The sequence below is a fragment of the Gobius niger genome (assembly GCF_951799975.1).
Source record: "Gobius niger genome assembly, chromosome: 10".
NCBI classification, from domain to species: Eukaryota; Metazoa; Chordata; class Actinopteri; order Gobiiformes; family Gobiidae; genus Gobius; species Gobius niger.
This window is the reverse complement of record NC_136861.1, coordinates 26,404,459-26,543,176: the sequence shown is the minus strand read 5'-3', so window position 1 is coordinate 26,543,176 and position 138,718 is coordinate 26,404,459. Positions and strand designations below refer to the sequence as shown.

General features: G+C 41.8%; 9 protein-coding genes and 1 long non-coding RNA gene across 13 annotated transcripts in view; 2 read left to right on the top strand and 8 right to left on the bottom strand.

Moving 5' to 3' along the window:
- The window catches only part of polr2f (RNA polymerase II, I and III subunit F), a 4,520-nt gene extending 1,925 nt beyond the window's left edge, over window positions 1-2,595 (bottom strand). Inside the window, exons 1-3 of the mRNA XM_079565064.1 lie at window positions 2,460-2,595; window positions 2,234-2,303; window positions 919-1,049 (exon numbers count right to left, since the gene is read on the bottom strand). Of these exons, the coding sequence (XP_079421190.1) occupies window positions 919-1,049; window positions 2,234-2,303; window positions 2,460-2,479 (221 nt within the window). The 5' untranslated portion in view covers window positions 2,480-2,595. The remainder of the gene's footprint in view (window positions 1-918; window positions 1,050-2,233; window positions 2,304-2,459) is intronic.
- A 23,746-nt stretch (window positions 2,596-26,341) lies between these two features.
- LOC306969588 (uncharacterized protein) lies at window positions 26,342-32,555 on the top strand (the record flags this gene model as incomplete). Its single annotated transcript, XM_079565251.1, has 10 exons — window positions 26,342-26,506; window positions 26,934-26,984; window positions 27,062-27,180; window positions 27,275-27,667; window positions 27,748-27,970; window positions 28,096-28,307; window positions 28,529-28,676; window positions 28,756-28,865; window positions 29,088-29,161; window positions 32,321-32,555. Exons 2-10 carry the CDS (start codon window positions 26,945-26,947, stop codon window positions 32,553-32,555), a joined length of 1,554 nt encoding a protein of 517 aa, XP_079421377.1. The 5' UTR covers window positions 26,342-26,506; window positions 26,934-26,944.
- Window positions 32,556-38,709: 6,154 nt separating this feature from the next.
- On the bottom strand, window positions 38,710-45,310 carry LOC306969495 (all-trans-retinol 13,14-reductase-like). The gene is made up of 12 exons (XM_079565124.1): window positions 43,071-45,310; window positions 42,269-42,451; window positions 42,056-42,194; window positions 41,874-41,976; window positions 41,026-41,221; window positions 40,753-40,950; window positions 40,468-40,587; window positions 40,243-40,381; window positions 39,938-40,047; window positions 39,697-39,863; window positions 39,419-39,578; window positions 38,710-39,027 (listed from the first exon to the last, which is right to left on the bottom strand). Exons 1-12 carry the CDS (start codon window positions 43,234-43,236, stop codon window positions 38,876-38,878), a joined length of 1,833 nt encoding a protein of 610 aa, XP_079421250.1. The 5' UTR covers window positions 43,237-45,310; the 3' UTR covers window positions 38,710-38,875.
- Window positions 45,311-45,714: 404 nt separating this feature from the next.
- On the bottom strand, window positions 45,715-53,594 carry LOC306969556 (MAGUK p55 subfamily member 2-like). Of its 4 annotated transcripts, none has more exons than XM_079565198.1 (14): window positions 53,508-53,594; window positions 51,511-51,559; window positions 51,254-51,354; window positions 50,793-50,948; window positions 50,288-50,461; window positions 50,092-50,199; window positions 49,123-49,242; window positions 48,845-48,976; window positions 48,666-48,768; window positions 48,147-48,215; window positions 47,909-48,070; window positions 47,562-47,764; window positions 47,064-47,192; window positions 45,715-46,062 (listed from the first exon to the last, which is right to left on the bottom strand). In XM_079565198.1, the coding sequence occupies exons 2-14, from the start codon at window positions 51,539-51,541 to the stop codon at window positions 45,886-45,888; spliced, it is 1,665 nt and encodes a 554-aa protein (XP_079421324.1). In that variant the 5' UTR covers window positions 51,542-51,559; window positions 53,508-53,594; the 3' UTR covers window positions 45,715-45,885. The 4 variants fall into 4 exon arrangements, with proteins under 4 accessions (XP_079421324.1, XP_079421326.1, XP_079421325.1 ...); XM_079565200.1 differs by having other exon boundaries at window positions 50,793-50,945; XM_079565199.1 differs by lacking the exon at window positions 53,508-53,594 and adding an exon at window positions 53,374-53,393.
- Window positions 53,595-54,028: 434 nt separating this feature from the next.
- On the bottom strand, window positions 54,029-58,034 carry pyya (peptide YYa). The gene is made up of 4 exons (XM_079564851.1): window positions 57,905-58,034; window positions 56,985-57,172; window positions 54,523-54,600; window positions 54,029-54,416 (listed from the first exon to the last, which is right to left on the bottom strand). The coding sequence occupies exons 1-4, from the start codon at window positions 57,974-57,976 to the stop codon at window positions 54,392-54,394; spliced, it is 363 nt and encodes a 120-aa protein (XP_079420977.1). The 5' UTR covers window positions 57,977-58,034; the 3' UTR covers window positions 54,029-54,391.
- Window positions 58,035-68,353: 10,319 nt separating this feature from the next.
- On the bottom strand, window positions 68,354-70,066 carry hspb9 (heat shock protein, alpha-crystallin-related, 9). The gene is made up of 2 exons (XM_079564237.1): window positions 69,830-70,066; window positions 68,354-68,897 (listed from the first exon to the last, which is right to left on the bottom strand). Exons 1-2 carry the CDS (start codon window positions 70,033-70,035, stop codon window positions 68,420-68,422), a joined length of 684 nt encoding a protein of 227 aa, XP_079420363.1. The 5' UTR covers window positions 70,036-70,066; the 3' UTR covers window positions 68,354-68,419.
- Window positions 70,067-72,899: 2,833 nt separating this feature from the next.
- Window positions 72,900-92,474, bottom strand: LOC306969587 (scavenger receptor cysteine-rich domain-containing protein DMBT1-like; the record flags this gene model as incomplete). The annotated part of the gene is made up of 24 exons (XM_079565250.1): window positions 92,166-92,474; window positions 91,093-91,226; window positions 89,998-90,313; window positions 89,609-89,890; window positions 89,343-89,462; window positions 89,208-89,271; window positions 88,436-88,560; window positions 88,322-88,354; window positions 87,924-88,238; window positions 86,837-87,148; window positions 86,481-86,759; window positions 85,957-86,274; window positions 85,599-85,724; window positions 85,246-85,527; window positions 82,989-83,165; window positions 82,172-82,483; window positions 81,074-81,355; window positions 78,963-79,247; window positions 78,395-78,679; window positions 76,932-77,216; window positions 74,522-74,806; window positions 74,124-74,435; window positions 73,233-73,358; window positions 72,900-73,168 (listed from the first exon to the last, which is right to left on the bottom strand). The coding sequence occupies exons 1-24, from the start codon at window positions 92,344-92,346 to the stop codon at window positions 72,900-72,902; spliced, it is 5,505 nt and encodes a 1,834-aa protein (XP_079421376.1). The 5' UTR covers window positions 92,347-92,474.
- Window positions 92,475-93,529: 1,055 nt separating this feature from the next.
- On the bottom strand, window positions 93,530-96,332 carry LOC306969301 (uncharacterized protein). The gene is made up of 4 exons (XM_079564912.1): window positions 96,093-96,332; window positions 95,569-95,886; window positions 95,023-95,172; window positions 93,530-93,833 (listed from the first exon to the last, which is right to left on the bottom strand). Exons 1-4 carry the CDS (start codon window positions 96,244-96,246, stop codon window positions 93,586-93,588), a joined length of 870 nt encoding a protein of 289 aa, XP_079421038.1. The 5' UTR covers window positions 96,247-96,332; the 3' UTR covers window positions 93,530-93,585.
- Window positions 96,333-96,565: 233 nt separating this feature from the next.
- On the bottom strand, window positions 96,566-98,021 carry LOC306969496. Its single transcript, XR_013793329.1, has 3 exons — window positions 97,948-98,021; window positions 97,832-97,867; window positions 96,566-96,752 (listed from the first exon to the last, which is right to left on the bottom strand). It is a non-coding gene; the product is annotated as an uncharacterized lncRNA (long non-coding RNA).
- A 19,758-nt stretch (window positions 98,022-117,779) lies between these two features.
- Window positions 117,780-135,150, top strand: LOC306968803 (retinoic acid receptor alpha-A-like). The gene is made up of 9 exons (XM_079564306.1): window positions 117,780-118,806; window positions 126,681-126,835; window positions 129,139-129,280; window positions 130,004-130,164; window positions 130,386-130,562; window positions 131,086-131,290; window positions 132,266-132,333; window positions 132,441-132,531; window positions 133,633-135,150. Exons 1-9 carry the CDS (start codon window positions 118,605-118,607, stop codon window positions 133,860-133,862), a joined length of 1,431 nt encoding a protein of 476 aa, XP_079420432.1. The 5' UTR covers window positions 117,780-118,604; the 3' UTR covers window positions 133,863-135,150.
- Window positions 135,151-138,718: the final 3,568 nt, after the last annotated feature.

The following is a 138,718-nucleotide window of genomic DNA, read 5'->3' as shown; positions in this document are numbered from 1 at the left end:
TTTTCCTCCTTTTGTCAAGAATGAGTCTTTCTTCCACACCTCAGACTTTGCTTTCGTTGCTGGCTCCGCCAAAACGTAGTCACCACAGGCTAGTTTCACCTCCTCAGCATCCATTTGGCATCTTTCTCGCACTGATTGAAACGCATCACATGACCGCTCATTTACCGCAAAAGTCATCACGCAAGCCCGACTAAAATGATAATCCAGGCAAAAATTCCAGCTCTACTCTACAGAGGCCCCACACTCATCACTCGTAGGGAGCAGACAGAGGAGTCTCGATTAGTGATAGGTCTAACAGACTGAACAACAGGTTCATCCGCCTATCAGGCCCTATTGTGTGCATATGTATTTGATCTTGCTTTGTATGAAGTGTTAACTATTGTCTTTTTGCACCAATGGTTCGGAGGTAAAGACATTTTGATATGCTTTACAGGAAAATTGAAATAATGCTAATTGAACTGAATGTAACTTAAATGTGGTAAATATGAAATCGTGATATTTTTTTTTCTTTGCCATATAGCCCACCCCTAAGTAAGAGAAGCATGTTTTTTCAGCTGCAAAAAAATAAATACATGTATATTTGGTAGCTTGAAAAAGGATCACAGGTGCACCCCAATAAAAAAGAGGCTTATTTTTAGTGAGTGTGTTGATATTTATCTATTTATTTGACCTTTGATTCCTTATCTCAGTGAGACTTTCATGGTTAGACCATGAAAGTCTCACTGAGATAAGGAATCTCATTTCCAGGGGAGTCTTGGCCCCAGAGGGGAACATATTGTACATATTTTTATTCTTCTTGCAGTGAGGCACAAGAGGCCACCATGTTGCCAGCTCCAGACCTGGTTAGGCTCATAGACCGTTACCACAGCAACAATGAAACAAGCTGAAGTAATCCATTCATTATTTGAGAAAACTCACGCTATCTGCAGGGCTCTTGTCCCGAGCACTCTTGCTCGCTCATACTTGGTCATGTATGGAGTGGTGATTCTCTTCTGGTTGGCCTGTTGGCCCTCTCCAGCCGGAAGGATTTGTACATTTTCCTGATCCTCCTGTTCCCAGAGACAGAATGTTATTAATCTATGAAATGAAACAATGTGACACTTTGAAAACTTGACTTCTACTGAATAGATTTTGCAGAAAAAAAACCCACATCCATGTTTGAAGTGTCGTGATTAGTAGGTTCAAGGATTAATCAATACAGTGCCATCAGAAAATCAACCAAATGCAAATTAAAACCTAAAAAAAAAATGTATTTAGAGCGGTCAATCTAGTGATTTACAATCAATGGCTGGAACGAGCATTTCTAGTTTTTAGCAGACTGGTGTTAGACAATGTAAAACACGAAAACAATATTCATGTGCCCCATGATGCAAAAAAAATTATGCACACGTGATTACTGTAAGTCGCCATTGTGAAAGCTAGTTATATGACGCCGATCTTATCCTCTCAATACACACGACTGATCACGGGTGGCTCGGTTGTGTGTGTCCTTTGCACAAGATTGTTTTATGATTGGCTAGGGTCACCTGACATCTCTGATTAGCTCAATTCAATGAATTTCAATAAGGCACCTTTAGTGGACACCACTATCCTCAAGTTAAGAGTGGTCTACTTTTTGTTATTGAGGTTAAGATTAGATTTGTTCTTACCTGAGCTTAGACAAGTTGATACGTACCTTTCTGGTCTTTGTGTGTGCGCTCAGTCATGCAAAACGACCAAAGATGTTGTTAGCATTTGGCCTCTCCCAGCATATTCCTATAGCTCCAAACAGGGGTGAAGTTGGAAGCGACCACACTCTTCCATGAGCACGCACAGAGACCAGACAGGTACGCATGAACTCGTCTAAGCTCAGGTAAGAACATATTTCATTATGGAAAAATGGTGGCCTGTTTATTTAAGGTTAGGGTTAGTTTTAGGGGTAGTTAATCCTTAATGTTAGGGTTAAGTTTAGGTTTATGGCTACTTTGGATTCACTTAGCTTGACTTGCCAATCAGAGGCGTCACTTCCCCTGCCATCCTGCATAAAAAAATTAATCGCGTCCCTCACGTCCGATCATCCGCAATACACATTTTCTTTTTCTCTTTTGCTAATCCTGGGCTAGACCCACATACAGAATGTAGAGTAGTACGGCCTAGGACATGTGACTCTGACTCTTCTCATCAAACAATGCAACACTTTATATTGGTTATGGAAAATAATGATTTTGTATTAATAATGTAATGTTAATCTTACGTCTTCAGCATTTTCCAAGTCGTCTAACCCCTCGTCCTCCTCGGCGTCATCAAAGTCCCCATCATCAAAACTGCAAATTGAAAATATATATCTTACAAATGTAAACTCAGCATGTATCGTGTAAGTGAATGCTGAAACAGTCGGCCCGGTGTTAACCCCAATGCGCACTCGTGTTTAATCCTCCACACGCACACACGTGGAGGGATCAGATATGTAGGCTACTCACTTGTCTTCGTTATCGGACATGTTTGCCTTCCACGTGTATGTCCTTATAAATAAAATTAGACGAATATTCAGTAAACGTTTTGTCAATAAAGCCGCATGACGAAGAGCGCGGGCCGACTTCCATAAACGTTTTTGGTTTCCGGCAGACTCGGCACGTTCAGCGCTGTGCTGCCGCCCAGCGGCCAGGAGGAGAAACTCCTCAAAATCAGTGTTCGCTGCCACTACGTGGACAAATATAATAATATAAATCTTATTATTATTATTAATAATAATAGTAACAATAATAATAATTAGTAATAATAATAATAATAATAATAATAATAATAATAATAATAATAATAATAATAATAATAATAATAATAACTATTATTATTATTATTATTATTAATATATACAAATATATTATGGCCTTGAGCAATAGAGGCCCAGATTCTACACCAGCTGGGTGTAGACTGTGCAATGAGGCCAATGAGCCAATCCAGCACATAACTGCCGAGTGTAAGATGCTGGCAGCCGCAGGGAAAGCTTACATGGAGTGACATAACCAAGTGCCTGACATAGTGTACACTACAGGAACATCTGGGCAGAGTATGGGCTGGAAACCCCAAGGAAACACCTCCAAAGGTGGTAGAGAGTGGCCGAGCCAAGATCCTGTGGGACTTTCAGATACAGACACAAAATGGTAATGGCGAACGAACCGGACATTGTGGTGGTGGACAAAGAGCAGAGGAGCCGTTGTGATCGACATAGCAATACCAAGCGACTTCAACATCAGGAAAAAGGAACACGAGAAACTAGAGAAATACCAGGGGCTCAGAGAAGAGCTGGAGAAAACCTGGAGGGTGAAGGCATCAGTGGTGCCCGTGGTCGTTGGGGCACTCGGGGCAGTGACCCCCAAACTGGAGGAGTGGCTCCAGCAGATCCCAGGAAATACATCAGACATCTCGGTCCAGAAAAGTGCAGTTCTAGGAACTGCAAAGATACTGCGCAGAACCCTCAAGCTCCCAGGCCTCTGGTAGAGGACCCGAGCTTCTTCTTTGGTCTGTGGTCTGACAAAAATGAAATGATTTTTGTTTGGCCATGATGACGATTGTCACGTTTGGAGGAAAAAGGGGGAATCTTGCAAGCCTGAGAACACCATCCCAACTGTGAAATACAGCGGTGGCAGCTTCATGCTGTGGGATTGTTTTGCTGCGGGAGGGACTGATGCACTTCACAAAATAGATGACATCATGAAGAAAGAACACTATGTGGAAATATTGGAGCATCAAGACATCAGCCAAGAAGATAAAGCCTGGGCGCAGATGGGTCTTCCAAATGGACAATGACCCAAAGCATGTGGCCAAACTGGTTACAAAGTGGCGTAAGGATAACAAAGTCAATGTTTTGAAGTTGCCATCACAAAGTCCTGATCTCAATCCAGTTGAAAATGTATGGACAAAGCTGAAAAGGCATGTGCACGCAAGGTGGGCTACAAATGTGTCTCAGTTACACCAGTTCTGTTTGGAGGAATGGACCAAAATTCCTGCCAACTATTGTGAGAAGCTTGTGGAAGGAAATCCAAAATGTTTGAACAAAGTTATACAGTTTAAGGCAATGCTACTAAATATTAATGAAATGTAAAAAGTAATATAAAGCCATAGACAATTTTGTCCCTTATACGAGCGATCGCGATGTTGCCACATCCGGGGGCCGTGGTAGGCATTTTATGTTTTAAACAAATGATGAGAATACTATGATCGGCAAAAAACAAGGATTCATAAACAGTGCATTGCTTCTTTTGCGCTGTAACAGATCTATCATTTTATAAGACGGTGTTACAGGCCTGGATGCATCAGTTGTTGCCATTCACCAAAACATCCGGCGAAAATTGCGGAAGTAAACAATAACAGCGATCGCTCGTATTCTTTTGGCATTTAGCAAATACATTTTTTTGTTGTTGATTGTGCATAACTTCAAATCATAACAACGCCTCCCAAGAAGGGACTTCCTGTTTTGATCCAGCACGCCAAAATAAAAGCACCATCTTTCAGCAGTCATTAGTTCAACTTTATTTCTGCCTAACCATTAACAGACAGAACACTTAAAATGTGTCTATTTAATTATATTATTGTAATGTTGCAAGTACCTACTAAACTAATCCATGACATGAGATGTGTGCTTTTATTTTGGCGTGCTGGAGTCAATTCTTATTGTCCTAAAAAAGTAAAAGTTAATTCTGGCTTCATGTCACACAGTGAGAAAAAAATGCTTTTTATATTATATAGCCTATTATTTATTATTATATATTATTTATGCATTTATTTTATTTGACAGGGACATTGCACAGTGAACATTTCTGTAAATGCACAAGAATTAGCCAAGAAGACTATTTTTCATCTGTTGTCCCTGGACAGGTTTACATAGTCTCCCTAAAAACATAATCAATATATATATATATATTTTACAGTCATAAAATGTAGTGAAACATAAAATAGAGCACTCAGATTCACACTGACCCTAAAGTGCCGCTGTCGGGCCGAAGGTCCCTTAAAGTCGACCTAACTACGAGCCTGTGTGAAAACGCCCTTAGACACTGTCGGCACGATGCTGATTGGCCTGTAATTGCAGACTGATAAACTATCTCCATTCTTAATTGGGATTATAGCAGCTGATTTCCAAACCTGAGGATAAACCACTTTGGTTAAAGTTGGAAAATGATGCTTGCAGACTGGTAAAAGGTTCACTGAGAGAAAATTAGAATAACTTCGCCCTGCTTTCCTATAAAGTTCAAATCTAAGTCAGCGCTCTCTTTGAATGAATCTGATCATCGGACTCATACATACTCTTCTTCGAGGCCAAGCAAGATCCAACCTGATTAGGATGAGAAACATGGGGAATAATCTTGTGGGATAAGCCAGGGACAACAATGGCTTAATGGTTCGTGTTTGCCCAAACATCAGTCGTGTGGATTTACATGTTCAGAACAAGGCCTGCCCGGAACACGTAAATCACATGCATATTAGTTTAGCTCAGTTTGGCCTATTACACATTTCCCTACGGGGACAATAAAATACGCCTTACAACAAGCCTGACAGAGACAGTCTTTCTTGCCATGAAGGTAAAGACTTTCTAATGCAAATCTTAAGGTATTTAGTAAAGTTTTAAAGGTAGTGTTTCATCAATGTTTGTTTTTGCTGACAAATATTGGAAGAACAATCAAGCCATCATGAAAACAGTCTTCCTTTTAACAGGTCAGTTTGGATTTTATTTTCTTATTAAGCATAAAATTACTAGTATAGCTCTGAATGACTAAGTCTTTATCAAAAGTTGTTGATGAAATGAGTTTAAAAGAAGAATGACTTAAAAACAAAAGGCAAAAGTTAAAGTACTGGAATTGCTGTGGAAAGGTGACCGCACATGTTTCCCGGCCTTCATCAGATGGTCTTGGGTGGTGTAGCATTGACATGATTACAGCTGCCTGGCTTGTGAGAAAGGTGGAAATACGCAAGAAGGACATTAGTGTTGAATACATTAAATTAACGGTCTTGTATATTGACAACCTGTGCCTCCATTGCAACGCAGATATAAAACAGATCTCTTTTCACAGGGCTCTGCATCCATCCTGCCCTGTTTGAGCGTCTCTATTTTGTTGAAGAAGTGTTAAACTGGACTCAAGCTCAGAGCTACTGCAGAGAGAAGTACACTGATCTGGCCACTGTTGAAAATGAGGAAGAGCTGCAGAAAATGGTGACAGCATCTTTCCATTTTTTTTATGGTACTCTGTGGATTGGACTGTATGATGACATCAACAGTTGGAGGTGGTCGCTGCAAAAAGAAGGCTTTTACGGGCCTGGGGAGGCTCAGTTCAGGATGTGGCATTCAGGTGCGCCTGCTGTCAATAAGTACTGTGCATTCATGATGACCAATGGGACATGGAACAGTCCCTTGTTCTGACTTAGAACCCTTTTTGTGCTACGATGGTAAGAAAATACTCTATCACTTGCATACAGACTATAAACTAAGCTGCTTAATTGGTAGATGCTTCCACAATGTAGAAATTAATAATTAATGGCCTTCTGAATTAAGTGGTGACAATGGCTTTCCAAGTAAATTTGCTTATACCCCAGCCAGGATGTTATGGATACATTATAATTGAACTGAAATAGTTTATTTAACATAAGAGCAATTGGTGCAACTGTCAGTTATAATTGTGTTTTATCCAATTATTTTTTTTTTTATTGTAGAAAATGCCTCACCCAGCTTCATTTATGTAAAAGACACAAAAACCTACAATAATGCCCAGAACTACTGCAGAGAGCACCACACTGACCTGGCCAGTGTGAGGAATCAGGCTGAGAATGACCAGCTGAGGGTGCTGTTGTCCACGGCGTCCACCTGGATCGGTCTCTTCAGAGACTCATGGAAGTGGTCTGATGGGAGTCCTGTTCAGTTCCAAAAATGGCATTATAGGAGGCCAGCTGAACAGTCATGTGGCCACTTAAATAAAGGTCGATGGGGTGACGCCCCCTGTAGCCAAGGCATGAAAATAATATGCCACGCTGGTGAGAACACTTCAGTCTCTTAAACTTGTTTGCAAACGCAATCTTCAGTTTCTGTGTCAAAAACATGCATTGAGATGTCAATAAAGTGAACCGCATGTGAGGTGAAAACAAAGCTGCAGTAACCTCGTAGTGACGCTTAAATCATTAACTGGACAGGGTTTGGTTGAGTTGGCATTGCTAGCCACTGGTTCAGATATGTATGCAGCAGACCCAAACATCCAGTTTACACATGAGGAAGCCAAGGATACTCGCTTAGCATTCCTGGACTGTGTTGTGGTTATAGGAATAAACGGACAGCTTCAGACAGAAGTCTATACAGGAAACCAACATTCAGATCAATACCTGCTCTTTGATTTAAACCACCCTGTACTTCCATTAGGACAGTACAATACAGAGCTCAGCAAGGGCCTACAACTGCAGAGGGAAAGGCTAAAGAAGAACTGCATGTTAAGGAAGGCTTGACAGTCTGTGGATGCTTGAGATGGACCTTTGATAAAGTGCAGAGGTCCCAAAGAAGCAAGAGACAAGACAGACAGAAAAGAAGAAAAGCAATGGCAGGAGTAGGAGAGAAACTGCGGAGGATTTTCAGGCAACACAAAAGCCCAGTGTATTTCAAACCATCAACACTCGGAGACAGTTAGTCCATCCTAAAGATAAAACACAGCTACGAACAGATCAACCAAACCCAGTCCAGTCGACGATGTAAGCTTCACTACAATTAATACTTTCCGGATGAATGAGAGCCTTCAAAAACATAAGTTGCTGTAAATATTCATGCACACCAGGTGGTTCTGTAAGGGACACATAGTCTTCACGGTGTTGTGCTGAACGCTCCAGAAATGATGAGCCTATTTTTATGTTAAATCGAGGGACATTACACGTTCTAAAATTCGGTTTAGATCTCAAATTGAATGTGTTTTTTCAACATGATGTATATTTATGTATTTAACTTGTTTACCAGTCCGGGTGAAGCAACGGTTTGTCAAGCTGAAAGTTACAGCCCCCTCCTCTCTGAAGATGAATGACGTGTCAAGAGAAATCTTACAACAGGTATTGTATATTTCATGTTGGAATGGCATATTTGATTGTGGAAGACGTCTAAACATGATAGAAATAATGAAAGAAATCATCATGCGAGGTGAGACTCCAGTTGAGTGTCCATGATCAATATGACTTCCTGTAGACCCCCCTTGATGAGACAAAACTCTAAAATGATAATGCAACATGTGAAATTGTGACTTGTTCTACATTTAACCTCTGTTTTAGCTACAACTGATTCTACAGAACAATGGACTGAGTAAGCACGTGAAGCTGGCCTGGAGAAAACAACCAGATGGAAAGATCTTCTATAAGCCATAAGAGAAGACAATATATGCCATCCAGTGCTCACCAGTGATTCTTGTGACCTGCTCTCTATGGGTCTCCAAGCTGTAGCTCAGAGCTCTTCAACCTCCCCAAAGGCTTTGTACCTAAGTCAAATATGAACACCAAAATCATTGACTTTTGAACATGTTGAATGCAAACACACATATGATCTATGATATTCACATAATGTTGAAATATCATCTTGACTAGTGCTAAAGTGTCCTGCACCTAACGTTAATCCAGTATGGTCTATCAAAGGTTAAATACTACTAAATGCTACTGTTTACAGTCTGATAAGTTGTTCACAAGCAACAATATACGCTATATGGTTATTTTGTTGCATAAACATTTCCTGGTTTCTCAAAATAAACTTTAGTGTCTAATTAGAGAAAAATATATCGTATCATTATTACCTAAGAACATGATACAGAATGTTTGTCTTTTTTTATTTATTTATTTTTTTCTCTGACGTTCTTTTACAATTTGAGAGCTAAGCTAAATAGAGTCTTTAAACACAAAATGAATACCTTACCTTACCTACCTAGAAGTAGTGCTGTCTGTGTGTAATAGAAACTGTATAGTAAAGACCACCATGACCTGAAGTCACATGGGTCATAGCTTCACTGAATAAAAGTGAATATCAACATCGTGCTTCTTTTAAATAATGGTGATAAGTTTGTAATCCCACAAGAGCCAAAATTATCTTCAAGTACGATCAATAATAATGAACAATAATGATAGCACCGTGGCTGAATGACATCCTAGCTCAATGGGTGCCAATGTGAATAACAAGCAGTGATGGAAAGCAGTTTTACAACACAGAATAATTATAATAATAATTTAAAAAAAACTTGCTACATATGGGGGCAGCTGCTCAGTCAATGAGCAGAAAGGTTGAACTGAATGATGAAATCTGGGACTTCAGCCTGCATGACTCATTCTCTATTAAACGCTTCCTGTTAAGACTATGCTACAGGATTAAACAGGTCATTCAAGACCAGTAGAGTTTATGGTTGTTATTTTATTGTTAACACTCATATTTCTCCCAAAGAGAAACACATGTCTTTCACCTGCTTTTTATTCCACAATGATTTAAGTGATTTGTCATTACTTATAATGTTTAAATACTGAAAATGTATACTCTCAGATGTTTCAAACCAGAGTAAGACAGACCAACAGCTGAGAGCTCCTGGTGTAAGAGGTGCAGCTCTGTCCGTTAGCTGACGCAGAGTTCTTCAATGGCCTGTGTAGGTGGACAATAGTGTGTTTTGGGCTGGGTTTGGAGATTCCCAGGAGAAACAGGTTCTGAATCTGGATGTATCCCCTTAAAAAGGCCAGCACAGCAGCAGCATATTCATAACCGGTCCAATTTAGTGATCAGAGGCCAAGGTAAGAGCAGTGCCTTTATCAATGTCAGTGACCTCTTCTAATGTCCACGATAGAACAAAATGTCTTTCTTTTTACAGGGAAACAGGTTTTCTTATATTGACCACAAACGTGAACTGAGTAACTATAAACATTTTATTTTTACTTGTTTTTTGTTTACTTTTTTAAGAGCAGGTTAGTTGTTGTTAGTGTCGTGGCAGAGGTCGGATTAAACTATTGTGGTCCTTCCCAAGGTTTCTGTTTTCTCCCTCTGTGTTGTAAATGTAGCACAAACAGCAGAAAATACGTCACTAGGTTCACGTACTACTGGAATGGAGGATGTTTGAATCTGTTGCTGGTTCCCTTGAATGCGCTTATAAACTCTTTCCTTTTTGCAGATCTATCTCAATGGAGATCTTGGACGTTATCAGCGGAGTCACAGACACAGTCCTATCCATTGGCTCACTTGGTGCTAAAGTAATCCCAACACATCGAGAATGCACTGTGGAGCTTTCTAACGAGACATCAACATACTCCCTCAGCAACCCCTGGTAACTTTGCTGTACTTCTCAAATAAAGCATATGGCTCAAGTAATATTGATTTTAAAATATTTATTTATTCTGACAGCCTGTTCATCAGAAGTGGGCAGTGTTCCAGCCCTTTACAAGCCTCCATAAAGCCCACTACATCTGCCACTGCTCTGTTCTCCAAGAATGCGTACCGAGCACAAGGATCCATCGGCATGTTCACCTACGACCTCTGTGACGCTTCCAAGAATTCTCTGATGAAGTTAGCAGTCATGTTCAAGGTTCCTTTTAATAAAAGCAAAAACCACCCCATAATGTACGGGGTGGGCCTCTTTGCCGTGAACAAGCCGTGTGACAGTGATCTGTATAAGGAGATGGCCAAGAGGACTGGGACATTTGTAACGGGGAGAGCCAGCGGGCCCGTCCTCACGTACACCAGTCAAAACATCACCATCATGGCTTCAATGTCGGACTGTTGCACTGCAGTCATCAAGGTCCATGTGACCGAGGACTGAGATTTCCTGTAGCTTCAAATCACAAGTACTGCATAATGTTATTATTGCACTGTTTTTGTTTTCTTTTTAATTTAAGACAAGATATTTGTACAATGCTGATATCCATGAGACATGTAGGAGCCTTTATATTTCAAGCACATACATAAATCTATGTGAGCCATTTTGGACTTTTTAATTTAAGTTTTGCCCTCATAAATGTATGTATGTATGTATGTATGTTTTTTTTACTGAGAAATTATAGTTGAGATAAAATAATAATAATAATAATAATAATAATAATAATAATAATAATAATAATAATAATAATAATAATAATAATAATAATAATAGTTTTTATTTGTAACGCACTTTTCATTCAGTGAATCTCAGAGTGCTACAAGACAACAATATATATATATATCTCTTTGAATGGTTCTGTCAGTATTTTGTGTGCTTAACACCAAACGCAGGCAGCTACATGCCTGTGTTTTGAACTGAGCCTAATAGTCAGCTGTAAAATTAGAATAATTACCCAATACCTGCAAAAGGCAACTATTATCCAGTGGTCTAAGGAAGAAAATTAATAGAAATTAGTCAATTATTTGTTTCACTTTGTTGATCCATGTACAGTGTAAATTCTAATTCATTGCGTTTACTTGGAATAAACTGTAAACTCGATGCATAGTTCTTACACCCAGTGTTGAGCAATGGTTACTAATGCTAGTATGATTAAGACACTTTTACAGTATTCATTGCTTATGATACAAATTCTGATTACTCGACATGTTAGTACTGACAACAAAGAATTCCTAGTTCTTTTATAATTTAAACATGGTCTTGACCGGTACTATTATTCTTAGTATTGGTTGCTGGAATATTCCTGTTCCCTTTATAGTTTATAGTAGTAAGATATACAACTTAAGTTCTTATAGAGGAACACCTGACTCCAGCAAAAATCTAAAATTGGATTTTATAAATATATCCCAGATTGAATGGAAAAACATGTATAAAAGACCCTTGTTTCAATTTTTCCATTTTAATTTCATTTATTGACAGCAATTGGAATTTACAGTGCAGGTCAAATGAGCTGATCTCCATGATTGGAAAGTGAAAGTACTTCACACACTCATTCCCTCAGGGCCTGGGTGTGTCTGCTGGAGTCATGCTTACAGTAAAGCCTGTGTGGTTTCTAGAAAAGTTGCCAAACAGCACAGATATGATTAACAACCATCTCATATACGGCAAAACATTAGGCTTTCTAAAGTCAGACCAAAGGCACGGCTTAAGAATTTTTTCAGTTTTGATCAAAGTTGTTATATTTCAGAACATGTTTACAGATTATTAAAATGCAAAATAAACAAAGGAAGGCCAAAAACTGGATTTGTTTTCCATTTCTTTCCTATTTTCAAACTGATTTTATTTGTGTGTTTTTTTCGCCTTACTATTTGACTTACTGTGTGGAAATTTGGGGGTCAACCTGTAAAACTTATATACAGAATCAAAATCAGAGTCAGAATCTCTCCTGGAGTTCAAAAAACACATAAAAGCTACAATGTTAAAAAAAGTATGAAGTACTTGGACATGAATAATGTGGGATAAAAATCCCACATTATCAACATCAATATGATGGTTTGTTTCTGTTGACCATTTGTAAACATTCATGAATACGAAGGTTCTGTATTTTATTTATTGTAAATAACTGAAAATATAATACAAAAACATCTGTAAATATTTTATTTTGATTTTTTTACTGAACGTTCACACACAAGTAACAGACAACTGTGAAGTGAAAGCTAAATGATACATGATTCAGTTATTTTTCAAAAAATAGAAAAGTGAAAAGTGGGACGTGCATAAGTATTCATACAGCATTTTCTGAGTGCATTAAATTGCCTTCATAACATTCTTCATGACGCCAGAATGTTCACACCTTGGCCTAACCATTAAACAGCTAAACAACTAAACAACATCATGAAACAAACTAAACAACATCATGAAGGTCAAGGAGCTCACCAGAGAGGTCAGGGATAAAGTTGTGGAGAAGTTTAAAGCAGCGTTAAGTTATACAAACATTTCCCAAGATTTAAACATCTCCCGGAGCAACTGTTCAATCCATCATTCAGAAATGGGAAGAGTATAGCACCACTGCCAACTTACCAAGACACGGCTGTTCACGTAAACAAATAGACCAAACAAGGAGAACACTGGTAAGAAATGCAACCAAGTGCCCCAAGATAACTCTGGAGGAGCTGTGAAGTACTGCCGCTGAGCTGGGGGAATCTGTACATGGGACAACTATAAGTCGTATTCTTCACAAATCTGGCCTTCATGGACGAGTGGAAGAAGAAAGCCATTATTGAAAGGAGGCCATAATAAATCCCGTTTGAAGTTTGCTAGAAGTCATATGGAGGACACAGCTCCATGTGGAAGAAGGAGCTTTGGTCAGATGAGACAAAAATTGAACTTTTTGGCCCAAATGCAAAACGTTATGTATGGAGCAAAGCTAACACTGCTCATCATCCTGAGTGCACCATCCCCAGTGTCAAATATACGGGGGGGAGCATCATGCTGTGGGGCTGCTTTTCCTCAGCGGGGACTGGGGAGATTGCAAGAATAGTTGGGAAGATGGATGGAGCCAAATACAGAGACATTTTGGAGGAAAACCTGCTGGAGTCACAAGAGAACTGAGGCTGGGGCGGAGATTCACCTTCAGCAGGACAATGACCCTAAACACAAAGATAAATCTACAATGGAATGGTTCAATAAAAACATATTAATGTGTTAGAATGGCCCAGTCAAAGTCCTGACCTAAATCCTATTGAAAATCTGTGGAAAGGTCTGAAAACTGCTGTTCACAAACGCTCTCCTTCTAATGTGACAGAGCTTGAGTTGTTTTGTAAAGAGGAATGGGCTAAAATGTCAGTCTCTACATGTGCTAATCTTGTAGAGTCAAACCCCAAAAGACTTGTGCTGTTATTGCAACAAAAGGGGGTTCCACAAAGTATTCATGCATGCTGTATGAATACTTATGCAAGCCCCACTTTTCACTTTTCTATTTTTTGAAAAATAACAGAATCATGTATCATTTTGCTTTCACTTCACAGTTGTCTGTTGCTTGTGTGTGAACGTTCAGTAAAAAAATAAAATCTTGATGTTTAGGTTTGTAAACATGACAAAATGTGCAAAAGTTCAAGGTGTATGAATACTTTCGAGAGGCACTGTATATGTATGTAGACATACGTGTATGCATACCGTTTTCCAAAGGACAACGGTGTAAAGTGTGAAGTAACAAAAGGGGCAGATATTATAAGACTTGTTCTTCTCCTCTGCTCAGTTTCATTCATACTGTGTTGGCTTGGCAGTTTTATGGTGATTGTATGACATCACTTTTGAATGAAATAAATAAATAAAATGAAAAAAAAAAAATGAAATGAAAAATGTTAGAAACAGGAAAGGTACAGCACCTTCAAGTTGCTCCCTTAATTTTCTGTTATGATTTCTTTTATAGTTATAGGACGTTCTGAGTACTCAGACGACACAGTTATCATGGACACGGAAACTCACACGGATTACTGCAAACTGAACTGAACTCATTCTCATGGTGATAAAGGGAGAGCTGTCTGGATTTTAATGTATCCAAGACCACCAAAGAAATGACCAGTAACTTCCAACATGGCAACTCCAGCTCTCCCTCACTCACTCTCAACAATGACATAATAGAAAAGGTTCATTTATACAAAAACCTCGGCTCCAGGCTCGACCATAAACTCAAATTCCAACTCAACGCTGAACACATCGTTTCCAAATGTCAACAGCGCCTCTTTTTTCTTCGTAAGCTCTGCAAACTCCAAGTCCACCAATCCATTCTCGCCTCTTTTTATGAATGTTTCAATGAATCCACATTCAACATCACTGCCTGGTTTGGTTCACTCACTCTCACTCACCAACATGCTCAATAAAATAATCAAAATCAGCAATAAAATCATCGGTCAGGAGCAGGACTCTCTCAGTAGCAGCTATGACTCCAAAGATCTGAGGAAAGGAACCCAGATCTCCACAGACCCCTCACACACACTGCACTCTCACTACGCCCTGGTACCATCGGGGCGCAGGTTCAGGTTCCTCCCTCTGGGGACTGTGTGGACCTTGGTCTATTACAGGACCGCTGTATTGTTTTCAATGTATTTATTATAGCACATGTCGAAAGTGTTGTATGTCTGTGGATGTACTGTTTTTATTGGGCCCGTACTGGCACTTCCTCTGCAAAGGAAATCTCTGACGGATAAATAAAGCAACCCCATGAACTGCTACCTTAACGTGGTGGGGTTGTTTGAGTGCCCGAATGATCCGAGGAGCTATGTTGTCTGGGGCTTTATGCCCCTGGTAGGGTCTCCCATGGCAAACAGGTCCGAGGTGACGGGTCAGACGAAGAGCAGTTCAGAAGACCCCAATGGACGTACGACATTCAAGGACCGTGACGTCGCCCGGCATGGCGCAGCCGGGGCCCCACCCTGGAGCCAGACCTGGGGTTGGGGCCCGAACGCGAGCGTCTGGTGGCCGGGTCTCTGCCCACGGGGCCCGGCCGGGCCCAGCCTGAAGGGACGACGTGGGCCCGCCCTCCTGTGGACCCACCACCCGCAGAGGGATCCGTAGGGGTCGGGTGCGGAGAGGACTGGGTGGCAGTCAGAGGCAGGTGCCTCGACGACCTGGTCCGCATGCACAGCTTCTGGCGTTCGGGACATGGAACGTCACCTCGCTGGGGGGGAAGGAGCCTGAGCTTGTGCGGGAGGTTGAGAGATACCGACTAGATATAGTCGGGCTCACCTCCACGCGCAGCTTGGGTTCCGGATCCCAACTCCTGGAGAGAGGCTGGGTGGGTTTGCTCATATCCCCCCAGCTCAGCCGCCACGTGTTGGAGTTCACCCCGGTGGACGAGAGGGTCGCGTCCCTACGCCTTCGGGTCGGGGACAGGTCTCTCACCGTTGTTTCGGCCTACGGGCCCAACATCGGTGCAGAGTACCCGGCCTTCTTGGAGTCCCTGGGAGGGGTACTAGATAGTGCTCCGACTGGGGACTCCATTGTTCTGCTGGGGGACTTCAACGCCCACGTGGGTAACGACAGTGAGACCTGGGAGGGGGTGATTGGGAAGAACGGCCTCCCCGATCTGAACCCGAGTGGTGTTCTGTTATTGGACTTCTGTGCTAGTCACAGTTTGTCCATAACGAACACCATGTTCGAGCACAAGGGTGTCCATAAGTGCACGTGGCACCAGGACGCCCTAGGCAGGAGGTCAATGATCGACTTTGTAGTTGTGTCGTCTGACCTCCGGCCGCGTGTCTCGGACACTCGGGTGAAGAGGGGGGCTGAGCTGTCAACTGATCACCACCTGGTGGTGAGTTGGATCCGCTGGCAGGGGAGGAAGCCGGTCAGACCTGGCAGGCCCAAACGTGTTGTGAGGGTCTGCTGGGAACGTCTGGTGGATCCCTCTGTCAGTGGGGTCTTCAACTCCCACCTCCGGAAGAGCTTCACCCAGATTCCGGGGGAGGCGGGGGACATGGAGTCAGAGTGGACTCTGTTCTCCTCCTCCATTGTCGATGCGGCTGCTCGTAGTTGTGGCCGTAAGGTCTCTGGTGCCTGTCGCGGCGGCAATCCCCGAACCCGGTGGTGGCGCCCGGAAGTAAGGGATGCCGTCAAGCTGAAGAAGGAGTCCTACCTGGCCTTGTTGGCTTGTGGGACCCCTGAGGCAGCTGAGAGGTACCGGCAGGCCAAGCGTGCTGCGGCTCGAGCGGTCGCGGAGGCTAAAACTCGGGTCTGGGAGGAGTTTGGGGAGGCCATGGAGGAAGACTATCGGTCGGCCTCGAAGAGATTCTGGCAAACCATCCGGCGCCTCAGGAGGGGGAAGCAGTGCTTCACCAACACTGTTTACAGTGCGGGTGGGGAGCTGCTGACCTCGACTGGGGATGTCGTCGGGCGGTGGAAGGAGTACTTCGAGGACCTCCTCAATCCCGTCGTCACGTCTTCCAATGAGGAAGCAGAGGCTGGGGACTCGGAGGTGGGCTCGCCCATCACCGGGGCTGAAGTCACCAAGGTGGTGAGAAAGCTCCTTGGTGGCAAGGCTCCGGGGGTGGATGAGATTCACCCTGAGTACCTTAAGTCTCTGGATGTTGTAGGACTGTCTTGGCTGACACGTCTCTGCAACATTGCGTGGCGGTCGGGGACAGTGCCCCTGGATTGGCAGACCGGGGTGGTGGTCCCTCTCTTTAAAAAGGGGGATCGGAGGGTGTGTTCCAATTACAGAGGAATCACCCTCCTTAGCCTCCCCGGTAAGGTCTATTCCGGGGTGCTGGAGAGGAGGATCCGGCCGATGGTTGAACCTCGGATCCAGGAGGAACAATGCGGTTTTCGTCCTGGTCGTGGCACACTGGACCAGCTCTATACCCTTCATCGGGTACTCGAGGGTTCGTGGGAGTTCGCCCAACCAGTCCACATGTGTTTTGTGGATCTGGAGAAAGCGTTCGACCGCGTCCCTCGTGGTGCCCTGTGGGGGAGGCTCCGGGAGTATGGGGTCCGGGGCCCTCTGCTAAGGGCTGTCCGTTCCCTGTATGACCGCAGCAGGAGCTTGGTTCGCATTGCCGGCAGTAAGTCAGACCTGTTCCCGGTGCGTGTTGGTCTCCGCCAGGGCTGCCCTTTGTCACCGGTTCTGTTCATTACTTTTATGGACAGAATTTCTAGGCGCAGCCAGGGGCCGGAGGGTGTCCGGTTTGGGAGCCTCAGAGTCTCATCTCTGCTGTTTGCGGACGATGTTGTTCTGATGGCTTCAACGAACCAGGACCTTCAGCACGCACTGGGGCAGTTTGCAGCCGAGTGTGTAGCGGCCGGGATGAGGATCAGCACCTCCAAATCCGAGGCCATGGTTCTCCACCGGAAAAAGGTGGTTTCCCCTCTTCAGGTCGGTGGGGAGTCCTTGCCTCAAGTGGAGGAGTTCAAGTATCTCGGGGTCTTGTTCACGAGTGAGGGACGGATGGAGCGTGAGATCGATAGACAGATCGGTGCGGCGTCAGCAGTGATGCGGTCGCTGTATCGGTCTGTCGTGGTGAAGAGGGAGCTGAGTCGGAGGGCAAAGCTCTCGATTTACCGATCGATCTACGTTCCCACCCTCACCTATGGTCATGAGATTTGGGTCATGACCGAAAGGACAAGATCGCGAATACAAGCGGCCGAAATGAGTTTCCTTCGCAGGGTGGCTGGGCGCACCCTCCGAGATCGGGTGAGGAGCTCAGTTACCCGGGAGGAGCTCGGAGTAGAGTCGCTTCTCCTTCACGTCGAAAGGAGCCAGCTGAGGTGGCTCGGGCATCTGTTTCGGATGCCTCCTGGTCGCCTCCCGCGGGAGGTGTTCCAGGCATGTCCTAGTGGGACAAGGCCTCGTGGAAGGCCCAGGACACGGTGGTGGGACTATGTCTCCGAGCTGGCCTGGTGTCGCCTCGGGGTCCCCCCAGAACAGCTGGAGGAGGTGTGTGTGGATCGGGAAGTTTGGGCATCTCTGCTGAGGCTGCTGCCCCCGCGACCCGGCCCCGGATAAAGCGGAAGAAAATGGATGGATGGATGGATGGATAAATAAAGTGAATTTGAATTTGGAAATTTGAAAAAAAATACAAAATTGTTGAATCCTCAAAAAAAATGTAACAATTTAAACAATTTTTTTTCTTTTTTTTTTTCCCTTTTGAATATGCAGTCTAATCCAGGGTCTCAAACTGATCCCTGATTAACCCCAACTTTCATTTAGTGTTTGGAATTGTGTTTCTTCTTCAGCATGTACTGTAAAGCTTAATCAATCAGTAGTGCAAGGCCTGTATATTAAATATTCAATAGGTTTAAGATCAAATGAAATCAAGCATCAACAAAATATCAAACCAACCTTAAAAATAAAAATAAAAAAATCTTATTGGGACTTTGACCCCAGTAGCAGATATATGGCTTACTGTACAATAGCCCTTATCATTTCCTTATCAAGGATTATATAAGTGACGGTAGCTAGGCCTTTCCCAGTGGACAGAGACGGGACGCAGCCTCAGACACAAGGTAATGCCTCCTCGACTTTATGTGCTTGAATTGTTGTGTGAGTGTAACCGTCCTGTTCTTATGCAGACACACATTGCAGAGATGGCGGAGGGCGAGGAATATGAGGACTTTGTTGAAGAAAATGAGATGGCGGAGGGCGAGGAATGGGAGGACTTGCCTGAGCAGGTGGAGATGGCGGGGAACATAATTGACTTAGGAATTAATATTGGCAAATTCATTGCCAATGTCATCCCGACACACCATCAGTGCTCTGTTCAAATCTACAACGGATGCTCCAAATACATTCTCCGCGACCCAAAGTAAATGACATCTGCATTATTGCAGCATTACATAATCTATTATCTCCGTGGCAAATACTTGTCTGTTCACAGTGCTTGTCACTAGTCAGCCTGTAATAAGATTTGATTAAAATATGACTGTATTAGAGCTGACTACAGATCTGTCTTGTGAATATTATTATCAGATGAAAATGAGCTAAAAAGAAGCCTCAGACAAATCCATAGTTTTGAGAAACATTTTCTTATAAAGACATGTTGTGTGTTTCAGGCTGCACACAGACACTGGACTGTGTGATGAGCCTTTACCTCTCACCATCACACCTGGTTCTTCTGGAAAGGGACACTTCAGCAAGACTCCCTATGCTCCCCGGGGTTCAGGAGGAGTGTTCACCTACGACTTGTACGGCGCTGACAAAAAGGAGTGTGCGGGCAGGATGGCTGTTCTCTACAAAGTGCCCTTTGACCTGAACCTCAGATCCATTATGTTTGCCATCGGGATCATGGACATGGCTACAGAGTGTGACAATAAACTGTTTAACAACATGTATAATAAAAAAGCCCCGCACTTGTTTGTGAGAGGCAAAGCTGGAGGCTCCAGCCTCACGTTTGAGAGTTATGTCACTATCAGAGCAAACATGTCCAACTCCGGCAAAGCTATCATGAAAATAGAAATAAGTGATGACTGACAGTATTTATTTAGCCTGGCTAACACCAGACTAAAATCACAAGTGATGTTGTGCAGTTCGAAATAATTCGAGCGCACACAGCAGCATGGCGTTAGCCAGGTTAGTATTTATTTATTGTTGCATTATATTTTTTTAAATTTTTTATCTGTTTTGGTCAACTGTTTTTCCATTGCTATTGGTTGTGAAATATTGTTGTCTGCATGGGCTGCACTTTGGATACTCTTGTTTGTAAAATGTACTTTTTTATTGTAAATATTGGTAATACATTCCGAAATCATTACGTGAACCTTTTTTTTTTTTAATTTCTGCTTTTTAACTGTGTTGTGAAGCACTTAGTGGCCTTTGTTTGTGAAAGGTGCTATATAAATAAAGATTACTTACTATAAAGATTACTTTATTTTGATCATTTTATTTAAGTTTATGGTGCCTTTATTGTCATCATACTGTGTACTTGTCCTGAGCATTTTACTTATCCTTCACTGCCTCTGGGGCAGCCCGAAAGGTCTGATAAAACACTCTGGCAGGGGATGGTCATGGTGCTTCTGATACAACGCTATGAAAATCGGCATGGGAAATGCCCCAAAAATTTCTTGGGGGCCGGATCCGGCCCACTGGCCACTGTTTGTCTAACTTTCGGCTACAGGGTGAGATGAGCTTGTCCCCTTATCGAAACCGAAAGTACTGCTCACACTAATGTCGTCAGGGCCCGGGTGTGTCTGCTGAAGTCACTTACAGTAAATGGCTGGTGAGGTTTCTATGGTGACCAAACACACATATGGATAACACAGTGGTAATTTAGGCCTTTTATTTAAATCTTCTTAATAATCCATAATGTTTTCCTTAAACTGTCGTCGGATGAACCTGAACTTTCAGTCAGTATGTGAAATAGTGTTTCTTCTTCAGTTAAGTGAGTTATTGTACAGCTGTATTCATTGTTAAATGTATCATTCTGTGGCAACAACTTACAAAAACTAACAAACAGAAGATCTCTGGCCATCTCTTCTGTACCTGAATTGTTCTAATTTTATGCATTTCTCTGAAATATTGTGAGCTTCAACCTTGAACCCAGTATCAGTTCTCACTGTGAGACAGTTCTTATCATTTTATTATCAAAGATTATAAAATGTTTAGAATAAAAAGAGATGACCAGAGACTCACTGTACAGTGGACAGAGACGTGAGCAGCCTCAGACACCAGGTAGGTCTCCTTGACATTATGTGGTTAATTGTTGTGTGAGTGTAACCGTCCTGTTCTTATGCAGACACACATTGCAGAGATGGCGGAGGGCGAGGAATATGAGGACATTGCTGAACAGATTGAGCTTGCGGGAGACATAGTTGACATGGTGGATGATGGTGTGAACATAGCAAGTAACCTGGGTGGCTTCTTCTCCAAAATCAGTCCAACACGTCAGTGCTCTGTTAAGATCTGCAATGGGAGCTCCAAGTTCATTCTTCGCAACCCAAAGTAAATGACACCTCTGTTGCATTGTCAACCTAAGCTTAGACAGAACATGATCTCAATTGGAAATATACTGCACATTACTAATTGGTTTGTAATAAGATGTGACTCAAACGCCTCTATGACCATCACTTCAGGGTTATGTTGTATATATTATTACGAAAGTTTGCTTAAAACATAGCTTTTGACTGCTGTATGACTGAAAATACTGTGTGTTTCAGGCTACACACAGACACTGGACTGTGTGCTGAGCCTTTACCTCTCACCATCAAACCTGGTTCTTCTGGAGAGGCGCTCTTCATCAAGAGTCAGGCGCCCCGGGGTTCAGGGGGAGTGTTCACCTACGACTTGCACAACGCTGACAAAAAGGAGTGTGCGGGCAGGATGGCTGTTCTCTACAAAGTGCCCTACGACCTGAACCTCAGATCCATTATGTTTGCCATCGGGATCATGGAGATGGACACGGAGTGTGCACTGCAAATTCTTTGTAGCTTAACAAGATTTATTGTCTTAAATCTAGCCAAATTATCTTCTACATCTTGTTTTGAGCATTATAAGCTAGTTTCCAGTTTCATGTGTTAGATAATTAGGCTTGATTCAAGTAAATATTACTTTTTGTTCTTATTTAGTCTGTATATCTAAAAGTTAGCCATTTTACATTTATTTCAAGCCAAAATAGTTTTCAGATGGTATTTAGTCCAAAAATCTTTCTCAAAATAAGAATCATTCACCTTTTTATCTTGAAATAAGAAACTCAATCAACCATATCATTTGAATGTATATTTATTTTAAGTTTTCAAAGCAATGCCATCTTCAAGGTTATACTTTGTCATAACATAGACACTGTTTCTGAAATCAACTGGGTAATATGACGTATAATCAAGTAGGTTTTCAACATCAGTCAGTTCAGTTGCTTGGGCAAGGTTAGGTACCGCAACTTCATAAGCAAGAAAGTCTTTGTTAAAACCCAAGGTTTCATACACCTGGTATTCAAAGCAATAGAGCACACTATTAACAACGAAAATGTTTTTTATGAGTCCAAAGGTAGGGCTTGAACCATTTGCTGAAATGAGAATCAGAGACCTGTCACAGATGTATTTGCTACCATGTAAAATAAGCCACTTTACTCTAACAGCATGATGTACAGCATCTTCAATCCCCAAAAAATCTACAACCTTTGATTGTAAATGCTCAATATCAGCAACCTCTGATACAGGACCTAGTTCTTTCTCATGTAAAAAAATCGGATGCTCAGTTCCTGCTTCACTTTGACAGCACTCCAGCAGCTGATTGTGGTTTACAAGGGACTTGCACACATTCTTAAAGTTTAATTTGGATGACCATTGTTTAAAAAAACAGTGTTTAGACTCGAATCTCATGCACATATGCCGTATTACAGGTCCCAGGGCAATAATCTGAGAGGGAAGATGTAACATGTAATGTTGCTTTGGGATTACATTATTTTCTGGGAATAGTTGTCTGAATTGTTTAAGATGATCTTCTATCATTTGTTTCAGTTTGGACACAGTTTGTAAAGACACAACTGGGGCAAAAAGTATTTTAACAATTTCAATTAAATTCAAAATAAACTGGATATATGGATTTTTCTCTACAACACAGTCCAATAGGAATGGCAAAATCTTGATTAATATAAGCATTTGTCCAGAGGATTGTTTGAGTCTATTGTCATTTGAAGCTAAAGTAGCAACACTTATTGGTGACGGTTTGTCACGTATGTCCACTGATGAAAAAGGAAAATTTTGCATGGCAGAATTAAACATGTCCAACTCCAAATTTCCAGATAAAACGAGGTATTTCAACACACACTTCATTTCCATTGGTGCCACTCCTTCAAGAATTATATGCATAATATCCTGTGGCATTTGCTCTATGAGATCAAAACCTGGGAAATCAACTAACTTGCTTTGTCTATTTATGCCAAAAGTCGTTTTGAGCGAGGATTTTAAGAATTCTGTTGTTGCCCTTTGTATTTCATTGCACTGCCTAACGTGTCCGTCCAATGTCCGTCTGGTGAAACTCTGTTCATTGAAATTTGCTTGCATTTCATCAAAAGTACACTCACAATGACGACATTTGCTATATGCAAAACCGACTCCTTCCTTAAATCCTGCAAGCTCATGCTGGGCAAGAGTGTCTCCGCACACAGCAACAACTGCTCCATTTAAATAAAATTCCCCATTCACAGTGTTAATCTTAACGCCATTGTACAGTAACTTCAAGTCTTCATCTATTCTCCGTAGAATAATATCTACACCACACTCATCTATGTCCTTAGACTTTGCGATTGCGAGAAGTCTGATTGAAGCCAACTTTGATCTAAACTTTGGGTCTATGTTGCCTAAAGTGTAATAAAACATTAGTAATTTATTTACACTTGCACGTGACCCTAGGGGGTTACAAATTTCTATCTCATCGGAGTACAGTATAAGTTGTAAAGCAGAATTCTTTTTCGAAAACAGTGGGTGGGTTTTGAAAATTCTTCCATCATTAATGTCATAAAAAAAACTGGCCTTGGGGCAACTCTGAGGTCCAGCACGGAGCATGTCAAATAGTCTTGAATTGGATAATAACTGTTTCAGACTTTCAATCAGAGGGATGTAGTAGAAAGACTTGTTTTTGATTGCAAGAACCCTAGATTCTCCCTTTTTAACTCTACAGGCATACTTGGAAATGATGACCTCCTCAGGTGTAACAGGATTAAAATGCATCTGTGTTGATCGGTCCTGTAGGTTTGAAGTTGCACATAGGGGAAAGGGATCCTGAAAGTTGTCCAGTGTTGAAAGAACTTCTTCTTGTAAAAGGTCCATTGCTGTCAGGATGTCTTTCAAGGATGGTCTTCATTTTTTCTCTCAAGGACGTCAGAAGAGCTGTTTGATATTGCTGGACACCAAGGACAATGTTGTTGACACTCCTCTGATGAAAAAAAAGAAAAGAAAACAACAACATCAGAGACATGAAAACATAAACATACAATACTCAATGACTGGCTTCAGCTCATTTATTTGATTTCATTGAATAAATGAAATGTAATCAAGTTATATCTAAAATATTGTTTATTAGTATTAATTAATAATGATTGATTGTGGTTCTGCACTAGGTATTTGAGTAAATGGTATAAATGTAAACACTTAATGCAAGAGTGACCTCTGAGGAGTGTGAACTTTATGTCAATATTATTTATTTGTAGTAAAATAATGATAAAATGCTTTATTGTTAAAATCAATTCTTCATTCCAGTGAACTAGACTTAAGAATTGTCCACTTTTTTCAAATTAACAATGACACCCCCCTATTATTAGATGAAACGGTACCTGTGATAGGTGGCATTGCTCACGCACACCAATAGCAAATGCAGCTGCACATCTGGCAAGATCAACAGTTTCTCTTCCACCCTACAGGTAAAAAAAGAAGACAATTGTGTAAGAAAAATAAGTCACTCAGAATGTGAAAAAAAAAAAAAAAAAAAGCAAAACAAAACAAATACTCCCAACTGTTGTATCTTTTTGCTATTTCAAAATTCCTACGGGGAGGCATATCTAGTCAAGCTGCAGATTTAGTGAAAAATGTACGACTTATTTAATTAAACCTCAATCTTTATGGAATCTACTCTGGAGTTAATTGAAAGAAAAAGCAAGCTTAAAGCTTAAGTTCATGGAGCATCCAACCACACCCAAGGCAGGTACACAACACCAGTAAATAATGAGTTCATTTAATTATCTTAAAAAGGTCTACTCTAAAGATGCCAAATAGGCATTAAGTATTGTAACTAAGCCTACTTTGCTTTCTAAATCTGAGTTTCAGCAGATTCCTGCATTTGCATTTCAATACTGGCATTCTTATACTAAAAAAGTTATACCTTTTTAATTATTCTTATCAAGTAGCTTGTCTCAAAAAACACACAACTTTAATCCCTTAACCCCCACCTGAACCAAGCACATTTTCTCCAGTTTGGCATTACCCAAATCTAAAAACGTATTGAACAAAGCGTCAAAATAGTAACGAAAAACGAGGATGAAAGTACTGTACAACAAAAAAGTGATACAAAAGTTAAAAAAAAGAAAAGAAAAAAAAGGGGCGACAGAAACACAATAAACACACGGGGTAAAAAACAATTAGAAAGTGATGAGAAGGCAAACAAACACACAACTCACACTTACACACAAAGTACATTACCTGATTCTGACGCGGTGTTTGAACCTCAGCTGTGTCTTTCTCCATCAAATTCTGACTTTCCTGTAGCTCCTGCTCCAACGTAGCCGACCCATCTGGGAGTTCTGACGGTGACTCTGGCTCTGCTTCAGTGGCATTGCCATTGCTATCAATTTGTCTTGCTTCGGTAGTATAGTCTGCAAAAATGGCTGTACCAAACGTTTCATGTCCTAACACATCTGCATCGAATGAAGCCGCCGTCAGCCAACCTCGAGGAGGGTTCCCTGTGGCGAAGTATTGTGGATGCGTGCGCCTGAGATGGTAGTAAAAAGAGTTGAAAACGCGGTATTCCTCGGCGCATCCATCTACTCCACAAATAACACGGAAATCCGGACTGCGACTGTGTGCAGTATTGATATGACTTAAAAGAGACTTCAGCGTTAATGCAACAAAGACGAAGCAAATAACGCACCTCCAGCAGGCCATTGTATTGCAAGAAAGTCGCGCAGAAAATGTATTTTTTTGATAGTCAAGTCCAAAAGCAACTCCAGTGTCTTCGAGCCTACAGTGGAACTGTTACCGCGCTAGTTTGGCAAATACCAACTTGATGGGGGTTTATTCCAAACTGTAACAAAATAAAATGGTCACAAATAAAGGAAAATAAAATAATACACATAACTCAATGAATAATTTGGCTATATACCCAGTTAGAGGTAACCAAGCAATAGAATTTAATCAATAAAAAATATATGTTGTATGTAGGAGCCTCCCAGTGGTATCACCCGGAATCAACCATGTTTACCCTAAAGGGTGTGCGTAATTGAATAAGACACAATTAAACTCAGATTTGGCTGGCAAGTTATTTTAAATCAATTCAAAGGAGATTTACATATATAATGACTGTTTTATGAACGCAAACATTAATTGATTGGATGTAGGCGGAAAAATTCAGATGTGCACCCCCTTCGTCTTCCGTGTTGTTACCCTACTCCATTTGAATTTGCTGTGTCACAGTCACAGGCGATCTTGGGCACTGTCGAAAGAAAAACTGTACGAGAACACTTCAGCAAGAAAGAGAGGTAAGCAATTTGGAAAATTTGATACATAAGCGTGTGTAGCCTAATCTTTGTTTTAAATTCAAGCGGAGAGAACAATGAATGTAATTTAATTTGGGCGGGGGGACGGCTAATGGAGCATGCTAACAGATGCTAGCGTTAGCTTAGCAGCCGTCGCACATGGTTCAGAGAACATTTAGTAAATTAGCTATAACGTTAATATTGGTAGGATTTCTAGCTATGATATTGATGAGGGAAAAGTTAGCCTTTGCAAGTCTTGTATTAACTTGTCTTTGACCAATTTCCTGGCTACTTGAATTCCCTCACAAGGTCTGGGTTTAAATTTATATTTTGATATTGATTAATTTGAGTGATTAAAGTTGGCTAAACAGTTTTTTTCAGGAATCAGGTTAGTTGTTTATATATTTTGTAAGCATATTTTGTTTTGTAGGTAACTGAGCAATGGAGAAACTGGATGAAGTAACCGTATCCATCCTTAAAGGTTAGATTATATAATATATGTGTGTATATATATTGTATCGCCACTTGTTTAATTCAACTGGCGTTTGTCTTTATTAGCTGCAAGCATTGACGAGCAAATGCTTTTAACATTGAACCGTGATGATCTGAGGGACCTGTTTCCCGGGCCTGAGCACTTTATCAGAAGAAAACATGTGTGGTCAATAATTCATCCTGAGGTATTGTATACAAATATGTAGTTAAACTAATCTCTAGAAGGTGTGCTTTTATTTTTGCAGTACTTGACATTATTCTTTTCTCGTTCTAAACCAGGAAGACCATCCCGTACCACAGAAACCTGCAACAACTTCACCCAGAGTAGTTGCAACAGCCAGCCCTCGAACTGCTGATGCGTATAAAAGCCCGCTGAAAACCTTGCAGCTACCCAATCCTCCGGAATATGTTGTCTACACAGACAGTGAGTTGGAGCAATGCCGAAAGACCTACTCTGAATTGGCCCTTGCTGGCAGGGAACATGAATGTGTCATGTCAAAAGAACTGAGATGCAGGCTGGTGAGAAATACAATCACAAGTATGGTGTCCCTTCTGAGAGCAAGCAAAGGCCAAATGGAGCGATACCCCTCAAAGACAGAAATCACTGCAATGGCAAAAAGAATTGTGGAATATTATCCTATGCTGCAGGATCAGGATACTAGCGTGAAACATGTAAGTTCTTTTATTCGTGTGTCCTCCATAGATCATTTTGTTATGTTCAGTAAGCATGAAATATATGTATTTGTCACCAGGAGAGCATTAATGCCAAGCTGCAAAAAAGGCTGCAAAATATAAAAACTCCATTAAAAAAGCAAGGACCAACACCTGACAGGGGACGGCCAAAGAGAAGGCTCACTGACCTCTCTCCAAGTGATAAAGAAGCTGATGATGAAGATGCTGATTGCAGTTCTTCCAGTGGTGCATCTACTCTGCTGTTATCACCCGCCAGCAATTCGGATGATGCCTCCACTTCATGTAAGTGCATACATGTAATTTTGTAAAATGGTCGTCAACACAGTTGTTCACGGCTATGGTTTGTGGATAAGTCTATTTCTGTAACTATTAAAACTGAAGTGCTTTTGTACTTCTCTCCATCTTAGCTGACAAGGATAGTCTGCTAATACAAGCAAGACATTACAAAACTCTACAAGACATGTGCAAGAAGCCAAAACCGAACCAAGATGATGTGTCCCAGCTTTTAGACCTGGAGTTTGAAGCCAGAAGAGCCTTCATTGACTCTGACTCCATGAAGGAGGAGAACAGAGCTTCACTCATCTTGGATGCATATCCTTGCTTCAAAGAATTGCATCATGTAAGTTATTGGGGGAGTTCAAATATAGTGGTGTAGTTCTTAGCTTTCAAATGAGGCGTTACACTGGCCTCTAGGCTAAGTCTTTAGATTTGGGTAAAGCTAAACTGGAGAAAATGTGCTCCATTAAAATGGGGGTTTAGAGGTTACATTTCAAATGTGTTGCGTGTGGTATTTTAAGTTATTATTATTATGATATATTTTTTAAAACCTCCTGTGTTTAGGCGTTGGGTGAGCTACGCAGAATTTTGGAGCCAGAAAACAACAAGTTCATAAGTCAGATAAAACTAAGATGGGAGGAATTCTGCTCCAGGGTAGAATTCTATGGCGTGTCAAAGAAGGCAATGAAGCCGCCGATGACCATGGACAAAAGTAAGTATTAAAATTTGAATACCAAGTACTTCATCCTTTGAAATGTAGGTTTATGACAGTTTGTTTTTGCTATGTCCAGCTGAAGCCCACCTTGCATTGATGAAGGCTCTTCCAACGCTCTTTCCCTCACCTGCCCATCCACCAAAAAAGATGGGGACTCCATGTCAAGCGTTTCTACATGTCCTGAAGGTAAGTTTTGCATAATTTGCGTTATAAAGATGGACTACAGACTCACTACAACAAAATTAGGGAGGGGCTATGCAAAAACAAGTTTTTATATAGCATGTTACAACCTTGTTCTCTGATTTTAAAAATAAACACAGAACAAGATAATGATTGTGAGGTTATAACCAAATACCAGCAAGAAGCGTAACATGTCTAAATGTGTGCCATATTATTTGTGTCTTGCAGCCTACAGAAGATCCAGATGCTATCCTCCAGAAACGAAGCTTGCCATGTCCTGTAGTGGTGTTCGATGGCAGCAAGTGTGTCATTGCAGTTGGTAATCTGCCAATTACAACATTTGACAAAGAAAAACTTGGTGAGGCTATGATTTATGTGGTGGCATACTTTTATGCGCTCCATCTGACTTATCCCAAATGCGTGGCAACCCTGCTGTCTGTCATTCAGACAGAAGTTCTCCAGGATGCCATTCATGAGCGTGACACTACATCATCTTACAGAAAAGCCCTGGCAGAATTCCATGCATTTATTGGAAAGTAGATTTCAGATTAGATTATTGGGGGGGCACTTAAAGGAATAGGCCACCGTTTTTACATACTGAGATATGTTCTTACCTTAGCTTTGACGAGTTCTTTAGGACCTGTCTGGTCTTCCCCCGTGCCTTCAGTCACGTAAACACAGCGCAGACGGCGTTAGCATTTAGCCTCTCCCTCTCTCCTCTATAGCTCCAAAACAGGTCAAGATAGAAGCTACCAAGCTCTTCCACGTTTTCCCTATTTAAATATGGTTACGTGAAGTGTTCCACTACAAAGTATAATTACACAAAATTAAACAATGTGGATTTTCTATGCGGATAAAAGGGGAACTATATTGTAAGGCGTAATAATACCAGGAGTAGTTCGAAATCCGCGCAGTAAAGTGAAGATTACTGCGCAGTAAAGTAAAGTGAAGATTACTGCGTGGATTTCGAACTACTCCTGGTATTATTACGCCTTACAATACAGTTCCCCCTTTTATCCGCTTATAAAATCCACATTGTTTAATTGTGTGTAATTATACTTTGTAGTGGAACACTTCACGTAACCATATTTAAATAGGAAAAACGTGGAAGAGCTTGGTAGCTTCTATCTTGACCTGTTTTGGAGCTATAGAGGAGAGAGGGAGAGGCTAAATGCTAACGCCGTCTGCGCTGTGTTTACTTGACTGAAGATCAGACAGGTCCTAAAGAACTCGTCAAAGCTAAGGTAAGAACATATCTCGGTATGTAAAAACGGTGGCCTATTCCTTTAACTGGTGGCACTGTTGTTTTAAAGAGAGTTGCACATATGACCAGAGATCAGTTTTTTTTTTTAATACCAGTCAGCCCATTTTATTTCAGGTTTCAAAAAACATTGAGATTAGTTACATTCATTGTGTCTATAACACTCAAGGTTCAGTTTGTCAGACACGAGGATTAAAGATGTTGCAATCTTTGATTGTTGATTGTACCATTCAAGTGTACAAATAAACATTGAGAAAGATTATGCTCTGCTTCAGTCTATTTTCATTTGCCCTGTACAAGAAATATAATCTTAAAGTACTAGTTTTAGGATTAATTAGCTAAATTTAAGGAATAAATAAATCTTTAAAATGATTAAATGTACTACTTTTTAGATTATTTGCCTTGATTTGTTCCTTATAATAAGTGTTTTAAGCTTATTTTAAGATTCAATTGTCCTGATTTGTTGCCTAGAATAAGTGTTTAAGGCTTATTTTAAGATTTAATTGTCTTCATTTGTTGCCTAGAATAAGTGTTTAGGGCTTATTTTAAGATTTAATTGTCTTCATTTGTTGCTTAGAATAAGTGTAAAATACTTATTTTTAGCTTTATTTAGATCTAGATATTATTCTTATTTCAAGAAATCTTAGTAAGAAAAATTCACTTACTGCACTGGCAGATAATTTCACTTGTTTCTAGTAAATTTTCAATAAAAACAAGTGTATTTATCTAGTATTAAGGAAGTGGGATTTTGCAGTGTGACAAGAAACTGTTTAACAACATGTTTAAAAAAAACCCAAACAAGTTTGTGAGAGGCAAAGCTGGGGGCTCCAGCCTCGTGTTTGAGAGTTATGTCACTATCAGAGCAAACATGTCCAACACCGGCAAAGCTTCCATGAAAATAGAAGTAAGTGATGACTGATCGTCTTTCAGCTCACACTTTATTATTGTAAATGTATTGGTAACACTAAAGCATTATGTGAACCATTTACAAATACAAGTTTATCATGAACAAATACAAATTCAACATCATTCACAATAAACTAATGAAAAAATGAATACAGAAAATCAACTAATACAAAGGTTAATGATATATAGTTTAAGTTGTGTTTCATTTGCAAGTGTCAGTTGATAATGATTTGTAAAGCAAGATTTGCTCATATTTAAGCCAGTACTTTTGAAGCATTTACACTTGTATGTTAATAATGAACTACTAGACAGATAATATATTAAACTGTAATTCTCTCTTGTGTTTTGGTCTCATTCATGTAAAGCATAGGATCATGAGTTTTACAAAAGTAAACCACATAAATGTAAAAGTGCTGGACTGGCTGATATCAAAGGTAATTGCCCTCAGTAAATCAAATGCCAGGAACAACTTGGGTGTGTCATTGTTTGCACAACACAATAATCTTAACATTAGTTTTGCTCTGGTACTTAAAGTAAAACGTTAACAAACTCATTTCATTTATTTATGAACATATGATCTACGTTTGCAATGTAAATATGCCAGATTATAGTAAAGATGCTTCAGTCCTTTAGTTACTATCTGTAGTTACTTAAAGAGAAATACATACAAACAAAACGTAGGATCAGAATATGATTATTATTTACTTTATTACTTTATTTCTTTCATTTTCCATTTAGACTTTACTTCTTTCAAGATATTTCTGATTTCAATTTAAATGTTTAAATTCCAGATTGTGGGCTCTATGCACAATACTTCCAGTTTGTTTCAAATGGAGAAGGAGCTATATCTCTCGCCCAAACAAAGAATCAGTTTTTGCACAAGGGCATTTTAAATCCGCCCCATGAAATTGAAAATAATATATTTTTGCATGGACAATGCCACATATTAAAGCTGAGATAGATATTGTTGGATTGTTGTTTGTTAAATACCTGTGTGATTTAACCTCCGGGCTTCCTGTTACCATCTAATAGCACATGAGGAGCTGCACTTCACCTGTGGGTCTGCATCAGGTTAGCCCACTCGGACAGATATGGAGATCATTGGACTTGCTTTTGACATTGCAGCCCTTGCCTTGGACACAGGGTACACCAACATGTCAGCTCTCTACAATCCTAGATAACGCATCTTCTATGTTACTTCATTTCTGAAAATCAACCTGTATTTAGTTAAAGCTGAACAGAGGAAGAAAAGAGGAAAATCTTAATTATGTATCCTCACAATGCTTTATTGCAGTCTTCACACGAGAACTGGGTTCTGCTCTTACCCTCTGCCCCCCACCATCGCTCCCCTGAGTGATGGGGAGGCCCTCTTCAGGAAAGCCCCTGTGGTCGCACGAGGAGCAGTGGGAGTGTTCACCTACGACCTTCTCAACAACTGTACAAAGTGCTGCATGGGGAAAGTAGCGGTCATGCATAAAGTGCCTTTTGACCTCAACATTAAGTGCATCAAGGGCTGTGGGGGACTTTGACAGTGACACCCAGTGCAATAAGCAGCTGTTTCGTCAAGTGGGAGGAGCTGTGACCGTGCAAGCCACAATGTCCACCTGCGACACTCTGGTCATGCAACAACTGACCAACACAAGTTTTTTGGAACAGCAACCTTTGTGCCAGAGGCATGTCCAGTCTTTTTTATTTATTTTTGTTTTTACTGGTGTCTCAAGGATCACACTTAGTCAATCTACTGAGGAACTTGGCCAGCCCACTACTTTAAGTAAGCTCATCACCCAGCATTGAGAACTGAAATGACAGCACTCTGATAAAGCTGCACTTACAGACTTGTGATTATTTAACAATAGTTCCTCATATATATTATGCTTTGTTCAGCCATACTGCTACTACTTTAGCCTTGATATTTTTGCAATACTTAAGAGAAAATATTCCCAAAACTCAGATAAAATGCAGTTAACAATAAACCAACAGAGGGTGCAATTCTGCTTCTTTCTGCTGCAGGGAAAAGGTGGGCGTTTCAAATGGACGATCCACAGATATGATCAGAACAACTTCAGTGAAGGTGTGTATATGTTAAGAGAGAGAGAACTTACTGACTTAAAGGTGCACTGTGCAACTTTTTTATGTATGCATACTATGTTGTAAGGGCTCAATAAAATGTATCCAGCAATGCATCCTCTGTCACTGTTGGGAGAATACTTTGAAACTGTATTTAATTACTGAATACTGAATACTTGCCTTAAAATGTATTTTGTAACATATTCCGTTACTATGTCAAATCAGAGTACTTTTAGAATGCTTCCACAGTGATTGACTATGATTGTTGGAAGACCTGTTATAAACTCACTTACCATTAATGAAGAACTCTTTAACTCTGTTGAAAAATGGAGCAGCAGATACAGCATCATGTGACACATGTACAGTGAACTGTGGCATCAGGCGTTTTAAATCTTTACATTTTATTTAGGAGGAAAAACAGAAAACAGAAAAAAACTAAAAGTTCTTAATAATGTTGTGCAACATGTAATGATTGCTACTGAGATGTATTCCCTTGATATTTGAAAAGGAGCTGTATTCAAAATACTCTCAATTGAAATTGTAACTTTACCAGAATACAGTTACTCAAAATGAGTATTCTAAATATGTAATCTAAATACATGTATTTAGTTACTTCCCAACACTGTCCTGTGTACATCTGAATTGTAATTAGCAAACATTTCTGCTCAAATATTGAGTTGCAATTTTATGTAACTTTTTAAGGCAAGTTACTATATATACTACAAAAAAATATAAAAAATACTACCAAACTACTAAAAATCTATTGTACATGTGCTTAATAGTCCACTGTTTCGCTATTGACGCTCAAATTGCTATGTAGAAAACTTCAATGTCTGCGGATTCATAAAATTTTCACAAATTTTGTTCCACCACACTCCTTAAACTGTTAATTTTTTACAAAAACCTTTCAAACTGATTAAATACTGTTCCTAAGTTAGTTTCTATAACAAGCTTTTCCAGTTTTGCAGGGTTTAGAAAAATGCCAAAGTGACAAATGCCAAAACAAGTGCCTGAGTTTAAATGAAGCACTTCCTGTATATGACTCAGCTCTCTTTTGGGAATAGTGATTCAGAAGCTAAAACTGGTCAAGTGAAAACAAGATTTAATTTGTCTCTGAGGTGAGCAGTTTAGTACAGGTTTGCTGAAAGCTCACTGGAGCTGAACATCACAAAGACTAAAGAGCTGTGTGGGCCTAGACTTGGAAAGCTCCCACCTGCCCTCAACCAACCGCTCTGTATCTAAGGTCAGACGGTGGATCAGGTGCAGTCCTTCAAATACCTGGGAACTGACTCGCAGCGCCCCCCATCTGCTAAGGAAACTCAGAATCCATAATCACCTTCAGTATCACACCATGGTTCAACTTTTTGACCGCTAAATACAGATCCTAGCTCTCTTGCATCATCACTCAGGCCTCAAAAATCACCGGTGCGGCTCAAACCCCTCTGTCTGAACTGTACAGTCACTCAGTGCTGAGGAAGGCCGCCCTTGTGTCTTTGTGCTTTTATGGAAGTGTGTGTGCATGTTTTGAGCCTGTTAAAGACAAATTTCTGTCGCCTTCGGGGACAGACAATAAAGTTTATTATATCTTATCTTTGAGAGTTTCAGAGAATGGGTTTTCATGGCTGAGCAGATCGTACTTCACCAAGTGCAATGTAAGTTACAAAATGATGGTGTTGGGTTATTATTCAGGAGCTATACCCCCTTAGTTTCAGTTAAAGAAACTCTGAATACCTCTGCACCTACTGTATATGACTCCTGTGATTCTTATGTTGAAATCAAGCAAGACTATAATATTGAGAAATATTTGTTTTGTGAAAGTCCAAAATACCAGTAAGCCAAAATATAATATAAATATAAAATAATAAAGGATTCCTGTGGTCAAAGGGCTGGAAAGAAATACGAGAAAATCTAATTTATGTGTTAATAATTGTGTTGGAGATGAATTACATGTCAAATTAGAGAGTACAAACAATGAGATATATTTTTTTAGGGATACATATCTGCCGAAGTATTGTTGTAATTATCCATCTGTGGTTAGATTGGTGCTCCTGTTTCGGTCAAAAAGCACAAAGAGCATCTGTAACCTTGGTGCCTTCTTAAAGGGGGTTCTCCTTGCGTGCCTCTGCAACTCAGTGGACAGGGAGGAGCAGAGGAGAGTCCAGCATGAACTCCAGTGGAGGATCAGGAAGGCCAAGAAGGACTATGGCGAGAAGCTGGAGCAGAAGCTGGCGCAGGGCAACGCACGGGACGTGTGGAGGGGACTGAAGAACATCTCCGGTTTTGGACAGAGTGCCAGAGGGACAGCTGATGGAGACCAGCGCGGGGCGGATGAATTCAACGAACATTTCAACCGGTTTGATTCTCCCCCCACTCCCTCCTCTTCACACGTCTCCAGCCCAGTGGACACCGCCCCCCTCCCCCGACCACCTTCACTTGCCTCCAGCCCCCCTGCACCCACGTCTCCAGCCTCCACCATACGGACTTCCTCTAGCACATGCCCCACCCCCGGCAGTCCACCCCCACATCAGTCCCCTCCTCACTCCCCCCTCTCCATCACACCGGACCAGGTGAAGAGAGAGCTGAGGCGACTGAAGCGGGGGAAAGCTGCAGGACCAGATGGCATCAGTCCCAGGCTGCTGAGGACCTGCGCAGACCAGCTCTCCGAGGTCCTCTGCTACATCTACAACCTGAGCCTCAGCCTGGAGAAGGTCCCCGTCCTGTGGAAGACCTCTTGTCTGATCCCGGTTCCTAAAACAGCGCACGCCAGGGAACCGGCCCACTACAGACCAGTAGCCCTGACCTCCCACCTGATGAAGACGATGGAGCGGCTCATCCTCACCCACCTCCGCTCTGTGGTGAGCCCCACCCTCGACCCGCTGCCGTTTGCCTACAGACCCAACATCGGAGTGGAGGTGGACAGTTTCAAGTACCTGGGTGTTCACCTCAACACTAAACTGGACTGGTCCCACAACACCAACTCCCTGTACAAGAAGGGCCAAAGTCGCCTCCACCTTCTGAGGAGACTGAGGTCCTTCGGAGTGAGCAGGCCTCTGCTCAGGACTTTTTATGACTCTGTGGTAGCCTCTGCTCTCCACTACGCTGCCGTGTGCTGGGCCCCGAGCAGCACAGAGCGGGACAAGAACAGACTGAACAAGCTGGTCAGGAGGGCCAGCTCCGTCCTGAGCTGCCCCCTGGACTCTGTGGAGGAGGTGAGGGACAGGAGGGTGTTAGCCAAGCTCACCTCCATCATGGACAACACCTCCCACCCACTGCACGGGACTGTTGAAGAGCTGTGCAGCTCTCTCAGTGGCAGACTGAGACACCCTCAGTGCAGGACGGAGCGTTACCACAAAGCCTTCATCCCCACTGCTGTCAGACTGTACAATAAGACTGTAAAGTAACATGTGCAATAATCTCTGTATCAGCTGCACTTTATTAACTCTGAGTGATCTTCTTGAATGCCGACTGTAACAAGTGAATTTCTCCTTTGTGAGATCAATAAAGGTTTATCTTATCTTATCTTATCTGATCTTACTATTCCCTGTTCATTCCACACAGGGAATTTGTCTGGAGCAATACTGGACCAGTTTGAATGGGCGGGCCTAAAGCGCACAGATTATCAGTGAAATAAACCAATCATGACGGCAACTGTAGTCCAATTCACAAAATATGAACAGAATATAAACTGACAAGAAAGGGGAGGCAAAATCCTCAACTTCTTCATCCATGATAAGTTTTGGCTGATAACTTCTGCATGTGTCACTGTTGATTGAACTACAACACAGCAGCACAGCGAGTGTAACTTTGTCAGTCCTCTATGACAGTCGTGATTGGTTCGGCATTAGTCACCAACCAGTCACTTATGTCCGTGTGGGACCAGACCCACCTTCTTTCGCTGCAGAAAAGAAGTCAGTGGTTTACCAGGCGAGGGTTCTCCCACTGTATCAGTAAAGCATGTTGCTTTGTATATTACCTCGTTTGACAGGGGGACATGTTTAAGTTAGGGCAGCTTTAAACTCTTAATTTAACTTCTGATTGAATCATGTTCTCCTGTTATACCCAAAACCAAATGTACATTTCGTAAACATGCTGCAGGGTTTAGAAAAATGCCAGTTGAAATGACTCACATTCTGTTTGACTTAACATGTACGGAAAGGCTCTGGCTTTGGGAATTGTGATGCATTCAGGAATTAAAACTGGTTGTGTGAAACCAAGAGGGGCATGAAATAGTTACAACTTGTTTAATTGTGTAATGTGATAGCGTTCTAAAACATTGTGCAATATAAGATATGTATAAAAATTAACCGAAAATCGAAAAACAAAAATATTAACTTTCTGTTGCTATGTTAGTACATCACAGGCCTCACCTCTATTTAACGTCACACTGCGGAAACCACATCTGGAACGTGCCACTGTCTCTGGAATTTTAAAAATCTGAATGACAGCAGGCATCCGATTTCATCAGGTTATTTCCTCCATGGGTGCTATAAAAGTCACTGTGTCACACTGCTGTCTGTGAGATTGCTGCAGGTAGAGCTCTTTCTGTTTATACTCCGCTGTGCTGGACTGAACTGTTGTGCTGAGGGATGGCTGACAAAATCACTGAGTTAGTCTCGAATTCAACTAGCATTGGCTCTGATGCATTTAGTTCAGGACTTGACATTGGTAAAACTATTGCCAAAGTCACACCAACCCATCGGAAGTGCTCAGTAACCATCACAAACAAGTCTTCTGGTTACATCCTGTGTAATCCCAGGTAAGAGTTTCTTTTTTCATCAAAAGCGTTTAACAATGTTCACATTTTATAACTGCATATCCTTTATGTTATTGCTCAGGGTGCATACAGAGAGTGGAAAATGTGTTGAGCCATTACCTCCCACTATTGATACATCTTCACCTGGAACAGCTCTCTTTTCAAAGACTGCAAATACAGCCCGAGGAGCAGTGGGCGTGTTCACTTATGACCTGCACAATAACTCCACCAAGACGTGTGCGGGGAGACTGGCCGTGATGTACAAAGTGCCCTTTGATCTCAACCGTAAGGATAATGCTTATGCTGTGGGGATTGTAGACCTCAGCTCGGAGTGCAAAAAGGAGCTCTTCCAGCAAATGTCCAAAACCACTGATCCAACCTTCACCCGAGAGAAGGCCAAAGGGCCCAGCATCACCCACAGAAGTGACTCAGTGACCGTCCGGGCTACGATGTCCGACTGCAACACTCCTGCTATGAAGATCGAAGTGACTGACACCTGAGCAGCACAGCACTTTGTTGAAATGTGTTATGTTTAGATAAGGAAGCCACAAATACCAACAATGAAAAAATGTAGTTTAATGTAAAACAACATCAAGTTCATTAAAAGACATGATTCTCTTAATTGACTCTTGAGTGTCTAATTTTTGTAAAGTCATACATTTAGGAGGAACACCATAAAGGAGTTTGACTTTAAACAACTGCCATACCAACATCTCTATCACTCTTTTGTTTCAAAGTAAAACATGGGCATTTCAGGCATTTTACGCATTCAGACAACTACTGTAACAATCTGCCATAATCGCTTTCTTGATTATCCTTATCAAAAACTCAAACCACGAGCAAAAACAAAAACATTTTCAGCTTGAACACATTCAACACATTCATTTTCAGCTTGAACACATACAATCTTAAGTCTCATCTTAATTCAATTCACTTTTCTCCATAAATCCTGAAATGCAATGGTTGGCGTGTCAATAAAGACTCAAATTGAACAACACAGAATATGCCTGTAAATGTGACATGATGCTGCTACTGAGCCAGCTTCTGATTGGCCTGTTTCCGTTTGAGGCGGGTCTTCAGGCCCAAAAGGTCGATGTAGAGGATCTGGTTGAGAACGGCCGAGGCACAGAGCAGTCCCCCATGAAGAGCCCCGGCCATGCCGTTACAGAAAACATCCTGACCTGCAAACATACAGTATGTGGGACATGAAGAGCAGGCGAATAACAGTTTTCCCAGAGATTATGTCGCTGTCCTAAACGCTGACTATGTACGTGATTCCAGATGTTTATGTGTTTGAAAAGGAAATAGGAGAAACTGCTTTGCCAGGCATCAAACTAAATCATTTTGCTTTACTAAACAATAATATTAAAAACTTCAAACTGAACTTTTTTTTTAATAGATAGATTTCACAGGTAGATAAACCAATATATTGTTAAGGCCAGAAGTTGATTATGATAACACACAAAAGGAATTGTGGCTTGTACAAACCCAAATAGGCTTGGGACTTTTCAAAATAACCACAATCACACTGAGAGAAATGTTGCAGACAGTTGAGCGGTCACATGACCTCACCTGTCAGGTACAGTCCCTCCACTGGTGTCTGTGGGCGAGTCCTGGCAACAGTGTCCGGGGTGAAGCGCTCCAAGTTGTGCTCGGCGCCGTACATCTCGCCTCTCGGGGCGCCCAGATAGTGCATATTAGTGAGAGGGGTGGCAGCGTCGACCATCACCACCTGATTTATGAGACATGAGAGGGAGGATTATGAGGACTATGAACACAATAATGATGTGTTGTTATATATGAAGCACAGAGCCTGCCTACTGACTGTAACAGGATGTGAATACACACACCTTGTCTCTCAGCTGGGGGAAGATAGTTAATGCCCATTCCAGCAGCTCCTGTGCCATGCCGTTCTTCAGATCCTGGTAGTCCTGCCCTCTTTTACCCAGCTTGGTATCTTTCCACTCTTCAAACCACTCATAGCGGGCCATGGTCAGAAGTGTCATGCAGGATTTGCCTAAAAATTTGAATCTATAGAAGTTATTATGAAACAAAGCATAAAAAACATATGTGGGTATTTGCTGGTGGCACCTGGATGCCGGATGTTGGCCGTGGGATCTTTCGCAGAAGGAGACGTGATGAACATCATTGGAATGTTACCCAGAACCTCTTCGCGGCTCAGAGAGGAATACCGCTCCATCCTGCAAGTGCCAGAAATGCTTTACGACATACGTGTCTCATGTCAAGCCCATCTGAGTTCAACTTCGTAAGGTAACATTGACACTGTACTGCTATATGTTTTTCACTAGCATTCATCATTTGACATTCCAACCACTAAATCTGAATGAAGTATCTTGTTGGGGGTAATCAGGATTTTTTATAGTGGACAAGCTCACAACTCATCCAGGTTGTTGTCTTTGTACATCCAAAAGTTGGTTGACACAATCCCCAGCTCTTCTTTGGTTCCATCCAAACCAACGAAGACCAAGAAGGATCCCATGCCATGCCGCACCATTCCCAGCAGCGACTGTATCTCTACATGCAAATGAAATTACTACGTTGATTAATACAGTATTAGAATTTTTTTTTTAAAGTGACCATTAACAATCAATACAGTCCACCTGGTTTCTCCTGTATGTGTTTGGGCAAAAACTTCTGAAACGTGTTGAAGATTCCTGCATTGGAAATGACAGTGGGCGCATGGACCTCAATCTCTTCTTTGCCTTTCAGCACGGTAACCCCTGCATCAGAAGGTATTTTATAAGCGATGGACTGCATTGGAAAACACTTTAATATAACAGCAGTACATATAAACACATTTTCTAAGGACTGTAATTTTATGAATTAAAAGTGAAAATAAATGTGATCATCTTGCATGGAAATAAATATAAAAGAAATCTACATACCACAGGTTTTCCCAAGGTTATTGATTAGGATGCGATGTACAGGGGCTCTAACCAGCACTGCGCCTCCTGATCGCTGGATGACCGGTGTGATGTGGAAAGCAAACTCACTGGCGCCCCCTCGTGGATAGTATGCCCCGCGCTTGTAGTGATGAAGCAAGAGAGCATTGATGAGAAAGCTGGAGTCTTTCGGAGGAACACCTACAAACACAACAGAGTTGCAGATCAATTCATTCAAGCCTAGCAGGGAGCATGTTTAACCTGAATGTACAGCACCATAGAAGAGATAAGCAGAGAGTGTCTGCAAGTCCTTGTTCTGTGTGAGACGGGACATGAGCTCAGAGTGGTTGGTCGTTGCCAGACGAAACACCGACGAAATGCGGTCGAGGAGGCCAATCTGAACAAAGAACTTCACCATCCAGTATGGTATGATTTTGAGAATGGCAATTAAAGGTGTTCTTTTTGAGGCCAGCTGCAAAGGAAACAAAAATCAATAAAAAGAATCATATTTTAGGGCTGCTGTTTGCAAATGTAAATCTAAAACTATCATTAACCTCTTAACCCCCACTTGAACCGGGCACTTTTTCTTCAGTTTGGCTTTACCCAAGTCTGCAAGATTCTTGAAAAAACACATCAAAATAGCGAGGATGAAAACGCTGCAAAAATGTGAAAAAACGCAACAAACTGTGACAAAAAGCAACAAAGAAGCTACAAAAGAACAAAAACTCAACAAAAAATGACAAAAATGTGTCAAAACCACGACAATGGAACTACGAAAAAAAATGATGAAAAAGCAACAAAAACACAACAAAAAAACACTGTGACATAAATGCAGCGACAACGTGACAAAAATGTTACATCACGTTGTTTTTGAAGGTCTTAGCTTTCAAATGAGGTGTTGCACTTTTGCTCTCCAGTCAAGAAGCTTTTAATATTAATGTGGGTAACTGGGGAAAATGTGCTTGGTTAGGGTGGGGGTTAAGAGGTTAAAGATTATAGATAACATTTTTGCTGACAAAAGATTAGGGGCCCTGTGCCTGAGCCTTGTGGGACTCCATATCTATCAAGTCTAAAGGTACTCACAGCAAACACCATTTCCATGTATCTATGATTCACGACAGTACCTTCATTAGCCTCATGAACTCGTCAATAGCCTTCTCCTCTCCAGGGAACTGTTTCTTCAAGCTTGCTGCCATCTCTGTCTTTCCAGCATGGATGTGATATTCCCTTTTAATAATAGTAGTTGTTGAAATAAAATGAATAACTGGCCCAAATTCAAACCACTCTTTCTCTCTGACTATCTTACCTGCGGTGCTCGGCCTGACCCAAGATCAGCGTGTCGAAGTGCTGCTCTAGCCGTGTGAACTGCAGCTGCCCATCTGTGATCTGATCCAGAGCCACCTTCAGCAGGCTGTTCTGGTGGAGCTGGCCCAAGTAATGGATTCCTAAAGTCAAGGGTTATTTAGTCAAACATGGAAACAAAACACCGTCCTTTCATATTTGAGCGATTTTCCCTTACCTACATCAAACTCAAAGCCCTTGTTTTCAAAAGTGTGTGTGCAACCACCCGCCTGATCATGCTGCTCCAAAACCACAACCCTCTTCCCAGCTTTGGCCAGCAGGGCGGCGGCAGTCAGTCCTCCCACGCCACTGCCAATCACTATGGCGTCCAGGGAGGGGGGCACACGGTCTACACGGAAACCTGGACAAAAACACTTTGTGAAGTCTTGAATCTTGATTTTTACTCTGAACCAATGGCAACTAACTCTTTGTAAAAACAGGGAGAAGGAAAACCCTTGACAGGTACCCTAATATTGTATTAATAAGTGTTTGTATAAAGGCAACAATTATTGTTTACTAGCATTTTCTTAGTTACTTGAGACTGAAAGAGTACCCTCTGACTTAGCCACATCTGGTCATTTTTACATTATGAGATATTAGACTGATTCTCTTTTAAAGTTCATTCATTAATTATTGTGAATTCTTATATAAAATAAATAAATACATAAACATCTATTTAAATATCTCTAATGAAGGACAAACTATACGTTGAAAGCAAACAAAACCTTTTTTGCACTGTGCATCTAGCCTTTTTATTGATTGTGAATTAGCAATTGGCTAGTTGTTGTTGTTTAAATTGTTGTGAATACTGTTCCCTGTAAAGAATTTGGATGCTAGAATTGACTTGGGAGAAAGTTTGGCCAAGTAACAAGTTAAATTGTACGTGGTTGCTCATATATTGTTTAAAAACAAGCAAAAATAAAAACAGTTGTAGGACCTTCAAATCTCAAAATATCTCCCTAAAACGGACCCGTACTTACCCCTCTTCAGCCGCTCGTCCCTCAGCTTGCTGTCGGTGACCAGAGCTCCTGGGGGCCTCAGACATTTCTCACTGAAGACCTTGTACCGTTGCCCGGTGGTCACGAAGAAGATGACCAGTCCAGACAGCAGGACGCAGCTCAGTATACCCAGCACCCACCACCACATGGTGCCGCTCGGCCCACCAAAGCCAAAAGGATGCGCTTACAGGACTGGAGGTAGTGGAGGCAACAAACAGCAAAAATGGTTAACAATTTGCCAGACTGCTTATGACGACTGGGAAGGTTTCCAGGATAACCAGAGCATTAAGTACATTCTCCACCCCACAGACATGAGACTGGCAACGAGAAAAGCTCTGCTTGTTTGGTCTAAGGGCAGCCTAGCCACATTTGCTGCTTGTTACAAATGGCTTGGGGCTAAATGTCATCAACAGATCATTCCACTGTATTGAAGAGACCATTTAGGTTTTACCATCTCTTTGTAGACAATAAAACTTTATGAGCGCTGTGTGCTCTCCAACAGACCTTACAGTGTCCTTCTGACATTTCCTCCTTTATCCAGGAAAGGGTCAGAAATCTTCTATGGTTCCACCTCTCGAGATAAGCCGTAACATATTACATACATTCCAAATCTTTTTAAGGGTCCTGGTCTCAGAGGGGATTCTATTTCTTTTTTCAGTGGGAGGAGCACTAACAACTGCGCCAATGTGCCGCCCGTAACATAGAGAAACACACTATGTCTGGCTCCCAGGGCAGGGGAATTGTCATAATCGGAGGGGCCAGTTTTAGTGCTATTTGTGACTTTTGTTGTTTGTAATGATAAATGATAAAATTATCATACACATTAAAAGCAAATCAATCATTTATTATTATCATTACACAAAAAAGCATTAACAAAGTCAGCCGCTTAAAACAAGGTCACATTCCTGCTTAAAGTGGACTTTTTAAACAAAGTTGTACTCAATGGCAGCCCATAACAAACAGTAGCATACATAGGTATAAATACAAGGTTTAAATTTAGATACAAAAGCCTAATACTTAAAGCCAGTACTGACATGACAGAGACTTTTATCTGGTGTATTATTCCTGTATCTGTAGTAAAAGTTCAGGTTATGCATTTATTGCCATTGTGAGAATAGAGTTAAAGACACAGTGAGGTTAATCGGAATGTATCTGAAGACCAGAAACTCCAGGAGAACAAAGCTGCCGATCGACCAGACCAGAAATCTCTTTTTTCAGCGTCTGGCTGTTCTGTATCTCAGAATATTGTGCATCATTAGTATTGTTAGCTGCCACATAATAACTATTCAATACAAGTATTCATCCGTTGGCACAAATGACAGTGTCACATGAACAGTGGCCCGATGAGAGCACGACGCATCATCGCACGGCTAGAAAAAGAACATAATTGATCTGATATACTTTTGTGCATGTAATGTGCTTGTTTTGCCATTCGGATTTCAATTTAGTCCTAGTTTAGCTCTTTGCCGTGGTGTGCTTTACCGATGGGGCACCGTTAACATGCCTGCAATGACAGTCTACATAAAAGTAGCATAAATTAGTAACCTTGCGATTTCCATTCACTGTTAAAAATGGGGCTTGAAAACCACTTCGCAATGAGTGTTGCTGAATTGGCATCATGACTTTCCTGGATAACATACTAGGGCAAATGTCTCATACCTAATATATGAGCGTCTAGATATACCTGTCTATCTACATACTATCTACAAATAATTTACAACGGAAAAAGTACAGCAAAAATATTTAGCTATGTAATGTATGTCATAAATAAATAAATGATGTGCAAATAGAGGATTATGTAGCGATGACCAAAGGGACAGATGTGGATTATTGCTGGCGGTATATAGTCACCGAAATGTAAAGTATAATGTTGATATTGTTGATTGGCACTGACTGTAAACACTTCTGACGTAAACACTGACGACGACTGATCAATAATGGCACCGATGAGAAAGATAAAAATGTAGAGGAGTCTTAATGGCTCAGACATATATGTACCCGTCCAATACTAACAACCACACTCTCTCCTGCGTCCACTGAAAACATGTGGTTAACTGACATTCAATACATCATGTGAGAGTAAAGCACCTCGTTAGCCGCCTTCAGACGTGACACTAAAATCCACCTTGCCAGTGCGATATTTACTCATACGAATCCAATACCGAACACCGAATCCAATGTGAAATAGGTTTTGAGCGCACATTTCAGGTTCAACAGACAGCCCTTAAACCTTAACTGGACTGGAATATCAACCTCTTAACCCCCGAGTGATTTTTCTCCAGTTCGGCATTACTCAAATCTAAATGCTTCTTGACTGAAGAGCTTACAGCCTATGGCCAGTGTAGTGCCTCATTTGAAAGCTAAGACCTACTAAACTGATGTACATGGATCTTTTCCTTGCGTTGTTGCTGTGTTGTCGCCGCTTTTACTTTTTGTTTCTCTTTTGTGGCTTGTATTTTCGGCACATTTTTGTCCTTTTTCCAAAATATTTGTCTCTTTATCAACACATTTTCGCCTCTTTATTGTCACATTTTTCGTCACATTTTTGTGTCACATTTTTGTCTCTTTCGTCACATTTTTTCAAGAAGCTTTTAGATTCGAGTTATGCCAAACTAGAGAAAACAAATTTCATAACTCAACATTAACACACATTTGGCTCCTGTTGCTACGCTGTGACATTATCTGCATACCCATCTATTCCAGTATTTTTGTAGAATTCATTCTATAATTTGACATCTCTATCAGTAATAGAACATTTCTTGTGCCACTCTGTACCCTCCCCCTCTGGCCTCTGCCTTCAGAACACCCAGGTGACGGGGACCCACTGGGGGTTTTTGGAGACCGTCTCCAGAGCTGCCTTGACTGTGCGGTAGGTCTCGTCCAGGTTGTCGTTGACGATGGTCAGGTCAAAGTAATGACCCAAGGCCGCCTGCAGTTTGGCACTTTGGTCACATGTTCTACGCAGCTCCTCGTCCTGCAAGATGAACACAAGAATGTAATAAGTGCTTGACTTGTCTCATCCATATCAATACAGCACTTGTTTTTAAGCTCTATTCGTCTAAACTGTAAATATGCATGATACTCTGATTTGAACTTGCTATAGGCCTGGTGATACATGGAAGGTCAAACATTTTATGAGGTGTTTGTTGTGTTCTACTCACACAGATCTCAAACATAAACTACAAGGTCTTAGCTTTCAAATCAGGCCTTTTACTGACCTATAGGCTGTAAACACAAACGCAACAAAAGCGTGACAAAAAATATCAACTAAATACTGTATATTCAAAGGCAATTAAAACATGACATAATCCACAAAAAGTGACATAAAAGAGATAAAAAACATTGAAAAGTGACATAAAACTAATACATTACAAGAACATTACAAAATAGCGTCAAAAGCAAGGAAAAGGAACAAAAAAATGCGCCAAACATAACGAAAAGGTTTGGATCAGTTGGTCTTAGCTTTCAAATAAGGCGTCACACTGGCCTATAGGCAATAAGCTCTCCAGTCAAGAAGCTTTTAGATTTGGGTAAAACCAAACTGGAGACAAGGTTTTTAAGATAGCTTCTAAAGAAAGAAGGGAATGATTCACACTAGTTTGGTGGCAGTGGATGAGTTTTTGAAAAGCTTAAAGATGCAAATTGGTAATTGTTATACTCACTACTCCCCCTCAGGTCTTACGCGTAACTGCAGGTTCTATATTAAGCTTGTGCAACACCTTTTTGAGAGACAGTGCAGGATTTTAGAGGCACTTGAGGTGAATAGATCTGAGCTCATTCTACATATTAGGGGGAGGAAAATACTTAATTTTAACATTTTTAAACTCCGTATAGACCCTTTAATAGCTCTTCCTGGTATCAAGTTCACAAATATATGAAATGGAGCTTTTTCAACTCTGGAGATGGGGCACATTTTTGTTATCCAGCAAACTTTTCATTTCCAGCCATGACTTTGGGTACCTTGCTCTTTCTTACCGTGAGTGCGTTGGTCACTACTCCGGCCTCTACAGCTGACTGGTTCATGGCCTTTAGCACCTCGAACTCCGGAGCCTGGAGGAAGACTACGTAGGGCAGGAACTCTGAGGTCCGCAGCACTTTGAGGGACTGGACAAGACAAAGACACGTTCATGTTGGAGACACACTAGCAGCTCTATGGAGAGCACCGACCAATGCCTCCCAGCCAAACACATGACACGCAGCTGACTTATTCAATATCAAAGTCAGCCATTGCCATAGAGGAGTGTGACAGCACCTGAACAAATCAGCGAGATTAGAGAATGCCATGCAATAAATACAGCCCAGGGACATAAATCAAATAGTTCTAAAAAAATAAACCCATTACTCAGGTTTTAAATGTTTGTAAATGGTGGAAAGCTTTAAAACTGATGTTGCATAGAGTGGGGGCATTCATATGCTGTAGCTATGGTGACACATATCCATAACTTCCACGAAGTCACTGTCGTTTTTCCTGACCTGTGGGTTGGCGTCGAGTATGCACACGCGGCCTGCCTCCACCACCTCATGGATGGACTCGGTCTTGATGCCGTACAGGCTGCCGTCATACTCTCCGTGCTCTAAGAAGCGCCCATTTTTAATGTCAGTCTCCATCTTGCTGCGGCTGGTGAAGGCAAACATTCGACTCTCGCGCTCGCCCTTTTTAGGCTTTCTGGATGTGTCTAGAGGAGGGGGAAAAGATCAAATTCAAAATGGTACTACTACTTGTGTCTGGATCATCATTACCGGAGACTGCTATTATTTTATCTAAATAAGTTTTGGACGACATACTAGTCTATATGTTACAATAGTGTGTATTGTATTACATGGAATAATGGTGCCAAAGATATGTGGATCCCGCAGTAGAAGCTTGGTTTTCAGTCTCCGCCTCCCAACACCCTGGGCACCAATTAGAATCAGGGTTTTCCTCTTGAAAGGCGGCACTTTAGCCACTTCCTCATACAACAAAATCTCATGTCTATCGAACTCTGGGAAAACAAGATGATGTTGTGAGTAAATGTGCAGAAAACACAGTACTTTAAATTCAATTGGCATGTTGCTTACCTGCATTTTTAGTGGTCACATACATCATTTTCTTTTTCTTCTTTAATCCAACACCAGTGCACAGATTACCTGGAACATGAGCAGTTTTCTTCGATGTTGACTGACGTCGTGCAGTGTTTCACCACCAGAGGGCAGTGTCTCATAATCAACATAGTAAAACATTTTCTTTGCCCATATTTAATGTATGTGAGGATATTAACCACTGTTTTCACTATTTTTATTCTTCTATTCAAGCCAAAAATAAAATATGTTAAATCTATTTGATCAGGAAGTTTTTTTTAAACATCACAGATTGTTTTGCAAAAATAGCAACGGAAGATGAAGTGTTATGTAACTTCAAAAAAACGTTTCATTTAAGAAAACAATCCTTTTCTTTATCCTTCTGCATGAGTTAGGCTGAATTGGTTTTATTATTATTCTTATATTTTAGACTATTAGGCTATTACAACCATCATATTTGCATTCAAAACATCTGTTCCTAAGGGGTTCTCAGAGTGGAATAGTTGACTTCTGGTTTACCTGCAGGTGGGAGCTCCACATCTCTCTTGACAAACGCCTTCCTTTTCTCCTCCAGCATCTGACTGGGGATCAGGCCTGTGTTTCCTCCCTCCACATGCCGAGCCTAATAAACGCCAAGTAGACATTTTGAATATTGTAAAACATACCAAGTGTTTAAGGGTATTTTTTTTGTGTCCCACCTGCCACCAGTTAACATCGTCCTGGTTGACAATCTGCAGGATGTCGCCGGTCTCAAATCTCAAACCCGCTTCTTTGCAGGGGATCAGGTTGTCATGGGCCGGGTCATAGTCGTAATGGCATTTGAAGAACACCTAACGTGAAAATATGTTAAGTCCCTGTGTGCAATGTATTCACTGTTAAAAGTTGATTGATTGATTATGGATTAAAACATTAACTAAATCTAAAAGTATAAAGGCATGTGAGATGAAAACGGTGTGAACATGTGTGTGTGTCTTGCCTGTCGTGGGGGGATGGCCTCGTGGTAGCTGGGGAGAATCTTTAACACCATGTTTCCACTGGCCGCCTGCAGCTCCTCATGTAGCACCCTTGGGTCTCTGCCCACCTCTCGCCCATTTACCTGCAAATCAAGATGCCAGCATTTCAGCTACTGAAGACAGAGGGACTCACGTTTAGCCACAGTATATCTGGTCATGTTTGTATATTTAAATCTTCTGAAGGTTAAACATGATCACCAATTGCAGTTGCAAAAGGAAAATAATAATCTGTCGGTATGGGCTGTTTAAATTATTCTACAATCTTAAAGAAAGAAAAAAAAACATTTTCAAGTGCACTTTTTTTAAAGGGACTATAGATATTTTAACATTCAAAAATGTTAAAATTAAGTATTTTCCTCCCCCTACATGTTCCAACAATGTCCTACGGTGTAAAATGAGCTCAGACCTGTTCACCACAACTGCCTCTATAATCCTGCACTGTCACTCAACAAGGTGTTAATTCGGGTCCAAAGTGCTGTCATGCACGAGCTTAATATAGAAGCTGCAGTTACACATATGACCTGAGGTGGCAGTAGTGAGTATGAAATGGCAAACTTGCATCTAGCCCCTTTAAATGTCCATATCAAATGCTAGTACCTTACAACAACAGAGAACACACGTTTACAAAATACAGTAAACGATTCTTGCTTAATAGATAATTAATGGCTTTTGTCTGTTTCTTTTATTACACTGTTGTTATGTTTGTGTAAGATCTCAGTCGTTCTAGTTTTCCATTGCAGTATAGGTTTGCCATGTTGTCAACTGGGCAGGGTTTGAGTTGATCATGTTCTGCCTCTCACCATGAAGCTCATCTACATGCTAGTGTATTTTAATCACTCCTCCTGAGATGAACTCACAATCTTTCTGTTCACCCTTTATTTGTATTTTTGTTAGAGAAACTAAAACAATTAAGACAAAGACCTGCCCTGTACCTCTTTGATGACATCTCCAACATGTAGCAGGCCTTGTTGGTCTATCATTCCTCCGTGCAGAATACGTGCTATGACCAGATCGCCATTTTCCACTTTGAACGTCACTCCCTGAAAATGTACGGCAAAAGAAACTTGTAAATCAAAGGTAAATTATAAACAAAATAGAGACATTGGAGTCTGAAAATGTGGGACCCACCAGATGCTCTCCCGCCACCTTGCGTATGCCCACCATGCGGACTGCGTCAGGCGCGTGGTGGTTGTGGGTGTCACACTCGTCTTCATCCTCCTCATGGTCCACAAAGTCACAGGGGCTGGGGAGCGGGCTGTCGCAGGCTTGGGATGCTACTGAATCATGGGTCTCAAGAAGAGACTGAAAACAAGAAAGAACGAGAGATTCTGAACAAAACGTCTGACTGAAACAAAAAAAGGCTCCGTGCTCTGGCTAACCTCCTGTGCTAAATCTATGGACACATTTTGTACTGAATGAAACTTTCAGAGAGAATGCTCTGACGCGGAAGATACAGCCTAAACTATAAATGGAATACCACCAAAGTTTAGGCATCCAAGTATATAAAAAAACGTCAAAAACATAAAAAGCTACTTCAAAATGTCCATTAACTTTCTTCATTTTTCATGGATGTTTAAGCTTGTGGTGTCAGAAACAAATTAGAATGCAGTGGCAAAGAGCTACTGGTGCTGACCTGGAAGTGCGGCTGCGTGAGGATGTTTGAAAGCTCTGCCACTGTGTCCGAGTGGCTCTTGAAGGGGTCCAGGTCTCGGAGGATCTCCTGAAGCAGCTCCACATTGTTCTCCTGCACAGGAGAGAGCCGTGGTGCCTTCAGGCTCTCCTCCTGCTCCTGGGGGAAACATGCAGCCTTTAGACAACTGATGCAGTATTAAAGCACTTACAGAATACATAAGGTCACAAATAAATAAATATCTGCATTAGCATTATACAAGCTGTGCAATACTATTGATTTGGTTTTTAATTAAATCATTAACATTCATAACCAATATTAATCCTTCAATCCTGTATATCACTGCCAAAACACACAAAAAAACATTTTAGGTAAAAAGCCTCAAGCAAAAAGGAAGCTAAACCAATTAACTTTTCATTCCATTTCCATTGGTGAAGTGGGTGGTTATATAAACTGCAGCTCACCAAAGGGCTCTCCATGATGCCTTTGAGGAAGATGAGGTCCAGGTCATTGGCTGTAGTGGAGCTGGCTGTGCTGTCACTCATGGCGTCTAACACCTGGGGAGCTATAAGACAGACAGTAATGAACTAAACAGACAAGAACCAAAGAATCGAATCAACTTGATTACACAGTTGAGCAGTGTATTGTGTGTGTGTTTGAGTCACAGAGAATGTGTGGGTGTGGTGATGTAATAGGAGTGAAGAGAAGAGAGAACGCTCACCAGGCTCTGTCCTGGTGGAGGCCACAGGCATGGTCTGGCTTCAATCAGTCTGGGAGACAAAGAAACACAGCGTAAACACAGGGGACGGCAAAGTTTGTGGGGCGGCCACTGGCGGGTTGAGCCTCGACGAGGTGATCACTTTTTATTAACACTATTGTACATTACAAAGATCTTAAAGGAGGTCGGGGGGCTCTCAGAGGGCCTTTTTAAAGCATTTAACAAGAGCGCGGTATTTTGGCTGTAAGTATATTTCCATAAATCATCTCGGAGACCAGGTGATTTAAGCTCAAGAGCCAAACTGCATTTACTCTGCCCGATAGCAGAGTAAAGAGTGAATGAATAATAAAAAACGTCTTTGAGTGTCTGGTAAAGCACTATAAAAGACTAATGCATTCTAATTAATATTATAAGGATTTGTTCCCCCGGACCTGACGCTGCCTACTCGCGTAACACGTTAAGTATAAACATAACCTGAATGAATGTCGTACGTGAAATATCATCATTTGTTACACAGCAATAAAAGTATACAGTACTTTATTCAGACTTCAAGCTATACGTTTTGGCTCTATAAATGGTTTGGTGTAACTTCAGAATCCACTTCTACTATTACAAGCCTCGACTAAAACACAATATGCATTTCTGCTATAATAAACATTCTTCAGGAGTTTTACAGTGTCAAAACAATGGTCATTTTGTCAAAACCCTCTGAAAATCATTCTACGACCCATCTCCTCCGGGCCCATCAGTCGAGAAACACTGCTTCTTTTTCTCCAGTGCATGAATCATAACAAAGCACACACTCGCCTCATGTATAAATGATGAAGTGGCCCGGTTTAACGACTGCTGTTCATCAGCAAAGTTGGCAGGAATATGAAAGTAATATCCCAGAGAGAAAACAGGAGCGGGGAGGGGCACGAGGGCGTAACTAATCTATACATCACCATGACAACCCACACGGGGCGCAGGCTGCGTTATTGGGGAGGACCTACAGGAGCAGTAAGATGAAACTAATGACGATGCGCTGTGTTTTATCCCACAAAAGCAGTTCTGTGCCCATGCGGACGCCGGTGCTTGTGGCTGCCATGGAAACGCGCGAGGCCTCTCTTCTTCCCTGCTCCTGCTAGAGGAGGCGTTACACAACACCGAGGCCAGAGGAGGTGACGTAAGGGAAACGACAATTAGGAACTTTTACCGTGTGCCCTAAAGGTGTCTGCTCTTTCCTTTACATCCACTTTCACACACAGTCTCCAAGCCCCCCCCCCCCCCCCCCCCCCCCCCTGCCTATACTCTCAATTATCCCCCTCCACCCTCCCCTCGTGCGCCTCCATCTCCCATCTGCTCTCCCTGCGCCAATATGTAAAGAAGACGCACAAAACAAATGGACCCAGGTGCACGCGCAATCACAGCGCTCCATTACATCCATGCAATCTGCGCGAAAATCGTTCCCGACACTCCCACCCCCTTAAACGTCGCGCCATGACCCAAATGCACGCACATCATTTAAAATATTCATATCACCGCAATTACAAATATATATCTGCCACATTTCTGGATTGTTACGCAGATGACGGGAGGCGATGATATAAGACGCGTAGAGAAAGAAAGGGGTGGTGTCCCGTGCGTCGTCACGTATGAGCCAAGTAGCCTATCAGTGGAAATGGTAACATAGATTTAACTTAGGCTACAAGAGGGGTGCGCTATTTTGAATGGTCTCGGGGGGTATTTGTCTATAAACAAAGCATGGCGATAGCAACCATTACGCTAATAAGATATAAGGGGGGAAAAGCCGAAACAAACCCTCCCGCGTGTGCATTATTTGGACTGCGCGCTGTAAATAACAGGCACGCACGTTCACAGACGCACCTTTGTCAGCCTGTCCGATGTAGCAGTGTTCTTCAGTGCAGGGAAACAACCTCTCACGCCGAATGCACGAATCTGAATCAACGTCGTTTTTAGCTGTTAATACACTTAGTTTATCTCAGACACATTCGCCAAACCTTTCGCTTCAAAAAAAGACACGCTTCCCGCTGTGAGTGATGTCTCGTGCGCCTCTTGTTGTCGTCTGCTCTCTTCAGTCGTCAGCGTGGCGTTCATTCCCCCCCTAACTTCCGGGTTCCTTTCAAAATAAATCACGCACGACAAAAAAAGTCTTCTCTTTTCGCTTTTATGATGTGCCTGTATGATATTTACATCTCTGTAGCCAACGTGAGCCGCGCACACCGTGGTAAATGTGACACAAAGGGGGGACGCAAACACACTTCCGGTCTGACCCCATGTCTGCCCAATGCTCACGTGCACACATTTTTCGTTGTACTGTTGTATATTGACAGAAAAAGCACCGGCGTGACCTCAACATTTATTTAGCAAAAGAGCACCCCTCCCCACCCCTATACTGTATAATAGTTTATATACAACATCTAAAACAAATAAGAGTTTCATTTTTTGTTTTGTTATAGTGTGTTCAAGTTACACAGGCGGGCTCATAGTTAATGCCATGGTGGGTTCTTTACTGTATGCCTAACAATTTCCACATAATAGGGCTGATTAATTAATGATGATAATAATGATGATGAACAGACGCGGAAAACCATTTAACAAATTTATTCTGATGTAGATCTTTACAGCAGCGAGAGTGAGACGACCAACAGTGTTACAGCTCACACACATACGCAGAGAGACCGCTCCACCTTCTGGTCAGCCGTGGTATCACACATTCATTATCAATAACAAATTATGTACAGTACACTGTAGTTGCATGAAGTGAGACTGTTGCGGACGGTGATGGTTGAATGACCGAGTGATCTTTGACAGTCTGATGAGAGGCACGCGGCACCCCCTACTGGTGCATTGTGGAAACGGCCGGCTTCGATGTCTGATGGAGTCACCACATGAAGGAGTCGTCAAATCTAGAGACAAAGACACACACACACACACACACACACACACGAACACACACATCAGAGCTGAATATATATAGCAGCCGGTCACGTGACGGGTGTCTGGTTAACTCACCGTGACCTTTGATCTCTGCTGTCGCTCCCAAACAGCAGTTCGGCCACGACGTCTTCCTGAGCTGAGCGCTTCCCGTACCTGAGACACACAGGGGGACAAGTCAAGTCACGATTCAATCTCACATGTATTCAGTTGATGCCACTCAGTTCATGAACGACTGACAACTTGAATGACGTTTTACCACCGACAAGGCCCGGTACAGTTGACGTCGACGCTGAAATCTTTATATGAAAAACTCCTGCATGACTGAGAGCTTGCACAAACAGAAATGTGTGCAGAACGCTGGTCTGTCAAGGTAGTTATATTCCAATCCATTTTTTAAAGATATTATTATCATTATTATCATGAAAGAATACAAAAGTGTGTGTTATTGTGTGGATAACTTGAGCATTGTTCCAGTTTGTGGCACCAATATCGTGGTAATGCGAAAACCTGTACATTTTCAGTGATGGGAATACTGGCACGATCCTGATTCATTCATTCAGCTGCCACACTGCATTTATACTGGATGAACTCAGTGTCTCGAAGACCGTTATTGTCCACATAAAGAAGCCATTAGTCCTTGAGAGCTGCAAATGCAAAAATCACACGAGCGACCCCGACATCGGACTCACCGCCTCTGTTTTTTCCATCAGTTTTTCCAATATTATGGTCGGTTACTCGTGCCTGTGGGATGGCAATCACATGCGTCTGATCTCAGCTGCACATCTCCTGCTGAAATATTGTCACTCGTGCTGACAAGCTCTGCATGACCCTCATCCAACCCATGACATAGACAACAATGGAAACGTATCTCTCTTACTGTTCCCTTTCTCTTGTTTTCAGGCATCTTTTTAACATGTCAACCTTCACCTTTCTGTCTTTATTTAGTTATTACTACAGGCAGCAAGTCCGAGCTGTCAGCCGCTCCGACCACCACCAGTCACTTAGTCGCACAATGGATTTACACAAGCAAAGAGGGTGAACTATCTTTCCCCAACTACTGACCATAACACAAAGAATTAAAATGAGAGAAAAGATAAAACAGTTTCTAATGTTCTAACGTTCATATTTTTGGTCTAAAAATGTACTAAAAAGTGAATGGAATCACTTTGAACCAGTATGGGTTTCAGTGTGTCCCTACCATTTATCTGCCTCACCGATCACTGATCCATCTTCTCCAAACCTCTGTTAAAAGTTCCCTATCCAAATGGCTTAACGCAAACTGCAGCTCTGCGGTGAAATATCAATGCCCCATTTGACTTTCATGAATGAGAAGTGATCGCTGAGCTTCGCATAGAAGAAGAATATGCTGTGTGCTGTTTGGGTGTTGGGTCTGGATAGGTGAGAGCAACAGGCTACACTAACTTCATTTGGGACTGTCTTATTGCTCTGATGTGGAGGCCTGGAGCTTTGAAGTGTGCATAATCAAATCTACATCTGCTGTCATCATGTGAGGTCCCAGGGGCAGCCCCTGGTGAAGTATGAACCACTACTGGAACCTTATACAGCAAAATAAGAGACAAATATATAAAAACTAAAGTAAAGACTTTATAGGTTGATTTTGATTGTTTGTTATGACATCACTGCACCGTGGCTCAGGTTCGAAGCATTCATCAATGCAAAGGTCAGAAGTTTGAATCCAGCTTGAAACAGTGTGTGCTACCGTTGTGTCCTGGGGCAAGACAGTCATTGCCTATGTGATGGTAAACTATGACTGAGTAGTTGGTAATTGGTGCTTTTGTCAGCCCCAGGGCAGCTGTGGCAATGTAGCTTGCCACCATCAAATATTGATTGAATGAAAAATATTCCCTTGTGAGTCCTGACCTCGGTCTGTGAAATAGCTATTGAAGAAACGTCCTTTTCTCCTTTTTTGTTTGTATAAAAAACAAAAAACATATTGGTATTGAATGGGCTTTTGGCGCTGTCCATGGTTCTGAAAACTAGGCTCTTTCTTCATTTGTTTGTTGCATTGTTCATTGTAGTCTGAGGAATTGATTCAGAATATATACACCAGATACTGTCCCTGTGAACGTCATACTGACATCCTGATGTTTTGTTCATAGTTTGACTCCATGAGTGCGTGGCAGCATGGGTGATGCAAATGTAATTTCAGACTTTTTAAATGATCTTTTTGATGATGTTTTTGCATTGGCCCATTTCACTTGCAGACGGTCACTGGACAACATCCTCATTAAAGACACTGTCCTCTGTCAGCTGGATCTGACTTAATGTCCCCGTTAAATGCATAGTAGAAAGGTTGGCGCCAGAGGATAACTATGGAAGTGACCAAGACTTACTCTGGCTTATTACTATTGCTAATAAATTAGACCTTTGAATATTTGCACTTACAGACATTACCTTCTCGCAATATTTTTACAACTTTTCACAACATTTTACAGTATAATAGGATAGGATACTTTATTGTCTCCTTGCGGAAAATAAAACTAAGCAATACTTGTAGCAGTGTTTGCGTACAGTACCTCTGCCTGGTGATGAGGTTGATGTAGTGTCTCAAGGCGGTATAATACTTGGCCAGCTCCTCCGGGGGGGCGTCCTCTCCGGGGTTCTCGGGTTTGGGGGGGTAAGCATCAGACAAAGTACTCAGACACATGAGTACACACAGGAACACAGCCACCAGTACTGTCCAGGGCTTCAACATCACGGCCATCTGGAGAGACGAGAAATACAGCACATGCTGCCTTAAATACATTCTATTCCTATATGCAGGGAGCAGAACAGTGATTTTGATGAAGTAGTAAATGGAGGGTAGTTTTGACCATGCCTGAACAATAATCTTACAAACCACTGTGCAAATACTTCACGCAGACTAAATAAATAAGGTAGCAAAAAATTAATCCATAAGTTTAATAATTATAACATCCTGTCGGACTTGGCCCAGAAATACAGTATGTTCATCAAACTGTCTCTACTGACAAGAGGCAACAACACAACAAAATAAAATAAAATGATGTGTGCGAAGCATTTAATAAAATCAATATCTATAAAGCGGGACGCCTGCAGGTGAGAAGTGACTTAATGGCCGTGCTGTCTGTGTAATCATCGTCTGCTGTCACTCCTGCAGTAAAAAGGAGGAAGTGGATTTTGTATCTCTAGCTTGCAAGAACATTGAGTCAACAATTAAAAGGATGTTTTAGGTTGTGCTTGAGGCTTTTACAATATTAAGTATAGGTCAGAGAAGAGCGCGTCAGTCTGGCGCTGTCCGTGGTGCTGAAAGTCAAAATCACCTTTTTTCTAAACTAAAAGCACAAAATATGCATGGCTTTAAAAGAGGCATATTGATAACCTCTTTAATGTTTCCCTCTTTTAAACAAACATTGCATGCATATTACAAACAGACAATACTAATCCTATGTTTGTATTAGAAAAGGCCTGGACTTACTTCAGTGCAGCTGCAGGTGCTGGTCAGAGGCGCAGGTGTTTCGTTTTCAAGGGGGAAGTCTCTCGTCCACATTGTTTCCAAACTCCGCACAGCTCTTCTTATACTTCACCCCGCTGTGGGGAAGGGGGAGGGGCGAGCGGGCCGAGGTGTGGGGGGCAGGTAGGAGGCTCGGTGCGTCAGATGGCGATGATGGAGACATTAGTAAGACGCGCGCACTCACACATGAGATGCACCAGTGTGTGTTGGATGGAACAGATGACATTTTGGGCCGTGACACTATCCAGTCTGCGGACGAGCGCACGCCGGCTCCTGTTCCAATCGAACAATACACATTTTGGAGAGACATAAAGTTATAGAATAAAACAAAATAAGAAATACATAGAAAAGCTTGCACCAACTGGATTTTAAAAAGGAAATGTGTAAAGAGTAAAATATCACTTTCTGTACAGTAAATATAAATGTTAATCACCCATGCCTACCAAATACATCTTGAGTATCCAAATGTGCGGTAGCTGTGACCCAGTAGCTGAGTCTTTACCCAGACACGGGGTGGCAAGTTCAAACTTTTGCAGAATTGTTCATGTGTCACTTATGGAAATAAAAACACTGAAACTGGAGGCCACATTGTGAAGAAAAGCACCAAAATCACTGCGTTACAAGCTCACTGCACTGGCAAAGACGAGCATGACATGAACATCTTACGGATTTCACGTCTTTCGACTAGAGTAACACTCATCAAACTGATTTCCTGATAGGATTCATGCTGCTGTGGTCCTAAAGCAGGTAAGTGTGAATACAGAAAATGAAGGGCAAAATGAAAAGAGCAACAGAGTATCACCATTCCAAGGTAACACTCTTAAAAATTTTGGATTGCCTCCAAAAAATGGAAAATAAACTATTGTCGTGAAGGAACTATCTGGGGCGCGAAAGGTCTTATAGCTAATTTTGTATTTCTTTCACAACCAAAACGAACACAATAAATACAATTTTAACAAAGTTGTCAGTATCGTCATACAAAGGGACTGACATTTTTAAAGCTCATTACTTGCTGGAAGTAGTGACGACATTTCTCCGCTGCTTTGACGTACGTGTGTAACGTATTTCTTGTTTTACTGCTGCCTCCCGCGATGCTGCGTCCGTCACAGTCTCCTCCTTCTCCATTTGCTTTAATGACATCAGAGCTGTGAGTGCTGAGGGCCGGTGTGGGCCAGCGCTGCTCCAGGCCACATCTGCTGCTGTGGAGCAGATGTGCGCCAGAGTTTCCTGTTACACACATTGTTCCGCACACATGGACAACATGAAGCTGGAAAGAGAGCAAAGTCACATCAAAGATACTTATGTGTGCTTTATTTTAATCAGCGTTGTCTGTATTTTCCGCCTTGGTGACTCTTGGTGACCAGACCACAATGTACTGTATGCCAACATTTCTTTTGGTATTTGGTAAGTAATTATATAAATAGTAGTGATTCGGAAGGTGTCAGGCCTTTTCCCACTCGTTTGTGACTCTCAGAATGAAGGTGTCAACAGAGTCAATGGAGCGCAAAGCGGAGGGAAGATCATTCCAAAGCCTGGGGGCAACAGCCTGGAAGGATTGGTCACCTCTGATCGGAAAATGAGTGCGTGGAACCTTCCACAGATTCTGAGCCCCTTAGAATAGGGGATATGTGAGTCCTCCTATTTGTGCGGGTCAGAATTCTCGCTGAGTTTCGCACTAATTGCAGTAGAGAGAGCTCCTTCTTGTTCAGACATGAAAACAAACTATTACAACAGTCTAAACGCAAAGACACAAAAGCATGAGTGATTAGCTCCAAATCATTCTGTAACACCATATTCCAAAGTTTAGATATTTTCCTTAGTTGTGAAAGAAGAAGTGAAAGAAGCAGTTCCTCATCAACTGCTTACAGTACTGCACTAATGACAGGTCTTTGTCAAATATAACTCCCAAGTTTCTAATACTGAACCTTTGGAGGATCTTTCACAAAGGGATCAAATACAGCAAAAATAAGACAGGACCCAAAACGGAACCTTGAGGCATTCCACACACACAGACTCAGACCTTATTTTATGAGCTGTAACACTAAAGCTACGCCCAGATAAATATGAGGAGAACCACAGTAGAACTGACCCTGACAGTCCTACTTGATCCCTCAGTCTTCTCAGCAGGACCTGATGGTCAACGGTGCCGAAGGGTGAGGATAGATCCAAGAGAACGAGAACAGTGCATTTTCCATAATGTAGTAGTAAAGCCATGGTGAGTGTTTTCACTTCACAAAGAAAGGATTAAGCTTAGCAAGAAATCGAGGGGCGAGGAAAGCATTTCCTGAATATGTAGAAACTACTGCTGCAAAGCTAAGAAAAGCCACCAGTGAAGACCCAAAGATTACTCAAAGCTGTGCGAGCAGTTCGAACCACAACTCCAGGTATGTTTTAGATGAGAGAACAACCAATTAGATAAAGACAACGGACTGAAAAATACTAAAAACAAATACACACAAAAACCTTTAAAACTGTAACAAATATGTAAAAATGTATACGATTATAAGAAGCAATACTTGATGTTGTTTCGGTTGCCACTCTGTAATTGTCTCGCTTTTTGTTTACCAGAAGTGTGAGATCAGAGGTATTGCGGAACAATATGCGCTGTGAAATCTACACCATACATCTTATACAAAACATATTAATTGCAGCTACCAGCGGCCATTTGTTATAAGGCAATCATAATTTATCTCCAATTACTCAGCGTAACTTGAAACCCGGCTCTGGCTGCATGAACAGAATATGAGAAAAGACACATAAATAATCCTATTATAGCCAAATTAAAACAGTATTGTTTTTCATACAACCGAAGCGTAATCAAATGATGGTAAATGTTTAATAATGCAAAAACTATTTAAACGGGCACAAAGGTGGATATTGTCTCGTGTGAGCAGTCTAATCACTATCTTAGTTTGCATACTCATGCCACTGGAAGTCAATAAAAGCTGTTTAAACATGTCCTGGATTAGCCTTTGTGCTGATGGCCTTTTGGCTCTCTGTGTGCCCGATAAAGAGGTTAAGAGTGTTTGCCAAAGCCAGTGCTCTGGAGTTCCTTCCTCAAGCAATAGAGCGCTCACAAAAGTTCTATTATTGATATGCTGTATAATCCTGCAGGACTCCTGCCTAATGATTTACTCTCCAGGTCAAGTATGCAGAAGATCAGCCACAAATCATGGCTAATGTGAGAATCTAAATCCAAGTCTGGCATAAATACAAAGAAGCCAAAAAGGTCAAAAGAGTGCAATTCTACAGCAGCCACTTTGTCGGTCTTACAATGCTTTGTCTTATGCAACTGTATGCCATAGTTTGTAATTAGAAACTTTGGAAACTACACATTTTACTAGTCATTGATAATCATTTTTAAGCGTCTATATCCAGTGGTTGAAGAATATTAAGTCGGTTTAAGGTCAGGAAGATGACTTGGGCTTGTTCCAAAATGCAGTTTTATTTAACATGAAGTGAGATATTATCGTTACATACTGCTATTCATATTCCAGACTAACTACGGGGCTCTATTCGAAATCTGAGTCTGAGGGTCGAGACGAGCAGGACTTAACAATTGTGACTCAACATCCTGCGCCCTGTGCTGGTCTTGGGGTCAGATGCAAAGTGACAGCTCTGCGGTGTGTCCCGGCCACACCTGCTCTCAGACACGTTCAGACTAATATCTCAATGAGAGGCATCACCTCAGCAAAGTTATTTCAATGATTTATGATAGATCAGGAACCCACAGCTGAGAACCTCTCGTCAAAAAAACACTACACACTTGTATTCTGTCTGTGACTCTGAGAGGTTTCTCTTGCTAGGTACTACTTACTAATACAATAAAAGCAACTAATAACAATGTATAAATGTGAGGCTTAGATGTCCTGCAGAGATCTCATATCAGTTTAATAGTGATCCCAATAATGACAGCTTGATGTGATTGCTTTGGTTTAGTCCTGTAAAGGTTACATGGAAGGATGCGTCTGGGGAGAGTGACAGGAAGCATTTAAGCAGCGCTGATAAAACAACACAACCATCGGAAACATCAGCTAAATGTACTTATCTGTACACGGGCTGATAATTTGACTGGAGCCACGTTCTGAGGCGACAGATAGCAGCTGTCAGGAGAGCGGTCACTGACACTATCTCAGTCCGTGATAGGACATGATGATGGTCACACACATGATAAGAAAACATTGCCAATGTATATTTTCAAATTACATAAACCTTAACACTGGCGGCTTCTACAAGCAAAGTTTTTGTGTAACTACAGAACCGTTTCTGACTAACAGACCATACATGTACGGGCCCCACATTCATTAGAGCAGTTGTTCTGAGCCACTCTGGGGCTCAGTGGGATTGTAAAGAATCAGAATCAGAATCAGAATCAGAATCAGAATCAGAATCAGAATCAGAATTAGAATCAGAATAGTGAGTAAAGTCCCACGATAGGTTGTCTACATATTTTTTTTTTTACATGACGTATAATTGCTCTAATAATAATAATGGCTTACACTTGTACTGTGCTTTACATGTATGTGTTACCAAGGCTCTCAAAGTGCCAGTCATTATTCATTCACTCCATACTGGTGGTAAGCTACTGTTGTAGCCACAGCTGCCCTGGGGTAGCTGCTCAGTCTGTGCCATTAGCCCCTCCGACCACCACCACCAACCAGTCAATCACACACACTCATTCTGGCCTATTGTACATGTTTTTAGTGGTAGGAGAAACCGGAGTACCCGGAAGAAACATGTAAACTCCACACACCTTCTGTGAAGCATGAGCGCTAACCGCCGCACCACCGTGTCGCTGCAATATGTTACTTCATATTTTACAGGTATTGCCTTTAAACAATCTGTTATTAATCACATTCACATTCTGTTCTCACAAACAGATTCAAGGCATTACCATCTGTGCAGTGCACAATGTTTTTGAAAGGCCCTCATTAAGCTGTTGTTTTCACCATAGGGGTCACAAACCTTTTATAGAGCAGGGGCAACTTAAGAGCACTATGTTGAGAGCTATCAGTTAAAAATAATATCCCAAAGACTTGAAGCCACATCGTGTAAAATTTCACCCAATAAAAACAATTGAAATAGAAGCATTAATTTTATGACAGATATTTTTATAATTGAAAAAACCTCATAAATGTACAGACAAACATGAGCCTTTGCTGCGAGCGGCTCAGCAGACATGACAAGACATGACTGTAACTTTAGCGGGAGCGGGTACGTCTCCATGGAGATGTCAACTACAGTCAGCAGAATTTTATATTGGAATAGATTACGTTCTCATCCAAATCCATTCTTTGATTACCCACTGCAGAATTAGCATTTTATGTGTTGAGCTGGTTATTAGGAGCATGTTTGAACAGTGTGCCTTTAAAGTTAAACTGTTTATTATAGACTATTGAGCATTGTATATGATCAAGATGCAAGAAATGTAACTTTTTTTTTTTTCAAGCAAAAGTCTCAAGGGCGACTGGAGATGCCCCAAAGGGCAGCTGGGTGCCCCCAGGCAAAAGGTTGGTGACTCCTGCCATAGTGTATAAAGAATTCATCAGAAAGTGAAATATCAAATCAAAGAGGTTAAAGAAGTGGAAAAGAGCCAGAGGCTGTACAGATCAATAAAACTCATTTTCAACATCGATCTAATCAGGCACACACACTGGGAAAACTATTAAACGAGTCAAGTCCACTCCAGAAACTGCCAAATTGTCAGTGACGAACATGCAAACAAGACATGTTCATGTTGTTGTTCTGGGCAGAGACTTGCTTTTACATTACACAAGCATACAGTGTCTTAACACTGTACATTGCATTTGTAAAGTCTGTAGGATTCAAGTCTTAAGTGTGTTGAGAAAAGAGATTTATTTTCCTTCAAGGACAATCAATGACACTGCATAAAATGTTTGTATTTATTTATTTTTCTCAAATTCATGTTTATTTTAAATTATTGACTTCTCATGCACTAACTGTGGCTTTAGAGTGTCTTGGTTTGATGGAGTTAAAAAAAGTAAGCTGTGACAAAATATCTGATGACGTAGCTGAATCATAAGTTACAGGCACTAGCTGGTTTCTCGTAGCTCATTAGACGTGCAGGCTTTATTTATGCATAATAATCCTAGTCTTTTAATGAAAACAAGACAATCATTTCTCCTGGTTAATGTAGCAACTGTTGTTGACTCAGTGTTACCCGGTCTGAATGCCATTTGAGCCCTTCACGCGCCAAATGACTCACAATAGACCGCGATCCTCATTTAACAGGCATTGTACAGGAGCCGGACGACCTCACAGCCCTTGTAAGAACAATAGGGTTCAACAGTATCAGCAGCACATTGCAGATGTGTTTGACGGATGGTTATGAGCTCAAATCATTCTTTGAACAGAGAAAGAAATGTCCCACAGCACGAGAGTGGTTGATTCTGTTTTATTTAAGACATCCATCAATATTTTGGCAGCTGGCCCTCGCAGCAGAGAGATTATAGTTCACCTGCAGAGAAGAGGAGTGAATTAGTGCTTCCAGCTCTGAGCTGAGTCGTTCTGTGTGAGGAAACATTGTCTCATTAGTCAGACAGTGGCGCTGTGGGCAGAGAGGGCCGCTGTGATCTTAAGTGCCCAGAGCCCAGGCCTAATGTCGTCCGTGTATTCAAACTGCGATGTTGTGTGAGGATGTAGATACGAGATAAAAGAAATACATATTTCATAATAGCCATCTCACTTCTATCATAGATAAAAACATTTACCCACATTTGATGATTCAAAGGGTCAGAGAATTCAACACGGGAACTTCTATTTGTTTATAACCGAGTGTGCTAACTATGCCACCATACTGCCTCAAATTATTTAAAAAACGTGTGGACCTTGGCTCTCAACCAGAAAAAGATGGCTTCCCCTTTCAGGTCGGTGGGGAGTCCTTGCCTCAAGTGGAGGGGTTCATGTATCTCGGGGTCGCGGGGTCTCATGCTCTCGGGTGAGCGTGAGATCAATAAACGGATCGGTGCGGCGTCAGCAGTGATGCGGTCGCTGTATCGGTCTGTCGTGGTGAAGAGGGAGCTGAGTCGGGGCAAAGCTCTCGATTTACCGATCGATCTACGTTCCCACTCTCACCTATGGTCATGAGATCTAGGTAATGACCAAAAGGACGAGATCGCAGATACAAGTGGCCGAAATAAGCTTCCTTCACAGGGTGGCTGGGCGAACCCTTCGAGGTTGGGTGGGGAGCTCAGTTACCTGGGAGGAGCTCAGAGTAGAGTCGCTGCTCCTTCACGTCGAAAGGAGCCAGCTGAGGTGGCTATAGGTATCTGTTTCGGATGACACGCTGGTGGGACTATGTCTCTGAGCTGGCCTGGTGTCTCCGAGCTGGCCTGGTGTCGCCTCGAGTCCCCCCTGAACATCTGGAGGAGGTGTGTGTGGATCGGGAAGTCTGGGTGTCTTTGCTCGTACTGCTGCCTCCGCGACCCGGCCCCGGATAAAGCGGATGAAAATGGATGGATGGCTGGACTGTAGATGCTTTAAGTGAGACATTTTTTAAGGTTTTAGCCATGTGTGTTATAACATTCCCTAATTATTCCCTCTGAGTACTTTCATGCTATTCATGCAGTTTTGAGTAATCCTGCTCATTTCGGTCATATCTTTTTCTACTATTAAAGTGCTTTGATCTGGACATGCTGGGTTTTATTGTGTTAGAGAAATAACACAAAACTGTTGACATTTTTAATGGCAACAGCCAAAGATAACTTAAAATCTCATTCTTTAATCCACAGTTATCCATAATATGTCCTACTGTCGCCCCATGTGTTGTGGAATGTGTATACTTTTGCAAACTGATCTGGCACATTTAAAACTTTCCATATGCAAATTACTTCAAACTCAAATTGTCAAATAAAAATTGCTGCTGCGTTTGATGGTTCCTTAGCCCGGAGACCCTCATTTTGCTCTGATGGTGTGGTGTCAAAGCGTCATTCATATCTCCCTGGCACACTCGGCTCTTCCGACTGTAAAAACACCAGAACTTACGCACCAAACACAAGGAGTCACTACCATAAACGTCAGCTCACCCCTGGAGAGGCTGAGAGGGCACTTCATACTCACGCAAGACGAGGTGGGGAAAAAAATAAAAACGCCAAAAGAGGAGCCGCAACTATTATTTACTAAATCTTAAGTTGTCCTGTCCCCTTATCGAAAGTATCTAAACATTGTCTGACAAACACCAGTTGAAGAGATTCAGCAGCAGAGAATGCAGGCTTACTCCTTCACCCATCCCAATGACAGAAACTGCTCAGTGTCTACATTATATTGTGCATTGGAAACATCTTTAAAGGAATTGTCGTCTTCTCAAACCACAGAGTTTCTAATTTGTATCCCCATATTGTTGTGGCCATGATTTGATGTATTATTCCCCAATTTCATCAATCTCAGTGCCATCTCCAAATTTCGAAGTTCATGTAAGAGTGGCCACAGATAAGCTTTACCTTTAATGTCAGTAAAAGAGTTCAACATCAAACGACAGCTCTGTGCGTCAAAGAAATACACAGTGGAGTTAGTATTAGTCTCCATGTTAAAAATGGAATTATAGCACCATCGTGTGGCCACAAGATATACTTGGCATATTAGACTACGGGTTCTCAGCTGGTTTAAACCTGATTCAGGAGTGGTTTAGACTGGCTGTCCAGCGAGTTTGGACCTAGTACAGACCTAATTCAGACCTGTCAAGAGTCAAGACTTGACCGATTTAACAACTGATTGAATCTTGCAGCCGGTTTTGTTGGTTGTTTGAGGGAACATCATGCTCACACAGGGGCGGACTGGCCATATGTCCATTCTGGAAGAGCACAGAAGGGCCTCTGGCTCTAGGGCCACCGGTCTGGCCTCTCACTTTACCTTACCCTTACCCCCGGGCGAAACCGAGCTTTACCCAAATCTAAAAGCTTAATAGAAAAGCATCCAAAAACAAAAATGTGCTGGAAAAGCAACAAAAAAGTGACAAAAACACAACAAAATGTGACGAAAACGTGACGACAAAGCAATGAAGAAAGCAATGAAAAAACAACGACATGAAAAAAAACCCCTGAAAAACAAGAGACAGAACACAACGAAAAAGTGACGAAAAAGTGACAAAAAAGTGACGAAAACACGGCAAAAAGCCACAAAAAAGTAATGAAAAAGCAACAAAAACATGACAAAAATGCAGCGATAACGTGACATAAAGTGACCATCACTTTTCTAGATTTTCGCTTTCAAATGAGGCGTTACAGTGTTGCTCTCCAGTCAAGAAGTCTTTTGATTTGGGTAAAGCCGAACTGGAGAAAATGCTCTCGGTTAAGGCATGTATTTGTGGAAGTGTCACATTTACGCTAATTTGGGCCAGGCTGACCAGAGTCCAGGGCTGTTTTTCAGTCCCAGTCCGCCCCTGTGCTCACACAAAGGAATAGAAGCATCACTGTACTGATTACACTCTTTTCCCCCCACAGGAAATACAGCATGGAAAAGGAAAATCCACCTTTATCACTTCATAGATTCACGATCTGGCTTGATAAGAATCACAGCATACGCCTATTAACCACTTAACCCCCCGCCTTAAGCAAGCACATTTTCTCCAGTTCGGCTTTACCCAAATGTAAAAGCCCCCGTCAAAATAGCAACAAGAATGAGACAAAATTGAGGATGAAAAAGCCACAAAAACACAACAAAAAGGTGACAATCAGCATAAAAGATGCAAGAAAAAAGCCACAAAAGAAAAGTGACAGAAATGGGATAAAAAGTGACAAAAATGTGACAGCGAAGTGACGAAAAAGTCATGGAAAAAGTGACAAAAATGTGACGGAAAAGTGACGGAAAAAGCGATGAAAAAGTGACAACATGTGACGCAAACACAACAAAAATGTGGCAACAAATTTGATGAAAACACAACAAAAAGGCATTGAAAAAATATGTCATAATAGTGACGACAATGCGGCAACAACGCGAGGAAAAAGTTCTTTCTGGATCAGTTGTGTAGGTCTTAGCTTTCAAATAAGCCGTTACGCTGGTCTATTGCTGGGTGGCAGGAGCATTCTTAAGGCCTATATTATACAGAGGTAAAATGATTTCGTTTTTCAGGACATTTTTGGTCTTGTACAGAGAGATCAAGGGCCCAGTGACTGATATGAATGATCATTTTTGCAATTCATACATTTTTCTTTTTAGATTCCTGTGACATCATCACATTTTAGAACCTGCAACCCAAAACGCTGTAACATTTTAGATTTGGGTAAAGCTGATCCGGAGAGAAAGCACTTGGTTATGGCGGGGGTATGAGGTTAAGAGTATGGGTTAAAGACATACAGTAGGCTAAGTTAAGAGAACAGAGGATTTTTTTTATTTTTTTTTATACTTTTAATATTTCACACATGATCAAACATAGAAAATAAATAAGAGAGTGTGTGTTTGAATGTAAACAGTTTTGCGAGCGGACAGTCAGTGGAAGCGTCTTGGCGCGTTAAGATCATAAGTTCAGTCAGTGGCTTGGCCTTCTGTTTTATCCTTTTTGATGGGGAACTCCAGTGAACTCCGAAACCGCCCTGGGACCTCCTCCTCCTTCCCCTCCCCTTCCTCTGTGATTGGCTGTTTTTTGACGGCGGGGGCGTGGATCCGCAGCTGCCCGTTGTCCATGAGGGAGCAGGACAGGCCGCTCAGGTCCAGGTGGGGGGACAGCTCGATCCTCTGCATGAAGCCCGACCTGGCGGCGGCCGCGGACATGAAAGCGGCGCGGGACGTGGCGGAGGCACAGGACTCGGACTCCTCTGCGCCCGCCTGCTTCAGCGCCGACACCGCGAGGCTGCGCCCCTCCAGCTTCACCGTGATGTCACTGGGGGCGTACCCGCGGGCGTCCAGGGTCACCAGGAGGTCCCCGTTCTCCTCGGAGGCCTTCTGCACCTCTCTGTGTGGATCCACGCAGGACAGTTCTCTGTGCTGGTCACCGTTGCTCAGTCTGTAAGGAATGACATCAGTTAGCCATCAATAGAGTTCAAAGTCTACAGTTACCATGGAGATCGGCCATCTTTGCAGCTGTTAGCATACATTTCCATTGACTAACATTAGCTAAAAACAGTTTATAAAGTGGAGAAAATAGCCGTGGAACAGCTCCGTTAGCTGCTGAGTTACTGCTGGTAAATCCATCTAACACACTGTGGTGTCCAAGTGTTTTAATGTGAACAATAACTCCAGTATTTTAACTTCTAAAATCTCCATTAGTTTACAATTGCTGCTAATCCCATAATGCTTAGCGATATGACGTCACATTCCCGAACTCTATACGCCACTGTCATTGTTGATATTGCCCTCAGTTTTCTACATGTGGCAGCATTATGTGCATCATACAAGGGGGCGTGGCCTCGCTTTTTTCTGGTATTCTGGTAGAATATAAACTTCTTTATCACGCACAAATAAAGTCAAGTCTAATTCGGGTCCATATGGATGTTTTTTTTTCTTTTTTACTGTTCAGTAGCGGAAAAACGGCAGTCCTAGCTAGCGTTAGCATGTAGCATGATGCTAACATGAAGCATTATCTTAGCATTCTCTGTTATTTTTGTAATTATGGGCTGTTGAACCACTGTGCTCCCCTCCATGTTTTTGTATATCTATCGGGTAGAAGTCTATATTGATAATTGAGCATTTGTTAAAGTAGTTTTGGGGTAATTAGAGGAAAGTTTAGATTTTTCTGTCCTTTGTTTTCCCTTCAACTGCTTTAAAACATGACCATATATGCAACAAAATTTAAAGTCAGGAAAACCAAACGTTTTCTTTGAGTTTCAGTAAAAAAAAAAAAAAAAGGCTGTCATCATGGCCAAGTTTTTTCTTCCAAATGTTTGATTTTAAGTCATTTGGTCTCGACTCAAAGACACCATTAACAAGCGGACCCACCTTGGGAAAGCAGCAGACATCAGAGGCAAGTGGGGCCCATCGTGCAGCTCCATGAAGAGGCTGTCCGCCAGCTTGGCCCTCCTGTTGAAGAAGTCCTGCTGTATGGAGGAGAGGGCTTCGGAGCGCAGGGGCCACAGCAGTCTGTCCTGGCTGAAGAAAGGGTCATCCGCAAAAAGGCTACTCATCGCGCTCTGCTGGGACATCATGTTTGAAAGTCTTAGGTTGTCGTTCTTTGAGGTCTTCTGTTTGGCATGAAGGGGAGACCCTCTCTCTGGAATATATAGCCCCAGCTGTCCTGCCAGGCCACGCCCTCTTTTCTATTTCCTTCTGGTGAGCTCAGTGCTGTTCGGGTTAGTGCAGCAGTGGGGTCAGGAATGCCCCGGGACTCATCAGGGCTAAAGACAGACTCACGGTCATGTCTTGTTGGTGTGTCCGGCACGGTTCTCACTGGGCTTAAAATGTGGCATAACTGACAGCTGTGCGGTTGTAAGGACTGTGGAGGTATTTAAAGATCTCACGTCTACGCTCTGCCTAGCGACTGCTTAAAACACCTTTTATGAGACGTTAAGAATACACAAAACATTACAATAAGACCACAAAGAGTCTGCACCATGTGAATTCAAGCTTTGATCAAAAATAAAATGCCCGAATCAGGTGTTACTTTAATGTCAACAAATATCTGTGAGCTTCAACAGCAGTCTCAAAATACATACAGTTTGTGTTATAATATTTTGACAGAGACAGAAAGAAATAACAAACCGTACACCATATTATCGGTGGTGAAGCTCTGAGGGGGTGGATGGTTTTGCTGCTGAAGGTAGACTGAACCACTGATGAAAGACATACTATTCTTAATGTCATTTTTAACACCACTCCACTTCCTCTTCTCAGTAATTTTAAGATGGGTACAAAAAGAGTTAAAGCGACTTTTGAAGAAGTATTACTTGAGCTTGTTTTACAAACCCACATCTATTTTGTTATATGTGCTAAAAAGCAGATTGTTGTCTTTGTGACTGCTCTGCTGAAAGCTGAAGTACAAAATGTGACAAGAATGTTGGTAACAGAACCTTTATCAGCAACGACAATGTATACATCATCAAGGAGACTTTATTATTGGTTTTAGTTAGATTTGGAGTTGAGAAGTATTTACAGTGAGGTCAAACTAATGTCTTTACTGAGATCAAAGACTAAAACATACTCAAAAGTCTTCGGTAATCTTTATTTTACAACATCCGACACTGAGCAAACCAGCAAATAGTTAGACTGTGTTCTTGGGTGAGACACTTCAGTCACAGTTTGTGGGTGGAAGAGGGGCATACCACAAAAATCCTGCTAAGTTAACGCACACATTTGCTGACCCAGTAACAATGTCACACAAAAAAGAAAAGAAAAAAAGACGAGGTTGGGATTTTCTACATCTGCATAAGTAATAACCTTATTTTTAATATGTGTCAGGTTACATGTCTTCACTGCTGCATAGACGGGCAATGAGCTCACCACTGTCATTCCTCAGACTGTGTTTGTGAAAAGAGCCTAACAAGAAGTGTGTGCCACAGCTATCTACAGCTCTACAGCTAAGAGAGCAAATATGCCGGCTCACTGTTTACTTTGGAGAGTCACAGCCTAAAACCAGCCTTTGTTTTGGTTTGACGAACACAATGACTAAATGACCAGATATAGTATTTACTTTACAAACTAAATACAAACAGGGATTAAATAAAAACACTATTCAAGCTTCTGAGGAAACAATTTGAATTTAATGCCATTTCTTACCCATCAAAGAGCAACAAACTAGACGAAAAAATGACATGCAAATGACATTAGATAAAAGTCAATTAATTTGTTAATAAAAAACAAACGCAACAACAACTTTCTACAAGGCCATTCAGTCAATAAAATTTATATTGATGTCGAAATTAACCCGGGGTCTAAACAGAACTCCATTGGTCAGCTTGTCGCATTGCACAAACAGAGTCGAGTTTCAATGAAGAAGGCAGCTGCAGAAATAAAGAAGTGTGTCATTGAAGTGGCAGGGGGATGCCAGCGATCGAAATAGAATGGGGGATTCAAGATGGCCGCCTCTGCTGTATGTATATATAACCCAGTTATTGTAGTCAGCACTGGTAATGGTTAAAGGGGTTATTAAGTTAAAAAAAAAAAGAAGTTAGAAGCAAAACAAAACTAACTGAACATCAGTTATTAAACATTCAAGAAACAGATTGCAACAGTTTATTATTATTATTTTTCTGTGTTAACTGCTACAAAGGAATACAGATGACAATGGCCTGTAGATTTAGATTGTTTGCTCTGGACCTAGATTCAGTTGTTATAACAAATATAACAAACGCATGAGTTATTTGTTACAAAAATAAGTAAAACAATGTTTAAATACACTTGCTCGCACTTGGCTTTATCTTACAAGCTCAAAAATATAGCCTAATTAAAGCCACACTGCGTAACATTTCACCCAATGAAAAAAAAATACAAACATTGATTTTTAATTTTGATAATTATATTGTGGAAAAAATACCTAAAAAAATGTGGCTCTCCTCAGACCCGATTGTAAACTTTTCTGGGAGCGGGACGTCTCCAGCTTGTCTCCATAGAGATATTGACTAAAAGCAGCCAAATATGAGTTTTAAATAGGTTAGATCCTCAACCAAATCCAATTTTTGATCACCCACTGCCACAATAGGCTTTTCTGTGTCGAGCTGGTCGTTCTGAGCATGTTTGGTATTTTTCAGTAGAATCCAAAATGTTACGTGGAGTGCCTTTAAGAGAAGCCCAATACATTTCAAAGTGTTTAGCAAATTATAAAACAGAACAAACGTAACACCATTATTACAAAATGTACCTTTACAATTAAAACAGTTTGATAAAATAGAAATTATTGGTGGTAGAGAAAAAGATTGCAATTCACACTCTTTCACAGTGAGTAGGATTACAGAATAAGTTGCTCAGTTGAGCCGGTTAAGTTATGCTTACTGACAAAACCATGCTGGTAATAGCCAGAAGTCCCAACTCCAGGACTTTGTCTCGTCAAACCCTGATGATTTTGCTGTTCAAAAACCTAGTAATTCTGATAAATGTTCTCCTCTTCATCACCACTATTTGTAATGGTTGCATTTCCATATATATCTTCATCGGTATCGTCATCAACTTCATTCGTTTCGGCCTTTGGAAGCCTGTCAGGAGTCATGTAAACATTACTTCGCTCATGTCTTTTGCTGTAGGCACAACTCTGCGCTCCCACATTAGCGTAGGTCCCCTCCTCCTCCTCCTCCTCCTCCTCCTCCTCCTCCTCATCTTCAAGACACTGGTTCTGAGCAGGCACGGTCACTAGAACGAAAATCATGAACACACATTACAACTGTGAAACAAGAAACGGCATGCAACGACATACTTTCAGTGTTTCCAGACTGTCCAGCTTTAGACTTTCTCTTATGGACCAGGTAGATTACAGCCATCGTCAAGAAGAGCAGCAGCAAAACTCCAATAAGTCCTGGCACCACAACCAACACCAAAGGCACTAGGAGACAATCCAACTGTGTTAATATGTGTTAAAGATACTGTACAAGCTTTTCTGAAAAAATCGGAATAAATATTTTAATTGTATCGGTCAAGGGTCAGCAGAAGGTGATAATAAATCAACCTTTATATTAGTTTTGATGCAATAAAGTAAAGGTAAATGTACTTGCAATGCACATTATCATTTTATTAAATTGCATTATATACTATAAGAAAAAAGCGACGAGGATTCAAACTTTTAACGGCATCGCCATCAAATCCAATGGTTATCGTCACACAGAGCTTAACAGCTAATTTGCCACATGCTCAGTTGATATGCTTGTTGTATTCATTGAGTTATTTTGTGTGTTTCAAAGATTTTAGTTGAGCGTTCTATTCCCTCTGGACCCACTAGATCAACTTGGCTTTCATTCACACATCCTATATTACCTTATAAACCAAAACAGTTTGTTCCCATGAAATATGAACATTCGCTGCTCGGGGCCATTAGTTTATAAACTTTGATTCAAATTGAAAAAAGTAGTGGAAGTTGATATTTTATCCTTACTTCAATTGTCAGCAATGGGTAAAAGAACATCTAACTGCTTTTAAGATAATGTTCAAAAGTTTTCAGTAAGTAAGTAAGTAGGTAAGTAAGTAAGTAAGTAAGTAAGTAAGTGCGTTGTTTGTCATTGTACAATTGTGTAACAATTTTGTTCAGGTGTTGGTTTAGTCCTATTGAAAACATAAACTACCTTAGAACTGGAAGTACATGAAAAGTACTTACACTTTATATTGAGATACACTGCTGTCTCTGAAGTGAAAGTGCGTCCTGCCCCAGTGACCTGATACCGACAGCGGTATTCTCCCTGGTGCTCAGACTGGGACTCAGGGAAGTGGAAGGAGGCAGAGTGGTTGACGGCAGACTCATTGACAGAGCTGTTGGAGAAGATCAGAAAAAAGATGCCTTCAGGGACGTCCGAGGGGACAGAGCAGCTGATGACAAAGCCCTGTCCTCTGGTGATGTGGACAGTGTCTGAGGAGCACTGCTGCTCCCCAACAGCAGAGGACACACACAGGGAGGGCTTAGGCAGCACCACTGGAGAGAAAACAAAAAGGTAAGAAGTTTATCTGGTATGTGTGCACATTGTATTGTATAGAAACGCTTGTAATTGAAAAACTCACCAGTGACTTGAAGCCGAAAGGAGTCACTCTGTGGAGAGCTGAAGGATCGACCTGAGAGCACTTTCTGATAGACACAGTTATAAGGTCCTTCATTATCAAAGGTCACTGCAGACAAGGTGAAGGTGGCAGGGTTTGAAGTCGACGTCTGAAAATCTCGAGTTTGGTGCTTTAGAGTGAATGTTCCTCCTGAATGTTCAGTCTTGATGGAGCAGGTGACTCTGACACTTTGACCCCATGTGACCTCCAGAGATGGACTCACAGAAACGCTGGGCTTTGGTAAAATCACTATGAACAGACCACATAGAGATCTGACATAGGTGCAGTACAGTGGTTCTCAAATTATTCACTCCATCGTTCAGACTATGAAGGGATCTAGCCCAATAATGCAAATGAAAACAGTGATGAAAAGTGACAACTTATAAATTAGAGTTGTGAAGTTCTAAAACAACAGAGCACTCACTCCAGCTTTTTGGGTGAAGTACGCAAGATTATACAGGGCACCCTCTATCTTAATCAGTGGAAATAAACTTGGATACCGACAACTTACCTGAGATGTCAAGTGACACAGAGTCACTCTGTGGAGAGCTGAAGGATCGACCTGAGAGCACTTTCTGATAGACACAGTTATAAGGTCCTTCATTATCAAAGGTCACTGGAGACAAGGTGAAGGTGGCAGGGTTTGAAGTCGACGTCTGAACATCTCGAGCTTGGTGCTTTAGAGTGAATGTTCCTCCTGAATGTTCAGTCTTGATGGAGCAGGTGACTCTGACACTTTGACCCCATGTGACCTCCAGAGATGGACTCATAGAAACGCTGGGCTTTGGTAAGATCACTAAGAAAAGACCAAACAGAGCCGTGACATAGATGCATGTACAGTTCAAGAAAATAACTCGTGTTCCAGCGATTCAAGATGGCTGTATATTGATATCGATATAAATGAGATATCAAAATACAGCCATATATATTGATATTTATGGCTCTATATTGATTGATACAATTAATGGCAAATGTTGTTGAAAAGACATTTAATCTCTGCACTTTCTTCTGCATTTTCCTTTGCGTTAGGCTGTTGACTGAGCATGCATAGATCTGCCAACCCCATGATTTCTCTTTTGCGTGGAAAGGGCAGTTCCGATCAGTTGGTGTGATGGAAGGCAAGAGCAGGCTACAAGCTGAAAACTTCGAAACGATTTCTCCCACGATACAAGGATTTCAAAGGATCTTTAGTAGATATTAAACATTACAAAACAGGAGCTGTGTGCAAGTTGTGTTTGCCCTGTCAGCTGAACAGGAACGATTCATTGCAAAAGGCTTTGAGGGCAAAATCCTTTCTAGGTTGGGATTCCAACGTTGGACTGGTGTCTATTCAAATTGCCAACAGGTTAAAGGTGGCGGTACCCTTTCATATTCTTTAAATACGTCCATGATGTAACTTGAAATAATATTTGAAATATTAATTTTTGGATTACTACAATTTACCTGAGACATCAAGTGATACAGAGTCACTCTGTGGAGAGCTGAAGGATCGACCTGAGAGCACTTTCTGATAGACACAGTTATAAGGTCCTTCATTATCAAAGGTCACTGCAGACAAGGTGAAGGTGGCAGGGTTTGAAGTCGACGTCTGAACATCTCGAGTTTGGTGCTTTAGAGTGAATGTTCCTCCTGAATGTTCAGTCTTGATGGAGCAGGTGACTCTGACACTTTGACCCCATGTGACCTCCAGAGATGGACTCATAGAAACGCTGGGCTTTGGTAAAATCACTAAGAAAAGACCAAACAGAGCCGTGACATAGATGCATATACAGTTCAAGAAAATAACTTGTGTTCCAGCGATTCAAGATGGCTGTATATTGATATCGATATAAATGAGATATCAAAATACAGCCATATATATTGATATTTATGGCTCTATATTGATTGATACAATTAATGGCAAATGTTGTTGAAAAGACATTTAATCTCTGCACTTTCTTCTGTATTTTCCTTTGCGTTAGGCTGTTGACTGAGCATGCATAGATCTGCCAACCCCATGATTTCTCTTTTGCGTGGAAAGGGTAGTTCCGATCATTTGGTGTGATGGAAGGCAAGAGCAGGCTACAAGCTGAAAACTTCGAAACGATTTCTCCCACGATACAAGGATTTCAAAGGATCTTTAGTAGATGCTAAACATTACAAAACAGGACCTTTGTGAAAGTTGTGTTTGCCCTGTCAGCTGAACAGGAACGGTTCATTGCAAAAGGCTTTGAGGGCAAAATCCTTTCTAGGTTGGGTGGGATTCCAACGTTGGACTGGTGTCTATTCAAATTGCCAACAGGTTAAAGGTGGCGGTACCCTTTCATATTCTTTAAGTACGTCCATGATGTAACTTGAAATAATAATGAGTGTTTTTTGGATTGTTGCAACTTACCTGAGACATCAAGTGTAACTAAATCACTCTGTGGAGAGCTGAAGGATCGACCTGAGAGCACTTTCTGATAGACACAGTGGTAAGGTCTTTCATTATCAAAGGTCACTGGAGACAAGGTGAAGGTGGCAGGGTTTGAAGTCGACGTCTGAACATCTCGAGCTTGGTGCTTTAGAGTGAATGTTCCTCCTGAATGTTCAGTCTTGATGGAGCAGGTGAATCTGACACTTTGACCCCATGTGACCTCCAGAGATGGACTCACAGAAACGCTGGGCTTTGGTAAAATCACTATGAACAGACCACATAGAGATCTGACATAGGTGCAGTACAGTGGTTCTCAAATTATTCACTCCATCGTTCAGACTATGAAGGGATCTAACCCAATAATGCAAATGAAAACAGTGATGAAAAGTGACAACTTATAAATTAGAGTTGTGAAGTTCTAAAACAACAGAGCACTCACTCCAGCTTTTTGGGTGAAGTACGCAAGATTATACAGGGCGCCCTCTATCTTAATCAGTGGAAATAAACTTGGATACCGACAACTTACCTGAGATGTCAAGTGATACAGAGTCACTCTGTGGAGAGCTGAAGGATCGACCTGAGAGCACTTTCTGATAGACACAGTTATAAGGTCCTTCATTATCAAAGGTCACTGCAGACAAGGTGAAGGTGGCAGGGTTTGAAGTCGACGTCTGAACATCTCGAGTTTGGTGCTTTAGAGTGAATGTTCCTCCTGAATGTTCAGTCTTGATGGAGCAGGTGACTCTGACACTTTGACCCCATGTGACCTCCAGAGATGGACTCATAGAAACGCTGGGCTTTGGTAAGATCACTAAGAAAAGACCAAACAGAGCCGTGACATAGATGCATGTACAGTTCAAGAAAATAACTCGTGTTCCAGCGATTCAAGATGGCTGTATATTGATATCGATATAAATGAGATATCAAAATACAGCCATATATATTGATATTTACGGCTCTATATTGATTGATACAATTAATGGCAAATGTTGTTGAAAAGACATTTAATCTCTGCACTTTCTTCTGCATTTTCCTTTGCGTTAGGCTGTTGACTGAGCATGCATAGATCTGCCAACCCCATGATTTCTCTTTTGCGTGGAAAGGGCAGTTCCGATCAGTTGGTGTGATGGAAGGCAAGAGCAGGCTACAAGCTGAAAACTTCAAAGCTATTTCTTCCACGATACAAGGATTTCAAAGGATCTTTAGTAGATGTTAAACATTACAAAACAGGACCTTTGTGAAGGTTGTGTTTGCCCTGTCAGCTGAACAGGAACGATTCATTGCAAAAGGCCTTGAGGGCAAAATCCTTTCTCGGTTGGGACTCCAACGTCTATTCAAATTGCCAAAAGGTTAAAGGTGGCGGTACCCTTTCATATTCTTTAAATACATACAGCATGTAACTTGAAATAATAATGAGTGTTTTTTGGATTTTTGCAACTTACCTGAGACATCAAGTGTTACTAAATCACTCTGTGGAGAGCTGAAGGATCGACCTGAGAGCACTTTCTGATAGACACAGTGGTAAGGTCCTTTATTATCAAAGGTCACTGGAGATAAGGTGAAGGTGGCAGGGTTTGAAGTCGACGTCTGAACATCTCGAGTTTGGTGCTTTAGAGTGAATGTTCCTCCTGAATGTTCAGTCTTGATGGAGCAGGTGACTCTGACACTTTGACCCCATGTGACCTCCAGAGATGGACTCATAGAAACGCTGGGCTTTGGTAAAATCACTATGAACAGACCACATAGAGATCTGACATAGGTGCAGTACAGTGGTTCTCAAACTCATCATTCTAAGTCACATCTAAGAAAACCTTTACATTTCACACTACTTTAGGATCTAAACCAAGTAATCAAAAGAAGTTCAGTGTGGGATGAAAGTGACAGCTTATAAACTAGAGCTGTTAAATTAGAAAACAACACTGCCCTCTTTTGGTAAACTATATAATGCAAGATTATAGAGGACACCCTCTATCGTCATCAGTGGAAGAAACTTGGATTCCCACAACTTACCTGAGATATTAAGTGACACAGAGTCACTCTGTGGAGAGCTGAAGGATCGACCTGAGAGCACTTTCTGATAGACACAGTTATAAGGTCCTTCATTATCAAAGGTCACTGCAGACAAGGTGAAGGTGGCAGGGTTTGAAGTCGACGTCTGAACATCTCGAGTTTGGTGCTTTAGAGTGAATGTTCCTCCTGAATGTTCAGTCTTGATGGAGCAGGTGACTCTGACACTTTGACCCCATGTGACCTCCAGAGATGGACTCATAGAAACGCTGGGCTTTGGTAAAATCACTAAGAAAACACCAAGTAGAGCCGTGACATAGATGCATATACAGTTCAAGAAAATAACTTGTGTCCCAGCGATTCAAGATGGCTTGATTCAAGTTATATATTGATATCAATGAGATATCAAGCTTTTTTGCAGAATCGTTCAGTTGAAGCCATGAAGAAGCCTCTACATGTTTTAGCTGTATTGGTATATTCAAAAATGTAAACTTTTAGGTTCAAACTGGCTTTTTTAGGGAGATATCGGCACGTTCTGTAGGGCTGTGACTTCAAAAAAAGCTTCCCGCAAATGCACCAAACAGTAAGTTTTGTGTCTTTATATTACGGTGGATTCCACCCACCAGCTGCAGGAGGAGCCATAAGGGGCTGGTGCAATGTGATTTGGGCAGCTCCAACAGCTGCCCCCACGACCCGGCAACGGACAAGTGGAAGAAGATGGATGAATGGATATTACGGTGGATTTTGCATTTGAGTTGATCTTTTATGTCTCCTTTTTCCTTTTGTTGATGTTTCGGGAGGAGTCACCGCTGCTTTGGTTTGCATGGTTGACACATCCTTTAGCGAACAAATGCCATGCAAAAAAAGGCAGTTATATACATGCGCCTATTGTCGATCAGTTTATGTGCGTTTGAGTGAGTGAACTCAAGGCCTGAGACGACAGGGGAGCTATACAGCGGGATGGCTTTTCTAAATGAGATGTAAATGAGCCCTATGTCACTCTGAGAGACGTGAGAACAGCCCAAAAGTTTAGAGGCCAATTCCTCTCTTTGACATATTTCCAGTTCCTGAATCAACTTGCCACATCTTCTCAAAATAGTATCAGATTTCCATGTGTCATGCATTCTTGGAAAGTTTGGAGATTACACTTTCACAAGCTCTGTCCCGCTCCAAATACCCCAAAACCTAGTGTCCCCTGTTTTCGTGATGGGTCACATATACTGTACAGCCATATACTGTATATTGATATTTATCGTTTGTCGTTGAAAAGATATTTAATCTCTGCACTTTCTTCTGCATTTTCCTTTGCGTTGGGCAGTTGACTGAGCATACCTAGATCTGCCAACCCCATGTTTTTGTTGCATTGAAAGGGTAGTTCCGATCAATTGGTGTGATGGAAGGCAAGAGCAGGCTACAAGCTGAAAACTTCAAAGCTATTTCTTTCGCGACACAAAATCCTTTCTAGGTTGGGACTCCAACGTTGGACTGGCCTCTATTCAAATTGCCAACAGGTTAAAGGCGGCGGTACCCTTTCATAGTCTTAAATACATCCATAATGCAACTTGAAATAATAATAAGGAGTGTTTTGGGTTGTTGCAACTTACCTGAGACATCAAGTGTCACTAAATCACTCTGTGGAGAGCTGAAGGATCGACCTGCGAGCACTTTCTGATAGACACAGTGGTAAGGTCCTTTATTATCAAAGGTCACTGGAGACACGGTGAAGGTGGCAGGGTTTGAAGTCGACGTCTGAACATCTCGAGTTTGGTGCTTTAGAGTGAATGTTCCTCCTGAATGTTCAGTCGTGATGGAGCAGGTGACTCTGACACTTTGACCCCATGTGACCCTCAGAGATGGACTCATAGAAACGCTGGGCTTTGGTAAAGTCACCACTATGAAACAACAAAGCAGAGCTGTGACATGCAGTGTTTAATACAGTATAAGATTATAAAATACCTATCAACTCAAGGTGACTGTAATAATATATGTACAACACTGTATTTGAAATGTTGTTTAAAATGTTTATCTTCTCTACACTATCCCTTGAGTTGTGTTGTTAGTACATCCATGATTGAGACAGTGAAAATAAGTATTTTGGGGTCATTACAACTTACTCGCAACATCAAGTGACACAGAGTCACTCTGTGGAGAGCTGAAGGATTGACCTGCGAGCACTTTCTGATAGACACAGTTATAAGGTCCTTTATTATCAAAGGTCACTGGAGACAAGGTAAAGGTGGCAGGGTTTGAAGTCGACGTCTGAACATCTCGAGTTTGGCGCTTTAGAGTGAATGTTCCTCCTGGATGTTCAGTCGTGATGGAGCAGGTGACACTGACACTTTGACCCCAAATCACCTTCTGTTTGGACACACCAATCGTGGGTTTTGAGAAACTTCCTAATGGAAGGAAAAAGGGTTTTGAATATGGGTTATGAATATGTCAAAACAAAACAATGCACATATAGAGATGTGGAACTCACTCCACATCTCACTACATATTCAGCCAACTCAATTTCAAAATGCCAATTTCATGTACATCTATCAATCAACTTCAAACCCACATTTCTCTCTGTGGTGTTTTCTCAGTGTACACTTCTCTTTTCGTGCTTTATGTGTTCAGCTTCCGACAAGCACTTTGTGTGACATACTTTCACAAAGTTTATTTGCCAAAATTATACGAGTGGTTGGCCTGTGTTCTTCAGTACAAGCTGGTTCAGCTACTTCATTGGAGCGCTGTTTAGTGCACACATAAGTGCACTCACACAGCACACTGTTGCTTATCCATTTTCATTGATATGGCCTACCGTTTGCTGTAGTTTAGTCTGTCCTGGTTCAAACACTCCTTCGATTGACAGATTGCTAAAAGTATTAGATTTCTCAAAGGTTGGGACACATCAAACTCTGACCTCTGTCAGAAATGCAGCTGCTCTGATGCCCCACATCTCTATTGGTTATTTTAACATCAGTCTGCCCAGGGACTACAGGTGGAAATTAGCACAAGTGCTATAACCTGGTACAATGCATCTCTCCCTTTGAGGTTAATGTATATTGTACACTGTCCCTGTTCAAATAAATAAATAAACTAAACTAAACTAAACTAAACTAAAAAGTGGCAACATACAGCCTGAAGAAAAATGGATTCAACTATGTTCCACTAATTCCAAGGTCACACAGCCTAAACAGAATATTCATATTAATTATTAAATGTTTTACCTGAACAGACCACACCAGCATCTTCACTATGTTGGCAATCATGCGTTCCAAATCCTCTGTGCCCACACTGGGTCAAAGATCTCTCACTCCCAGAACAGCTCACTTCATCCAGCAATATTGGATCAGATCCCTGACCCAACTTTGCTTCTTTAACTGCCCTCAAAGCTGTTCCACAGATCAGGTGCCTGCACACGACTGTCGCATCAGACATGTCCCAGTTATCATCGCACACGGTTCCCCATTGCCTGTTGTGACGGACTTCAACTCTTCCAGAACAGCTGGAGGAACTGGGACCAGCCAATCGGATCTCATCTGTAAAGATAAACATGGTAAGGTCAAAGTCTAAAGCATCAACATTATTAACTGTTATTAAAACATGTGTAAAACGTAGCTTTGGCACGTCACAGCTCATATCTTTAATAATGTATTTATTGTAATGAGTAAATAATTAATATCATAACTAATTCACACATGTGTCTAAGCAAACCAAATGCCTCTGTTGAGCCACAAGGGAAATCTTCAACAAAAATAGTTACTGTGGAATGTAGTAGTTGGGGATGTGAGGCGTGTTTTTCCAGTCTAAAACATTTTGTATGCCACATATTACAATACTTTCTGAACTGAGTGACATCCAAACAAACGACATGTGTGTGTGAAAAATGTAATCCCAAAAATATCTTACCTGAACAGACCACACCAACGTCTTCACCATGTCCGCAATCATGAATTCCAAATCCTCTATGTCCGCACTGGGTCAAAGATCTTTCTCTTCCAGAACACTTAACATCATCAAGCAAGATTGGGCCAGTTCCCTGACCAAACCTTTTCAATGTCATAATAGGTGTTCCACAGTCCAGCAGCCTGCACGCGACTATGGCATCAGACACGTCCCAGTCATCGTCACACACTGTTCCCCATTGGCTGTTATAATAGACTTCTACTCTTCCGGAACATCGAGAAGAACCAGGGCCAACAAGTCTGATCTGCTGCCCCCCTGTGAGAATGAGACACACCATAGTGAGTAAATATGAACCCAAATGAATCCCATGTTTAGGACTCACCTGCTGGAAGTGCGGTCAGGGCAATCAGCAGATAGACGAGAGGAAAAAGCATGTTTTTCTGAGCTAGGATGTTGTCGATGATGATGTTTAAAATCGCACCCATCGTTAAACATTGAAAGAGACTGCCTTGTGTCTTTCCCACAGCTCTGTGTGGTTTACAAGAAATATTAGAGGAACTTAACTAAAGTGATGCTGGCCTCTCCCATTGCTTGATCAGCATTCACACCCGCACGGCCCACGGGACTAAAATGGTCTCCCGCATTCTGAGCCGCCCTTCCCCTTCACCCCTGCACTCATGCACCTTTTATTTAGGTCAGTGATGTGGCACAGAAGTGCATTCACAATGAACACAGAAAGCTTGAAATGATCAAATGTTGATCAGTTTATTTTGCTTTAGTGGCGGATTATTAGCTTAATTGTTGCCTTTCTTGTCTTGATTGACAAAAAAGAAAAATGTTGAACTACTTTATTCAAAATATAAATTCAACAATATGACATCATTCAACACCAAATTCACAAAGGGAACTTACATTATTAATAATAATAATAATAATAATAAAAAATAATAATAATAGTGATAATAATAGTGATGATAATAGTGATAATAATAGTGATTAATAATAGTGATGATAATAGTGATAATAATAGTGATGATAATAGTGATAGTGATAATAGTGATAGTGATGATAATGATAATAATAATAATGATGATGATAGTGATGATAATGATGATAATAATGCCTTACCGTTGGAATGCGCTTTACAAGCCTGTATTACAAAGTTTCTCAAAGCGCTACTCTGTCGTCATTATAAGATAAGATAAGATGATACTTTATTGATCTCACAGATGGAGAAATTGCATTCGATGAGAGAGCATCCGGCAGCAGCACCCATTCAGTGCGCACCACTCTTTTTCTACTCTTTTTTTATTCATTCACTCCATATTCGGTGGTGAAAAGCTTCTGTTGTAGCCACAGCTGCCGTGGGGTAGATTGACGGAAGCGAGGCAGCCAGTGTGTGCCATCGGCCCACCACTGACCACCACTCACTCACTCACTCACTCACTCACTCACTCACTCACTCACTCACTCACTCACTCACTCACTCACTCACTCACTCACTCACTCACTTACTCACTCACTCACTCACTCACTCACTGCACTACATTCACACAGCCTTCCTGGTGTTTTCCATCCAAGTGCCGACCAGGGTTTGGGTGGTATTAGTTAAAGCAGACACTGTTTATTCATTCTTATGATTTTGATGAAGATCAGAGCACATTTTATGACCAATTTAGGCAGAAATGTGAGAAATTCCAAATGGTGTACTCACTTTTTCCTCCTGCCTTTATGTAAATGGCTCTCTGTAGTTTACAAAGGAAACTGACAGGATAAGTAGAGTGGACTCAAACTGCAAACCAGAAGCACTTCCTCTTTTCATGTCTTTGATAAAAAGAGCTGCAGCCATTTTGGAATAGAGTAATAATGCATTTACTAATGACGCATTGTCATGTTGTCGATGATGATGTTTAAAATTGTACCCATCATTACATCAAAAGAGACTGCCTTGTGTCTTTCTCACAGCTCTGTGTGGATTACCAGAAATATTAGAGGAACTTAACTAAAGTGATGTTGACGTCTCCCTTTGCTTAATCAGATTTCACCCCCACTAAAAAACAGAAATGTTCATGCTCAGATATGGATGTATTTGGAGGACATAACGTGAACATGTTTTAAAACCACAACATGACACCTGTCGCTAATTTTTCCCCGCAACTTTGTTTTTCAGTGTATGTGGTTGACATACTTTCACACCCACATACACTGTAATGTAGGAATTCAGATTTAGCCTAATCCCGCCCACTTCTGGTCACGTGCTGGGAGCCGGAAGTAAAAAGTCGCATTCATTTTCTGCATTTATTTAAAACAAAATAATCATATTGGAGGGGCAAACAGCTCTACAATCCAATATCAATGATGCCCCCAGTCTTTCATTTACAGAAAACAGCAGCTTATGTGTTTGCATAAATGTTTTCCTGATCTTCAGAGTCCATCGCTGTTACGTTTTCATAATCGTCATCATCTTCTTCCTCTTCATCAAAGGTGTCCTCACTGTTTTTGAAAAATCTCACTCTACCGGTGAACTCTTTACCGCCGCCGTCTGCTGTGTAAGGATTGCTTCTCACCGGCCAGCTGGAGGCACTTTTGCTCACATATTTTTGCTCATCAATGTTCACATAGTCGTCGTCGTCGTCGTCGTCACTGTCTTCAACACACTGGTTCGTAGCTTCTTGTGCTGAAACAAGATTAACTTTGGAACATAAAGTACATTTTGCAAAGACGTTTAAATGAATGTGTGATACAGACTCCGGGGGTGGGTTTCCGTCCGCTCATTTCGGGATCTTTTCTTAAGCAGCAGCAACAGCAGGAGCACCAGGCCAAGAAGCAGAAGACCTCCACCGACCGAGGGGGCGACCAACAAAATCAAGGGCACTAGAAACGAGAAAGAGTCAGGCTATAAACCAAATCCTTTAAGGTTATTTGCCTGTAGTGAAAACGAACACAATCATGCACATTGTATAATAATAAATAAAGCTTAACTATTAGGTCGGAAAAACTCAAACCCAGGACTTCTCAGGGACCTTTTGAATAAATTAATAAATGCATTTCCTTTCAGTTACCAATATAGCTGATGGTTTTACTAGATAACAGTGCAAATACTTACAGCTGATGTTGATGTTTATCGGTGCTGTCTCTGAAGTGAAAGTGCGTCCTCCTGCCCCAGTGACCTGATACACACAGCGGTATTCTCCCTGGTGCTCAGACTGGGACTCAGGGAAGTGGAATGAGGCAGAGTGATTGACGGCAGACTCATTGACAGAGCTGTTGGAGAAGATCAGAACAAAGATGCCTTCAGGGACGTCCGAGGGGACAGAGCAGCTGATGACAAAGCCCTGTCCTCTGGTGATGTGGGCAGTGTCTGAGGAGCACTGCTGCTCCCCAACAGCAGGGGACACACACAGGGAGGGCTCAGGCAGCACCACTGGAGGGGAAAGTGTTAGAAACAAATATTACTTTCTTAGAGTCAAAGTAATTACTCATGGTTTTGGTGTTCTGTAAATGTATATGTTTTATTCAGTCATTTAAAAAGGTTTAAATTGACAACATATTTAAATTACATTCAAACAACACCAAGCTAGATTAACGATTTATAAACAGTACCATATGTATCTTATCTGTGTATTTTACCTGCAACTTGAAGAGTCACTGAGTCACTTTGTGGCGAGCGACGGGTTTGGCCTGAAAAATCCATCTGATACACACAGTCGTGAGGTCCAACATTGTCGAAAGTCACTGGAGATAATCTGAAAGTGGTGGGATTAGAGCCTGAAGTCTGAACATCCTGCTGTGAACGTCTCAGAGAGAATGTTCCTCCTGAGAGCCCAGGGATAGAACAGGTCACATTGACACTTTGACCCCACATGGCCCTCTGAGGACTCAGTGAAATACTGGGCTTTGGGAGCGCGGCTGAAAAAGAACAGAAGAACACAACATACCAGGTGAATTACTGTAAAATAAAATGTGACCTCTCAGTGTTATCCTACCTGAACAGATCACACCCGCATCTTCATCATGTCCACAGTCGTTTGAACCAAACCCATTGTGTTGGCATTGGAGAAAAGAGCTCTCACTTCCAGAACAATGTACATCATCGAGCCATATCTGCTCAGATCCTTGGCCAAACTTAGCTCCAGTTATCACCATTAAAGCTGTTCCACAGTCCAGCTGGCTGCACACGACTGCAGCATCAGACATGTCCCAGTCATCATCGCACACTGTTCCCCATACGCTGTTGTGACGGACTTCAACTCTTCCAGAACATCGGGAGGAACCAGGGCCCACCAGTCGAACATCGTCTGTCATATTGAATCATTAAAAATCACTTATTAATGGAAGAACAAGATGGAGAAACTTGCTTTAGTTACAACATCAGTTTATCATCTCAGATAGTAAGAAGTCAGAAAAGGCGACTCTGAAGGGCCTATCTCACTACAATCAATCAATCAATCAATCCGAGTTGCGGAGATGGATTGGCCTAGTCATGGAGATGTCTCTGTGACGTCCCCTGGTAATAAGGCAAGTGTCCTGGTAGTCTCGGTGAAAACGAACATGCTCGATCTTAGTGGAGTCTCTGCATGGTCTCCAAGAGGTCTCTTTGGTCTCAAGCAGCTGTGACAATGTTGCGAAAACTATTGGTTGTCCTGAACCTTTGAGATCTTTCTGTGACATTGAGAAAAAGACTCCAAACGACTCTTTGAGATCTCCTTGGTATCTGACAGATCTCGGGGACATTGCAGGGGCGTCACAGAAATGTCTCACAGGTTGAGGACAACAAACCATATTCGCGACAAAACTGCTCCAGACCGCATAGACCTCTCGGATTGAAATCGAACCTGCTTTTTTTCACCGAGACTATCTGGAGACTCGCCTTATCTCCAGTGGACGTCTTAGAGACATCTCTGTCACCAACAGCAACTGGAGTCTCCAACTAGTCCCCCCCCTGCACTCACATTATAGAATTTATAAACGTGCAAGTTCTCCATTGAGTTTCAAAGCATATTAATAGAGATAAGTCAAAATTACCATGATGCAAAACCTAACCTGTAATGTAAAGCATACAAAACATCTTACCTAAACAGACTACACCAGCGTCTTCATTATGGTTACAGTTATGTGAACCAAACCCGTTGTGCACACACTGAGTTAAGGAGCTTTCATTTCCAGAACAATGGACATTATCAAGCCAGATTTCACCTCTCCCCTGCCCAAACCGCGGACCATGAGGCGCACTCAGAGCTGCTCCACAGCCCAGCTGCCTGCACACGACTTCAGCATCTGACAAGTCCCAGTCATCATCGCACACTGTTCCCCATACGCTGTTGTGATAGACTTCAACTCTTCCAGAACATCGAGAAGATCCAGAACCAACCAGTCGGACCTGTCCCGCTGTCAATTAAAGATGAATGAATAAGAGAAACAATTTACACCAAACCCACCTGATTAAATAAACAAAACAAAAAAGGCCAAACCTTTTGGTACAGATGGCACAACCAGCGATGTCACTGTGGAAAATTAGGCAACAACATTCAATCGCTATATGTAAACTGTATTATGTTCTTAAAGTGAATCCATTTGTATCTTACCCAGGAGCAAATGGCAAATACATTTGGCTCCTCTGACGGCCATGGCTCTCTGTAGTTTACAAAGGAAACTGAAAGGTTTCAAAATAAGTACAGTGAACTCAAAGTGCAAACCAGTAGCACTTCCTCTTTCACAAAAGAAGTTGCATTTTACAAACCAGTTTCGCCACAGAAAAAAACTTGTCTTCGATAAAAAGGAAGGGCAGCAGCCTTTTTGAAGAAAGTAATAATGCATTTACTAATGACAAATTAGAACCAGATTTTGATAAGCCAAAGCAAAAGAAGCACTGTCTGTGTCTGGACAATAGCAGTAGGTTTGGTGGCAGTATGTTTTTTGTTTTATGTTTCATGAGTCAAGATGCTCTTAAACTTTTCAGACCTTTCCGGACTTTTCTGCAATGTGGTTTTAAGTGAAACTGTTCAGTACTGCAAATCATGTTAAAATGTGAGGTAGAAATAAAAGTGGAGTGACTAAACTGGACAACTTCATGTTTTCATTTGACTGTTTAGTTCTGAGAAATTGACTCAGTGACACAGGAAAAAGAGGCTTTTTTTTTATTACACTGCCCACAAATAGAACAAACTACAAAGTCTTTTGCAACTGAACTCTTTAGTGCCTCTGTCACATCTATAATGCTTAGTACTAGATTTGTATAAAGACAATTGCACCTGCTTGAGCAGCTTGAGTTCATTTGCGAGTTCATCTAACAGCAATTGTTATCTCCAAGATCAGTGAAGTTCCTTTCCGCTTCGACTTGATCCAATGTCTTCATACACGCCACTGTCAACCCTCTGAAGCTCGCAGTAGTCGTTCTCGTCCTCTGGTTTGTTTGAAGACCCTGAGAGAAGAGAGAATTGTGTTTAATTTGAAGAGAGGTCAGTAAAATAAAGTGTGTGAATTGATGCAGACTGTGCATGCTGTGTGAGCGCTCTGCAGCAGATCTTCTTTTAGAAACGCAACATGCCACCACACACCCCAGGACGAGCAGCAGACCAACAGCTGACGGAAACAACACCAGCAGAAAGGGCACTGTGGGCAAAATGTACGCATTAAATCCAGTCTATATTTCTATTGCAGTTAGATAAGTGTGATTAAGTGACAGAAGGTCAAATTGGATGACAAGAGTTACGTTGCATTTCTAAACTTTATTGACACTGTAAAATACAAGTAGTTACCAATGACTTGGATTCTAACAGAGTCACTTGGTGGAGAAATGAAGGTTTGATCTGAAAAGCGTTCCTGGTACACACACATGTAATAGCCATCATGGTCAAAGGAGATGTGGCCCAGATGGAAGATGGCGGGATTGGAGACTGCAGTCTGGACGTCCTGATCGAAGCGCCTCAGGACGAAAGCACCTCCTGAGAGGCCAGTGATAGAGCAGGCCACGATGACATTTTGACCCAACATGATGCCAACGACAGGGGTCATTGTAATGCTGGGCTTTGGGAGAACAGCTGAAAAACAAAGCCATAACTGTAGAAGTTCCAAATGCCATACAGAATACGCCTATTTATCATGTGTTTGTGACATAATGATTTGCTTTGACAAGGTTTACAGATACCTGAACACACGGCAGAAGCGTCTTCGTCATGTTGACAGAAGTGCGGACCAAACCCGTCGTGTTGGCACTGCATTAAAGAGCTCTCTCTTCCCGAACAGCTCACTCTATCCAGCCAGATTGGACCAGTCCCTTCACCAAACTGGGCTTTATCCAGGGCTTTCACCGCTGTCCCACAGTGCAGCTGTCTGCATATGACTGCAGCATCATCCATGTCCCAGTTGCCATCACACACTGTTCCCCACCTGCCATTGTGATAGACCTCCACTCTCCCTGAACACCGAGAAGAGCCAGGACCAACAAGTCGGATCATCTGACCCTCTGTTCGGATACGAGGATAGAGTCATTATGCCGTCACGCTTAGTAGCACTTATCAAATTATGAATGACCAACCTGATTTATATAAATGTTGAGAGAACAGAAGAGAAGCTGGGAAAAGCAGAGTCTTAGTGTTATTATTATGAGACTTGTGGTCAAATGCTCTGCTACTAAGCCACACAGCAACTAACATAACAAGCCCATAGCCCATTACGCTTCAGCAAAAAAAATCTTAGGACAAATTAATAAAATCTTACCAGTGATCAGATAATGACCAACTCTGCTCAGCAAGTCTGCCATGATACATGTAGCTTCCTTCTGCTATTTTCTTCTTTATATTACAACAATTTTCAAATTGCTTAAACGGAATCATCGAAACTTCCACAAAAACTGTGGCCTCACTGCTGCTTTCAGGAAGTGTGAAATGGACCTGATGCACTTCAAACTTCGAAGAGTCTAAAGTAACTTTACATTACTGCGGTCATCTAATACATTTAATCGGACCAAATAACAAAAAACTTCACACAGATGATTGTACAATGAGCACAGAGGCCGAATGCACAAACGTTTATTTTTATTTTTTACATCCACAGTGCACTCATTGGTCTTGTCTTGATTTGCTCCAAAATCATGGGTTCACTCGTTCTGCAGTGCCTCGTAAAGAATCACTCTCCTGATGCTCTGACGCAAGGACTCTAAAGGACAGAAAAAATAAAGAGAGCATATAAATGTAGTGTATCAAGGTCAAAGTCCTGAATGAGAGTGTGTATGAGAACAGACAGTGAGTTCAGCTGAAGTTCTTCTCTGATGAAGCAGATACAGCGTCATGAACACCAGGGGGAGCAGTAGACCTCCAACTGCTGGGATTATTAACGCCAACAGATAATCCTCAAGGAAGATAGCAGTTTGCGTCCCTATCAACATGAACAGCCATTTAATATTCAACTTCACATATATAACACAAAAATGATAGACCTACTCCTAGACCTACCGTATGCAGACAGTTAGCAAGTCAGTTAGTCCAGGAAACCTTTCAGTGTTCCTTAACCTGCTCAATGTATTTTCCCTATAACCATTAGCGTTTAGTCATCAGACATCCTAAATTATGATCTACGTTCTTCAGTCATTGTCTGTACTTGGTTATTAAAGTGTAAAACGTTTCTCATCCAAAAGGCTTCGTCAGTGACACTAAGGCCTTCTGCTCACAGGTGGACTACATTCTATCTAGACCAATGGGAGGGGTTAACTTGTCCTAGTCCCGCTCCTATTTTTTGCACTGAATAGAATAAACCACATTGCTCTGTTTGTGGCTAGGAGTTTTGTCTTTAGGATGCACTCATTTTTGCCTGAGTGTATTCACTGGTCTGGAGTTTCAGAAACAAGGGCTGTATGCAGTCTGCAAAGGGCATTATATTGGCATAACCCAACAACAGCTGCAGAAAAGACAATACCACAGAGAAAACGCTGGTCCTCAGTCAATCTTAAAGTCACTAACCACTCCTTTGATGGCAGAGAGGTTGAAATTTTAGCTTAGGTTCAATCCGTTTGCTCTGTACGCTGTGAGGAGATCCAGACTCATCCTAGGGCAGCTCAATAGACTGGTAACAGACAGTGACCAGCTGAAGTAGGGTCATTGAGACTGAAACCTAGCAGCAAAGGTTGTTTACCAATAGGTTTAGAGTGGTCTTTGAATAAAGCGGGGTGAGACTGGGACAAGCGAACCCCTCCCATTGGTCTATGTGGAGTCTGTCTGTGAGCAGAATGAAGCCTTTCGCTGGTGAAGCTTTTTAGCTCATGTAAAATTGCCAAAACATGATCCAGTTTCAGGGCGCCTGACGGTTTGAGACATTTACCTGAGCAGACCACACCAGCATCTTCATCGTGACCACACTCGTGTTCACCAAAGCTGTTGTGGTGGCAGTCCATCAAAGAGCTCTCACTGCCCGAACAGTCCACATCGCTGAGCCAGATGGGACCAGTGCCTTCACCAAACTGAGCTCCACGTGTGGCCTGCATCACGTTACCACATCTCATCTGTCTACACACAACTGCGGCGTCAGACCAGTCCCAGTGATCGTCACACACTGTCCTCCATTCCTCTGAGTGATAGATCTCAATTCTCCCAGAACACGGAGAAGAGCCACCAACCAGTCTGATCTGCCCCTCTGTGAGAAGACGACACAGCAGATAGTCACTAAAACCTTTCCGAGTGCTGTGCCTCATGACCTGTTATGTAACCCCTGGACTTTGAACGCAACACAAATCAAATACTAGATATATAATCTTTATTCAGTTTTCAGCTATGCATTTTCAATTAAACTTTTATGCTTGTCTGGGAAAACCAAATAATTAAATATATGGTTTTATTTATTTATTTGGAACAATAAAAATAAAAATATGAGTATATTGACCATAATTATAGTTTTGCTGTCATTTAATTTGTTTCTAAAGTGTAAACATTTGATTACACTTTTAAATGTCATATCCCATATTCTGCATATCACTGGACGTATCTGCACTACAGTTTGGAAGCCATTGATCTTTTCAAAAGTCGCTCGACCACTGGCACATGGGGGATAATAAGAAATATTTTGTAAATGAGTAAAATCGGGTTGCAAACAAACCTGCCGCTGGTGAAGATGTCTGGAGCAGCAGACAGACTGGAAAAGGCAACGGAAGATAGAGTTTTGAATGTGAGTTTACCCAAACATTTGAAGTAAAAATCATCTTACCTATTGTCAGGTAACAGATCAGAGTGTCCCATATGTTTACCATGCTTTATGTGCACCAGCAATTGAGAGAACAGACCTAGATACTTATTTTATATATAGAGGCTGTGGTTTTCGTTTCGTGTCAGAGAAGGGACTCAGCTTTGATGTGCACATGCTTAAACTCACATTAGCACTATAAACTTAACCCAAAGAAAACCACTGATACCACTTCCCTTGTGTTTGCTGCTCATGCTGCTCTCTTCTCACCGTAGGCTCTACACTCAGAGCATTTTAGTAACTTCTCTTTGTAATGTAAATAACAATTATATATCAGGATCAAGGACGTTACAGGAAAAACATGGACACACGAACACTGACATAGCCTATTTATTGAATATATGAAATATTACATACTGATTCTTTAACAAAATGTGAGCTTTGTCCGAAATGGTATTTATTTTCTGTTTTTGTTCAAACTTGTCCCTAAAGTTCACAGACTCCAGCCAGAGAGTCTTCCTCAGATCTTGAGCCAGAACCTTGGTCAGGAAAACCCATTAGCCCACTACTGAGCGTGCTTTTGGTTATGCAGCTGAAAATCGTCACGGTAACTACCTTCATAGTTCTGATAAATGCTGTCATCACCTCCATAAATGTCCAGAGTGTCGTCATTATGTGACGGTATCACGTTTTCATAGTCCGCCTCGTCATCGCTCGGGTCGCACTGACTCTCCTCCACAGCGTGTCCTGCAGGCGGCGGCACGTTCACATAGTCGGCCTCCTCCTCCTCCTCATCTTCTTGGTGTTCCTTTGCTGTCAATGAAACATATGGTGGTTTGTTCTGAGAAAATGCAATGCAAATAACAAATCACACATTTAGTACGGAGCCCCTAAAGTTCCCAAAAGAGAGGGAAAAAACAGTGTGCGAAGAGGAAAGAGGAAAAATGTTTTTTGCATGAGGACTACTGTCATCTTGGAATGCATGGTGCTTAAATGATATGCTGTTTTATGGTGAAAACCTTTGCCTTCTTGTGTCTGTGTAGTTAATGCTACATGTCTGATACGCCAAGCTCTGAATTTGAGTTGTCTGTAACATCGTTTCTGTTGGTATTTGCTGATGTGTGTTCAAATACTTGTTTTAGTCTGACAAGCTGCAGCAGTAAATGCGTTTAAGTCAACTTTCAGAGTTGTTGCACAGGCATTTTTGAAGGACAACAGGCTTGGATGAGGGAGAGATAACAGTTGCAAGGTCCTGGGAAGATGCGTGGCGATAGGTGGATGTTCAAGCAGTATCTCATGCCCCTAGAGGCCATAAGCGCAACTGCAGGTGTCATTGCAAGTTGTTATTTTTTTAACTTATTAATTGTCAAATACTACGCTGACAGAAAAGGTGAAGGGAGAGAGGGATGTTGTAAATAGTGTTTAAAGTGGCGCTAGCCCGCAGTTAGCGTTGCCCGTTATCATGTTAGCTTCTTCGTCATTCTATTTGTGTGTATTGGTTGCTGCGGTCCGGTGGCAGTCAAGTTGCAATTGTGGTTTTCTGGCCAGAGATTTGTATTACCCCCAGAGAGACTACGGAAAGGATTTATTAAGGTAAACAAATTAACTTAGCATTGCTTTAATGAATTAAAAGTGGCCTCATAGCAAAGAAGTAAGGTAATGTGAATTGGATCAAGTAGGCCACACTTTCAATACGACCGGTTTGCTGTACTAACTCCGGCGATGTTGCTTTGTTCACCAGACAATCAGTCCGTGTAGTTTACGCGTAAATGCCGCTCTGCAAGAACACCATTTTCTGTACCACAGTCCTTACGCACTAAACAGACAACATCCACGAGTCTTCAAAGCCTCTACAAAGTATCCTGCAATAACTCTTGGGCCACTGACAGTTTTGTGTACATTGACCTAAATCACTTTCTGTAAAAAAATAACATTGTTAAGGTGCTGGGAACTTGGGGAAGTTTAGGGGCTCCGTCATTTAGAGAATCGGATGAGAACTGACTTGGTGATGGTGATGGGGCTGCGGCCACCAGCTCGGTGACTGTGACAGACCTTCTTCTTCTTTTGTGGCAAAAGTACACTCCAATCAGGACCACAAGCAGGAGCAGCAGACCGACAGCAGCCACAGGAAGAATCACAAGCACCAGGGGCTCTTCAAACACACAGGAAAGATACATGAATTTATTCAGTTCTAATAATGACTTGACTGATTTTAGTGACTGATTTCGAGTGTAGAATGTTTTTAATGAGTGATTGTCCCTGGAGGCATTTGGAAGGTCAGATATTTTATGAAGGAATAATTAGAGTGAGATGTTTGAGCACCACTGGTCTGGATAAGCTTAGTATGAACATGACAAAAAGTCGCTTTTGCGGTCATCCAACTTATGCTCCGAAATTTGGTCCAAACTACCTCTAAACAGAAATCAGAACGGTACAAGTAACAGAAAATGAAGCTTGATGGATTAAATCTGAGACTCCCTCTTCATTTTCTTTCTTTGTGTTAAAATATCTTGGCTAAATTAGCTCATGATAAAGGATATCTGCTTACGTCTCACTGTCACCTGGACACCTGCAGACGGTAGAGAGGTGTAATTGCGTCCTGCCCCAGTGACCTGATGCACACAGCTGTATTCTCCCTGGTCCTCGTACTTGCACTGGGGGAAGTGGAAGGAGGCAGAGTGGTTGACTGCAGGCTTGCTGTCAACCACTCTACCAGAGAACTGGAGGAAGAACTGTCCTTCTGGGTTGTCGGCTGAAGTGGAGCAGACTATGACAAATCTGTACCCTCTGGTGACCTGCACCCTGTCCCCGGCCATCTGCTGCCCGTCAGGGGAAGACACAGAGATGTTGGGTGCCTGGAGATCCACTGGAGGACAGAGTGGGGTTAAATTTATTCCAAAAAAATCAAGGCTTTCTGATCAAAAACATATGAGGGTTTGGAGTTTTCTACCAGCCATGCATGTTTGACCAATTCTACTTATTTAATGAATTCCAGCTTCTCTTTTCCTCTTTCACAGTAATTTTCTCTCCGAGTTAGCCTTATAAATGGTGAAATGATAAAATGGTTCTCACCAGTCACAGTGAAGGGAACAGGTTTGCATAACTTCGAGACTATCGTAGGATCATAGCAGCATTCGTACTGACCCTCGTCCTCAAATGTCACCAGAGGCAAAATAAAACTGTTGAATGAGAGCTTCTTCAGTTTAGTTTCTTGGACGACTGACATTTTGATAATAATGAATGTTCCTTGGATCAAACTATGAATTTGATCTGGAATAGAACATGAAATGCTGATGCTGCCATGCCAATTCACTTCAGTAGGGGGCTGTGTGGAGACCGTGGGTTTGGGCATGCCACCTGAAAAAAGAACAGTCAATCCTAGTTGTCAGATTTTAATTTGCTACTTTAAATACTTAATGTCAATAAAAATCGCGGATGGGATGCGTGCGTGTAGAGTCATCCGCCCGTGTGTCTCGGAGATGTTGTACTGTAAGTCATGCTCACCTGCACAGACCACTCCAGCGGCCCTTCGGGAGTTGCATCTTTTCAGAGGGGTATTTCCAAAAGTCGACTTGCCAGCTCCCACTGCTTTGCCACAACTCAGCTGTTGGCACAGTGCATTGGCTTTACTTAGGCTCCAGGAGTCACTACACACTCTTGTCCCGTTGAGAAGCTCAACTCTTCCAGCACATCTGTCCTTATAGCCTTGTAATCGCAATGTGCTCTGACCATCTGCCAAATCAATGACACACAAATTAAAATCTTCAAAAAATCATTTATAGCGACATGCTCATTTTACTTTTCGTCAGTGTCCTAAATTAGAGCCTATTTGGTTAAATATTTAACAAAATTGTTCTGGAGATCAGTGTTTCTCAGACTGTGGTTGTGCGCCACTGGTAGTAGTTTCTTTAGGTGGTTCTCAGGGTCATCTGCTATTTTATATTTTGCTTATTTAAATTAGTAAACAAGCAGCAACTTCCCTCTCTCTTGGTACAGTGGCGTTAAAATGCATTCGTAGTTTCTGTGTCTCACATTGTTATACTGGTTACTTTTGTGCGCTTTTGCCGTGTTTTTGTGAGATTCAGTAGATTTTTACTGCAGAGAGTCGAAGCTAGCTATGAAGGACCCGGGTTAATAGAAGTAAACAAACTTCTGAAACACTGAAGAGGCACCAAGAGCCCCCCACACCTGCAGCACAGAAGATGCCCCACAGGCAACACAGAAGGGACAAACAAGGAGAAGCTGTTGAAAGACTGTTGTGGAGCGGAGGGAGCTGCCCAGGAGGAAGAGGAGGGAGGAGGTGGAAGAGCTGACCAGTGCAGGACATCACGCTCTGAAACAGGGACAAACCCAAGAGGTGCTGCTCCGTTTCAGAGCAGGACTGAAGGCGGTAATCCGGTTTCCTCTACCTCCAAAAACATGCTGGTCAGGTTGACTCACAAGGGCGGCGCGCTCAGTCGCAGAGGCTCAGGACTAACACCTGAACGCAGTTTCATTGTACAATTGTACAAGGACAAAGAAAGCATTTAACTTAATATTCATTTATGCTTTAGTTTAGCTTGTTTCTGTGCTCAGTCCTGATTTCCTCTCAGCTGCTTATAGATAAAGATAAGTGAATGAGGTCATGGGACAAGCACGTCATACTCGGGGGACATTAGAATTAATAGTTTTAACATTAAACAATCTCCCATGAATCAATGCTTTTCCGGTCAATGAATATATTGCATTTATATTATGCTATCAGCGTCATCAAGATGATTGTATTAATAGTGACTGTATAAATATTATTGAAACTCAAACTCAAAACCAACCTGTAAAGGATAACATGCATACTGCACCCAGGGCCACTGTAAAACATTTACACAACTCATTAATATATATTGAAGAACAAAATGAAGAATATTCCATTGCACATGAAAGGTTGTACCTATAATGAAGCGGATTACGCCTGTCGGGTGAAGTCTGTCCATCTCTGAGAGGGGCATCATTCTTCAAGCCGTCATGTAACTGTCTCTAACATTTACTTCCTCTCACAAGAAAAATGTTCGTTGTGAAAGGTGAGGGAGTCACACTTTTCTAATTTCTGCTTTTACAATTCACACACAAGAATGTTCCTTGTAAGTCACTAACAAATTATGCACCAATAACGATGAATCAATGTTGTAGCCTGTAAGTAAACTAATAACTGATAACTAATTGACAAGTTTACTATATATTCTGAAGAAATGATAACACTTACCGACAGTTGGGCGCCTAGAAAAAGGAAGTTGCTTAAGAGAGAACTTTTGACTAGGCCTAAATAAACCAACATTGTGTAAAAGTGTAAGTAAGAGAAACTTCTTATAAAAGCTCTGTTCAGTCATTGTTGACAGAAGGTTTGCTGCAGTGATATCATTTAAAATAAATCTTAAACAAATATCTCACTATATAGTAGTGCAGGCTAGTCAACAGCAAAGTGCCCCTGTCATTTTGACACACAAACCACATCCACTGCATGGGCCGCATGAGCTGAGAACAGGCCAACTGTGTTCAGTTCAATCTCGAAGACACACGTTGATTTTCTTTTAAGGTAAAAAATAACTATTTTGATTTGCAACATCAAGTGATACTCATCATTGAAACAAGACCAATGTGTGTTATTTGTTGGACCATCAACAAATCTAATTTTGGATCGACCACAAGCCTGGCCTGGACTTATCTTGCACTAGCAAATGTCTGTCAGTAGATGTCCTCCAACAGCCACATCGCATTGAGCAAACACACTCTCTAGGCATTGTAGTGACTGAAATAATGCAGTTTTCCTCCAATATAATTTATTCCCCCTACAGAGCAATGGTACAATCCATCTGTAATGTTGACATATAATAGCTGCATATGTAATAAAAAACACAGATGTTTTTACAATATAAGTCAATATCTAAAGAGACAGAATCTTCTATTGCAAAGAGAACATATGCTCTGTAATAATTCATAATATTACACTAAAATAAAATAAACAACAACCAAAAGTTAGTGCAACAATAGGCAGTGTGCCCTTGTATTTGTTTAGATCAGGCCACAGTGTGCTGCTGCAGCTCCTCCAGCGGTGCCCACTGGCAGAGCAGCGCTGACGGTGGAGCTCATAGCGTGACAAGGCTGAGGAAGTGGCTGCTGCTCTGTGGTGGCCCTTACCCCCGTCACCCTGCTGCGGTCTGATCACCCCGCTCTGCTCCTGCGGACTGCTCATAGCCCCGCCCCACCTGCGTTTGACACATCTGCTGCTTCTGTATAGTGGCCCAGATAGGCAGTGGCGGAGGAAGTTGTTCTTCATTTTCGTAAGTTACTCTTTAGTTGCTACTTGCTTTCACATGTACTGAGCAGAAGTGCAGATTCGTTGTCCATGAAGCAAGATCAGGATCAGTGTTTTTGCCATTGTCAGTGAACGCTTTCTCAAACTAGGATTTTTCTTCGGTACGATTGCACAACATAAAACATAAACTAAGGTAATACATAAAACTATAAGGGCTCACAATTATATAAAAAAAAAAAACTGTGCAAAATACACATGTAATTTCCCAAATGTGTGGCAAATACCAGGTTATTTAGTGTTCATGAGTCTTATGAGAAAAGGCTGTTCCTGTGGCGGGAGGTTCTGGTCTGGACGTGTGTAGCAGTTGTCATCAAGTGAGAACTGTTACAAAATGCTATGAAGAATCCAGATTTTCAAGAGAGATTTCAAATGAAAAGGTCTACTTGTGTTCATATATTTGTAATGAACTGCAGGAGGTCATCCCGGCTGAACTGTAAATGCACTTGCGTGGGCCGTGTGTCAGGGAGTAGGCCCGTAATGCTCACTGACCGACATCTCACTGCAGCACACAGTGGAGTTTTCCGTGCAAGCTCACTTTCTTAGGTTTTCATTCTATTTTCTCTAATTGTCTGCAAAAAAAAAAAAGGGCATTTCCCCACAGTCACACCAGCACATGGCAGGAGGCCGCCTGAGGTTAGTGGAGGTCATGTGTGAGGACTGAAAAACAGGAAGAATGTTCAGTTTGGATGGCAGCGAAGCGTGCCGGCATGTAGACCTGTCAGATTGTAAAATACAACATGCTGGGTAACATGTTTTTAATCAGCTTTTTTTTGGGAGGTTAATTATTTGTTTACATGTTTGCTACATTTCCTTACACACACATTCTCACACACACACACACACACGCAGGCAGCCTGAATAAGAGCCCAGCTACTGGACGTAATCCGGGCTGACAGCGAGTCTTCACGCTCCGCTACACCTCGCCTCCTGAAATGGACGCAGAAGGAGCGTTTTACACACACAGTGCCTAAATGGGCGTTCTGTCTGCAGCTACTGAAAACCCCAAACATGAAGCAGGAGGGAGAAAGGGGCTTGTGGAAGCTTAAGCTGGAAGTATGTTTAGAATTAGGGACAAGAAACAGGACGTTGGTTATGAACAAATAAAAGCCAACAATTTGCTTTTAAATCAACTGAACTTTTTTTTATGTAACAAATGTACCATCCTTTCTCAAGGCAGGTGCATTTTCTTAATCTCAGTGCACATAGGCATTTTTAGTTTAGTGTTAGCCAAGACACTGACATGTTAAAGGTAATGTCTGTAGGATGTGCTCTCATTGGTTTAAAGGGACTATACAGAGTTTAAAAATGTTAAAACTAAGTATTTTCCTCCCCCTTCATGTTCCAACAATGTCCTAATATGTAGAATGAGCCCAGACCTATTAATCAAAACTGCCTCTAAAATCCTGCACTGTCGCTCAAAAAGGTGCTAATGCGGGTTCTAAGTGCCGTCATGCGCAAGCTTAATATAGAAGCTGCAGTTGCGCATAAAACCTGAGATGGCAGTAGTGAGCATAAAATGACCAACTTGCATCTAGTCGCTTTAAAATGGACACCATCATTGGTTAACTTGCACAAGCGCACGTTTCTTGATCCTCATGTGAAAGCTAAGAACCATCCGTCACTGAGTTGTATACTGGAGGCCTGCCCTAGCACTATTAAAGACTTTACTGGCGTCCACCTGGGACTGTACAAATAGGGGAGCGTCATTTCTGAGCTGCTTTTGCAGGATCTGGCAACCATTAGTGCACGGCTCATTGGGCTTTCTGACTTTATGGTTAACTGTATTGAGAACCAAACTCAAAAGAATGTAAACACAGCAACCTGATATCTAGAGACAAAGATAATGATAATGAAATACTGTACATACATAAAAAACGTACATACCCTACAACTAATCTGTGTCCAGCCCCAACCTATAGCCACATCATGTAAAAAGAAAAAGAATGTTTGTAATGTGAGCTACGGATCAAAGCACACACAACAGCATTTCCTTGGTTCTGAATTTATTACTCCATTATTCATAGGAAATCTTCAATCTCACTATATCAGAACTAAGCAGCCATAACTAATTCTTTTGTAAACTGGATTAGCCTGAAAAAGATGCAAACTGCACTGTCAGAAGCCGGGGCCCCCGAAGAAACTCTGTGCTGTGCTGTGCTGTAGGTACATACAATAATTAAACTACACAGGAGGTGAAATCATACAATTAGGCAAATGTACTGAAGATCCTGCCAAGCTCTCACGTTTGAAGAAGGGCTGTTGACATCTTTATGGCAGCGTGCTTGTCACTGTGAAACGCTGAGCTGTTTTAACCCGCCATAAAGAGAAAAAGTTGGAAAAGAGTTTATAATACACAAGAGAGAAGTGCGAGGCCCTGAAGTGGAGGAGGAAGGACGTGTACGGAGGAGAGTGATTTAGAGAGCACTGCAGGTATGTAATAGAGACAGTGAGCTGTGATTTAGGGCTGGGGCGCAGGGGGAGGAGACGGGCTCCGTTCTTGGCAAAGATTGACTGTCATTTAATGCGGGCGTGAGTGTAGGAATTATTGCACGGCTGCTACACTTGCCGACTATAGATGTGACACATCGCTCATAAGGCTGCTATCCCTGCTGAATGGGAATTACCCTATTAACGCGGGCTGAATGCTAACTGCTACTCCACATATTGGACCAGTAGCAAAGAGCTGAGCCAGCTAATGACGCTATGTCGCTGTAATGGTGTGTCTCTATCAAGTGGCGGGGCCTCAGTGGGACACTTAGCTCTTCATTGCTCCACCAAGCCTCCACTCTTCTTCATCACACAGCTCAATGACCTTCCAAATGGAGCTGAGCTAAAAAGTCAGCGGCGCAGGAGGTTCCACACATCACGCCTTCCCTCTATAAAGCTCCATCTCCTGCTTTAGTGCCGTCTTAATATAACTTTCAGCTACCGTACATAGGGACAGATGTACAGCTCTTTAAGCCTCTCATCTCCGTCAAGAAAGAATTGGATTGCCACTTTGACGCGACTCGGGGAGCTATTTACCTTAATGATCCAGGTGCCTCCCATATCGACAGCCATTTCCCCTCTGCATCACTCACATAAATACTATATGGACTGTCACTGGAGCGGAAATATGTGTTTATCAGTCCCGTATTTGTTCTTATGCAAAGTAGGACTGCAGGATTCCTTTGAGAGTTGATGTTTGGTCTGCACCTTGGTGATTGCTGTCTTGTTGTTTACTCAATATGTACAATGGATTCACCTCTGAGATGAGTGAAGTTAGTTTAAAATATCGTAAGAGAAGAGTGTTACAGCCTAGGCCTTTCCAGATAAAACAGTTCAGCATGCAGTACACACTCTACGCTGTACTTGTTTCCTTGACAAGCATAGTGGTACTTTGCAGTGGTGGGCCGTGACCTCAACCACTTCTGGTCACGTGCTGAGGTCCTGACTTTTGGAAAAAAAATATTAAGAGTTTAAAAGCACGGCACAGGCTATCGAGATTATTTTTAGTCTCAACTGGTGGAGGTACTGACCAAGACATCCCGTCGACCATCACTCATTCATTTAAGTGTGTTATCTGTTCTACAAACAAGGCAAACATCCCATTGTTTTTAACAGATTGACGTGAGAGAGTGCTCTATTTAAAGCTTGATAACGTGGCTGCTTTTATGTTCCTCCTAAGCCACTGTACTGAAAGCTCCCATGGGTGGTGTTGCCACATTTCAGGGGACAGCACCTTCTAGGGGCTCTCTCGGGACCATCTATCTGGTCTCTACACAAAACATGGATCTGAAAGCAGAGGGCGATCTGTCATTCCAGCTATTAGTTCATAGTTATCATCAGTGGTGGCCAAGGCCATTAGCCTGGAGACATTAGCAGCAGCCATCAGCAAAGCCATTAACTCCTCTCAGTGCTTAAAGAATACTGTCCCTCACAAAGACTCATTAGAACAAGGTGCAAGAGATGGGCACGCACGGAAACACGGAAATGAAGACACACCTGGAAAGATTTACTGAGAAAAGGTGAGAAGGGAGAGGAAGTGAGGCACATGGTTACGATGAGAGAGCAGTATGTTGAATATTGGGCTTGTTACAGAAATAATCAAAAGGAGACATTCTATCTTGTGTATAGTATGTACCGTTTTGAGCTGGGGTGCCCAAACGTTTTGTCTCCGAGGGCCAAAATGAAAATGTGCCTGTGGGCCGCGGGCCAAACACAGCGATTTCAAACGCGAAACACATATAACTGCAAATGATAATAGTTGCTTTATTATTATTGTTTTTCTTGTATGCATCTGCATTTTCTCCTATCTGTTCACATAACATGCTACATTAAAAGATGTCTGGACTAGTTGAGGGTCATCTGCACACAGATGTAATTGCTACAAAACTTTGTAGTTTTACTCTGACTGTTGTTTGTTTTACGTTGTTACTTTCCACTACGGCAAAATGCGTGCTAATCAGTGTCATGGCGACGCCTGTTGTCGACAACCTTTGCAAAAGTAGAAAAACTGGAGAAGTCGATGTGCTACGACACCCTGTGATTGATAAACACCTACAGTCTCTGGCAAAGACAGTGCTTCCTTCGCTTTGCTGGAGGACGGAAACAGCGCTCCCGATTTGACGCTGGTGGCCAAAAGGTGTACTGCATCCATACTGTAGGGGCTTACCATGGAGAATGAATGGGAAAAGTTAAGAGAGTTAGTAATAACCATACAAAACCCTTTGGAGGGGGCCGACAGAATTGTTCGGGCCCCACTTTGGGCACCCCTGGTTTACAGCCAATAAATACAAATCATAACCCCCCTATTTTACACCTGCCTGCACCATAAACAGCACCGCTTGGATTAAACTGACTGTAATGGATTTCTTCTTCCCTGTCGGCACAGGGTGACAATCATAGCTGTCAAGTGTCCCGTTTTGGCTGGGAAATTTGTACATTTCCTGTATTATTACAAAATATACAAAAAAGCCCCGCCAGACTGAACTCTGTCATTAGCCTCACGAGAAATGCCACCTGCAGAAGGCTGAGTGGCAGTTGTCACGAGGCTGTATAGAAGAAGAAGAAGAAGAAGAAGATCTTTATTTATATAGCGCCTTTCACAGACATATAGTCACAAAGCGCTTTACATGAGACAGTTGTACATTCACTCCATACTCGGTATAGCTGTCAAGTCTCCCGTTTTTGCCGGGAAACTACCGTATTTCACCCATTTTGGAGCTTGATTGGGCTGGTGAGACGGCTCGCAAATGGGCTTGCAGCGGGTGCTATAAAATGTCCCGTGTTTTTTAAACCAAAACTTGACAGGTATGGTGATTCACGGGGCTCACATTGTGAAAGAGTGGGTCAGGGAGCAAGGGATGTCATTTTCACACATGGATTGGCCACAGGCAGTAATCAAAGCTAAAGGCAGTCCAACGAAATATTAGTTTGTGACCATTTTATTACTGTGGCGCCCTTTTTGTTTGTCAGTGTATAAGAAATTTCCACAAAGCCATGGCACCATCCTCCTTTATCACGGATGATCATCAAACGGAGCAGGTGGGAGAGGCAGGCTGGTTATACCTGAGGTTCAGAACTGAAAAAGTCTGCAGAGATATTATAGGCATTACTTGAAATCACACAGAGATGGTGTGGGCCCAATCTAAAGCACTTCAATCAGTATTATTCAAAGCAGATTCAATAAGATTCCTGATAAAGTTTCAACACACATGACAACAAATTTTATTATTATTATTATCATCGGTGTTTGTGCTGTGACACCATCTGCAAACCCTCCAAAGGGCCTGAAACTCCGTCCTGCACCGCTAGCGATGGTTAAGAGCTGGAGGGGCAAAGGAGAGACATGGCAGAGAGTAGCAAGACTGACAAAAGTGGAGGCCATGTGGAAAACGAGGGAGGTGAATTTAGCCTTTGACCCAGCGTTCCAATCCGGCTCAGAATGCTCTGGGGCCCGGTGCAGACGCCCAGTGGCTCACATGGGCGCACATGAATGTACATTAGCTTGTGTTCTTCGCTGATACAGAGGCTAATCTCCAATGTGCTTCCGGGTGACTGGCATTGAAGTTCAAGATGCACAAATGTTGTGTATCAGTCCTTGTTTAGTCCTAGTTCAGACAAGAATAGCGGAGGAACGAGTGCATTGGTACACGCCGCTGGAAGAAAACCTGGTGCCAGAGGGTTTGGGGTTTTGAGAGAGCGGATCAGCTGCTTGATTATGTGGGTCAGGCTGAGAAGAAAAGAAGCACGAGGCCATGAGTCGCTGCTGTCAATTATTAATTAGCAGGATTTTTGGTGGAGCGTCGTGTTATGAGTGACTGTTGTGAGGACGGCAGACGGTAGGGAGACGGAGGAGCCAGCGATCCAGCCGCACATCAGGGCCGCAGAGTTTATTTCCCCCCAGGGAGCCCTTTCAGAGATAATCGCCTCGAGGAGCTTTTAGCATTCTCACCGTCATCACCGGTGTGTCAAAACCTCTGATTTAATGTTCCAATTTCTTCTTTACAGGAAGGACAATATGCTACCGCGAGATGGATAATTGAAATTACTGATGTCCTGACAGGGGGACCAAGCCACATGTTACAAGGGGGTTATCGCACTTGATTTCACAACCTCAACACTTTTGTCTTATATTGTTAGCATACACTCATGGCCTTGTACATTCAAATAAAGATGCATGCCTGGTACAAATGGACAAATTGATCACTTAAAATCATGTAATAAATGGTTGGAATACTGATAATCCTATCTGATATGTATAACAGGAATTCAGAAGTGCATTTTGTCCTGTACCAGGCATCGGTCCATAAGGAGGGGGACCTGCACATGCACAGGCTCCTGACAGAAAGCTCAGCTCTAACATGGAGCAATCATTTGAAGCGTTGCATATGGATTGTAAATAATGCACACCACAGATCGTTGCTTGAGGCAGAAAAGGATGTTCTATGGCAGATAGGGAGTTGTCACAATCGCACTTGAGATGAAAATCCTGAGAGGCATTTAGAAGGTCATAGCCTCATAAAGTAAACTTATAACATGTAAACCTTTCACAATGTTCTTGTGCAGGCTAATTGAAATGATTTATAATTGAACTGGACAGTGTTTCCCTGTTAATGTCAATCTTAAACTTCCTAATATTGTATCTTTGATACTGATAAAAATGTGTCATGTTTTTAACACTTATTCCTCCCTCCCTGCAGACTGTGGTTGAAATATTTTGCCCTTGAAAACACTTCATCTGAGACATAACCACGCAACTGCCCTTTGAAGACAGCGGCAACTAGGAAGTGAGAGCGGCCAAAGAGGAAGCGCGGGCATGGATTGTTTAGCGGAGGGAGAGTGGAAAGGGGAAGCTCAGGGCCAGGAGCAGATCACAGATAAAACAATAGGGAAGCTGTTACTCGATGGGATTCCCCTACATTCCCCTGTGAGACAGAGAGAGGCCAGCTGGGACCATGGTCATGTCCATACACAGCAGTTATTGTTGTCACCAGGCATCCACAGGCCTCAGTAATCCAATCAATCCGATTATCAAAACGGACTCAATGGTATTCTGCAAATCTGTGCTATATATTTGAGGCAACATGTTGAGAACGAAGTTGCGGACTAGATAGTGTAATCTCATCTCAAACCGATTCTCAACTACATGTTTGAAAAATTGTTTTTAGGGCAGATGTTTTCCTACTTCAGAAAGCATAAATTTACTATTTAGCAGCACATTTTTATGTGTGATAAGGTTACAAGTAAAACCTTTGCGTATATTTCCAAAATATGTTTGCCTAAAGGCAAATGAGTGTAGGCCTGATGCATAATATTTCCTGGGCTTTGGGTGATTTAAAATGACCTATAACTGAATACTTTAAAATGGACTTGTATTTTTCTGCATTAAAAGGTGCAGCAACTTTCTTCTTTTCCAACGGGCCACATGAGCGCTGATGATGTGCTGAGTGACGGCAGCGACCAGCACATTGTGTAACCATAGTTCAGCGCTATGCGCACTTACACAACAGACCCAAATGTTTCCACACACACAGGCCCCGCACACGCGCTCATGGATGCTTTCACCCACATTAGTGCCACTGGGAATGAGGTCACACGGACAGACAGACAGAGAGGAGAGCTGTGTGCCCTCTGGCCTCAGGTCTATGCAGTCTTCAGTCACATAGCTATACCTACAGGCCAGTAAACAGGATCATTAAAACATCCGAGAGTCTTTGAATACTTGATATTGTTCGGATTGATCCCCTTTGCAGCACTGGACCCTATTATTGCTCCACCAGTGCTGCATAAACCAAATAATAACATTACAAAATAACTGCTCTCTATGCTCGTTCCTGATCGACTAAACCCCCCCTTCGGCAGGTTGATTCCTCGTAAATGAAGGATGGATCAAATGCTGGGGCGGTTTGTCACACGGGTTGGTTGTCACATTGCATTTTGTAGCCACACTAGAGGGCGCTGTGACTTGATCATGTAACTGAACATCAGCTTTAACATCCTCCTTCGCCTGCTGTAATATGTTTTCATTCACTCACAAAGCAATGAAATGAGATTTGTCTTTTGTAGGCTTTTGTTTAAAAAGCTTACGTGATTGATTTCTGATCAATCTAATATCTTTCAAAAAGCTATAGATGATGACGCTTTTGAATTGAACGATTATTAGGCTTTCAAGTTAAAGCCACGTGAGAGCTATAGCTTGGGTGGGGCTGGTTGTCTCAGGTGAGTTGGTTGTCACATGAGGTAATAATAGAGTTTGTTGTTTATGATTATATCAGTCTTATTAGCATTTGTTGAGAAAATGTTTGAGTATTATGAGTGAATTCCTACATTAGTTAAGTTAATGAAAGTGTATTTTGCTAAAAACAAACAAACAAAAAATAAGTATGTTTGAAAGTGAGAGGAAAGGCATTGATCAGGGAGTCTTTAAAAACTATCTATTTTTTTATGTCTGTGTAGGCTCTCAGTCGTACAGGAGTTTTCCATCTTCAATGAAGGTTCTTAAAGGGATATTTCAGGATTTTTGACATAGGGCCTCATTTCCTAGTTATCCAGAGTGTTGCTGATTTCTTTGTAATTCAGGGGGTTCTTATATTTGAAGAGTTACGTGGCGCTAGGCTAGTGCTAGGCTAGCACATTTCTATGGTATCAGCTACCCTGCATTAAAAACAGTCTGACCCGCTCCACAGAGCATCTGAGGCAAATCCCTTATAACGCCAGACCAACCACATAAATGTTTGTGTCGACAGAATAATTTTTGGAATATAACTGACCTTGCATCACATGAATGATCGCATTTTGAGGGACTACTTTCCCCGCTCGACTTGTCATGGTAAAACAATACCTTTGAAGCACTAAACATTAATAATAAACAACATCTTTAACACATAATCTCTACAAGGCGACAAGCATTGCGTTTTGTCTTGCTTCTTACCGTTCTGCTCCTTTTATGCACCTGCGTCGACTTGTCATGATAAAATAATGCGGTAAAAAGGTTACTGGTAATTTCCATTAAAAGATCGCCATAAACTTTACGACTTTTACAGCCTCACCACCATGTTTAACGCCTTTTGGCCTTACTCTTCTCTAAAAGGCGGCATTAACGTGACACAGTGCAAATCTTAGCTTATTGGCTCATGTAGTAAAGATGTCAGTGCACTTTGGTGTAAGACACGTACGCCGTTTTTTCCCTCCATTTGACTTTCCTGCCGTCAACCCCCCATTCTGGTCGATACCCTGAGCAGTGCGGACCCCCTGTCGTGCTTCCTTGGCTGAACTTGCACAAACACACATGCCCGTGCACTCGAGGGGAAATCCGGCGATGTGGGGATGGCTTATGTGCGCGCTTGCCCTTATACACTTGTCGTCTTTAATTACACGATAAAACCGGGATGCATCTAGCAAAAACAGGGATTCTGCAGAGAGTGATTGGAAAACATTGTATTATGGGACAGTGTTTTGAATAAATATGTATAAAGCGGTCAGGTTCATGCTTCCGTGGTGCGTTATGACTTCATTTCTCTGGACCAATCAGGTTCGAGGCCAGATCAACTTAGACCAATCAAATATTTACGAACTCATATGTATGCACTCGATATGGGCAGGGTCACTACTTTACGCATTATATTCATATTCTAATGGGAAAAACAAATTGGCCACTCCCAAAATGAAAATGTACCATGTTCTTAGCTAAGCTTTGTTTGTTACAGCCATTTTCTTTGTTAAATGATTAACGAGTATGCTCTGCTGTGACCTCTTGTTACACATGGACACTTTTTGCATGCAGGATTTGCCTTCCGTTGACCCGTTAGTAATGACAACAAAGGGATATCCACCAGCGGGGCCAAGCACAGGCATTGCAATGTAACGTGCTATTTATAGACACGGCAAGACCAGTGTACGCAGAAAAAAATACCCCTTTCTTCCCCGGATATAAGACTCGACTTGAACTTGGATATTGGAATAATGACATGTCACTTGCAAAAGAGCTTTGTCTTGGCAAAACCGCAAAAGATTCCCCATATTCCTGGCACGTTTTGTAAAATAAACTAGTGGACATTTGGTAGTGACTCGGCAGATAACAGAGTTGTCCTTTTCTCCACTTTTTAAATAATTTTTTTGGCTAATCTGTGAACAATATTGTTTGCGAGTGCCCTCTGACATGGCATACTTTGATGGTAATGTTGAATTACTCTTCGCTTTGAATTCTGTGCCTTTTGGTTACAAAGTCATGATATTCAGAGAGTACTTTCAAGTCATTTTACTCAAGTAAAAGTAAAAAGTAGTGACCCAAACAGTTACATGAGTAAAAGTAAAAAAGAAGGTACTTGGAGAAATGTACCTAATGTGAGTAACTGAGAAAAAAAAGTGTGATTTATTATGAATGATGTCATAAATTGTGTGGAACAAAGCATAAAATCATGTGGAAATTGTGATATTTCCAAAGAAAATTCCAAGAAAATGGCAGAAAATACAGAAACTAAATAATTCTGAAGAATAAGGAGCACGAGACGATCTATTTAACAGATCAAAATGAAGCATTTGCTGCTTAAATACTTACAGTGGAAAAGGTTCAATTATTTTAACTCAAGTAAGAGTACAGAGTTTCATCATTCATTTCATTCGTTCAATCTTTATTAAGGACACACGTGCGGACACATGATCCATAGTTATGTTAAAAATAAAAGTAGAAAGATATTAAAATACTGCAAATAATTGCAGCAACAAAACAATAGGCACCAGCAATACTCTAGCTGCCACTCACATAAAGGCATGAGCGCCTATCATAATCATAATTTTACTCAAGTAGAAGTAAAAAGTACCATATGATAAAACTACTAAAGTACAAATTCTTCAAAAAGTTACTCAAGTACAAGGCCCGGTAACATTAAGGTTAGCGCTCGTGCTTCACAGCTAGACGGTCCGGGTTCGACTCCTACCTGGGCGGGGCCTTTCTGTGTGGAGTTTGCATTTTCTCCCCGTGTCCGCGTAGGCTTCCTCCGGTAAAAACATGTACAATAGGACAGGATGAATGATTTGTAGGGATGGGACAAAATATGGGATCGGACTTGGATCGCAATACTTTTTGCTGCAGTACCAAGTATTGATACTTTTTCAAGTATCGCAATACTTTCGGCCCATGAGTATCATGATATGTATTGGATCGTGACAAAAGTGGATCGTCCCAGCCCTAAGGATGTGTGTGCATGATGCATGGTGGCGTCAGCGGGACGGTTGGCACAGATGTGTGCAGTTGCGACAGTGTTTCTCTCACCGAGTATGGAGAGAATGTACAATTGCCTCATGTAAAGCACTTTGTGACTTCGTCACTATATAAAAAAGTTCTTCTTCTTTTTCGACATGTACTTGAGTAAATGTAACTGTGTACTACCCATCTCTAATGATATTATGCGTAATTTCCTTATTGTAAAACTATGCCTCCTCCCCAGTCTTCCTGCAGTTTTTCATTGTCATTGCATTAAACATGAAGAACTAATACGTAGATTTACGATCATTTTATGTGTATGCATCCCTGAGTCATGTGATGTTTTATACGCTGATGACTGTCACTAATATTTTACAAAGGTCACATTTGTCTTGCTTTAATGGCACAGAACTTCTGCCATTACTGTGTCATAATAACACATGCATATAAAGCCCTCTGCTGCTATGCATCCGCGACATTCTGTACCTATCGCAAGTACATTGAGTTCCATATCAAAGCGGCCAGAGAGCCACTGTAAGCGAATGGAACAAAACAGCCTAAATGTGCACACATGCTGTGCCTCACATGGCAGACTGAGCAGAGTGCATGTGATATAAGATATAGATATGAGGGGTGAACGCTCCGCCTTAGCCCGGCATTGCGTGATCATTTCTGTGCAGTAAATGATGTGTGATGTCAACTGTAAAGACCTCTATGGACAGTCAGTCCATCGAGTCTGCCCATCTTTTTCCTGCCACTGCTACACTTAGACATGTGTCCCAGTACAACGATTAAACGAATCAACCTGAATGTTTCTCTTGTCTATACGTAAATAACAAGGTTTAAAAGGTTTAGAAGTACTTTACCAAAAAAACTGTCTGCTCATCTCCATGTAAATGTTGCTGCTTTACTTGGACTACAGGCAGGCAAACATGAACTTTAAATATATTAGATCCCCACATAAGTGCTGATACTGATACTTAAATACTCTGCAAAAAGTGCATAGTCTGTGCAGCGGGACAATAGTTTCAATCAGTGTTAATTTCGTCGACTAAAATATTTCGTCATAATTTTAGTCAAAGTAATTTTTTTCTCTTACTAAAATGACACTAAAAAAAATTAAAAGTTGTTTATGAGACTAAAACTATGACTAAAATTTCCAGATATTTTCGTTGCTGAAACGATCAAAACTTCCAATGACAGTTTGAAAGAGCCTCATATCATTCACATCTGTGCTTGTTTGTGTGAGAGAAGAACCATGAAGCAGACGACCTTGGAGATTATATATAATTATATAATACATATTACAAATGCAAAGTTGAAAATATACATGCAATTTTCATCATATAAAACAAAAATCTAAGACAATTAATTGACTAAATCTCAAAACTACATTAAAATATGTTGTTAAAATTAACTGAATCCAATCTAACTATAATATATTGGTAGAAAAATATAAAATATTTGTATTAGTATGTTCAACTTTGCAGAGCAACTCATGTCTCTGTTGGCATGCAGAACTGAAATGTACAAAACAATGTATAATAAAACACAAAAGAAAAATACTACATGCAAAGTAAAATCCATTAAAAAGCAAAAAAGCAAACAAAACAAGACTAGTTGACATAAACTGTGACCAACACAAAAGATAAAATTCAACACTACAACACATCCTGCCGACAACGTCAAATGTCATAAGTAAGACATGTTTCGGTTGTGTTTTCTAACCTGGTATAATAAAATCAAGCTAATCCAACTGTGGCTAAATGGCTAGAAATTAAACTTCACACAATAAAATATTGCTTAGTGCTGAGTCCAGTTTAATATTTCATTCTATATCGGACTTATGTCTCTCCTTGTCCCCTCCTGATTATTCATTAATTTAATTTGGCCTCAGTCGTCCATGTTCCTTGTCCTTTCCCCTCCAGTTTCAGATGTTCGTTCTCTCCGTTCTCATGGAGCTCTCAGACTGTAACCTACATACACAGCTGTCTGATGAATAATGGAGCAGAGGCACTTACTATCAGCAGCTCTATCGGCGGGGGCCACCTTTGATCTTCTTTCAGTCTCCTCCGCTGCCTTCTGCCTCAACTTTCACTGCTCGCTGCCTCATTCTTCAACTCCTTTTTCCGTCGCAGCCTCCCAAATATAGCAGCCCAGTAAAACCATCCATGTGATCAAATGCAAATACTGTATGCACACATGTGAGCTTTTAAAAACAGGCCAAATGCAGACACAGTCCATGTCCGGTTGCCACACAGCATTTGTTGTGCGATAAACTGGCGTGAGGGAAGATAAAACATAGACCAACTACGTGTGTGCGCGTCATACTTATGTCCATACTCCTCAAGTAGGTGCGAGTTAGAAAGATTCCCGAGACGCCTGCTCCATACTAAGTCTTCCAAATAGGGATGCACCCATACCACTTTTTCTAAAACCGATACGAGTACTTGGATTTAAGTACTCGCCGATACCGAATACCGATACGAGTACAAGGCATTTTCTTCAACATTCTTACTTTTTTCACAGCAGATTGGTTTGAAATTAGTTAATTTACTCATTTACATTTCCTTAAGTAAAGTAGGCGACACATTTAAGAGCAGTTATATTAGAATTGTGCTGATACCATTTATTTATTCATTCTATTTTCATTCAGAGATAATTTTAAATTTTTATTGCACTGTCCATCATAGACAGAAAAGCCCATGTCCAAAAGCTCCCAATGCCTGTGCTTTATTCATCTATGTATTTTTATTTAACAATAGTATTGAGATGGTTATTTAAATGGTCTCTCTCGTGTGCGAGTAGCTACAGCGTTTTCATTCTTCTGCTGCAGCTCATTTTCGCTCAATATAAACATGCTGTATCTCTTTAATCTGGATTTTCTGAGGATTTTTTAGTCGCTGGGTTAGTTTTTCAGATGAACACACCCCTGGGCAAAAAACGGCATCAGAATGGCCAAAACTGCTCGCCGTGAGTTAGCAACATTAGCCTGTATGTTATAAACACTGCAGACTCCACGCTGCAGCACTAACAACATTTAGCTCTGGTTAAATCCAGCACAGACTCTGATTTAGAGAGCGCAGTCTGTAATAAAGTCAGCTCTATGTGGATTATTGTATTTCCACTAAAGAATTCTCCAGTTTGTTGCTTCTTCTCTCCTCAGCTGAGAGGCCTCGTAAGTGCGCTGGCCGCACGTCAAGTGGTATCGGTTTATGGTATCGGGACCTCATGAATGAGTACAAGTATGAGTACAAGCATGTGGTATCGGCCCGATACCCGATACTGGTATCGGTGCATCCCTACTTCCAAAGCTAGTGTCCGATACCAAATCGAGCTAGTGTTGCGACATCAATCCAATACCAATGTGTTTGACATTACAAATGAACAATAATGAAGAAATAACCTATTTCAGTTTTAATCTATGAGCCATTGCCAGAACGATAAATATCTCTATACCATATTTTCCAGACTATAACTCACACTTTTTTCATAGTTTGCCTGGTTGTGCGACTTATGTATCAAAATATGTAACAGCTGCTGGAGAGAACTTGTGTACCAGGCTATCTGCTACTCCTGTACCACTGAAGATTTAAAAAATGGTAATCGAGAAGCAGAAACTTTGGAGTCAGCGTGAAACTTGTGAGGGACTGGCGAAAAGTGGAGGTCACTCTTAATGCACTGAAGAAAACAAAAAAAGCTCATCGCGGGCTAAAAGTTAGATGGCCACAGCTAAGAACAAGTTCACAAATGAGAGCTTGAACAAAGTGCTGCTGGGAGAGGTTTGTCAACGGTGCAGTTACGCCTCCATGCCCAGGTAGCTGCAAGGCTGGTGCAACTTATATATGTTTTTTTGCTTCTTCATTAGGCATTTTATGGCTGGTGCGACTTATACTTACAGTCCGGTAAATACGGTACTTAGAGCTCTGACTCATCTTTTTGCTCTTTTTGACCGGTTGACTGCATTAGGCTGTATCACTCGTATTTGTAAAGTCTTTGCCAGAGCTCCTTTTTTATTTTTAGGTTACTCTTCGATGTCAAGTCTTTGCCAGAGCTGCTTTTTAATGCAAAAATATCTTAAGTAAGTTCTTTATTTGCCATGCAATTGCACAACGAAATTGCGTTCAGGCGTTGGGTTTGTCCTGAGCTGCTGTGACTGAGTGCACCGCCATTGTGGGCCAACCTGACCAGCATGTTTTTTGGAAACGGTGCACCGCCTCCTGGGTTTGTCCCCGTTTCCGAGCGTGGTGTCCTGCACTGGTCACCTCCTCCTTCTACGCAGCTCCCTCCACAATTTTTTGTTTCCAATAGCGCTTCTTGGGACACCTCCACTGTGCTGCAGGTGTGGGGGGCTCTTGGTGCCTCTTCAGTGTTTCAGAAGAAGTGTGTAGGTCTCAGATGTCTTTAGCTCATAGCTGTTTGTTTACCTTTAAAAATATGGGTCCTTTGTGCCTATGTTTGCGTAACACAGGCACTCCCTGTTTCTCCTCATAAAGTGACCTTAAGGCCCGAAGAAATTTAACTTTTTCTTATGAAAGTGCTTTGCAGAGCATCCAAGCCTTATTTCCCACCTCAGTCTTTCACCTTCACACTCTCCTCTTCCTTCGCACTTCGCACTGGTCCATTCACACTCACTAATCCTGTCTCATCTACAGCATGCGGGGGACAGGCCTCCGGAACCACTTCTGCTGCATCACACGCAATTCAATCTTCTCACCCGAACCTCGTCAAGGTCAAAGATCTTTACCGATGCGTGATTTGTCTTTGGAAAACTTGATGCTGGATGTTTGGCCAAGAAGAATGAGCAAATCTTTTGATGGACTTGGCTGCACAAAACGAACGGTAAACTTGACAAAGTCTGTGCTCTGAGGAGTCTTTCTTTCACTTCACGCCTGGTCAGTTTTCCCACCTCCTTCTCACATTCTTAAATGGATCTCAGCTTATTGAGCTGGACGTAAAACTCTTGATCTTCACTGCTTCTTTGTTCATGTGTCACTGTTTGCCCCGAGGTGCCAACTGTTATGAGTTCATACCCTGGCAGTCCCTTGGTCAGTTTGCCCGTGTCTATAGCGCTTCACGTAATCACCAAAGAAAAAAAAAAAAACAGACAAACACAGGTTTTCGTGCAAGATGTGGCCATACCGCCTTTGCGATGCCCAATCCCGTCAGATCTTGGAAGCTAAGCAGGGAAGGGCCTGGTCGGTACTTGGATGGGAGACCGTTTGGTAACACCAGGAAGCCTAGCGAATGTAGTGAGTGAGTGAGTGGTTGGTGGTGGTCGGAGGGGCCGATGGCGCAGACTGGTTGCCTCGCTTCCGTCAGTCTACCCCAGGGCAGCTGTGGCTACAATAGTAGCTTACCACCACCGAGTATGGAGTGAATGAAGAGTGCAATGTAAAGCGTCTTTGAGTGTCCAGAAAAGCGCTATATAAAACCGATGCATTATTATTATTATTATTAAGATGTTCTTTAAAAATGTCTGTATCCCTAAATGTCACTAACAATGATCTGCAAAACTCCACGTGAACACACAGCTCCCCCTATGTTTACGGACACTGAGCACATTATAAGGCAAACTTATAAGGCACTTAGCATCATGCCCATCATGAGTCTGTCAACAGCCCACACTTGCTTTTTCAGTCAATGAGTGTTGTTTACATTGATGCATCATGAGCAGTTTGCCATTTGTAGTAAAGCATGCAGTGTCCGTAGTGCTGTAATAATTTCACTTTTCATTTCAGCAACATAGGTTGAACGAGCTGTATGACAATTTTGGATAGGTTTTTATATTCTAGAAATAGAAAATGGTAATGTTTAAGTCACAGGGAAGAAATTAATTTGTGTCATTTTACAGCTGCTGGTCATTTGATAGCTCATATTCAACAATTATTGACAGACCAGTTGCACATTGTTCGGGAAAATACCAGCTTTGTCGAAATTAACACTCACTCACGAACTAAATGACTACACCTAACACACCTTCCTTCCTTAAACCAGCTTTGTTCATCGACATGTCCAGCAGCTGTAAAATAACACAAATTAATTTCTTCCCTGTGACCTTACTTGATCATTTCTCTTTTGTGCCCTTTCACAAATTACAAACTTTACCCTCATCCTAATTGCCACCTTTTCATTGAATCTACCGCCACCACTCACCTCACCCCGCTGGTATGTCCATAGAATAAATGTCCTGTATCCATTAACAGGCAGCAATGAAAGTGATGTGTTTCCCCTTCCTCCACTCATATTTTAACTAGCAGCTAATCAATACCAAGGGGCCTCGCTGCAAGGACACGGGCCCCTACAGCTCTGCCTGTGATGCGGGGGATATTCAACACGTCACATGCATGAACGCGTGATGTTAGATGCACAAGTGGCCACAAGCATATGCACAATCTAGTGGAATTTAAAACATACACTGAAACATGGTTGCTCTTAATAAACAATATATTTCAAGTTCAAAGTTTCCAGCCTAGCATTTGCAGGATAAACTATGGAATAATAGGATAATGATTCACGGATAAAAAAAAAAAAAAAAAGATTAAGCAAAAAACTAACCGCAACGATTAAAACGGTACTGTGTCCACCGCGTGCAGGTAGGTGGCGCTCGTGCACAGCTCTTGCATCGTGCGTGTATGTGTATGTGCGTGAGAGAGAGAGAGAGAGAGAGGGAGAGAGAGAGAGAGAGAGAGAGAGAGGGAGAGAGAGGGAGAGGGCGGAGAGGCCGCCGGGTGCAGAGCGGGGGTTACCACAGGACACTGCTGGGTCCGCCGGAGTCCGTCCAGAGCAGGACCTCACAACCAGCGACAGATCTCCACTCGTAAATGACCCGGAGATCTTTGCCTTTGGATAAACAGTCTTTTAGCGCATGCCAACTTCACACGCTCGGCATGACAGTGAGTTTATTTCAGTCATTTCCTTCGGTTGTATTTTGAAGCCTTTTGGCTTGGACTGATTTCCAGGCGAGTGGAGCGCCCGGTGTTTTTTCTTACCAAGTGGACCTTTCTGTTTTGACCGAATCCTCGTGTTTTTTTGGTTTCCCTGACGCCACATTTCTGCTGGTTTATAGTGGGCATCTGCGAAAGTCAGTCACAGGATTAACGGGCTATATGACCAACCTAAGCTAGTGAAATGCTAACGATAGCGACCCGTGTGTTGCAACCTCTGTCCGCTTAGTAAAGTGTAGCCTGTAGGTGTTGCTCTCGTTTCTATTCCTCTACGCAGCTGCAGGTCCAGTCGTAGAAAGTTATCGGCACTTGTGGCTGTGCATCAGCGCAATCCGGCTGGACTGAAATTAGCTCCCGCAGCCGCCGGTGGGAAGTTTGCATGTAGCTCCGGTGTCCGAAGGGGCTGAAAGGTCAGAGGGACCGGGGCAGGCTTCGCTCGGCCGCCCCTCCTCCTCCTCCTCCATGAGTTTTGTGATGAAGATGTGAACTCTCCCCGCTGCTTCCGCTCTCTCCTCGCCGTGCGCACCGCTTTGATCTTCTCCCCACTCTTTTGGCACAAAGACATCAAACGCTCCGTCCTCACTCCGCTCCTCTCCTCGGGGATGTACAGTGAAAGCGTGGATGTGGTGGGTTTGAGCCCCTCTCCCAGCAGCCCCAGCCCCGGCTCTTTTCTGGGCATGGACTACTACCACAGACCTCCGGGGCTCGGGCCGGATAAGGGCTTGCTGTCCGGTGTAGGAGTTCTTCAGCGGACGTTTGGAGGCTCACTGGTCACCGGCAGACACTGGAGCGGTTCCAGCCATTGTAAGTCAGATCATACTAACAACATTTAATGTGGGCATCATGTTCTGCATATGTTAGAGAAATACCTGCCATGTGACGTCTGCTTTAGAATACAGGCTCACATGGAATATAATGTAAATATAACCTTAATAGGATTAATGTGTAATAGTGCCTAAATGAACTGTCCTCAAATCTTCAAACTAATTGGCAATCATACATTTGGACTGATTTTACAACCTATACCTTCATTTTAAAATATCATTTTAAACTAGGTCTGATGGAGAATTGTGTAACAGTTCCCCAATGTAAGCTTTGGATTATGCATGCTCCAAATAGCTTACAAAGACAAAGATAGTTTGCCACCAACAAGATACCAAAATATCACACACCTCTGTGTAATAATTTAAAACAAATGCTGTTTTTCACTTTGTGTTGCATGGGCTTCCATGGCACTGCAGGTTTAACCATGTGGCTTGCTTCATATGATGATGACTGATGGAAAACCATGAACGTAAAACTATTCCACAGTAGCTGGAGTCTACACCTTTGCACCAAAATAACATACTTTCTGATGTCATACAACCCCAGCAGTAATGTTGCCTATTGCTTTTTGCTGTGCAACATTTAGCTCCGATTTTTACTGCCTATTAAAATGTCATACTAAAGAGAGCTCTTACAACTCGCAAACTGACTACAATATATTTCGGCCTGGTTAAAATTGTGTTGCTGATCTTATGAATAAGCAAAGATCTTGTCAGACTAGCTAACTGGGTTGTGAGTATTATTATCTTAAACATCTTGATTGCTTAACAATCCTTACATGCGTAGTCCATAATTGACTGTGTAATTGCGTGTGTAATTACAGTGTCATTAAAGATTGTGAGATTGTGCTTTTACAAAAGCATTGTGGGACTGGTGGATTGTAAGTTAACGCATCTGTATAGGATGCACATTTCTGGAGTCAGTGTTTACATTATTGTGTAATAAATAACAGCCATAACCACATGCTAGCACCACATAACTATTTGAAGTAAATAATTTGTCATTTGTTCTGCATTCCAAGCTGCGAACGTAAAACATATATATTTCATGTGTGCAAGTTGCCAATGTTGCACGTTGAAAATGAGCTGTCAGTAATTTAGAGTTTCACCTCCAAGTGCTGAGCAGGAAACATTAGATGACACATCAGTCATCAGCTTAGCCAGTTCTGTTGACTCATTGGTCTAATCTCAAAATTGCGTTCGCCAAAAGGTCTGGTGAAGGTCTGGTAAAACGTGGCCTGGTCACCTTCTTAGCAGTTGCTACTAAACAGGTTGATAAGATAAATAAGGCTCCACCCCTGAGTTACATGGCTGAAAGTCCACCAGTAAACCTAGAATCAGTGATGTGTTGATGTCGGTGTGACTTGGACTTTGTCCGAGTCAGCGTCGCTCACAAGGAACAAGGCTGAAGCCGTTGAGACACACAAGGGGGGAATGGGTGATGTATGGAAGCCAGAGCATTTAAGATCGTAAATTACAGCCGTAAAGATGGGGAGGTGTGTGTGAGTGACTAGAATGAAAAGGGTTGCTCGGGTTCAAAGGTCAAAGGGCCTGCACGGACACAGACACACACACACACACACACACACACACACACACACACACACACACACACACACACACACACACACACACACACACACACACTGACCAATCGCCCCAATGAGCCACATAAACACTGCCTGAGTTTTGGGTGTGATCCAGTGCAATGACTCAACTGACAATTGGGAAGTGACCTACATCTCCGCTCAGTCTTTATTCGGTCTTTCTATCTGGCTCTTTCTTTCCTGTGGCAGCTGCCCAGTCATCACTTCTCCCTCCGCACTGAATGACCTCTCTCTTCTGTCTGCTGGACACTCTCACAGTTTGTCTGGGAATGTGAGGGTGTACTGAGCAAGTCTGACCTGAGTGTGAGTGTGTGAAAAGCTGGGAGGAGGATGCTGTGCTGCTGTTTTCATTAGATACATTTTTATGTGTACAGCGTGTGAAGTTAAAGGAACAGGCTTTTCCATACTGAGATATGTTCTTGCCTGAGCTTAGACCAGTTGATGCGTACCTGTACCAAAGCATTTAGCATGTTCTCCCCGTGTCTGTGTAGTTTTTCCGGTTTCCCCTACCACTAAAACATGTACAACAGGTTCCCCTCTGGGGCCAGGACTCCCCTGAAAAAATATTAATCTCAGTGGGACTTTACTGGTTAAATAAAAAGGTCAAATGTTAGCATGTTAGCATTTAGCCTCTCCTCCTCTCCGTTATGGACCCTAACGGGGTGAAGTTAGACCAAAGTCCATGTTTTCCCTATTTTAATACAGTTACGTGAGTAGTTACACGATCCAAGTATAGTGACACAAAATTAAACATGTCGATTTTTGTAAGCGGATAAACAGGGGAACTAGACTGTAAGGTGTAATAACACCTGAGGAGCACTAAGGGATTAATGCACTGTCCCTGCAGTATTATCTTCAGAATTCTTTAGGAGTGAAGATATTACTGCGTGGACGTGGAAGTGCTGCTGAGGTGTTATTACACCTACAATATATGGGGCCACGTTTGGTTCCATAGGAATATGATGGGAGAGGCTTAATGCTAACAACATCTTTGGTCTTTTTGCGTGACTGAGCGCACGCGCAGAGATAGAGATAGACTTGAGCACAGTGGCACAGCAATTAGCACATTTGCCTCACAACAAGAAGGTCTCAGGTTCAATCCCCGGGCCAGGTGGCCTTTCTGTGGAGTCTGCATGTTCTCCCCACACCTGTTCCGGTTTCTCTGGACCTCGTATCACTAAAAGCATGTACTTTGGGGGTTTGTTAGTGACATTAGCTCATGGCTATATATGATGTGCCATGTTTACATGCAATAATCATTCATTTCCGCTTCAATCAGACCAATATACCAAGATAAATAGTATAAACCATGGCACGGTGGCACAGCGGTCATGTTTCACAGCTAGAAGGTCCCAGGTTCGATCCCTGGCTGGTGTCTTTCTGAAGTTTGCATGTTCTCCCCGTGTCCTCCAGGGGCTTCGGTTTCCCATACCATGAAAAACATGTACAATAGGTGATAGCCTGGCTCCACATCTTATGGGTCACTCCAGTGGCATTGAAGGATGGGTAAATGCAGAGGACAATAAAGTACTCTATGCTTTGTAACTCTATGCTCCATGGCCACAGTTCTTTCTGTGGGTGCTATATTGTGGAAACAAGCCCAAATTACAAGTTATGAATTCATTGTTAACCACTCCTGTTAACAATTAACTGCTGACACTTTTTAATAAATAAAACATTGAATCAAAACTACAAGCCCAGTTGAAATAATTAATTTATCTAAAGCACTTCAAGATTCATGGGGCTCAAATTGTGAAAGAGTGGTTCAGGGATCAATTTTCATGCATGAGTTGGCCGCCACAGAGTCCATATCTTAACCCCGTTGAGAATCTTTGGGTGAAAAAAAAAAAAAGAAGCAAAACTGGATCTTTCAACATTGCAGAAGCTTATTGAGACAATGCCACAGTGAATGGTGCCGTAATCAAAGCTAAAGACGGTCCAACCTTTTTTTTAGTGGCAACTTTTGTAGTTCTTAGTATTTCTTTATCTATGATGGTGAGTGATCGATCTGATTCTGTTATGGTGGACTTGTGCAGTTGTTCATCCAATGGGAAACGTGAATGACTTCTTTGATTATGCACAAGTGATTTGCTACTTTCAATATATTGTTCTTATTTGACTAGAACTCTGGATGAATCTTTCCTATGGGGTCACCCAAGAAACTCGAGACCACCATTTTGTTTTGACCAGGGCTAGTTAAGTTAAATTAGACTTTATTAATCCCCGTAGGGAAATTCGTTCTCTGCATTTGACTCATCCTCAATGCCACTGGTGTAGAGCAGCCGCCGTAAGCAGGCTGCCCACTGGGTTTGCCTTTTTAACTAATGCAGTTTTTGAACATCATCCAGATCAATGAAAAAGCATCAGTAACGTAAGGTGACAGTTGAGTTGCTGACATTTATCAAGAAATTGTCAACAATGAGAGTAAGCAGTCGGTAGGGAAGCGTGAACATCTGTTTACGCTGGTTTACTGTTTCACCACGGATATCAGTGACCCCTCAGGATCTAATTGCTTTCGTTATTGCGCAATACTTACGTAAAGACAATAAAGGTAAATGTTCTACCCCATTAAAGCTTAGAAGGACGTTGCGACATTGCAAAAGAATAAAAAAAAACAGTGGTTCAGTGAGCGCTGCAGGTGCTCTCACAAACACGCGCGAAAACCATGACAGCCTTTTTAAGTATAAGGAAAATAAATCATGACATTGATATGTGAGTAAACATTATAACCAGGCGGCTGCAGACTTAGGAGGAGTCATTTTTCTTTCTACTTGACAGGCCACACAGATCTATCAAATAATCAATTCTCTCTGGTTCATTTATCTCGAGTGCTGGCAGACTTTTAAGTTTAGTTTCATTTCTTCTTCATCAAGTATCTTTCCCTTATTGTGTTGTTTTTACTTCCCAAAATAATTCTAGAGTCTTCCTTATGTTGGCTTCCGAAGTGTGCTATCCTCATAAACCCCCGATTAGAAGTGACCCATGACTTTATTCGACTTTATTTGCTAAGCTGCCTTAAGTGGATAATAGTTTATTTTCTTTTTTCTAATGGACCTATTTATCTAAGTGGATGGAAGATTCGGCCACCGTTTGAAAGGGGGCAAATAGAAAGGCTCAAAAGTAGTAGAAATGCTAGTTTAAATGAGGGGCTAATTAAAGTAGACCTTTCATATGTATACTTCTAGAATAATTATTTATATTTATTTGTTTTTTATTATCCCTATTTGGTAACACTTTATAATAAGTACACCTTATTTAGCCTTAATAAATTATTAACACTTAATTGCTCATGAATAATGTATTAGTTAAGTTTGACTAAAACTTGGTTAATTCTTAACAATGAATAAATGAAGTGTGGGAAGAACTATTCATTATGAGTTAGGCATTAACTGTAGGAGTTAAGTAGTTATTAAGTGTTTGTCACACTTAACGAATGACTTGTTCATAATGAATTAAGTGTTCATTCATTATTTATTAAGGCTAAATAATGTGTTGTTAGTATAAAGTGTTGCTAAGATACAAACACTACATCATGTAAAACATAACTTGCAGTACTGGTTACTGAAGTTGCTCACCCCCAACCCCTTTCATTGGAGCGTCCCACATCTGTGGATTTCCACTTTTAGGTTCAGCGAAACCTGCACTTTTTCAGGATTTCATAAATGAACGCTACAAAGGTCAAGACTTTCTTTAGACGCAACATCTGCTGCATACTTCAGCTCGTGCGGCAGGAAAAAAAAAAAAAAGCAGTTAGGATGACGAATCATTCTTTTTTATGTTTTCTTTTTGACTCCCCCCCCCCCTCTGGGTTCACCAAATCATCTGCTTTGTAGCGTGCAGATTTCCACCCCAGATAATATATTTCAGGGATGTGGCTTTGTAAACATGAGTTACTTCATATTTTCCATACTGTTGTCATTTTCATTTTGAATTATCTGACTAAACCTGCACCGAGTTAAACTTTCCAAACCATGTCCTCTTCGCAAATCAAATTGAGACTTTTGCGAAGAGATCTGCAATGTCTTCTGTTCACTGTGCACGTTTTAGACTTGTCCGGTGCATTCGCATTGAATAGAAAGACCACAACATAACTTCATTATACATGCATTTCAGAACACGTTTGTAGAAGAAGGATAAGTGGATCTGAAACATAATGAGACCCCATGGAGACAGGATATCTCAGTGGGGTCTTATGTTGAAAAGCTAAGCGTAGCTCTCAGCCCTGCATGTGTTTGTGAGAGAACATTACCTACCATTGTGCGCCTTTTGAGCGTTGCCACCGAGTTAATAGCGACACAGCGGTTGTTACAAGTATCTGATATTGGCATCTGAACAAGCCTTATCAATGGGTTGCCTTTCACATGCTCCTCTTTGGAGTCGGTGTGAGGCAATCGCAAACAGAGATGAAAGCGGGGCGAGCGTGTGCGTGACAGCGAGAGAGGAGGGAAGACAAACTGCCCGGCTCAAAGCGGGGAAACAAAAGTATGATGGCAGAGGGGGCAAGAGGAGCATCCCTGGCCTTATATCTGTCCATGTGTGCCGCCCCAACCCTCGCTCCCTCCTCCTACACACACACACACACACACACACACACACACACGCACACACACACCATCCCCAACCCCCTCTCCCCCTTCTATGTAAACAGAGCAGAGGCGAGCAGGGGAGGGCAGCTCAGCAGTGGAGGAATGTCTGGTATGGCTGCAGTGGCCGGGGGAGGGGCTCCGTGGCTGCTAGGTTAGAGGTTAGGAGGCTGAAAGGAAGGAGGACTAGTGGATGCTTGTGCTTACTTAATCTGAAAGGTTAGGACCTTTAAATGTGTCACAGGCTGTCACTGCCAGATCGCCGCGCTAAAATAAAACACAGCGCAGGCAGAGCAGGGAATGCAGGGAGGTTGTAGCAAACAGCAGCAGCTACGTTATGCTATGCTATCAATAATGTGATGTTACACTCCTCAGGCCAGGGCTGAACCATAATAAAACCTGAATTATTGCTGGTCTTGCGATTTGTTTTTTGCAAATGTTCAAACTGCTACTTCCTATACTGAACTGTATTAATATTTTGACTATTGTTGTGTGCATGAGAGGCATGTTATTGCTGCTTTGAAAGTATTTTTCTTCAACTTCACCTGCTACTGCAACATGATACTGTAAAGACCTCAATCACAACAAATCTCAACATGCAAAGACTTCCACTAAAAGTTTTTTGTCGGTCATGCAATTTGTTGATTATAGTCACTTTTTCTTTTTCGAGACTTTGTTTACCATAACCACTTTGTAAACAAAAGTGATCTCTCTATGTGGCGTTTGCATGTTCTCCCCGTGACTGCGTTTCCTCCACCACTAAAAACATGTGCAATAGGCCAGGTTGAGTGAGAGTGTGTTTGTGAGTGCGAGTGCGGGACGATGGTCAGCCCACGGCTTCAATCCAGGTCCGAGTCCCAAGTGTGTTCATTAACATGCGCCGATCTCAATAGAGAGAGAAGTCTGTGGTCTTTTATTCATTAGTTTATTATTTATAGTATTTGTAGAAAGAGTTAGCAACATTATTCCTTTTCGTAGCAAAGTGTCAATTCTCTACAGCTGCTACAAATAATAGTTTGAAAGTGTTGAAATATTAATACATTTATTTAGCTATAGTTTTTGTTACAATATGCTCAGTTCACCCCCACCTGAACTGAGCATAATCTAAAAGCGTCAAAATAGTGACAAAAATGGGGATGAAAACTCAACAAAAATGTAACAAAAAGCCACAAAAAAACACCTGCAACAACGCAACAAGAAAGTTACCACCAGATCTTCTTAGTAGTTCTTAGCTTTCAAATGAGGCTGTAAACTCCAGCCGAGAAGCTTTGAGATTTGGGTAAAACTGAACGAAAATGCGCTCAGTTACGGCGGGGTAAGAGGTTAAAGCATCCTAAAAGGAGAAGCTGTTTGTTTCCAGGACAGACCAGTAAATCCACGGGAGAATTTATGAACGTATGTGCCCGTAAGAAGCAACATTATTGCTCGAAGAAACAAAAACAAAAAAACATTTAAATTTGCAATTCATTTAAAATGCCAGATCAATAAACCATTTGTACAATTATAATTATCTGTCACAAAGTAATTGTTTTCACGATGAGACAAGTGAGTAACTTCATACTTGTGTTCTGCTCAATGAAGTCGTCACTGGGACTAACCAATCAGACTAATCTACTTGCTTTTTCACGTGGACTAATTCTTCACGGTTTGCTTTTTTTCCGCAGCCATAGAAACCGAGAGCACCAGTTCGGGGGAAGACCTCCTTGTGCCCAGCCCCCCCTCGCCGCCCCCGCCTCCCCGCATCTATAAGCCATGCTTCGTGTGCCAGGACAAATCTTCCGGATACCACTATGGAGTCAGCGCATGCGAAGGGTGCAAGGTACATCTATAATACAGCATTAAAATGACAGAGCCCTTATAGCAACATATACACTCTGACGGAGCGTGAAAGAAGCGGCCCCGGCATTTGCATAATGTGTCGGTGCAGAGGGCGCGACCTTTACACCTCCTGCCAGATCCATAAGCCTCTTTGCTTGATCTAATCCTATGCACAAAGAATCAGCGCATGCAGTCGCCGTCTACAGCGTTGCCGGTGTTTTCATGCGCTCATGGCGTGACAGTAGCCCATCCTCAGACCAAATCAGTCACTCTTTCATGAAACATAGGATTAGACGCCAAAGCTTTTAGGCACTTAGCACGCTCATCTTTCACAGCTATTGTCAACGTATTTGCCCTATGGCCTTTCTCCGCTGCCAGATCAATAGAGTCCGAACCGTTCTTAACTGTTACAAGTCAATTCATGTCTTCACTATAGCAAAAAATATACTTTTGATTAAGCTGAAATTCCACCTAATGCTACGTAGAAATTTACTTCATTTGGCTTTTAAAGAAGAATTAAGTTACTTGTTTACCATAATAAATCTTTTCCGTAGGCCCTCTGGGGGTAATACAAGTGTTGATGGGATGATTGGGGGTCTTTCATCTCCTCCTGGTGTCTCTGGCCAGAAAAGCACACTTGCAACTTCCCTGCCTCTGGGTCGGAGGCGCAATGCAAACTAATAGAATCACGAAAGAGAAGCTAAGAGGCTACCGGGCAAAGCTAACTGCGGGCTAGCTCCACTTTAGCAGTGTTTGCAGCCAAGTTTGAGAGAAAAAAATTATCTCCATTGTGTCATTGAGTTGTGGCACAATGTACAATATCCCTCTCTCCCTTTGTCTTTTCTGTCAGCGTAGTATTTACTCTCACCGGCAATTAATGAGTAAAAAAACGCTATAACTAATGCAGTGGCCTCTAGGAGCACGAGTTACTTAGTTTTGCTTTAACTAAGTTATTTATAACTCGTTCTGAGATATGCTAGAAAGAGATCTTAAAGGCGCATTATGCAACTTTTTAATGCAAAAAAATGTGTGCGTTGCTTGACCTTGTAGTGACCTGGTTGCTGTATGAGTGGTCAGTATGGTGCCTTTACTTTCCACCACAGTGGTCTCTAGGACGCTCCAGGATCAGTTGTCTGGAAAGTTTTCTGGTCAGATGGTCCATCCGCAGTGAAAACCTTTCACACAATTGATCCTGGAGCCAGAGCCGCTTTTTCCTATACGCAGACTACGCAAGGTGCGTAGGGCCCCCGCGGCTGCAAGGGCCCCACATCTCAGTCAAACTACGGTGTTGTTTCACTGATTAATCAACGCGTTGTTACGGGGACAGGCTCTGACAGCGCGCACTCACTCTCCGCCTACTTTGCCACATATAGCACCAAAATGGAGCAGTCTGCTGAAGTGGATGAGCAGGAGAGACCGACCGCCTTCCCCCTGTCACTTCCAACACGCGAGTAGGCTACTTCTCCGCTCGTGTCCCTCTCCCCAGCTCCCGGGCGCAGCTCTCATGTTTTCTCTGCTCAGACATCGGCTACACACTCATTTAAACTCTCTTCTTGTTGTGTCTAGTGGAGAATCAGGACAGTAGTTTGATGGATAGACGAGAGTAAAGCCGTGTCCGTGGCCTTTTTGTCTAAAAGATGAGTTGAATCCACATGGTTCTCACAGAACAGTTACTTACAGTAACTCTGGTTCTCTGAACAGTGCACAGTCTATAACGAATTGGGCAACTCACAGGCTAATTCTCAGTGGTAAGACTGAAATAACCGTCAGGTGCAGGTTTCAGTTAGTTTTAAATCAACGGTTCCCAAACTGTGGGTCAGGGCCAGAAGTGAGAGAATGGGCCCATTTGCCATTTTCCATTTTAAAAAGTGGGGGAAATAGACTATAGTCGTCCTAAATCCCAGTTGGACACTTCTGCCCTGCTTTACTGCACAGTGGCCGTTTTGACCGTAAATGGGTCCGCTCTTTGTCGAATAACCATGGGATGCTACTGTAGGGCCCCCATGTGGATTTTTGCTTAGGGCCCCAGAAGGGCCAGCACCGGCTCTGCCTGGAGCGTCCTAGAGACCACTGTGATGGAAAGTAAAGGCGCTATGCTGACCACTCATGCAGCCGCTGGGTCACTACAAGGTCAAATACACACAAATTATCACGTGTTTTTCCACATAAAAAGTTGCATAATGTACCTTTAAAGTAACACTATGCTGCGCTGTATTTGTTGGCTTGAGAGCTTGTTGCATATTTGTGACAATGCATAAAGAGTGCCATTATTTACCGCTAATGTCAAGGTCTTTTTCTCTTCAGGGCTTCTTTCGAAGGAGTATCCAGAAGAACATGGTCTACACTTGTCACCGAGACAAAGTGTGCGTCATTAACAAGGTGACCAGGAACCGCTGTCAGTCCTGCCGGCTTCAGAAGTGCCTCGATGTCGGCATGTCCAAAGAGCGTGAGTATAGCTTTTGCAGCATATTAAGCTAGCCAATACAACAGCTGCACAACATATCGCCAATGTATTATGTGGCGCAACATTCATAATAAATGCACATCATCGTCATTGAGGTCGTCTATCCGGCTGAGATTTGCGGATATTTTGCAAAAATTTGTGTATTCTTTTGTCTTCTTTTGACAGAATTTGATGAAACAAACATACATTTAAAGGGGTGTCTTGTGTTGAAAAGGTTTAGTAAAAAATTGCAACAATTCAAGGAAGTTTTCACAATTTTTTCCTCACACTGTGTGGCGCAATAGTCTATGACACTAGTTAAACCATGAAGAAACAACACTATTCTTTAAAATAAAACCATGACAGAGCAAAACAGCGCAGTCAACATCACATCTAACAGAATCGCCCAAAATAACAGCATGGGTCAGAGCATCTTTGTAAGGTCCACTGTCAGTTTGCATTAGCCGCGTGTTAACCTAGATATATGTCTCCCCCTGGTGGCGCGTCCTATACAAAACAATACAAAACCTTCTTTTTCCCTGAGAATAACTTGATCTGATGCTAAAAAATGTATTAGCGCATACATTTAAAAAAAAAAAGATCAAACCTAACCTTTTAACCTTTTAACTTTAAAAAGTACTTATGTCACCTTTTTGTGCATCAACAACTGTTTTACAAATCCATTGGGGATTTTTAACCCTATTATTATTTTTTTCTTCACATCAGTTGTGCGCAATGACAGGTCGAAAAAGAAGAAGGAAGAGAAGAAGCCGGTTGAAGTGGAGGTGTATGTGCTGTCCGCAGACACAGAGGAGATGATCGCGGGTGTTCGCCGAGCACACCAGGACACCTTCCCCTCTTTGGGTCAGCTCGGAAAGTACACCACGGTAGGAAAACAGGAATTATAGTCTGGAACTCACTGTACTTGGACGCATAGCTATTGGAAATGTGGCAAACATGTGTTATTAAGTCTTTATAGGATTTACAACAAAAACAATATAATACAATGCGATATTTTCATCCAGTGACCTTGTCATTGCCATAATATTGTACATTTGCTTTCGTTTTCTATTTTCTAAATGCTTTTTATGCTGATTTTCCTCATCAGAATAACAGCTCGGAACATCGTGTGGCCCTGGACGTCAACCTCTGGGACAAATTCAGCGAGCTGTCCACCAAATGCATCATCAAAACGGTGGAGTTCGCCAAGCAGATTCCAGGCTTCACCACGCTCTCCATCGCAGACCAGATCACGCTGCTCAAAGCCGCCTGCCTCGACATACTGGTGAGTCCAACAAAAACAGCCCTCTATCTGACAATCTATGTCATACATGGAAGGTCAGAGTCATTCATTGTTAGGTTTTTAGAAGCAGGTAGAACACTTCAATTCTTGATATGAACAGGCCCACATCTGCAGGAGCACAAAAGGCTATTCCAACCTAATTTTAACACAATACACAACTAAATACCAATAAATCTCTAAATAATCCACAATTATTTAAGGGGTACTTAAGGGACACGCGAGACAATAAAGGTTGGGAACCACTGCCAAGCCATACCAACTTGATTTATAAAGCACTTTAATAAAAAGTGACTTACACAAATCCTCAGTCAGTTTGTTCTGGAACCGGAGCTGGAACTACACAAAATTGTACCTTACATTTCATGCTATTCCTTATGCTTCGAGAACAACCTTATGGATCAGACCATCTTATCCTAACCACACAAAGGAGCCCAGGACTATAAGAAAAACTATAAATGCATCATGGCAATGTTAGACTGAAAGCCTCCTCTCCGCCCTGTGATAGATTTTGAGGATCTGCACGCGCTACACTCCGGATCAAGACACCATGACGTTCTCCGATGGCCTGACGCTGAACCGCACGCAGATGCACAACGCCGGCTTCGGCCCTCTCACGGACCTGGTGTTCTCCTTCGCCAGCCAGCTGCTGCCGCTGGAAATGGATGATGCAGAGACGGGCTTACTCAGCGCCATCTGTCTGCTCTGTGGAGGTATTTCTCTCCTTGTATAAAACAGAACAAAACATAAAGCCATACTGCAACCTAACATTTCACTCAATTAATGCAACAAAATACTATCATTATTTAATTGCGGGTGTTTTTATTGGTGAAAAACATCAATAAAACACGTGAGCGGGATTGCTTTTCCTTAGACCTGACTTGTAACTTCAATGCGAGCGGGACATCCCCAGCTGATCTCCATGGAGATTTTATCTGATCACAGTTAGCCGAAGATAGGGTTCATTCAAGCCTCCACCAAATGCTTTCTTTGGATATACCACTGCAAAAATAGCATTCCCTGTGTAGAGGTGTTTTTTTTTATCTTATAATGTTGTCTCTGTTGCCCCTAATGCCATGAGGCAGCGCTCCTCTGTCAGCACTCAAATAGTCATGAAGCTTAACCCCTTAAACCCCGCCTTAACCAAGCACATTTTCTCCAGCCTTACCCAAATCATAAATGTGTTTGCCACATTTTTAGTCATGGTTTTTGTCACGTTTTATTTATTTTTTTGCCACGTTTTTGATCACGTTTTTGATCACGTTTTTGCCACGTTTTCTCACATGTTCATTGCTTTTTTTGTAGCGTTACATTTTGGTGTTTGTCGTGTAATGTAACTGATCCAGGCCAAAACAAATGTGACCATAACAACAACAAAAATGCAACAAAAACGTGATGAAAACACAACAGAATCATGATCATAACGAGGAAGAAGCTTAATTAGTTTTGTAGGTCTTAGCTCTCAAATGAGGTGTTACTCTGGCCTCAAACATACTTTTTGAAGCTGTAACATTTTAGATTTGGGTAAAACTGAACTGGAGAAAATGCACTCGGTTAAGGCGAAGGGCAAGAGGTTAAAAAAATATCCAATGCTAGAAAGAAAGTAAAGTATGTATAAAGCTGGAACCATGCATAATATTGGACCTGTCAATACCACGGTGTTTAGCTCTTTTTTAATGATTTCTCAGACCGACAAGACCTGGAGGAGTCTGACAAAGTGGATGTGCTTCAGGAACCTTTGCTCGAGGCCTTAAAGGTTTGATAACTTTATGTAAAAAAATATTAACGTGACTTTTTGTGCCTCAAAACGTCCATGTGATACTTTATTCCAATGTGTTCTCATCTTGTGTTGGTCGTTTGCAGATCTATGTGAGGAGGAGGAGGCCTGATAAACCTTGCATGTTCCCCAAGATCCTCATGAAGATTACGGACCTCCGGAGCATCAGTGTGAAGGGTGAGACACTTCACTTTGTAATAGGGATGCACCGATACCACTTTTTCTAAAACCAGTTCGAGTACTTTGAATTGAGCACTTGCCGATACCGAATACCGATACAAGGCGTTTTCCTCAAACATACTTTTTGAAGTGTAGGCTAAAGACGGTTTGTAGACTTTTTCACAGGAGATTGGTTAATTAGTTACTTTACTCATTTACGTTTCCTTGAGTAAAGTAGGCTACACGTTTAAGAGAAGTTATATCAGAATTGAACATTTTTCAGTTCAATATGATTTTTTATTTTTAGTGCACTGTCCATCATAGACTGAACAGCCCATGTCCAAAAGTTACTCATTGCCTGGGCTGTATTCATTTTAATAGTATTGAGATGGTTGCTTTTCACTACAGCTAATTGGCCTCTTTTTGCCTTATCTTTGTGGATTTTCTCCTGCGTGTGTTTTGTAGACAAGAGCAACTTACCCAGTAGCCTACAGCATTTTTTTTTTTTTTTTTTTTTTGTTGCCGCTAAATTTCGCTCAATATGGGCATGCTATATCTCTGTATTAGCAACATTAGCAGCCGGTGTTGTAAACACCGCAGACCCAGCGCTTAGGCACAATGAAGACAACATTTAGCACTGGATAAATCCAGACTCTGATTTGGGGAGTGTAGTCTGTAATAAAGCCAGGTCTATGTGGAATATTGTATTTCCCACTGAAGAATTCTCCAGTTTGTTGCTCTTTTCTCTCCTCAGTGAAGAGGTGCGTCCTGTAGGAGCGCCGGCCACATGTTAAGTGGTATTGGTTTCTGGTATTGGGACTACATTAAAGAGTACAAGCATGTGGTATCAGCCCGATACTGGTATCGGTATCGGTGCATCCCTACTTTGTACACAACCTAATCCTCCCTTTAAGCGTATAAAGAGGGGTTAGAGAGTTTGGCCAATCCACTTTAAACAACAGAGTTCATGGTTTCATTTTGGATATGAGACCTCTTTAATGGAAACTGCAATGTCTTTGTATAGTAACTCATCTAACGCTAAACTGAAATCTACTTCATCACTTGCCCTTCCGAGTATTTAGTCTCAAAATTCAATCCTGCGCCGTCTTGTGTTTTCAGGGGCGGAGCGTGTGATCACCCTCAAGATGGAAATTCCGGGCTCCATGCCTCCGCTCATCCAGGAGATGCTGGAGAACTCGGAGGGCGACGGGCAGAAGGGGCAGGGGGGCAAGGGGAAAGCACCCAAAGGAGACAAGAGCACCCAGCACTCGCCCGGCGCCTCCCCGCAGTGCTCCTCACCCACCCCCTGCTCCTCCCCCTGCTCATCTTCACCCTCCCCCTCCTCGTGAGAACACCACCCCCTGGAAATGGTCTCACAAAACCAGACCTAAAACAAAAAGATGCCTCCACTGCTGCAAAATGAACACTAGAGGGCAGAACAGTGCTGTCAGTGCCAGACAACAGTGAACAAAGATACTGCATATGCCGAAAAATCAGCCACTTTTTTGCTCACTTTCTGTTGCGGGAAGTCACTATCTTTGCCACGGTTTGGTCCAGGTTGTTTGTAAGATTCAATGAATTGTTGAAACCTTTCTAAAGCTAACTCAATAATATTACTAGCACTTTCCAAAACAATGTTACAAAGTGCTTTGCAGATTAAGAGTCCTTACCGCCAAACATAAAAACAATAAACAATTCATCACACCCCAACACAAATGCTGTCATGGTCCCCTCAGGGTACTGTGGCATGATAACCTTACATATATGGGGGGGAGAAGTGCTTTTGTGAACTGTAAATAAAACATACTGCAATTATTTCCATTAGTAATTGCCCTACCCCTGTCTCAATGGAGTCCCAAAGTATGAAAATAACCTATCTGTCTGTAACCTTGTTGGTTAGACCGCTGCAATTATCAAATGCATGTGACTATTTTTTTTATCCGTTTTAATTTCATATTTCAGTCTTCTCTCAAATGTGAATGCTTTGGACCGGTTTATAATGTGCAAATTGAAGTGGGGATGGGTATATTTGACATTTTTCAGTCATTGTACAATCTCAGAGCAAGACTGAAAGCATCTCGACAAATCTACACTAAACTGAGTATCAAAGTGGCTTCAGTAAAAGAAATTTGTGTTGTAAAGACCACAGCAATAAATGGTCAGAATGGAGTTTGATAATGCATTGAAAAAATGTGTTGTTTGCAAAGTACCTATACAATGTGTAAAATAATGTAAATACGAAATAGTTGTGGGACAAAGAGTGTCTAAAGCATTATTTTCCTAAATGTACATGTGTAAATACTGAGTGTTTTTGCTGTATTTATGACTATGTAAACATCACCAGTACTACCCCACACTGCCAAGCATCGTGTATCTGCGACACAGGCACATCAGGGATTAGCTTTTATAGAGTCTGTATCTCACCTTTCAAAGATATTTCTTTGTGTACATAGTATGTGTAGCCGATTATAAATGATCACACACATGGCCACACTTTGATGAGAAATGTCAAACGTTAACTTTATTTTTGGGTACATTTTCACACGACTGTTGGAGAGCTCTACAAGTGATCTTTATTTTTTAATTGTTATTAATGGCAGGTGCACAGAAGAACCTGTTACCATTTCAAATAAAATAGTACACTATGTTGAGCATTTGTTCATGTTTTTCTATGTTAATTTTGTTCCACTTTTAAAAAAACAACACAGTTCAGGCCATCAAAGGTTATTCATGAAGCGCTAGATATCACAATGGTCTCATACACTCACACACCCACGCCTTCTGTACACACATGCACCCCCGGCTTACACACACAACAAAAGAGCAGTACATAAAGCATGAAAGGCTGTATACAGTTACAGTTTTAACCAGTGATTTTATGAAGAAAAGTTTGGAGAAAAAAAAGGTTTATATGTTGTAATCAGTTACAAAGGTTAGTGTGTGAGCTGTAGGAAGAGGGAAAAATCCATAACTCAAAGGATCTTGGTCCTTGTCCATAGGCTCTGGTCAGGTAGAAGCTTCATCGAAGAGGGCTGTGTCTGAAAAACAACACCACAGTAATTGTTGGTTAATTAATCAAATGTGTGAAACCATAAAATATTTGAAATGGTTTGCACGCTGTCCTTACAAAGAGAGCTGTGCTCCTTGTTCCATATAGTTTACTCATTGCTCACATCAAATTACACTTTAGCTACTCATGTTACTGTGATACTATATTTTTTGTTTTTTCTTTCTCCCAATTTTTTTTTTAAATTTGAATTTATGGATCGACGGAATTCTGAAAACAAAATAATTTCAGTTTTCAGTAAGTTTGGCAAAATGTAAAAAAAATAAAGTGTCTGAAATTCAATCAATCAATTCCTGGTGGCACAGATTTCACCCCATACCAAACCTCCTAATCCAAAACCTAATTTACTCAGGTGGTAGTCCCCACGTCCTCCACCACTGATAGGTCCAACACTGAGCCTCTGATATAACTCAGATTCATTTTATTCTTTGTCTCTCGAGGGGGAAATTTCACTTGGAGGAGAGTCAGTTGCACAACATAAGTACAAATACAAGAACATAAACACATTACAAAAAGACAAAGGACACCCACGGTGGCCCGGCTTAACACAGTCACATAGTTTTTAGTTGTTGACTGGTACAAAGTACTTTTTATAGCAGTTGTGTGGACAAACGGGGATCCTAAACCTCCTGCCACACGACAGCAGCCTTTCTAACCCGAACCTCTGCCTCTACCAGTTCAGTTCACTTGAGACCCAGTTCCTTTTGGGAAGGGCAGCCCCAGCTAGTTTGTGTTTCGAGAGTTTGGGTCGTTGTGAGAGATGCCATTTATATTCATGTAACAGGCAACAACCACAGCCTGATATCACTGTGCTTTAGTCCTGAATCCTGAAACACTTACAGCAAGAATTGGATTTATATTATATCATATTATTTGTCTGCACCTTTCAGATGTGCGTCCAGATCGTCTTTGGGCTTTGAACTATAGGCAATGAACGCATGTGGACTTTATCTGGATGTAACAGTTTCTTCCACGCCTAAACCAGCACCGGTAAGTCTCTATTTTATTTCTCTATTTGAGTGATTTGAGGGGTTTTCAAGCACCAGGATTATAGTTCTTGAGAAAAAAGAAAAAAAGAAAATGACCAAAACGAGCAGGCTTATTATTTAAAGTGCGTACAATAATAAAATAGCGAGATATGAGGCCTCGCTCCTGTCATTTAGGCAATAAGAAAGAATGTTTGGGAAAACTGTTGCGCATATCAAACTTGAAAACTTGAGCAGTAGATTGCCGACATAAATATGAGGGAAAATAAATATAATTTTATTCAATGATTCTACATCAAAATCAGGCATGTAGGCTATGAGAAGAGAGGGCAAAATTGCCTATATTTTCTGTGTAGAAGTCATGATCGAGCCTGGTTTAAATTTGTGAAGGGAAAGCCAACTTTGAATATGCAAGCCGACTATTGCCTTTCAAAGGCCTGACCAATCAGAGTGGTGACATGCCCCCCTTCCCTTCCCCCCAAACCGGTCCCGTTTGGAAACCGCTCCAGGCGCCATGGCTGGTCTGGGACTGGAGCGTTTGGACCCCCCTTTGGGAGAGCGGAGCGGTTCACTTTTGGCAGTCGAAACACACTCAAACCGCTCTGGTCCATTCCGGTCTGGTCCTGTCGAAATGCTCCTAAAGTGACGAAACAAAGTCATTCAGGCACAATGAAACAACTTAGCAGTAAATCATGATAAAAAAAAAAAATCCTGTAAAAGGCCAAATGTTTTAATGATCCACGCAGTCTTTAAACGTTTTCAGTGATACTGCAAGTTAAACAATATTTGTGTCCAATTGAAAACTACAAAGGTAAAAAGTGTATTAGAAAAAACAGAGAAATAATAAACTCATCAAAATCTTTCGGTCACGGTTTTCCAGCTTCACATTTAACATTTCAATGAAATAACAGAAATATAATGTTGTAAATATCATTAGCTTCTCATTCACAGACATTTTATACTTTATCAAGCCATTTTCAAAATACTCTTTTTTTTACAATTTGGGGAGGAAACAGTTGAGAATGGCAAAAATTATAAGTTAATCTTTGTCTTAGTAAATGACTGGTGACAGACAGCAGGTCTTACATTCTTCTGCCGGCCCCTGTAGACCAGTCAACACTCCACCTTCTCCATCTGTGCAAATGGAAACCCAGAGTAAGTAAACTACTGCTGTTTTAAACTATTTCAACATTAAAGGCTGTAAAAATATGTTTTTATTGTCAGTGATGATAGCTGACACTGAAATCTTAGAAACCTCAAAAACCATTCACAGCTTCATTGATGGAAAAATCAAAGCCTGTAATTCAATGGTAAGCGTGCACATTTTCAAATATTCATCAGTTAAATAAGTTGTTATTGCATTTTTTGTGTGTTTTGTTTTGTTTTTTGTTCAGGGAAGTGAGGTTCCTTTCTGTGTGGTGAATTTGGACAATGTCTATGAAAAGTTGCAAATATGGCAGGCTTTTCTGCCCAGAGTGACACCTTTCTATGCAACAAAGTGCAACAGCACACCAGCTGTACTCAGGGTGCTGAGTGCACTGGGAATAGGTTTCGACTGTGCCAGTAAAGTAAGTCTTTTTAACTATAGAACAGCCAAGAGGTCATTTTGACCTTTCTTCTTCCCTCCCTCTATACATGTTTGTTTCGTTCTTTTTGTTTTCATAAAAATGTCAGTTTTGAAGACTCAAGTAAAAAAATGTAGCAGACCGAGGCAGTTCACCCCAATAATCACAACGCCACTCTGAATTGCAAGTCAGAGAAGCCAGTATTGACTTTGCCCCACTCTAAGCGCACACAGATTTGTTGGACTAGTTAGGACAGAAACAGGTTAAGTAAATTGTAATATTGTTTTGATTCCTTTAGAATTAAATATATTATTTGTTAATTTTGAGTTGGAGACATTAAAAACATCTGGTGTCAGCAGCAACCACAGACTTGCATCCGGTCAGAAGGGGAAACAGGACCCAGCTTTTGTAGCTACCGTAGCAACGTGCTGTGGGGTCAAAGAGGCGCGCTTACATTATGCAGTCTTTTGCTTGACACAGGGCTGTGACCAAACAAGCTAATGAATGAGATAAAGAGGATTTGTGCTCAATGTTCTGTGAAGATTTTCCTACTATTATTTCAACCAATTTTAGTGTTCTAGCCAACC

Bases quoted from the DNA above. Each gene is read 5' to 3' on its own strand.
- LOC306969495 (XM_079565124.1), bottom strand. From the start codon at position 43,236: ATGTGGTGGTGGGTGCTGGGTATACTGAGCTGCGTCCTGCTGTCTGGA. The intron at 41,977-42,055 runs GTAAGATAGTCA...TATTATTAAAAG, and splicing joins GGTCAGGCCGAGCACCGCAG to GGAATATCACATCCATGCTG. The intron at 39,028-39,418 runs GTGAGGTCATGT...GTATGTTTGCAG, and splicing joins GGAGGGACTGTACCTGACAG to GTCAGGATGTTTTCTGTAAC.
- LOC306969556 (XM_079565198.1), bottom strand. From the start codon at position 51,541: ATGCCTGTGGCCTCCACCAGGACAGAGCCTG. The intron at 50,200-50,287 runs GTGGGTCCCACA...GTACATTTTCAG, and splicing joins AGGTGGCGGGAGAGCATCTG to GGAGTGACGTTCAAAGTGGA. The intron at 47,193-47,561 runs GTCAGGAAAAAC...TGTCTTGTCCAG, and splicing joins TACTCGACGCCAACCCACAG to TCCCTCAAAGTGCTGCGGAC.
- pyya (XM_079564851.1), bottom strand. From the start codon at position 57,976: ATGTGGACGAGAGACTTCCCCCTTGAAAACGAAACACCTGCGCCTCTG. The intron at 57,173-57,904 runs GTAAGTCCAGGC...TCGTCTCTCCAG, and splicing joins GCACCTGCAGCTGCACTGAA to ATGGCCGTGATGTTGAAGCC. The intron at 54,417-54,522 runs GTGAGTTAACCA...CTTTGTCTCTAG, and splicing joins AGCAGAGATCAAAGGTCACG to ATTTGACGACTCCTTCATGT.
- hspb9 (XM_079564237.1), bottom strand. From the start codon at position 70,035: ATGATGTCCCAGCAGAGCGCGATGAGTAGCCTTTTTGCGGATGACCCT. The intron at 68,898-69,829 runs GTGGGTCCGCTT...CATTCCTTACAG, and splicing joins ATGTCTGCTGCTTTCCCAAG to ACTGAGCAACGGTGACCAGC.
- LOC306969301 (XM_079564912.1), bottom strand. From the start codon at position 96,246: ATGTCAGTCGTCCAAGAAACTAAACTGAAGAAGCTCTCATTCAACAGT. The intron at 95,887-96,092 runs GTGAGAACCATT...TCTGTCCTCCAG, and splicing joins TGTTCCCTTCACTGTGACTG to TGGATCTCCAGGCACCCAAC. The intron at 93,834-95,022 runs GTCAGTTCTCAT...TTTCATTGACAG, and splicing joins AGCCCCATCACCATCACCAA to CAAAGGAACACCAAGAAGAT.
- LOC306968803 (XM_079564306.1), top strand. From the start codon at position 118,605: ATGTACAGTGAAAGCGTGGATGTGGTGGGTTTGAGCCCCTCTCCCAGC. The intron at 130,165-130,385 runs GTAGGAAAACAG...TTTCCTCATCAG, and splicing joins AGCTCGGAAAGTACACCACG to AATAACAGCTCGGAACATCG. The intron at 132,532-133,632 runs GTGAGACACTTC...TTGTGTTTTCAG, and splicing joins CCGGAGCATCAGTGTGAAGG to GGGCGGAGCGTGTGATCACC.